Source organism: Sycon ciliatum, chromosome 7 (genome assembly GCF_964019385.1).
Source record: "Sycon ciliatum chromosome 7, ocSycCili1.1, whole genome shotgun sequence".
Lineage (NCBI taxonomy): Eukaryota > Metazoa > Porifera > Calcarea > Leucosolenida > Sycettidae > Sycon > Sycon ciliatum.
Window position 1 is genome coordinate 32,265,528 of NC_088649.1, and position 143,430 is coordinate 32,408,957.

Consider the following 143,430-nt stretch of genomic DNA (forward strand, 5'->3'; position numbering starts at 1 on the left):
AACAACCACTCCAACAACCACTCCAACAACCACTGCAACAACCACCCCAACAACCACTCCAACAACCACTCCAACAACCACTGCAACAACCACTCCAACAACCACTCCAACAACCACTCCAACAACCACTCCAACAACCACTCCAACAACCACTCCAATAACCACTCCAACAACCACTCCAACAACCACTCCAACAACCACTCCAACAACCACCCCAACAACCACTCCAACAACCACCCCATTAACCACTCCGACAACCACTCCAGCAACCACTCCAACAACCACTCCAACAACCACTCCAACAACCACTCCAACAACCACTCCAACAACCACTCCAACATTCACTGCAACAACCACTCCAACAACCACTGCAACAACCACTCCAACCACCACTCCAACAAACACTCCAACAACCACTCCAACCACCACTCCAACAACCACTCCAACAACCACTCCAACAACCACTCCAACAACCACTCCAACAACCACTCCAACAATCACTGCAGCAACCACTCCAACAACCACTCCAACAACCACTCCAGCAACCACTCCAACAACTACTCCAACAACCACTCCAGCAACCACTCCAGCAACCACTCCAACAACCACTCCAACAACAACTCCAACAACCACTCCAACAACCACTCCAACAACCACTCCAACAACCACTCCAACAACCACCCCAACAACCACTCCAACAACCACTCCAACAACCACTCCAACAACCACTCCAACAACCACCCCAACAACCACTCCAACAACCACTCCAACAACCGCTCCAACAACCTCTCCAACAACGTCTCCAACAACGTCTCCAACAACCTCTCCAACAACCTCTCCAACAACCACTCCAACAACCACTCCAACAACCACCCCAACAATCACTCCAACAACCACTCCAACAACCACTCCAACAACCACTCCAACAACCACTTCAACAACCACTGCATTCAACAGCACAACGGCAACCAGACTCAGAACTCCAGAAAACACCTCTGGCCGCCCTGCCATGCAAGTGCAAGGTCCGGCTGAATCAGATACTGGTTCAGATAATACCAAAAACATTGATGGGCACACGGATATGGTCATCGAAAGTACTACCACTCCAATAGCACCAACTGCCATGCAGGCAGAAGGTTTGACTTCTCAAAAAAGCAGCTCCGGTATTACTGGATACATCGCCCCCAACACAACCACGAAAAGAGATGGTTTGATTTCTACGAAAAGCAGCTCTGGTAATACGGGAGACTACACTACAGCGACAGCCAATAAGATGAACAATAGTGCAGACGGCGAGGTCTTTGCTCCACGCGCCTCAAATCCTGAAGATGAAAATCAAGCATGGGACGACGAGATTGCCAGCAGGAACCACTCTTATGCCGTGCACGGTTCTCTGACTCTCTCCGAATCACGCGAAGCAACTCATAGGGCAGGTGCTCAAAACAATGGAGACGGCAATGGCAATGATGGTGATGACGACGATGACAAGGGCAGTACCTTGAACCTCGCTCTTATCTTCTTGCCGCTGATCTTGGCTGGATGCATGCTCCTGGCGTTTGCGGGCTTCATGGTACGACGGAAGCGTTTGCAGAAACAGGAATCTGGTATGACGGGGTTCGAACCCATCAAGAAGACAATCCAAGAACCCTCGTGAGTTTTCTTTGGTTTGATGCATACAGATAGCGTGATCTGGATACAAATGTGTGGGGGGAAGGGGTGGGGGGAGGGGGTGGGGAGAGGGGAAGAACGAAGTCAGCTGCCTTTTGAGTAAAAGACTTGTCAGCGCCTCATAAGTTCTGCCTGGTCCCATAGCTCAGATGGTTAGAGCATTGCTCATGACAAGCAAGGTCCTGGGTTTGAGTCATGGTGGGTCTAGCTTTTATTCTCTTTTCAGGCAGTTCCCTTCCCCGGCTCATCCTTTGAATTTTGAAGTTCTCCCAATCCTATAAATTTCAGAATAGCCGTTTGTTTAAACTTCAGGATCAATATTTTTTGTTCTTTCCTTTTCTTACAAAGGTCCGGTTTTGTATTAAAGATGTAATTTGACACCACTACATTCACATAACCCTGACTACATACACAAGATAGGACTGAAAAAGAAACAACGCAGTATCTTGAACTACGCTAACTATTCCCCACAAGATGATTATCCATAGCTGACCCATATGCTTTAACTTTCACCAGCAAACAAATGGACAAATGGAGGCTGCGGTTTATTCTCCGGTGTGATTTGTACTGTATTATCATTATTATTATTATTATTATTATTATTATTGTAGAAGAGAAAAGGACATATGGATACGAGTTAAGAGTAACTCTCCATCACTGTAACATGATACTATATACAGTCAGAAAGTGCAATAACTAGGCGCAAAACTGACAGAGTACTGAGACATTCGACGTCCTGACACCTAACTTCAACACATGTCCGTAGCGCTAACCGACAGCCTTCCAACTTGGAAGGTTCAAGGTTTTGGAAAGACCAAAGAGGGGAAGGCAAGCGCAACGAAAACGAGCAAAAGCTACAGTCCCAACGGAACAAAGAATGTCGATTGTTACTGGACGATGACGAGACCAGTACGATATTTGACAAAGCGGTCTAACTACAATTCGAAGCAGCAAAGCAGCACACCACCCAACTTGGGTGGGTCATAAATATCAAAGATAAGTAAAGAAAGGGAAGCTTTGCGAAAACGAATTGTACAAGCCGAAAGCCAAACTCCTACAGTACTCCTCATGCATGACATTGTGATGGACTAGTTGACTACAAAACAAGTTGTTTCACACGACGTACGTTTCGCCGTATGGTTCGTAACGGTTCATCAGGTGTGCAATTTTTAACTCGGATGTTGAGCCATAAATAAATGTAGAAGAGAAAAGGAAAGAATTTCTTTCGATACTACAGCTGAACAAATGAACGCAGGTCATTTTGACTGTGGAGTCGGTGTGGACTGCACTACACCTGTCAAAATTTCAAGCGCTGTCAAGAATAAACACGATCTTTCACCCCAGTCATACAGACGAATCGACGATGGCATCAAGGAATCCAGAAACAAAGCAGCACCGCAAGGTCTTGATGCTGAAGGATCGCGTTCAAGCAATCGAGCAGTCACAACAAGGACAGTTGGTATGATTGATCGCATGAACAAATTCGAAGCCCAGCGCAAAACGAAACTTCCACAGAGAACGTTTGACTCCTGGCTTCAGAAGTAGCAGCTGAATTTGATGTCTGCAAAAATTAATCTTCTCTCTCTCTCTGTGTCTCTCTCCATCTCTCCGTCTTTCTCTCCAAGTGTTGTTTGACCTGAAATAAGAATGGTATTGGGCAAGTCCTGGGGAATTGTATTAGCTGCGTTTTTGACATACATGATCATATAATGGGATCCATGTATGGCCACGCAGTGTAAACCTCTAACTAAAGACCACCTGCTACTAAAGACCGCTTTTGCTGGCACCAAGGGGTGGTCGCTAGTCACAGGTTTTACTGTGTGTCCTTTTCTCTTCTACATTATTATTATTATTACTGTAAATAAACAAAATTTCGGCGCTGCAAAATTTCGGCACTTCACGATTTTTGACATTTCGGCGGCGATTTATTTTCGGCGTGGGGTAGAGGGCATAGTATAGTGCGACAGATGCTGTGAAAAATTTCATCGGCGTTTTAATTGAGGCGTTTTGGGTCGATGCCGAATATAGCCGAAAATAAATAGCTGCCGAAAATTTGTACATTTACAGTATTATGCATTTCCGCGGCAATGTCAGCCGCACAATCGCAACCCACATATTCACATATGCCGGAAATAGAATGTTCTGCCAAACACATAAATCATTATAATATCTGTTCTGTGTAATCCAGTCAAGAGGAACATACGACGCACAAAGTCCTCTCCACCCTGCACGGTCCCTTGCCAGGATCCGGAGGAGCTGCAAGTCACCAAGCGACACAAGCCTTCCATTTTCCGATTTCGCTGGGTCTTCCGACAGCTTCGTGACAATTGTGACACGTGGGCGTCCTCGCCAGGTCTTCTCATCGTGCGTGAAATACGCTGCCATTGCCAATGATGCTGGGTGTCCTCTGGTAAGTCGAGAAGGTGACCAAAGAGTTGCCATCGCAGACGCTTGAGAATGTTGGTGATTGGTTCAGCTTTGCACCTGGCGTACAAAGAGACATTCGTCATCTTCTGAGGCCAACTAATGCTAAGGAGTGATCGCAGTTGCTGACGGTGGAAGGAATCGAGACTGCTCCAAAGCCACCGTCAAGCCCCATGTTCCGCCTTTGTACGTTAGTACTGGTAAGACAAACACCTGATAGAGCCTCAGGCGCAGCTTCTCACTAATAAGCTCTCGTCGACACCACACCACAAAGAGTGACATGAAAGCTGCTGTTGCGAGCTGCTTCCTTCTGATCAAATATTGTTCATCACCCAGAAGTGACCCAAGCTTTCCTGTCTTTCTCCAGATTTCTACTAGACGATCCCTTTTACTGCGTACTGTTGTTTGCTCAGTTTTCTCTTTGTTCACTTTGAGATGCCATTCTCTGAGGACCTCAGTTATGCTCGGGCTGATACTGTCCAACCATGTCCGTGAGATGCTCAGAAAATCCGTATCATCTGCATTCTGCATAGATAACTTCCTCAGGCAAGAGTTCATCAACTGGTGGCCTGGGAGGTAACGTGGCCCTGAAGTCACATAGCGCTGATTCCAAGTAAATGACAAAAAGAACTGGAGATAGGCAGTCGCCCTGTGAGGTGCCGATCATGGTCTCAAACTCCGCGGATGACTGCTGCTTACACGTGAGCACAGATAGGCTTGTATAGGAATGTAGCACTCGGATAAGTCGGAAGTTCATCCTCCTTTACGATGCCATTGACCACCGTGACCAGCTTCTCTCTTGGTATTGTGTCGAATGAATTGCTCATATCTATTCCGTGTATCTCGATGATGGCATGGCACTTCTGGGTGATAGCGGCTAGCCAGCAATGCGTCCAGACTGCATCAGCCGTGGATTTGCCAGGACGGAAGCCACTATGGGATGCACTCAGATAGCTGTCCACTGCTGGCTGGATGCGTCGCAGTGTAAGGAGAGAAAGGGCTTTCCTGGCTGAATTCAGCAGCACAATAGGCCTAAGATTTCCAGGAGGTCCCTTCTTTCTGTTAGGCTTCGGCAGGGATATTAGCATGCCTTGTCCGAGTTCAACTGGATGATGCGTCTCAAACATGCAATTCAGGCATTGAGCCAGGGCTTGGGCCAGCGTCTCCCCTCCGTACTTCAAACATTCTGCATTAACCCCATCGGGTCCACAGGCTCTGTTGTTGTTGAGTTTCTTGATGCACGAATACATTTCATGAGCTGTAATTGGGTTTTGAAGAGGTCGGGGATCTCCGTGAAACGGGAGGACCGGTGTAGCATCAGGTCGGTTAAACTGTGTATTGAAGTGGGATCTGATGATGTCAAGGGACTCAGTAGTGTCACCTACAAGTCTACCTTTGTCATCCTCCACCACCAGCTGCTGGGCACGTTTCCTCGTCATTAGAGCAACTGTCTTGAGCATCTCTGCTCCGTCCTTCAGTTTCTCAACTTCCTCAGCCATTGGGGACAGTCTCCTTTCCGCGTCCCTTTTGCATCTCTATTTTTTTGTACTCTACCGCAGCTTATACTCCAATGTGGCTTATACTCCAGTGCAGCTTATACTCCAATGCGGCTTATACTGCAGTGTGGCTTTTACTCCAGTGTGGCTTATACTCCAGTGTGGCTGATACTCCAATGTGGCTTATACTCCAGTGTGGCTTATACTCCAGTGTGGCTTATACTCCAGTGTGGATTATACTCCAGTGTGGATTATACTCCAGTGTGGCTTATACTCCAGTGTGGATTATATTCCAGTGCGGCTTATACTCCAGTGTGGCTTATACTCCAGTGTGGCTTATACTCCAGTGTGGCTTATACTCCAGTGTGGCTGATACTCCAGTGTGGCTTATACTCCAGTGTGGCTTATACTCCAGTGTGGCTTATACTGCAGTGTGGCTTATACTCCAGTGTGGATTATACTCCAGTGTGGCTTATACTCCAGTGCGGCTTATACTCCAGTGTGGATTATACTCCAGTGTGGCTTATACTCCAGTGTGGCTTATACTCCAGTGTGGATTATATTCCAGTGTGGCTTATACTCCAGTGTGGCTTATACCCCAGTGTGGCTTATGCTCCAGTGTGGATTATATTCCAGTGCACTTTGTTATTTCTCTAACTTAGGTTTCCTATAATAGTTCAATTTTGTTTCAGTGTCCTTTAGTACAACAACGATTCCTGATCAGTGGTAAAGTAGTCATAATGATTGCTATTGTCATATATAATTATAGAAGGACCAAGGAACTACAAGTTAGACTATAATAATGTCTACTAACACCAGTTACTAAACAACCAGCTCATGCAATACCATTGCACGACACTGACCAACAGTACTGACATTCTACAACTAACTTGCTAACAGCTCCAGCACATCTTGCATGTCACAATTCCCGAAGATGCCCTCTCGGACGAAAGTTTGGAAAGCATCTGAAGCACAGGCAACTTTGTATATAACGACACTCGACGGGGAATCAGAAAAGTGTCCTTATCCGCGACATGTCCTTATACCCGAAGTCTCATTATATGTATTACAGTTAGATGGGACTTTGCTCTGGGCATGGAAATTCTGTCGTTATTCGCGAATTGTCGTTATATCCGCAATCGTTATTAGCAAAGTTGACTGTATTTGGAGAGGTTTGGAGAGGTTTATTTCATTCAAAGACTTGGTGTGGCTGTGTGCGTTTAAATTTCATTTTCATTTCTATTATTGCCAGTTTGCGGGTTGGTGAATATTTTTAAAAGTTAGCGGCACTCAATTCTTCAGACTAGGAAGATCTTTAATGTTTCAATTCCAGCTCGAGTTGCTGGGATTACAACATCTTGGGGGTACATGTGTGCTTGTGCGAGTGCAAATGTTTGGGTGTGTACATGTTGGTGGGTGTGAGTGTCTATGTGTGTTTGTTTGCGCACGCGCGCGTGTGTGTGTGTGTGTGTGTGTGTGTGTGTGTGTGTGTGTGTGTGTGTGTGTGTGTCGGTGTGTTTCTGTGTGTTTCTGTGTGTATGTCTGTGTGTGTGTGTTTGCTTGTGTATGTGGATGTATGTGTGTGACTGGGTTATTGTCTGTGTGCTTGAGGCACTTGGGTTTGTGTGAATTAGTGCTGAAACGATTACGTTTTTTCCTTAGTGGCTTATCTGATACCATAACGATCGGCTTATCGGCTAAACGATTATTATTGTAACTACAGTGAAACCTGTCAAGGCGACCACTCGGATAAGGCAACCACCTGTCCTACAAGACCACTAAAACTAGAAGGAGGGGATGCCATTTCCTGTCAAACAACCCTGGATAAGGAGACCACCTGGTAACAAAGACCAAGTTTTGAAGGTTCCTTCAGCGGTCGTCTCAGACAGGTGGTTTCACTGTACATCAGTACGTGTATATTCTGTGAATTTCAAAAAATTTACGAGTCCAACATCGCCAACGACGGAAAGCGGGCGCATGGATCCGATGATCCCGCAACAAGTCCGTCAGCTGTTCGGACTGACCAGACGAATACAGACAAGACAGCGGCAACGCACTGGTTGCAAATGTATGTAAGAAAAGACTAAGACTTAGTGCTAGTAGTCAGTTCAAAAGACGGCGACGGTGATCGCGTCGACGTTTCTCAGATCGCGCTTGTACTTTTACACGTACATCGATGTTGCAAGTGTACAATCATGTACATATTCGTGTCGTACTCGCAACACTTTCGGTGCATGAACGCTTTGTGCGACCCCCAAAAGGGGGGAAATCCCGTACCGAGTGTAAGTACCATTCTACTCGTTTAGCCGATAAAATCGAAATAACCGTTCGATCTATTTCTTATCGAGTAAGTAACGAGTAATCGATATAATCGTTTCAGCACTAGTGTGAATGTGTGTGTGTGTGCTTGTCTGTGTGTGTGTGTGTGTGTGTGTGTGTGTCCCATATGGTGCAGTGGTATGTGCAGTCGATTTCCAATCGAGAGGTTGCGGGTTCAATTCCCGACGATTATGGTCGCACACGTCTTTCTTCTCTTTCTCGGACTCTTCCTGACTTTTCTTTCATTCTCCTGGGTGGTTACCAACAGCCAGTGTATGCCGGAGTATGTGGTGTGGTGTGTGGGTAGAATAAAATAGAAAAATGAAAAATAGGGATTCACTGGCCAGAAAAAGTCACTTCAAACAGCTGTGTGGTGGATACCAGGCTAAAAATAGTGGCGGTCAATTCATCAGCCTTGCAAGCTGTTGAATGGTGTAATCCCAGCACAAGTTGCTATGTCGAACATAGCTTTTCGCTATCATCGCTTCCGCTATGGGCATGTCTGAGGTCTGAGGTGTGTGCGTGTGTGTGTGTGTGTGTGTGTGTGTGTGTGTGTGTGTGTGTGTGTAAATCCCTATTTTCCGTCCGTAATAGGGATTCACTGGCCAGAAAAAAGCCACTTGAACCAGCCGTGTGGTGTGGACCAGGCTAAAATTAGTGGCGGTCAGCCTTGCAAGCTGTTTCAATGGTGTAATCCCAGCCCAAGTTGCTATGTCTAACTGTGACATAGCTTGTTCGCTATCATTGCTTCAACAATGGACATGAATATGAGTATGAGTATGAGTGTGCGTGTGTGTGTATATGCGTGTGTGTGTGTGTTTGTGTGTTTGTGCGTTTGTGTGTTTGTGTGTGTGTGTGTGTGTATGTGTGTATGTGTATGTGTGTGTGTGTATGTGTGTGTACTAGCATTTCGTGTGTTTGTGTGGGTGTATGTGTGTGCACAGCCCAATCGATAAGCATAGCTCTCTATTGAGCCAAGAGTTGCTGCCCGGGCTAAGACCTTCCTTTGAAATGCTGAATCGATTCTTGACTACTAAGCTGTGAGGGTGCGTTCAAACAAAATTTAATGTGCTAACTCAAAACATTTCCGGGATACGAATCGTGAGATCCATATCTGTTTTGTTGTTCTTTCCGTTTCGAATTCGTTCCCTGTCACCTGCAGAAGCTGGGATTGGGTGAACAAAACAGAGCAGCCAGCACAGAACCAGGACAAGACGCAGACGAACTCCACGCATACCTTTCAGTCGGAGGCGGCACCGCCATCCGATCGGCCCAGCGTACATAAGGCACACGCGAAGGACATTGCATACATTGATGTCGGAGATTTTCCTGTCTACTTGCCGGATGACGCATCGTACATTGAGCAGGACATCGACGCACTGGCCAATGAGCTCGGCGAGCCACAGACAAAGCGAATGGCAATGTCCCCATCCACCTTTGTTGGCAGTTATAGCGTGCAGTCATTCAAGGCAGATGAAATGCAGTTTTCCAACAGGGAGGACGCACGCTCTACACCCAGCAACACTGCTGCCGGCATGCACGTCAGTCAATCACCTACTGCTGCTAACGATGCCATCCATCCCTTGCAACTCGAGCGATATGCTGCCCAGTCCGACGGACAGGAGATGCGAGTGCAGCAGGACGGGACGCCAGAGATATACACAATGGTGTCGCGCACCAATCGCACCAGCCTACACAAAGCCCAGTCCGCGCTCTTCTCCAAGGCATATCCTGCAGGGACCGCGCTCCACAGGGCTGACACTCACCTGGGTCTTGTGAGCAGGCTTGGATCGAAGGGCCTGGTCGAGTCTAATTCCAACGTCAGCATTCCCAGCTCCCACTCCACCGCACAGGACCCCTGCGCCTCTGGTCTCCAGGGTGCTGCCACCTCCACTGGCATTGCATGTGGTGACAATGTCCAAAGCGCAGCTAGCGTCAATGCATATAGCAGCACAACACTTGACCAATCCCAGGAGCTAGCTCCCGTCAGCTTACAGACCTTCACGGCGGACACTCTTTCGCACACTGGGTCCTTCTATGACGATGTCATCGCAGGGGAGGGTGCAAGGACTTGGTCCAAGAAGAAAAAGAAAGGAGGGGAGAAAGAGACAATGGCACCCAGTGACAACATTCAGCCGTCCTTTTTCGCCGAAGGTGATGGCCATGGCGCGGTCGAAGGCCAGGCAAGCATGGATATGTACAGGACAGTCACGAGAGCTGGGTGACAAGGAGTACGCGCCGCTCGCCGCCGAGCAGTCCGCTGCCAGCCGTGGCCGGAGCACGGTCACCACCTCGCACGTGGTCAGCAAGAGCCTGGCCTCGCAGATGACTGCGGTCACGGAGCTGGGAGGTAAGGAGTACGAACCCATCACGCCCTATAAGCTCGCCGCCACCACCTCGGCCAGCCGTGACAAGTCTGCTCAGCGCAGCAAGGCCACCCGACTCGAGGCCAAGAAGGGTTAAGCTGGCAAAAAACGACAACCGAAACTCTAACACGGAACGTTGACCAAACATCATACCCTGTATGGGCTATGTCGCTGAAACTCTGCTCTCCGATATTATTATTTGAACAGAACACTGGGTTTCCTGGCATGTTAAGCATGTGAAGATTTGAAAGGTGAATATTTTTCTAATGAGAACGCTAGTTTTCAAAGATAACTTGTTACTTTTGTACCTTTGGATTTTGAGTGTAATCCTTGATCAATACTAGTAGGAGGGGAAAGTTTCATCCAACCATGATAATCCTACTCTGATTCGTTTTGTTTTTGAAGATACAACACCGGTTTGTGTGTTTTGTAATTTACCAACTGATAATACCCAAGGGGTGTTGAGTGAATTCACCACCATTATTCGAAAAAAGAACACATTTCTCAAGCACATCACGGATCCATGCTTTAGATTGTCCTGGGGGGTGGGGGGGGGGGGGGTACACTGCTAGAACAAGAGCACATGGCGGTGTATTTGGTGTGGCAGAGACTCGGCTGGACTCGGTTGTTGGGGTTAACAAAGTCATAATAGACGGATGTAGAAAAGTACGAATGAACAGACATCACCACACAACATGACCACTGTAAGAGAATCTTTGTGTTCCCCTTTTACAGAATCGATATTCTGTCTGCAATCATCGGTGGAAAATGCCGAACATGCAGAAAATATAGAGAAATGAATACGCACTGAAATACGCACTGTTCGGGTTTGGATTTATGGGTCCACGAAAGGCAAAACAGGAAGTAAAGTTCAAAAAACCCACTTTTTATAGTATTGACACTATTGTGTACACCAGGTACTAGGTACAAGCTTCACCCCCCCCCCCCCCCAAAAAAAGCGGCGTGCCAAGGCTCATCGAGCACTCGGAAACTGTGATCACATGCATGAGCAAACAGATTTTAGCACTTTTTCAGCTAAAAAAGCTCAAAAAGGGCGATATTCACCAAAAAACGCAATGCGAGGGCGAAAGAAAGGGACTTTTCCAAAAAGGGCGAAAAAGGGCGAAAAAAGAGCGAGCACCTTTGGGAAAGGTCTAGCACCGACGCAATACACACAGTCAGGTAAAAGCCAATAAATTAAAGGGGAAGTATTTAAATCGAATTTTCACCAGTTGTAGTTTTTGGAGTGCTGAGTCGAATGGTCTTGGTCCGAGGAAGCTGCGACGCTCCCTTCCTACTTTTATCCCAATCGAACTCGCGCACTTCCAACGAAACTGGGTGACTGCGCCCTACTAGATGGGGATTTGTATGCAAAATGTCACTAAAAGTGCCAAGTGCCATGCATTTTGTTAGATGCAGGATTTCCTTCAGCCTTCTGAAATCCTGTATCATGTGCATTCGCGGTTGTAGGCGTTTAAATTTTAGTTTGAAATTTGCACCCTCCTGCGGAGCCCACGCTGCTTTGGCAGTGGCGGAGGCTCGCTTGCCGACGTAACCGTCAGAGACCATCATGAACAATGGACTGACTAATTATTCACTTGTCCTGTCTTTCTAAATAACATGTTATTGCACATGTTCTTGGTTTAGTTTTTGGCCTTTTTCGTGCTTTGGAGTTATTTGTTGTTGACACATATACTACATTGTAAAAAATAAAATAAATAAAACATTAAAAGTGCCATTGTAGCGTCTCTGACGTTCTCGCATCATGATATCATCATTTGTTTGCATGTACACGTCATATTTTCCTCATCATCACAAACACTGATTCACCATACTCTCGCACACATTGTAATACCTACTACACGTACTTCGCTACCATAATAATTATGTAATGTTTGGCTAGCCTAGTTCCAATACACATTACGACATCTTTTGATGAAAGGGGAAGTTAAGGCAAAAATTAAAATTTCACCAGTTGTAGTCTTCGGGGTGCTGAGTCGAATGGTCTTGGTCCGAGAAAGCTGAGACGCTTCCTTCCTACTTGAATCCCAATCGAACTCGCGCACTTCCACCGAAACTGGGTGACTGCGCCCTACTAGATGGGGATTTGTATGCAAAATGTCACTAAAAACGCCGTTTCGTTCTTATAAAAGCACGGATGACCGCGATTGGCCCATATGCTGTAGTCTTTTGGACGCTGAGTCGACTGGTTTTGGTCCGAAAAGGCTGCGATGCAGCGTTCCTCCTTTATTCCCAATCGAACATGGTTGAACAAGTGATCACGTGCTCCTGGGTGCCCAAATCACCTGGTCACCGCGCCAGCAGGCGACAACTTTCACACCAAGGTTCAACTCGAGTTCAACTCGAATGACAGGACTGCACCCAAACAAGGTCAAACAGGCTAGTAAGTTGTACCCTGCAGGCACGGTGACCAGCTGACTGGTGTACGCAGGAGCACGTGACCGCTTCTTCAACCATGTTCGATTGGGAATAAAGGAGGAACGCTGCATCGCAGCCTTTTCGGACCAAAACCAGTCGACTCAGCGTCCAAAAGACTACAACATATGGGCCAATCGCGGTCATCCGTGCTTTTATAAGAACGAAACGGCGCTTTTAGTGACCTTTTGCATACAAATCCCCATCTAGAAGGGCGCAGTCACCCAGTTTCGGTGGAAGTGTGCGATTTCGATTGGGATTCAAGTAGGAAGGGAGCGTCTCAGCTTTCTCGGACCAAGACCATTCGACTCAGCACCCCGAAGACTACAACTTCTCATCCAGTTGACTTCTTATTATGACTTTGTACGTTATAATTTTGTTGAGCTCCGGTTTTCCCCTTCAATTGGCCTCATTATGGCATTCGCTTCCATGTAATTGGGCTTGTAGCCCGTGTGTACTTGCGAATTCAAATAAAAATATACATACATACATACAACTGGTGAAATTTTAGTAAGGCAGCGGTCACACATGAAAAGCTTGCACCGCTTTTGCGCGGCGGAAAGCGGAACTACCGCAGCCGCTTTGGCGGACCACACGATGCAGCGGTCACACATACATGTAGACTACTGTGCTCCTCAACGCTCCGCTTTGGCGGAGAGAATGAAAATGCAGCACGTCCTATGAAATTTTAGATGTTCTTGTCCGAGTTGAAGCGACCTTCGCTTGTAAAAGTAGAGCTATCGTGGATCGCTGGCAGGCTGCTGAATGTCTCCTGTCAAGTACACTCGTGGATTTGGGGCACATTCACTGCGGCCCAGTACAGGTGTATTTGAATATTAGTTTAGTTTACATCAATATCAAATTCAAATAGTTTTATAGCAGGGTGTCGTTGCCTCCTCCATGATCTATCATCGACCCAGCGACTGCGTGGATGCCTGCAGTTGCAGTGAGGGTGTGGCAGAGTACTCTGCTACTCCCTGGTTGCAGTCCTAGTGTTGCATACTCTGGTGGACGTATTGCTTGGAGAGAGAAGGAGAGAGTTGGAGATCGTCCGCGATCGGGGCCAATGAGTTGGGAGACGGATTCCCTCACCAATTATCCACTCATAACGATGCAGTATTGTTTGCGAGATCTCCAGAACGTACAGTTCATTGGCAAAGAAGAACAATACGAAAACTGAATACCAAACGGCAATCAAACAACACCAGAACTCAGTGCAAAAGTAGCACACCAAACTCAAAAGCCATCACCATACAGGTTCCGCCAAAGCGGAGGCTCCGCTCGCATTTTTTTGGCGTAGCGAAATCCAAACTTTCCGCCAAAGCGTAACTTACGCCTCCGCCGTTGCCGAGGCAACGGCGGAAGCGTAAGTTACGCTTTGGCGGAACCGCCAAAAAAAGTGCATGTGTGACCGGGGCCTAAGTTCTGTTTGCATCCTAACACTTCTTCCAAACAGCACACGTCAGATATCTAACAAAACAACAAACTTCATTGCACAGTCTTCTATCACAATCTTTTTCCTATATAAACCTCCTTTCTCTTCACTTTCTTCATGACATTAATTTTAGTGTTCGCCAGTCTTGTAAAGATCTTGGAAACTAACACTCGTTGCACTGTATCTAGACTACTAAATTGGTGATCTCCGACGTGAGTAAAGTGCAATATGTCCAGCGACGATGGTTCTTCCGCTTCCGCCTCTGGAGCTTCAGCTGCCGCTAGCTCCTCCGCCCCGGCCCAAAACCAACCACTCGCCCGCAACGACCAACACGACGCACCGGACCGTCCGGTGTGTGCCATCACCTTCCGACTGCCGCAGTACTGGCCCGGCGACCCGCAACTTTGGTTTGCACAGGCAGAAGCGCATTTTGCCAACCATCGCATCACCAACCCGCGGGCCAAGTACAATGTTGTCGTGAGTTTGCTTGCTCCTGAATACGCCGCTGAGATTCGGGACTTGCTCCTAGCGCCGCCAGCCGAGGAGCCGTACCAAGTCCTGAAAGAGGCGCTCACCGCACGCACCCAAAATTCCGATCAGGCAGGGTTGCGTGAGCTACTCTCGACAGCGGACATCGGGGACAGCCGACCAAGTCGCGTCCTCCGACGCATGCAACAGCTTTTGGGCAGTAAGTCTCTAGACCCAACTATCCTGCGCGAGCTGTTTGTACAGCGTTTGCCCGTGGCGGTCCGCCTGATTCTGGCGGCAACACTTGCAAGCCTCAGCCTGGACGACCTCGCCGTGCTTGCTGACAAGGTGGTTGAAAGCACGTGCTCAACCCCGCTCACCGGTACAAGTGTTCACGCTCTGAGTGCAGCGCCTGCTCGGTCTAGTACAGCCTTTATCATGTAGATCTACAGCGTCCACAGATGCGGAACAGGCCTGCACCGCTGACAGGGCTGAGATGGCCCAGCTCCGAGCCGAACTCGTCAAGCTGACGTCCGCTGTGAATGTGATAACCCGTGACACCGGTGCCCCTTCCCCGCGTGGCCGCCAACGAGAGCGTAGTCCCGGGCCACCGTCACGTCGCCCGAGTACCTCCAGGTCTCCCGGCCGTGACGACCACGACGACCTTTGCTGGTACCACCGTGTGTTCGGCGAGAAGGCGAAGAAATGCCGAGACCCCTGCCGATTCCTGTCGGGAAACGGGAAGGCCAGCCACTAGTCGCGACCGCTAGTGTGGTTGGCCCCTCGAATACCGCTACCGGTCGCTTACTATTCGTCAAGGATCGCTCCCAGTCCGTCGAGTTCCTTGTCGACACCGGCGCCGCCGTCAGCGTTCGTCCTCCGTCATTCGTAACTCTGTCTCGTCGTGTTCATCGCAATAGTCCTCTTCTCCGTGCAGCGAATCAGAGAAGCATCGCCACGTACGGTCAGCAGCTGCTAGATTTAGACTTAGGTCTCCGACGCACTTTCAAATGGGTCTTCGTCGTTGCTGACGTCAGCTATCCGATTCTGGGTGCGGATTTCCTTGGCCATTTCCAACTCACTGTCGACCTGGCCGCCAGATGTCTCCGGGACTCCACTACTCAACTTGCCGTTGTCGGATCCGCCTCGGATGTCAGCACCTCCGCTACCAACCTGCTGGACACTGACAGCCCTAGTGAGTATTCTGCCCTGCTGAGTGAGTTCCCTGACCTTGTCCGACCGACCACTGGTGACTCGCCTGTCAAGCACAATGTGACACACCGCATAGTCACAGATGGCCCGTCCACGCTAAGCCTCGCCGTCTGGCACCCGACCGCCTTGCTGTCGCTAAGTGTGAGTTCCAACACAAGTTAGATTTAGGCATTATTCGTCCCTCCTCTAGTGCATGGTCATCCCCTCTGTTTATGCTGCCAAAGAAATCCGGTGACTGGCGACCCTGTGGTGATTACCGAGCCTTGAATGACTGCACGATCTCCGACCGCTATCCCATCCAGCATATTCAAGACTTCACGTCCCACCTGCATGACAAGATCATCTTCTCTAAGATTGACCTCGTCCGTGCATACCACCACATTCCTGTGCACCCTGACGACATCCCGAAAACTGCCATCACCACCCCCTTTGGACTGTTTGAGTTTGTCCGCATGCCCTTTGGCCTTCGCAACGCAGCCCAGACATTCCAACGCTTCATTGTCGTTCTTATAAAAGCACGGATGACCGTGATTGGCCCATATGTTGTAGTCTTTTGGACGCTGAGTCGACTGGTTTTGGTCCGAAAAGGCTGCGATGCAGCGCTCTTCCTTTATTCCCAATCGAACATGGTTGAACAAGCGGTCACGTGCTCCTGGGTGCCCAAATCACCTGGTCACCGCGCCAGCAGGCGACAACTTTCACACCAAGGCTCAACTCGAGTGACAGGACTGCACCCAAAAAAGGTCAAACAGGCTACTGTAAAAGCAGAAATTTTCGGTGGTGTTTTATTTTCGGTAATTTCGCTGCCGACAATTTTTACCGAAAATAAAACGCACCGAAAATTTCCGTACTACAGGTACTGTATATTTTAGCACTAAGGGTGCGTTTGGTTGGTACGATCTAGAACAAGATCGAACAGCTGGTGCACATGGAGTAGCCTCATGCCAACCAAACGGTACTCCAGAAACAGAGCACATTTTTGTGGAAATATGTGCCAAACGTGGTGCATTCTTCAAAATGTGTATGGGTCACCATGGTCACTGTGTACGGTACGGCGAGTCCAACCCAAAAGCGTATGCACGTGATCATTTGGGACCAAAATCGATGTTCCCGCCAAGTTTCACTGTGAAAAAGTGAAACTGCTCGGTCTGCTCCAGCCTCGAGGCCGGAGCAAGCAGAACATGTTCTGGCCGACCCAGAACAGGTGCAGTCCCAACCAAACGCGCTGTTCTGGTGAATCCTGTTCTAGTTCGTACCAACCAAACGCGCCCTAATACACTTACATGTACCTGGAAAATGGGTTTTACCGAAAATTTCCCTCCACCGACCCGCCGATTTTGGAGAATACCGAAAATATTACACCACCGAAAATTTCTGCTTTTACAGTATAAGTAAGTTGTACCCTGCAGGCACGGCACAGTGACCAGGTGACTGGTGTACGCAGGAGCGCGTGACCGCTTGTTCAACCATGTTCGATTGGGAATAAAGGAGGAACACTGCATCGTAGCCTTTTCGGACCAAAACCAGTCGACTCAGCGTCCAAAAGACTACAACATATGGGCCAATCGCGGTCATCCGTGCTTTTATAAGAACGACATGGCGCTTTTAGTGACATTTTGCATACAAATCCCCATCTAGTAGGGCGCAGTCACCCAGTTTCGGTGGAAGTGCGCGAGTTCGATTGGGAATAAAGGAGGAAGGGAGCGTCTCAGCTTCCTCGGACCAAGACCATTCGACTCAGCACCCCGAAGACTACTACTGGTGAAAATTTGATTTTAGGGTATACTTCCCCTTTAACCGAACGTTTTCGTTCCCCAACCATCATGGGTAAATACAGGGAAAAATGTCAAATACAGCAACTTATAGAGCAAAAGCATAGATTGAGAACTCACGCTATACGTGTGGAAAAAATAAAATTCAGCTGAACAAGTCAACAACAGGGTGAAGGTGAAGAAATGACTAAAACATAATGAAAACATCAATGAGAAGAAGCATTCCCGACACTTTCATGAGGATTAGCGCCAAACAACTGAAGCGGCAAAACATATTCCTTCTGAACACACAGTTCAAGGGACAACTTGCGAATATATAACGCTTCCAAAACAGACAAATGTAATACAGATCTGCCATGTAATAGTTCTTCATTGAGCGAAGGAAGAAGAGAGCGTTTATTACTCAGTCTACTGGTTATGTATATGAGAGTAGGTGTGAAACAAGGTGATAAGGTGTGAGTGGTGAAAGTAGGTGTAAAACTGTTACACCATCCCCTCCCCAACGGAAAGTTCCGGGGCTTTAACCAATTGTTAATCACGGAACCCAAGAGCATGGAATACTGTAATATCATAATGGTGTAGCAATGCAGCAGGTGGCAAGGAGCAACAGAATACCCAATTGTCAGGAACGGAAGCCTGTGTAACTAAAAAACTCAATAATGTCAGGAACAGAACGCAAATAACCACAACATGGAGGAGCTGCAGACCATGCTATCACTTGCGTAGACTAGTGAGATAGTTCCGCAGCTGGACAATGTTTTTACCTGACTCGTCAACCAAGTTACTAATGGGCTCCCATGTTGCCTCGCCAACGGTGTAACCCTTCCAATGCACCAAGTACTGGCGCTCACCCCGGTCATCTCTGTGCTTCAGGATGGCCTCCACCATATAGCGGGTGTTTCCGTCCAGATCCATAAACGGAGGGGGCACTGGCTGGCGTCTGTTGGGAATGGTGTTCTGTTCGTAGTGTCGCAGAGCAGTGACGTTGAATACAGGATGACAGCGGAAAACGGACGGCAGCTCCAATTCGTTGGCGTTCGAGCCCACCTCCTGAACGACGCGGAACGGCCCAAACCATTTTGGTTGTAGCTTCCTCGATGGCTGTTGTCGGGCCTCCGGTGATATCAGAAAGTCTCTATAGACTAGGGCCAGGTCTCCCACCTTGAGACGGCTAGGATTCCTACCCCTGTCGGCATACAGGGCCTGGCGGGCTTGAGCCGCGACAATACTATCCTGCGCTTTCTTAAGCGCATCAGATCTGGCTTGGGTCCAGTCTGGCCTAGTTCTCCGCGCTCCCGTTCCCAGAATGAGGTCTGCGGGCACCTTCGGGTTAAAACCATAATTCAAGAAAAAGGGAGAATTACCAGTGGATGCTTGCTGGGAATTGTTGATGGCATACTCACATATGGGTAATAGTGCGGCCCAATTGTCTTGCTTGTGGTTAACAAAACACCTGAGAATATCGGCAATTAATCTGTTCATTCGCTCTGTCTGTCCATCTGTTTGAGGGTGATTAGCCGTGGAAAATGACAACTTAGTACCGAGCAAACGAAACACTTCCTGGAAGAACTGGGCCGTAAATTGTGGGTCACGGTCACACACTATAGAAGAGCTAAGACCGTGAAGACGAAAAACATGCTGAATATACAAATTGGCACTGCCTTCGGCATCTATGGTTGCCGTTGTGGGTACTAGGTGAACACATTTTGTGAGTCTATCTACAAATGTGTAAATTGCATCATGACCTTCGGGTGACTTGGGTAAACCCATGATGAAGTCCATGGTAATATGGTCCCAGGGTTGCTCGGGCACAGGAAGTGGCTGGAGAAGCCCAGACCTTAATTGAGCACCCTTAGCGCGCTGACAGACATCATACGATTTAACAAATTTCTTAACATCCAACCCCATGCGCGGCCAATAGAAGTGACGAGCGAGCTGGAAATACGTTCTGTCCCTGCCGGGATGACCTGCGGCAATGCAGTCATGGTGCTCCTGCAAGAATTGTAGTCGAAGTGCGCATTTGGGAACGCATAACCTGTTACTGGGGGAAGATCGCAAGTAAAGATGATGGGCGTCACCATCCCAGAGGTATGCCTGGTGAACGTTGTCACTCGGAGAACGACGCATCTTCTGGATGATAGGCCCTAACTCTGCATCGTGTTGATATGCTTCTGCTACCGTCTTCGAGAACTGATCATCAATTGCCAGAGCAAACTCAAGAGCGTTACACTGTGCAGCAGTCAGTTTTGTTTGAACTACTGAGATCTCGCCCGGCTGAAGGTCAGGACGACGAAACAAGGCATCAGCAGCCGCATTGTCCCTTCCAGGTTTATGATGGACCGTAAAGTCGAAATCCGCCAGTAACTCTACCCAACGGGCCTCCCTTTTGGTGAGGGTAGGTTTGGTTCTCAGGTGTACAACGGCCATGTTATCCGTGAACACATCGAAATACCCAAAGAGGTACACTCGCCAACACTTCAGGGTTTGGACTAGAGCGAGGGTTTCTCTTTCTCCGGCTGTGTAGTTGCGCTCGGCGGAGGACAGTCTCCAGCTAGCATAAGCGACTGGATGCCAGAGATTTCCTGGTTCGCCTTGCTGCAGGAGCACTCCAGCAATGGCGAAATCGCTGTGATAAACGTATTGGTTTATTCTAATAAATACTTTGTAGTAGTCTCCATCGAGGAGCGAGTGGAAAAGAACAACAAAACAAAGAACAGCACAACGGAATCAGCATGCTCAATGTGTAGTCATGCGTGCATGCCAAATACCAATGCATGACGTAAGCTAACGTAAACTGCGTACAATAAGACAGATGCACGCGGGTGGTTGCATATAGGATAGCGTACATAATAATACAACACGCCCTTCCGAGATCATAATGGGTGAACAAGCCAGACTATGATCTAAACATAATAACTATGAAGATACAAAAAAAAAACATGAACAAGAGGCAAGGAAACGAGAACAGTCACAGTGTAGCACAGACTACAGAAGAAGAAAAACTAATCAAACATATGACTGTCCTTGGTGTGCAGAAATGTTCAAACGGTCAGGTTGACGGCGGTTACGGGTGCTGCGACGGGGTGCAACAACAGGCTCAGTAGGTGCGGGAACAGCAGGTTCAGACGCACTATCAGTAGAAACGCGATCAGGCAGCAATGGGACATAAGGCCGTAGGAAGCGACGATTTCGCCAAAACACACGACCACTACGTAGCTTGACGTAATAGTCTCGATGGGTACCAATGGCGACAACGATGCCTCGACCTGTCCACCGTTTGGTGCGCGGATCTTGCAGATCTACGTGCATGCCAATAGTGAGCTTAGACAACGTGCGCGGCTGAGACGAATCTGGATCCGGGACAGGTGGAGAATCAGAACTCTCTATACTGGCAGCACGCTGTTTCCACTCCGGGGCAAACGACGAGTGATGCGCCAGCACGAATGATGAGAGCGAACGACCGAATAGCAGCTGGGCAGGACTGGGTCCAGACGGATGTGGGGTATTACGCCATTCCAACAGACCACGCTGGAAGGCATCGGTGTCCAGGTCGCCATTACTAGTGGTTTTCGCAATCAGGTACTTCATGGACTTCACCGCGGACTCGGCATGGCCATTTGATTGCGGGAAGTGCGGGGTTGATGTGATGTGCTTCATCTGCCAACGGTCGCAGAACTCAGTGAAGCGTCGCGACGCATACTGGGGACCACCGTCGGTTGAGATTGCACTGGGAACGCCAACATCTGTAAACCAGCGACGAAGTTGACGAACCACGTCAGAAGATGTGGCTGTGCGGCCTATCTTTGCAACACACGGCCAACCGGTGAGTCGATCGACCAACACAAGGTATTCCCAACCTTGGCAATGGAAGAGGTCAGAGCTGACACTCTCGAACGGCATTGACGGTTGACGGTCACTCTGCAGCGGTTCTCTCGGCAAAGATGGCTGGAACTCACGACAGGGCTGACATGCACGGACAAGGCGGTCAAGCTCAGAGTTCAAACCAGGCCAGTACACTAGTTGACGCGCACGGCGCTTGGTGCGGTCAATTCCTTGGTGTGCAGCGTGTAGATCGTGCAGCACAGATGCACGTAGAGCAGCAGGTACTACGATGCGATTGCCCTTCAGTACGACAGCGGAGTCGACAGATAGGTGTTCGCGTCCATTCCAATAGGGCTGCAGATGCCGTGGAAGGTCGGAACAGGAGCGTGGGAAGCCGGTGAGTACCATCTGCAGGAGATCTTGATACTCAGAGTCCGAGGCGCACGCATCTTGGAGCTTCGCATAGCGTAATGCTGACATCGAACCAGAGTCATCAGCACGGAGGCACGCACGAATAGCAGAACCAGATGGCAGGTCGTCTTCTCCAAGCAGGTCAGATGCTTGTGGGTCGGAGACGGGTGCTCGAGACAGAGCGTCGGCGGCATAACGCAGCTTTCCTTGTCTCCAGGAAGCATGAAATTGGTACGGCCGAAGCTTCAGCAGGAGACGCTGCAAACGAGGATTCTCGACCTGATCCAGGCTATACGTGTTGAAGATCGGAATCAGGGGCTGGTGGTCTACGATGAGGTCGAATCTGCTGCCGGCAAGGTACAGGTGGCACTTGCGCACAGCCCAGACCACAGCAAGACATTCAAGCTCAATCATAGCGTAGCGGCTTTCAGTGTCGGTGATAAAGCGGCTACCACACTGGACGAGGCGCCAGCCAGACGGGTGCAGTTGGAACAGTGCATAGCCGAGACCTTTCGTGCGGGATGCATCTGTTTCCAGACGGGTTTCCAGACCAGGTTGGTAATACGCCAGAATGGGGGGTTCGACCAGAGCATTCTTCACACGGTTGAACGCATCGGTGTGTGGCGTTTCCCACTGGAAAACAGCAGACGTCTTCAGCAGACCACGAAGCGGTGTCGCCAGCTCGGCGATAGCAGGTGTAAACTCAGCAAGCTGATTTACGAGGCCCATGAACGATCGGAGGTCGGTCCGATTCGTCGGGGTGGAGAAGTCGCGGATAGCGGAGAGCTTAGCGTCATCGACAGTCCAACCGTCAGCATTCAGGATGTAGCCGCAGAACTCGATCTCGGTAGCAGCGAACACAAACTTCTTCGCGCTAAGGGTTACGCCGTGCTCGCGCGCACACAACAATACGCGCCGGATGCGTGCCACATGGTCACCAAGGTCATCATCATAGACGAGACAGTCGTCGACGACCTTTTTGAAATTGGTGATGTTGTCGAATGCCGTGCTCATACGGCGGTTATACTCGTCTCCGGCCGAGATGAGGCCCTGCGGATTGCGCAAGTACTGATACCGGCCCCATGGAGTGATAAACGTTGTCAATGGCCGCGCTGCTTCGCTGAGTGGCACTTGCCAGTAGCCATGGCGAGCATCGAGCTTCGTAAAGAAGCGACCGCTGACACTGGTGACGACATCACGAGGTGGCTGTGTCGGATGCGTGGGACGTTGGATCTGATCGTTCAGCTTCTTGAAGTCCACCGTTAGACGCTTCTCAGTGGTGCCCTTCTTGTCGACTATAACAGTAGGGTGGCACCAGTCGCGGGGTTCAGAGACAGGCTCAATGATGCCATCCTTCACCATGTTGTCAAGCTGTTCCTTAATCTGGTCCCGAAACGCATAGGGCACTGGTCTAGCATGATGAACACAGGAAGGTGTAGCGTCTGGTTCGAGCTGAATGTCCATTGACGGACCAGACATGGGCTTCAGACTGTCAGAGTCGAACACGTCAGAAAACTCCTCCAGCAGCTCAGTGCGAATCTGGTCGGCGGTGGGCTCAGGTGCTGGCTTGCGCTCAACTCGGCAAACAGAAGGCCAGTTGGGCGGCAGCAATCCGAGCGCACACAGGGATGTCCGGGAGAGCAAGGTATCCGACAGCTCGGAGTACACGTGTATGGTGGTGCGGTGAGTCTTGGAGCCTAGCCCAAGACTGGAACTGATCTGGCCAACGGATACGAGAGGCTGACCGTTCACACCGGTGACAACGTCTGGGTCCTCCGCCAGGTTTTCTGGGAATCCACCCAGAAGGTCAAGATGACGAAGACCAATGGCGTCGACATCACTGCCGGTGTCCGGTATCCAGTTAATGGCTGCACCTGTCTCCTCCGTGTTGAGCGTAGTCGTCATAGACACGGTGCCTTGTTGCCCGGATGATGCTTGCTGGAGCTTCAGCTGGCCGATCTTGGAACCACGTGGCTGCTTGGATTTCTTCGGGCACATTTTTTCAAAATGTCCAGTGGCTTTGCAGCCGTTACAAGTTTTGCCAGCAGCGGGGCAGGCAGACTTGGTATGCGTAGAGCGGCCACACTGGGGACATTTCTTGGGTGATGAATAAGCAGACTGGGGTGCTGCCTTAGAGGTGGCGTCCGGCGCCGGCTTGTCACCAAAGCGTTTCTGACGCTGGTACTGTGACCTACGGGCGGCGTTGATCGATGCTGACGGCAGAATACCATCCCCAGTTTGCTTTGCTGCCTCCTCAGCACGGCAAATCTTTGCGGCGTTAGCTAGTGTCAGGGATTGTTCGGCTAACAATTTGTGCCGAGTGTCGTCATCGTGCACACCCACAACAATCCGGTCACGGAGGATCTCCTCGTGTGCTTGCACCAGCATCTTGGGGCAACTGCTGCACATGCGGGCAGAGCATGCGGAACAGACTTGCAAGTCGGCGAAGTCGCAGGCAGCAAAGGACTCCTTTAAGCCGGTGTAAAAAGCATCAAAGGTTTCACCACGTTGCTGGCGTCGGTTATAGAAGTCTATCCGATCCAGCAACGGGTTACGTTGCCGACGGATATATTTTTTGACAGCACAGATTATGTCCGAGGCATCGGCATTAGTGGCCACGGCGATGATCCCCTCGCGCAAATAACGCTTTATGTCTTCATCTAGTGCCTGGCGTAGAGCACTCACTCGTGTGAGTCGGTCCTGAACGGACAGTTTCTGGCATCTCGCGTAATCCTCCCAAGCCTCCTCCCATGCGTTGAGGTCCGCGAGCGTGGCAGAGGAAAGCAGGATGGGCCGTTCCACCGAGATTTGTTTCGTCGTGGGCTGCGATGTGGATGTATTAGAGCTACTCAACAGGGCAGTCAGGCGTGCCTCGCAGTCCGCTGCGGCTGTCATCTGTGCCTGCATGAAGGTCAACAGAGCCTGAACATCAGGGCTGACAGGTAAGTTTGGCGTGGCTGCTGCGCCAGGGACAGCATCACTACCAGAGTCGGACATTACGGATCGAAACAAATTTACAGCACTCGCACGAGGGTCACACCACTGAAACAACGGGCCGGGATTGTCAGGTCACAACGGGTGATCTGACCGACCGCCTACAATACTACTACGACAGGTAAGAAAATAGTTCACTGCGCCATGTGATAAACGTATTGGTTTATTCTAATAAATACTTTGTAGTAGTCTCCATCGAGGAGCGAGTGGAAAAGAACAACAAAACAAAGAACAGCACAACGGAATCAGCATGCTCAATGTGTAGTCATGCGTGCATGCCAAATACCAATGCATGACGTAAGCTAACGTAAACTGCGTACAATAAGACAGATGCACGCGGGTGGTTGCATATAGGATAGCGTACATAATAATACAACAATCGCTAGCGTCGGTTTCTACTCTGAATGGCTTTTTAACATCAGCAAGTCGCAATACGGGTGCACTCAGTAAGGCCTTCCGCAGCTTCTCAATTGCAGACTGGCGTGCGCTGTTCCACTCAAAACGCGAGTGCTTCCCTGTGATTTCCTCCAAAGGTCTCGAAATCATGGAATAGTGATCAATGAACCGTCTGAAATAGTTCGCGAAACCCAAGAACTGTCTCACTTCCTTTATAGAGGACGGCGCAGGCCACTCCTTAACCGCAGCAATTTTGTTTGGGTCGGGAGAGATAGATAAACCACTCAGCTTGTGGCCTAGGAAGATGACATCCCGCAACCCAAATTCACACTTTGAGGGTTTGCAGAATAACTTGTTGGCTCTCAAGGTTTCCAAAACAGTGCTGACATGCCTCAAATGCTCGCTCCATGTTTTACTGAAGATAAGGATATCATCAAGGAATACGACCACGAAATCACGTAAATAGGGCTGCAGTATTGAATTCATCAAGGCCTGTAATGTGGCAGGCGCATTGGTTAGACCAAATCCCATTACCCGAAACTGGAAATGTCCAAAAGGGGTATTAATTGCCGTTTTGGGTACATCTTTTTCACTAATTCTGATTTGGTTGTATCCCGAACAGAGGTCTAATTTCGTGAAGTAGCGAGCCCCTTGGACGGTGTCGAACAGATCGTCAATGTTCGGAAGGCAGGCTTTGTTTTTAATAGTGATCTTGTTTAGATCCCGCCAGTCACAAACGATTCGTAATGACCCATCGGCCTTCTTAACAAAGAACACCGGGGCTCCGTACGGGGACTTACTAGGCTCGATGAATCCTTTACCCAGGAGGGCTGTCAGCTGCTTGTGTAGTTCATCCATCTCGGGCTTGGATAGTCGGTACGCTGCCTTGGATGGTGGCGTTGAGTTGTGTTCGACCTCAATCTCGTGGTCCACCGACCTTTCTGGGGGAAGCTGTGAAGGGAGGTCATCGGGGAACACGTCCGAGAATCTGTGCAGCAGCTCATCGACGTCACGCTGCTTGTCCGGAGGTACCTCCTTCCGAGGCTCATGTGACGAACTGTCGTCGGGGGAAGAAAGCCAAGCCTGGTAACCCTCTGCGCCTTGACGTAGCGCATGTCGCGCTTGTTTGCCAGAGATGAACATCAGCTCCGAGGGAACAGCAGCGTCGCCTGTGGGTTCACCCGCGATTAGGGATTCGGCACCCAGTTTGACCTCGTTGGTGCGGTAGTTGATAGCTGGGTTATTCCGGGTCAGCCAGGGTTTTCCCAGGATCACATCATATCGATCAAGGGGAAAGACCGTCAGGCGCTGGTCATCGCCATAGCCTCCTATGCCGTACGGCCAAGCGAGCGTCGGTGGTCTCTAGCGGCCGCGAACTGGTTGATCCGTCCGCCAAGGCCACCTTTAGAACCTCCTCCACGATCTTCGTTTTCATCTTTTGTTTTCTTGCGAATCGTTCCGAGATAAAATCGTGTGTTGACCCGCAGTCGATTAACATTGTCGCTCGGTGGCCGTTCACCTTTCTGTTCACAACAAGGAGATCGTGGTCCCGCGCGTGCGAATCCAGGGCAATGTTGCTGACGTAGCTCCGCACGCACTGTGGGCCTTGAGACTCCAGGGTGTCGTCGCCATCATCAGTCTCCACGTCGTCTGTCTCCAGGCAACTAAACCTGTTGGCGACTGGCACGGTGACCTTGGGCGCTCTCTCACACGCCAGTAATCGCACCCCTCTTTTTACCAGTCCTGGTGATGTCCTAGATAGGACATCACGGAACCCAGCATGCCCCAGCATGCATACTATCAAGAGTCCATAACCAAAGAGTATGCAACTGTGATTATTATGGGTGCATGCGCGGCGCGCTGCCTTCATTACGTAACTTGCCTTCATCACGCTCTGAAAGCATGCATTCAAACTCTCTATTTCTCGCACGAGCCCATCCGTTTTTGCTCGATTCGTTCCAGTACCTACACAATCTCTGAATTCTGGCGCGTGAACTCCAGTTCCGTATACGAAAGTTCATTTCAAACTAGAGGGAAAGTGCGGTGTTTGATTTTCCGCAGTGCGCGGACTGCAGCTGAATGATGTAATGAAGGCAGCGCGCCGCGCGGCTGGCCCATAGAAAAGAGATCACAGTTGCATACTCTTGGGTTATCATGGTAGTATTCAACCAGTTGCGTAGACCTACTGGACAAGTGAACTACGGTTGTGCTTTGTTTTGGGTGTTGTGAGTCACGGACTAAAACACTACAGTGGCGACGAAGATTTTGTTTTTCTAGTGTGCTCCGAGCATTACTAGTAAGTAGTATTACTATTAGCTCCGGCTATGGCGACTCATGGGTTGTTTGATGTCACTGGCGGAAACTGGTCGACGTACGAACTACGCTTGACGCAGTATTTGGCAGCCAACGGCATCGATGATAATGACCTGAAGCGAGCAACGATGCTCACGGTCATCGGAGGTCCAGCATTTGAACTGCTGCAAGATATGCTGGCCCCGAACGCCCCAACTGACAAGACGTTTGCGGAACTCTGCGCGGCTCTAAAACTAGTAAAAGGACATCTCGCACCGAAACCACTTGTCATTGGAGAACGATACCGATTCTACCAGAGGGACCAACGTCCAGGAGAATCGATCGCCGCCTACGTGGCTGAACTTCGCCGTTTGGCAAGGACCTGCGAGTTCAATGCCCATCTTGCAGAAGCTCTGCGAGATCGCTTCGTCTGCGGACTGAGGAGTGCAGGTACGCGGAGGAAACTCCTGGCCACGGACGCACTGACTTTCGACAACGCCGTCAAGGACGCGCTGGCTGATGAGCTGGCCACCAGGGACGCTCTGGAAGTCTCCGCGACGGATACGAAGAACGCTAGCGGCGGTGTCCACAAACTTCGCACCCCATCGCGAAAGCCTGTGCCTGGTGCACGATCTACGTGTTTTCGCTGTGGTGGCGTTGGACACAAGGCGCCTGACTGCCGCTACAAGGACGAAGTTTGCGATGCGTGTGGTAAGAAAGGCCACTTGCAGCGGGTTTGCCGAAGCAAGCCAGCTGAGCAGCCAGGAGCGCGACCAACTCCGCGACCCAGATCATTCAAGCGCAAAGGCTCAGCGATGACAGGTCACAACTATTTCAGTATTTGTTTGCGAGCGACGAGGACGACCAGTCCAGCATTCGCTATGTGCGTGTCTCCAAGATCCAGTCGAGCGGAAAGCCACCAGCACCACTCACGATAACCGCACAGATCGCGGGACAGGAGTTATCTATGGAAGTAGACACGGGCGCTGGTGTCTCTGTTTTACCAGCCGCAATATACGTGCACTTGTTCTCCGAACACCCACCCGCTTCGCCCGGCAAAACTGGTGCTGCAAGCCTACAACGGTGGTGAATCGCTTCGATCGCAAGGCGTGCTGCGCTTGCCTGTCACCATCAACGGTCAGCAAGCGGAGGCTGAGCTCTACGTGGTCGACTGCGAGGGCCCAGCATTGCTAGGACGCACATGGCTCCAGCAATTTCGCCTCAACTGGACAGAGTTGGCGGCTATCAGGAATGTGAAATCCTCACTCCAGGAGTTACAACGTGAGTTTGCAGCGGTATTCAATGATGAACAAGGATTGTTCAAGGAGGCGAAAGCCAAGCTCTCGCTGAAGTCTGATGCGACTCCAAAGTTTGTCAAGGCACGATCGGTGCCAATGGCGCTGAAACCCAAGGTTGAAGCAGAGATACGTCACATGGAGGCTGCTGGCATCCTCACTCCGGTGGAGTGGAGCGAATGGGCAACACCTGTGGTACCTGTTCTGAAGCCAAACGGCTAGGTCAGGCTATGTGGAGACTTCAAGGTGACGGTGAATCCCCAGCTCCACATCGACTCAACACCTGTTGCCGCTCATCGAGGAGATCTTTGCCTCACTCTCCGGCGGGCAAGAGTTTACAAAACTCGATCTGAAGGCAGCGTACACGCAGATGGAGGTGGACGATGAGTCGAAGCCTCTGCTTACGCTCAACACCCATCTGGGTCTGTTAACCGTCTCCCATAAGGGATTGCGTCTGCTCCCGCGCTATGGCAACGAGCCATTTATTCTCTGCTACGAGACCTGCCAGGTGTTAAAGGGGAAGTATACCCTAAAATCAAATTTTCGCCAGTTGTAGTCTTCGGGGTGCTGAGTCGAATGGTCTTGGTCCGAGGAAGCTGAGACGCTCCCTTCCTACTTGAATCCCAATCGAACTCGCGCACTTCCACCGAAACTGGGTGACTGCGCCCTACTAGATGGGGATTTGTATGCAAAATGTCACTAAAAGCGCCATTTCGTTCTTATAAAAGCACGGATGACCGCGATTGGCCCATATGTTGTAGTCTTTTGGACGCTGAGTCGACTGGTTTTGGTCCGAAAAGGCTGCGATGCAGCGTTCCTCCTTTATTCCCAATCGAACATGGTTGAACAAGCGGTCACGTGCTCCTGTGTACACCAGTCAGCTGGTCACCGTGCCTGCAGGGTACAACTTACTAGCCTGTTTGACCTTTTTTGGGTGCAGTCCTGTCACTCGAGTTGAACTCGAGTTGAACCTTGGTGTGAAAGTTGTCGCCTGCTGGCGCCGTGACCAGGTGATTTGGGCACCCAGGAGCACGTGACCGCTTGTTCAACCATGTTCGATTGGGAATAAAGGAGGAACGCTGCATCGCAGCCTTTTCGGACCAAAACCAGTCGACTCAGCGTCCAAAAGACTACAACATATGGGTCAATCGCGGTCATCCGTGCTTTTATAAGAACGAAATGGCGCTTTTAGTGACATTTTGCATACAAATCCCCATCTCGTGGGGCGCAGTCACCCAGTTTCGGTGGAAGTGCGCGAGTTCGATTGGGATTCAAGTAGGAAGGGAGCGTCGCAGCTTCCTCGGACCAAGACCATTCGACTCAGCACCCAGAAGACTACAACTGGTGAAAATTTGATTTTAGGGTATACTTCCCCTTTAAGTGCATGATCGATGACATCATCGTCACTGGCCGCACACCTGAGGAACACCTCAACACGCTGATGAAGGTGCTCCAACGTCTCGCTGATGCGGGCCTCAAGCTCAACCTGGCCAAATGCCACTTCTTTCAGCCGAAAGTGGAAAATTGTGGCCACGCCATCAGCGCACAGGGCCTGCACACGATGCATCAGCGCACAGGGCCTGCACACGATGCCGAGCAAGGTTGATGCAATTTGTGATGCTCCACCACTGGAGAATGTGCTGCAAGTACGCAGTTTTCTGGGGCTCATCACCTACTATCAACACTTCATTCCAAAGATGTCAACTGTGGTGTTTGTAACCACAGACATTGTGAATCACCTGAGGGCCAGACTATTGTTGGTAATGCTAGACCTTATGGAAGTGTCGAATGACCGCACTTGGCATTCATCCATTCCTGCATACTAGCTATCTCGTGTGTTTGGACTACCTCCACTAGTTATCTTCCTTTTATATTGCTCTACTCTGTAATATTCAACCAGTTGCGTACTGGACAAGTGAACTACGGTTGTGCTTTGTTTTGGGTGTTGTGAGTCACGGACTAAAACACTACAGTGGCGACGAAGATTTTGTTTTTCTAGTGTGCTCCGAGCATTACTAGTATTAGCTCCGGCTATGGCGACTCATGGACACATTGAGTTGTTTGATGTCACTGGCGGAAACTGGTCGACGGAAGAACTACGCTTGACGCAGTATTTGGCAGCCAACGGCATCGATGATAATGACCTGAAGCGAGCAACGATGCTCACGGTCATCGGAGGTCCAGCATTTGAACTGCTGCAAGATTTGCTGGCCCCGAACGCCCCAACTGACAAGACGTTTGCGGAACTCTGCGCGGCTCTAAAAAGACATCTCGCACCGAAACCACTTGTCATTGGAGAACGATACCGATTCTAACAGAGGGACCAACGTCCAGGAGAATCGATCGCCGCCTACGTGGCTGAACTTCGCCGTTTGGCAAGGACCTGCGAGTTCAATGCCCATCTTGCAGAAGCTCTGCGAGATCGCTTCGTCTGCGGACTGAGGAGTGCAGGTACGCGGAGGAAACTCCTGGCCACGGACGCACTGACTTAAAGTCTTTCGACAACGCCGTCAAGGACGCGCTGGCTGATGAGCTGGCCACCAGGGACGCTCTGGAAGTCTCCGCGACGGATACGAAGAACGCTAGCGGTGGTGTCCACAAACTTCGCACCCTATCGAGAAAGCCTGTGCCTGGTGCACGATCTACGTGTTTTCGCTGTGGTGGCGTTGGACACAAGGCGCCTGACTGCCGCTACAAGGACGAAGTTTGCAATGCGTGTGGTAAGAAAGGCCACTTGCAGCGGGTTTGCCGAAGCAAGCCAGCTGAGCAGCCAGGAGCGCGACCAACTCCGCGACCCAGATCATTCAAGCGCAAAGGCTCAGCGATGACAGGTCACAACTATTTTTGTTTGCGAGCGACGAGGACGACCAGTCCAGCATTCGCTAGGTGCGTGTCTCCAAGATCCAGTCGAGCGGAAAGCCACCAGCACCACTCACGATAACCGCACAGATCGCGGGACAGGAGTTATCTATGGAAGTAGACACGGGCGCTGGTGTCTCTGTTTTACCAGCCGCAACATACGTGCACTTGTTCTCCGAACACCCGCTTCGCCCAGCAAAACTGGTGCTGCAAGCCTACAACGGTGAATCGCTTCGATCGCGAGGCGTGCTGCGCTTGCCTGTCACCATCAACGGTCAGCAAGCGGAGGCTGAGCTGTACGTGGTCGACTGCGAGGGCCCAGCATTGCTAGGACGCACATGGCTCCAGCAATTTCGCCTCAACTGGACAGAGTTGGCGGCTAGGAATGTGAAATCCTCACTCCAGGAGTTACAACGTGAATTTGCAGCGGTATTCAATGATGAACAAGGATTGTTCAAGGGGGCGAAAGCCAAGCTCACGCTGAAGTCTGATGCGACTCCAAAGTTTGTCAAGGCACGATCGGTGCCAATGGCGCTGAAACCCAAGGTTGAAGCAGAGATACGTCGCATGGAGGCTGCTGGAATCCTCACTCCGGTGGAGTGGAGCGAATGGGCAACACCTGTGGTACCTGTTCTGAAGCCAAACGGCGAGGTCAGGCTATGTGGAGACTTCAAGGTGACGGTGAATCCCCAGCTCCACATCGACCAACACCCGTTGCCGCTCATCGAGGAGATCTTTGCCTCACTCTCCAGAGGGCAAGAGTTTACAAAACTCTCTGGAGAGTTTACAAAACTCGATCTGAAGGCAGCGTACACGCAGATGGAGGTGGACGATGAGTCGAAGCCCCTGCTTACGCTCAACACCCATCTGGGTCTGTTTCGACTCAACCGTCTCCCATACGGGATTGCGTCTGCTCCCGCGCTATGGCAACGAGCCATGGATTCTCTGCTACGAGACCTGCCAGGCGTTAAGTGCATGATCGATGACATCATCGTCACTGGCCGCACACCGGAGGAACACCTCAACACGCTGATGAAGGTGCTCCAACGTCTCGCTGATGTGGGCCTCAAGCTCAACCTGGCCAAATGCCACTTCTTTCAGCCGAAAGTGGAATATTGTGGCCACGCCATCAGCGCACAGGGCATGCACACGGTGCCGAGCAAGGTTGATGCAATTTGTGATGCTCCACCGCCGGAGAATGTGCCGCAAGTACGCAGTTTTCTGGGGCTCATCGCCTACTATCAACGCTTCATTCCGAAGATGTCAACTATCCTGAGTCCACTAACAGCGCTGCTGCAAAAAGAAGCGGCGTTCGAATGGACAGATGAGTGCCGACAAGCCTTCCAAGAGGTCAAGCAGGTGCTGTCATCCCAACAGGTGCTCACACACTATGACCCGACACTGCCCGTTCGTCTCCCAAGTGATGCGTCACCATATGGGGTTGGAGCGGTCTTGTCGCACATCCTGCCATCTGGAGAAGAGCGACCGATCGCATATGCCTCTCGAAAGCTCTCGAAAGCGGAACAGGTATACTCACAGATCGACCGTGAAGCGCTCGCAATAGTGTGGAGTGTGAAACGCTTCCACAACTACCTGTAGGGCCGGCATTTTGAGTTGCTCACGGACCACCAGCCGTTGGTATCAATCTTCCACCCGAGGAAAGGCCTGCCTGCTATGACCGTAGCTCGTCTTCAACGCTATGCGATGTTCCTGGCCGGACATGACTACACGATCATGTACCGCCAAACAGACAAGCATTGCAACGCCGACGGATTGTCACGCCTGCCGGTAGGAAATCCTCCAGTTCCAGATACGGCAGAGGAAGCGGTCAACATGTTCTACATCGACCAATGCGAACCACTCCCAGTAACGGCGGAGCAGATCAAGGAGGCAACAGCCAGCGACCCGCTATTGCGTGAGGTCCATCGCTATGTGCAACAAGGTTGGCCGAAGTCGTGCCCAAGAGCAGAGCCACAGCAGTACTTCCAGCGTCGCAACGAGCTCAGCGTTAGCAACGAGTGCTTGCTATGGGGCAATCGCGTCATCATTCCGCCGGACCACCGGAAAGCTGTCCTGACAGAGCTTCATGAAGGCCATCCAGGAATGGTACGAATGAAGGCATTGGCGAGAAGCATCCTCTGGTGGCCGGGCTTTGACGGCGACATAGCAGACGCAGTCAAAGCATGCCTCGGATGCCAAAGTGTCCAGAGCGAATCTGCTGCAGCACCAGTGCACCAATGGAGCATGCGAGACCGCGCGTGGCAGCGCGTCCACGTAGATTACCTTGGTCCATTGCGGCAAACGATGTGGCTCGTCATTGTCGATGCCTATTCAAAATGGCCCGAAGTCATTCCGATGCCTTCCACAACGTCTTTGGCTACCATCGCGAGTCTCAGGAGAGTATTCGCCAGATATGGTTGCCCAGAACTCATCGTCAGCGACAATGGATTCACAATTTGCATCTGCAGAGTTTGCCGAGTTCCTCGCCTCGAACGGCATCGCTCACAGACGCTCAGCGCCGTATCATCCAGCGACGAACGGCCAAGCTGAAAGGTTCGTCCAGACCTGTAAACGGGCAATCCAGGCAGTACCACTGTCAACGCCTGCACAGATTGCTGGACCGGTTCTTGATGAGCTACCGCCGAGGAGTCCATGCGGCTACAAACGCAACGCCTGCGAAGCTGTTCCTAGGCCGTCAGCTACGATCACGTCTGGATTTGTTGCGACCGTCAACGGCACAACAGAACGCCAAGACGCCCACCGAAGAGCCTGCTGGCAAGGCACGATCCTTCGAGGTTGGAGGCGCCGTTCTAGCACGTGATTACCGGAACGCCAACCATCCCGGATGGATCCCAGCGACCATACTCGAGAAGCTTGGGTCTCGTACGTACATGATTGTCACCAGCCAAGGCGCACAGTGGAAGCGACACCTGGATCAGCTACGTGCGGGACACCCGTCCTTCATGGTGGATGAGCCGACACAATCTGTGGCTGCAACATGTCTCCCTCCAGTGCAGCACCCGACCGCAGCAGAAGCACCCGAGCCTGAGCCGGCTGCAGTGCCACAACAGCACGAGGCTGACGCTACCAACGACACAACTGACGCCTCACCGACTCCGACTCTACGCCGATCGCTGCGGACACGCAAGCAAGTGTCTCGTTTGGGCCTGTAGAAAGTAGAAACAGTCCCGGTCATGTTGATCATGTCAGAACTACACATCACTGTATGCTCATGTTTCTATGTCTCAATCTTCTTCTTGACGTTTACGATCTTTACTCTAGTCCCAGAAGTATGTTCCATTTTAGAAGGGAGGACTGTGGTGTTTGTAACCACAGACATTGTGAATCACCTGAGGGCCAGACTATTGTTGGTAATGCTAGACCTTATGGAAGTGTCGAATGACCGCACTTGGCATTCATCCATTCGTGCATGCTAGCTATCTCGTGTGTTTGGACTACCTCCACTAGTTATCTTCCTTTTATATTGCTCTACTCTGTAATATTCAACCAGTTGCGTACTGGACAAGTGAACTACGGTTGTGCTTTGTTTTGGGTGTTGTGAGTCACGGACTAAAACACTACATCAACTATCCTGAGTCCACTAACAGCCCTGCTGCAAAAAGGAGCGGCGTTCGAATGGACAGATGAGTGCCGACCAGCCTTCCAAGAGGTCAAGCAGGTGCTGTCATCCCAACAGGTGCTCACACACTATGACCCGACACTGCCCGTTCGTCTCGTAAGTGATGCGTCACCATATGGGGTTGGAGCGGTCTTGTCGCACATCCTGCCACCTGGAGAAGAGCGACCGATCGCATATGCCTCTCGAAAGCTCTCGAATGCGGAACAGGCATACTCGCAGATCGACCGTGAAGCGCTCGCAATCGTGTGGAGTGTGAAACGCTTCCACAACTACCTGTACGGCCGGCATTTTGAGCTGCTCACGGACCACCAGCCGTTGGTATCAATCTTCCACCCGAGGAAAGGCCTGCCTGCTATGACCGTAGCACGTCTTCAACGCGATGCGATGTTCCTGGCCGGACATGACTACACGATCATGTACCGCCAAACAGACAAGCATTGCAACGCCGACGGATTGTCACGCCTGCCGGTAGGAAATCCTCCAGTTCCAGATACGGCAGAGGAAGCGGTCAACATGTTCTACATGGACCAATGCGAACAGCGGAGCAGATCAAGGAGGCAACAGCCAGCGACCCGCTATTGCGTGAGGTCCATCGCTATGTGCAACAAGGTTGGCCGAAGTCGTGCCCAAGAGCAGAGCTACAGCAGAACTTCCAACGCCGCAACGAGCTCAGCGTTAGCAGCGAGTGCTTGCTATGGGGCAATCGCGTCATCATTCCGCCGGACCCCCGGAAAGCTGTCCTGACAGAGCTTCATGAAGGCCATCCAGGAATGGTACGAATGAAGGCATTGGCGAGAAGCATCCTCTGGTGGCCGGGCTTTGACGGCGACATAGCAGACGCAGTCAAAGCATGCCTCGGATGCCAAAGTGTCCAGAGCGAACCTGCTGCAGCACCAGTGCACCGATGGAGCATGCCAGACCGCGCGTGGCAGCGCGTCCACGTAGATTACCTTGGTCCATTGCGGCAAACGATGTGGCTCGTCATTGTCGATGCCCATTCAAAATGGCCCGAAGTCATTCCGATGCCTTCCATAACGTCTTTGGCTACCATCGCGAGTCTCAGGACAGTATTCGCCAGATATGGTTGCCCAGACCTCATCGTCAGCGACAATGGTCCACAATTTGCATCTGCAGAGTTTGCCGAGTTCCTCGCCTCGAACGGTATCGCTCACAGACGCTCAGCGCCGTATCATCCAGCGACGAACGGCCAAGCTGAAAGGTTCGTCCAGACCTTTAAACGGGCAATCCAGGCAGTACCACAGTCAACACCTGCACAGATTGCTGCTGACCGGTTCTTGATGAGCTACCGCCGAGGAGTCCATCCGGCTACAAACACAACGCCTGCGAAGCTGTTCCTAGGCCGTCAGCTACGATCACGTCTGGATTTGTTGCGACCGTCAACGGCACAACAGAATGCCAAGACGCCCACCGGAGAGCCTCCTGGCAAGGCACGATCCTTCGAGGTTGGAGGCGCCGTTCTAGCACGTGATTACCGGAACGCCAACCATCCCGGATGGATCCCAGCGACCATACTCGAGAAGCTTGGGTCTCGTACGTACATGATTGTCACCAGCCAAGGCGCACAGTGGAAGCGACACCTGGATCAGCTACGTGCGGGACACCCGTCCTTCATGGTGGATGAGCCGACACAATCTGTGGCTGCACCATGTCTCCCTCCAGTGCAGCACCCGACCGCAGCAGAAGCACCCGAGCCTGAGCCGGCTGCAGTGCTACAACAGCACGAGGCTGACGCTACCAACGACACAACTGACGCCTCACCGACTCCGACTCTACGCCGATCGCTGCGGACACGCAAGCAAGTGTCTCGCTTGGGCCTGTAGAAAGTAGAAACAACCCCGGTCATGTTGATCATATCGGAACTACACATCCATGTATGTATGTACCATTTTAGAAGGGAGGACTGTGGTGTTTGTAACCACAGACATTGTGAATCACCTGAGGGCCAGACTATTGTTGGTAATGCTAGACCTTATGGAAGTGTCGAATGACCGCACTTGGCATTCATCCATTCCTGCATACTAGCTATCTCGTGTGTTTGGACTACCTCCATTATCTTCCTTTTATATTGCTCTACTCTGTAATATTCAACCAGTTGCGTACTGGACAAGTGAACTACGGTTGTGCTTTGTTTTGGGTGTTGTGAGTCACGGACTAAAACACTACAATTATACTCACACCAGCACATCATATGCACATCGTCCAAATCTGGCGTTTTCTCCAAGTACTTATTTAAAAGGGGCGCTCCGGGAATTTTTTCGGTGGTGCGTTCTCTTCATGGGGGCCTTATATGGCCCCCAAGGAATGGGGAATCGCGGAAACTAGACCCAAAAAGTCGATATGATTATGAAGCACTTGGCCCTCCGGCTAGCTCCCTGGCTTCATATATCAACTTTTTGGGTCTAGTTTTCGCGATTCCCCATTCCTTGGGCCCATATATATATATATATATATATATATATTTTTTTTTTTACTGAATTCCACAGTACCATCAGATGCTGCACAGCGGGGCGATGGCATATTGGATGGAAGTGGGGGCGGGGCAAAAGTAACTCCTCCGACCAAAGGTCTCGGAATCATCGTTACCCCTGTGCGCCGATACATAGGAGAAAAGAAACATGGTCATCCAAGAGGGAAGCACCGGCTGTGCAAACGATAATGGGGAGAATTTGGGATTGAGATAGGACAAAACAATAGTAAAAGCAGTGCACCGTAGGAAGATGGAGTGAACTGATAATCGGATTTTAAGGCTGAGCGAAGGGGATCAAAGAGGGGTAGAAGGGAGCTGGAGTGCGGTCAGAATAATTAGGCTGGTGTGTTGGCAGAGATCATAGCCTGTCTGTGGCCCACTCCCACTTGCTGTGCCGCAAGTGGTCGTTGACGTTTTTCTTGAACGTGTGCATACCTCTGCGAGAAGGGGGAGACTGCAGAAGGGTAGGTGGGAGCTGATTCCACGTTGCGATGAGGGAGTGGGGAAATGAGCGGAGCGTGTTGTTTTGTGACTGAGGAGGAAGAATACTGGTGAGTTGTGATGGATGATGTGTTGCAGATCTGGTTGTCTCACGAGTAGACATGCGGCATTGCGGTGCGGCTGCTGATGGTGGCAGAATGGCTTTCACCATTTCCGGACCCTCCACAAAGTGCAGCTTGTACAGAAAGCAGAGCCCTGCTACGGTACGGCGAATGTCGAGGCTCGGGAGGTATGATCCATCTCCAATTATGTGCAGGGCACGGCGCTGGATGGCAGTGAGGCGGGCCAAGGTGGTGGGGGCTGCGCTCATCCACACCAGCATGCCATACTCTAACACAGGGCGGACAAAGCCACGGTACACGATTGCCCGGTGCTTTGGGTCTAGCACAGCATATAAGGCCCCCATGAAGAGAACACACCACCGAAAAAATTCCCGGAGTGCCCCTTTAAGTTCGCATGCAACACATATATACACGCCTGCCCGTCGTACTATGATGTGCGTAGCAATTCCTTATTGTTATGACCGCTAGTGCCCTCATAAGGACTTAGGTGGTACTCTTAGGACTCGGTACCCTACACCAATTGATTGCACAAAAGGGTTCGAGGCCATCAGTGATCGTGTCAGGATATGTGCTGCTTTGCTCATTGCTTCTACCAAGCCGGGCAATTTCATACTGAGACTTGTTGAAGACGAAGCTTGTTACACTTTTGTGTGTATCGTGAAGACCAGACCCTACTTGTTGAATTATACCTTGAAGATCCTTTTGAACTAATCTTTTGAGCTCGTTGTTGGAGCCGGGCAGAATAAGCACCATCGCAATCTGACTGTTATCGTTCTGGTCCTGGATATTTGTCTAAAAACTGACGAAATCAACGCGTTGACTTTGCTTTTGAAATCGATCCGTCTGCCTAGGCCAGTGCTTGGTGGGAACTTCTGCTGCGACCGCATGCGACATGGCTCAGGTAAATGTTGACTTGTACTTTCCTTTGGACCAGATAGCGCGGTTTGTTTGTTAGGAAGCGTGTTTTATTGACTGCATAATTTTTTTAATGATGATGCAGAGAAAGAAAAGCACTCAAGCATTGCACCCGGGAGGCAAAAATGAACTCAATCCCTAGAATAGGCTCAATGAGGTCGTGCGTAGCAGTGTATTTGTTGCTTTGACTTGGAGTGAAACAATTGGCATAGTAAATGGTGAATTTGAACTCAGATGGTTGTATCAGGGCCGTAGCAGGCGGTCCGGCAGGTCCGGTAGCTGCCGGACCATTGTTCGGCCAAAAAAAAAAAAAAAAAAAAAAAAAAAAGCAAAAAAAAAGCAGGAGCTCACACATGTAAGCAGCTCAGGATGTCCACCCATGATGTGTGCAATAAGTAGAGCCGTAGTGAGGTATATAAGTAGAGGTAGTACATGGTGATAGCAAGAGGATATACTTTGAACTCTACAGTAAGATCGGGCGCCGAAGAACACCTCGCCGAAGAACACCCAGGCTGGAAAACCGGCAAAATTTAAGAACAGTCCAGGCTAGAATTATCAGATTTAAGAACACTTTTAAAATTGTATACATTGTACATGTATGGGAGGTGAGTACATGTCATGTACACGTGTAAACAGTAACTGCTACATGTACAGTCATTCCTATTTACGACACCCACTAGTTTAGAAGTACTACATTGCACTACATGTACATGTACATGTACATGACAAACGTCATGACGTCACTCAACTCGCCGCGCGCGCGTGGGAATAAGAACGGTCTGGCTAGAATCTAAAATTTAAGAACTTTCCTAGGCTGCGCTCGAGCCCCTGCGTTCTTCGGCGCCCGATCTTACTGTAGTAGTACATATCATGTACATGTTGTTGCAAATACCATGTACATAGATCCATGTGGGTGTTGTCCTGTACTTTATGACCTCCTACCATTCCTCCATTGCAATGTCCTTTCTCCTCCTCCAAGGGACCAAAGGTCCATTTTTGGTTCTTTTATCACATGCGTTTAGATACTGTTGCTATGCCTTCATAGGCTTCAACAAGTTCTGTTTGGACGGACACAACATGCTGATGCCCTTTTTCCTCACTCATGCAGAACATCCTTCTTCCTTTTCTCGCCCTATGTCACTCTGCATGGTCACGATTACATGCATGTACATGCACGTACAATCATGTACATTTTGTACCTGTACATGTACCGGCATATGTCACGGTAGGACTATTAGGAGTGTGGGCTCGGGGGGGGGGGGGGGGGGGGGGCATCGAGTTCGGATCTTGCCGGACCAACCAAAATGGGGCTGCTAAGGGCCTGTTGTTGATGGTTGTTGTCGGTTGTTGTTGATGGTTGATGGTCAGTTGTGGTCTCACTCGCTGAATGTGCAGTATGACCTGGTTGCTTTGGTGGACCTTTAGTTATAACTCATTATGATGTAATTTTTATGGCCCTTCACTACAATGGAGAACTGCTCCATGAAAAGGAACCTGGTGCGAACGTACACACAACGTGAAGAAGAAAAAAAGGGTGACATGAAGAGACACGGGCAAGAGACGATAGTGCGGAGATATTGTTGTTACTTTATTTTACTTCACCAGAATTACAGGCAGTAGAATGCCTTCTCACTAGACCAGGTCTAGTTCTCACACATGATGATAACGAGAGAGCTTGGAAGCTCAGGGCCCTACGCTATGCTTTCTTGCCTTGATGACCTAGACAAAAAAAAGCATAGGGATGTTTTTTTCAGGCATAACCTGGGATTCGAACCCGCACTATCGCCCTGCAAGCATCCCCTGATACACTTCGCATACATACTAATTCTTCCAAGTTGCTTCACGTTATGATCTTGCATTTCAAAGCCCTATTTGAATATTGTGGCCAGCCGTCTTTGATGGTGCGGTACGGTACGGGACAGGTACGGGCGAGGGTAATACGACACCGTCTACCGCCTTGATAACCTTTTTGTATGTATTTATATCATTATCTCATGGCACATCATGATGACGGCCAGTAAAAACTGAGACAAGGGTGAAAGCCAACCACAGCAGTAAAACAGATAAAAGAATACAAATAAAAGGCAAAGAAGGCAAAGGAGGAGACAAACCAGCAGGATATACATGAAACCTATAATTGAGCTAGGCAAAAAAAAAGCATGAGGATGTTATAAATTTATCAATTCTCCTATTTTTTTTTAAGGCATCACCTGGGATTCGAACCCGCACTATCGCCCTACATGCATTCCCCGATACACTTCGCATTCATACTCATTCTTCCAAGTTGCTTCACGTTAAGATCTTGCATTTGAAAGCCCTATTTGAATGTTGTGGCCAGCTGTTTGTGGCCAGCTGTCTTTGATGGTACGGTACGGGACAGATACGGGATATCGCCAGGCGTGACACAAACAAACACCAAATTAAAGCTGTGTGGACCCTGGCTAGCGCCAGACGTTACTTCAGTAACGTCTGGCGCTAGCCAGGGTCCACACAGCTTTAATTTGGTATTTGTGTGTTTGTTTGTGTGTTTGTGTCACGCCTGGCGCTATCCTGTATCTGTCCCGTACCGTACCGTACCATCAAACACAGCTGGCCACATACAGCTGGCCGCAATATTCAAATAGGGCTTTCAAACGCAAGATCATAACGTGAAGCAACTTGGAAGAATGAGTATGAATGCGAAGTGTATGGGGGAATGCATGTAGGGCGATAGTGCGGGTTCGAATCCCAGGTTATGCCTTAAAAAAAATAGGAGAATTGAAAAATTTATAACATCCTTATGCTTTTTTTGCCTAGGTCATCAAGGCGATAGACGGTGTCGTATTATCCTCGACCGTACCTGTCCCGTACCGTACCATCAAAGACGGCTGGCCACAATGCATATTCAAATAGGGCTTTCAAATGCAAGATCATAACGTGAAGCAACTTGGAAGAATTAGTATGTATGCGAAGTGTATCGGGGGATGCATGCAGGGCGATAGTGCGGGTTCGAATTCCAGGTTATGTCTTAAAAAAAGGAGAAATTTATAAGAATTTATAACATCTCTATGCTTTTTTTGTCTAGGTCATCAAGGCAAAAAAGCATAGCGTAGGGCCCTGAGCTTCCAAGCTCTCTCGTTATGTTGGCTATGTTTCCGTATCCAGCTATATGTACATGTATGTACTGATATTGCGCGCCGTTCCCAACTGTGTGCCACTGCATTACCGAGGAGAGTTCAATACTTGGCCATTGACAGTCTTTCAGAACTAGAACTAATATGGAAAGTTCAAACGTAGCAACCTTGTAGTCTGCAGTGTGGATCGTCTACCTGCATAATGATAGTACAGTGTTATGGGTTGGTTTTCGTCAGGGAGTCGTAAAATAAAAAATAAAATAAAAGGTATTTTACGACTCCCTGGTTTTCGTGTTTGATCATCGCCATACATGCAATCGTGAAATAGGGAATAAGCTTGCATTGATGCTGTAACATACCTTTTTTGTTATTTCGACCATGATTAGGAATTTAGATGCACCTCACACACACACACACGCACACACACACGCACGCACGCACACACACACACACACACACACACACACACACACACACACACACACACACACACACACATCGGGGGAAGATCATGTTGGGTGAGTCACTGTCGAAAGGAGGCTAGAGTCGATGGTCCTGTCGCACAGTCACGATTCTCTATAGTACATCTTTGATAGATCTCACGCACGAACGAAAAATCGTCCATAAAACATATTTATGGCGTCTTGGTCTTGGTATGGGTGTACTTCAGTGTGTATCTGGCCTTTCATGAAACATTAATTTTGTCCTTTTTGGGAAGGTTTTCTCTAGTGAAGTGTACCAATCGCACGAGAGTAGGAGGAGTATGGAGATCCCAAAACAAGTTTGAACTCTTGATTCATGTAGTATACCCAAGTGCAGGGATGTAATGCGCCAGTTGGTGCTCATATGGAATGCTTCACAATCTCTCTGATGGCTCTTCGACGGAGCCCATTTGTATGTGGACTCTTTTCCCTGTTCCTTATTTGGAATTGATGGTGTTATGCATTAAACTCGGATGGAGAGGCAGGGATTAGTGTTATGCCAAGTAAAGGACCAAGGAACTACAAATCACGCTATAATGTCCTCTAACACCACCAGTTACTTGACAATCAGCTCATGCGATAACATTGCGCGACACTGGACGATGATGTGACGTTCTAATGCTGCCAATCAGCTCTACTAGAGCACGCCTTGGATGAGCACGCCAGCAGCCGTCTTCCAAGTTGGAAGTCTGAGTTGGAAGGTTCTAAGTTTTAGTCGAAACATAGGAGGGGAAGGTGCACGCAACCAGGACAAGCACAAGCTGAAATAGTCCTGATGATTGCTTTTCAGCATGAAACTCTGAGTTGAAATATACATTATTTTGTTTGGTATTTTGTTCGGCCTCATTTCCTCTGTGCTGCGCCACTGAGATCACAAAGGACGAAACAGTTCTGCCTGCAGATTGAGTATTTTGTTTGATTTGTAGTCAAGCTCTGTATGTCGGAAATTGAGCACTATGACGTCAATGTTGTTCTATGCATGTAGGCTTGTATGTGTGTATGTATATGCGCATGTATGTGTGTGTGTGTGTGTGTGTGTGTGTGTGTGTGTGTGTATGTGCGTCGGTGTGTGTGTGTGTGTCTGTCTGTGTGTGTATGTCTGTCTGTGTGCGTCGGTGTGCGTGTGTGAATGTTTGTGACTATGTATTCCAATGGAAATGCCTTTCCCTGCATGTCCGCATTAGATGACACAAAGCACAATGCAGCTAGTGTTGTTAGTGATAGCGCTGGCAACTCATGTTTCCATGACGAGCGGAAACACAAATGAAGGTGAGTGCTCAATCTTCAACTGTTAACTTAACACCGTAGAGAAAATAATTATGCAGTTAGACCATTTTCCAGATATGTCAGAAATTCAGGAGGTGCACAGTTTCGGGACTGTTCAATTCCTTCACAGAGTTAGAACAAGTCGTATGCGTTGACGATGTTGTTTAGAACGACAAAATGTCTTGAAAAATAATATTATAACAAAATCTATCTACATGTATGTGAATCATGTTGGCCACTCTTGCTCTATAAATCAATAATTATAAAGGATCATCTCCATGTGAAGTTCATCCGCAGTCCGTAGAGGGCTCAATTTGCCGAAAGCAAAGAGCGGAATACACAGACAGACGGACGAGCAGTTCTTTATTCGTAACTCTGAGTTTCACGGACTGACTCGATCATCAGACGTAAAATTGCTACTGACCTTGTTGTCCATTGTCTCCTGTTCTTCAGGATGTGGTGACGCAGTAACATTTGAGGAGGGCTTTGGGGGCTATAAAAACGCCTCAGACACACCCAACTATTGGGAACGTACAGAATCCTATATGGGAAGGCAAGGTAAATTCTTCTAGCGTTACTTCTGTCGTCATAATTGCTGCTGCTACTTTGCACAGTACAACCTGGTGTAAGGCCGTTATCACACTGCGTTTGTTTGAGTCGCGTTTGCGTCTGCGTTTGCGTTTGAGATTGGAAAACGCAAGACGTGATATCATACTATACTTGTGATTTTCAGCGTTTGCGTCAAAATCTGTGCGCGCGGGAAAATACAAAAATGTGGGGAATCGATCTTGAGGTGGCCGTGGATGTTGAATTTATTTTCCTGAGATCGAGAAGTGTTCTGTTTCTGCTCCTATGTCCTTTGTCAGTGGCGCTGGGGGAATGGGAGTCGATGGGAAGACTGCAGCCGTTGCGTTGCCTGTGTTGGGGTGGCAGTTCCGTTGTTGAGGCACATCGTCCAGCTAGGCTAGCCGTCGCCAACTAGTCAGCACAACCTCAGCCACGAGCTCGCATCAGCTCCATGCCTCGCGAATCCAAAATCAATCAGTACATGTAGTAGAAGTACCCTCGCCGGCCTCAGCAACTAGATGGAAATGAAGATTTGAAAAGCACACTTGAGAATCACTTGAAAACACTCAAAAACAATGCAGGAAGTGCTGCGATAAAGAAAGTCCGATCTGCGTTTACGCGATTCGGTTTTGACCACCCCCTCCCCCCCCCCCCTGGTTTGCGTCTGCGTCTGCGGCTGTGCGTCTGGAAACCTTGGCGCTCGCGATAACGTCACGTGATGGCATTTACTAGGCGACCGTCAAAAACCGAAGAAAACGCAGACGCAAACGCGACTTTTGAACGCAGTGTGATAAGGGCCTAAGCGACCTCTGTGTTTAGCGACCAAGTGCTCTTTGAAGGACCGTTTTTCAATGCACCGACAGTACTACACAGACATTCTGGGACCTGGTTCTAAAAGACCACCTGGCTTTAACAGCCGCTTTTGCTTGCACCGTGGGGTGGTCGCTTACACTAGGTTTTACTGGACATTCTCTGGCTCAGTAGTGATAGTTGTAATGTTTTGGTGGGATGTCCACAATCCCATGGTTTGCAGACGAAGCCGTCTAGAAATATTTTTCATTTGAATTAATTCAAATTCGCAGATAAATACATCTAGAATAATAGAAACTCATGAATAGCATAGGTTGCATGCTTTCAACCACAAGATGAGAATCAGCTCGTGATCAAGGACATCAATCGAGTGTCGGTGTTTGCAAGGCGAACAGTACAATCCTGTACTGTAAATATACAAATTTTCGGCAGCTATTTAATTTCGGCTGTATTCGGCACCGACCCTAAACGCCTAAATTAAAACGCCGATGAAAATTTTCACAGCATCTGTCGCACTATACCATGCTCTCTACCCCACGCCGAAAATAAATCGCCGCCGAAATGTCAAAAATCGTGAAGTGCCGAAATTTTGTATATTTACAGTATGAGCATGGTAACTCAGGACGGCATGTAGTCGTGACAAAACCTGCTATGTCAAAGCTTGGAGCTAGGTCAAAAAGGAGTTCGTCACAAGATGCCTTTAACAAAGGTGTAACTTCCATTGGGCGACTCCCTTTTGTCTCCGAACTCAAATCCGAACATTTTGCAGACTTTCTGCATTTTCTACAAATTTTCCGCCTGTTATAATTAATTTCATAATTCAGCCTCCGTGGGCCACAATCCTTTTCGGCCACATTACATTTCATCCACTATAGCCCTCCTGCTTGCACTGTCATACTGCAGCATATAAATTCAACATTTCAGCTGCCGAGGGTCCGAGGGTCACGCCGAAAAGAGACGAATATTCAAAAGATGCGCCGAAAGTTTGTTGCTTTGGAGTATCCGCTTCCGTTGTCATGATGTTCTGTCATGATTTCCTGAGGTATTCCATTTGTGCATGTTTACAGGGTACTCCCTGACTACGGAGTTTCAGTCCACTGCTGATCGGTATGCCATACTGGAATCACGTGGTATCAAACCAAAAGAGAACGTGTCCTGCAATCTGCAGTTCTGGTATTACGCAGGCCTTTCCGTCGACCTTCGAGTGGTGGCTTCACCAGTCAGGAACCTTACAGCGTTTCCCCAGACCATCTTGAATCAGACTCGCGTGGTGGAGAGTGGGTGGGTGAAGATGACTACCAGGTTCATCACCCTAAGTCGGCGACACAGAGTAAGTATTCTAGGATACTGAGCCAGTAATAAATGTTTAAAAAAAGAGAGAAGAAAACACACGAGAACGAGTTATGCGGCAACTATCGCACTTTCTGACCATTTATCATCTTCTTACAGTCGTGGATAGTTGCCGCGTAACTCGTTCCCGCGTGTTTTCTTCTCTTTTTTTTTACAGTCAGTATTTGGTCTCTGTTGTTCTGCCTTGTGTCAGTATTAGGCATTTCCCAAATCGGCCGGCCGAAAAATTCGCCGAAAACTGTGGTTTTGAAGAAATCACCGATCTTTTGGCTGAATACTAGTATGCATTTTTCGCACTGAATTTGCCGAAAATCGATGTGTTTTGTGCCTCAGCACTACGGTATGCAAATACAATCCCTGTAACCATTATGCTGCAAAAGGTGACTGTGACTTAAGGCATTAACGAAATCGGTCAGCAGGAAAAGATGACGAAGTCAATGGCTGTGAAGAAATAGCCGATAATTGCGCCGAATTTGCAAATTTTCCACTGAATTCGCCGAAAATCGATGTTTTAGTGCCTCTAAAGCGTGGAGCAGGTGATTAATGTTGTTCCTGTCACATTTCGAGTTGTTCTTTGTGTAAAAATATAAAATAAAATAACTACAACAACAGCAGCAGCAGCATAGCAACAGCATAGCAACAGCATAGCAACAGCATAGCAACAGCATAGCAACAGCATAGCAACAGCATAGCAACAGCATCGCAAAACACAACAAAACAGAGCAACATACAGCAACATAAAGGTGAAGAGGTTGCGAGATAAGATATCTTACCATAATCACAATTGGGTTATGGTGAATGTTCACAATCCTGTTTGTAAATTTTTGTGCAGGTTTCTTTCACGTTTTCAGACCCTTTTTCGTTTTCCACAACACGCTCGGCCGTCGACGACATCCAAATGTGCTGTACACGTACGTATCATTATTACAATGTGTCTCCTTTCCATGTTCTTCTTCTTGGACAGTGAGTACTTCAAACATTATGAAGGGTGAAGGCATGCAGGACAACGCACAATAGTAAAGGCGGCAAAATGTTGCCGTAAAAAACAATTGACCTGTTTTAGCCGCAAGGTTCAAGTCTCGTCTTCAAAATCAAATTTCAACCAGTTCCGTGCTTCAATTGAGCATGGAATGGGATTTTACGATTATAATAGTTCACAACGGTATGAAATTATAATATGGACCACAGCTGCAGAATTGCCTTCTAGTAAAGCCTTGTGAAACTGGACGTAGTGCATGACTTCAATGCACTTTATCCGCCTTCGGCAGTTCAGTTGAATATGTTGCGCAGTGAATGGCCCAGTACACGAACAATCCGTCTTGTGTACGGGCTTTCACCTTGACAACCCAACCACCCACTTTTCACCCAGCTTGACGTTTGAACCATTCTCACGAGATTCATGCTCAAGTCTTATCACTTTCTGCCCAGTTCGAATTCTAAAGCCATTATCTTGATGTAGAACGTGAGCAGTTACACAGAAGAATCTGTTTCTACCCGCGGTATTAGTTTGAAGTCTTTCATGTGCTATTTACTTATCATCTTCTTCCCATAACGTCTCCGATACTTGTGCAATAATCAGATCTCAAAGCACGCAGTTCACATGCACTATTATACACACAAGTGACAAGAAGTGAGATCATTATGGAAAGAGATTTGTGGACTGCGTTTTGTTGTTTAAATCACTGATCTTAACCATAGATAATAGAAACACCCCCTGATGTCCGCTCGTTTTATTGCATCCTTTCCTATATTCTATGCAGCATTTTGCCTTCTGCCAGTGATACGCAATGGAGTTGCTCAAGGCCTGCCGTCACCCTTCAGCGGCAGGTTCAGTGAATATAAAATCTCGTGCAATCATGGATACGTTTTGACAAACGATACCTATGACCGCATATGCAGAGACCCTTCCGGGTTTACAGCGCCGCCGACTTGCGAAGGTTTGTTGCTTTGTATGTGTGTGGGGGGGGGGGGGGGAAAGACCGTATCAATGTATGTTGGTGCATGGCTGTTGCATCCCTTTAGTCTGTAAAATACCGTCTTTGTTTAATACTCTATCTGTATATTTCGTCTTTGGTTTCATTCCAAGGAGCTGCATTCACTTGCGCCCACTGCTTTTCTTTATGTCATTCTCTGCAGTATTTTGCCGTCTACCAGTGATAAGCAATGGAGTTGCACAGGGCTTGTCGTCAGCTTTCAACGGAAGTTTCAGTGAATATAACATCACCTGTGACCAGGGATACGTTCTGACAAACAACACCTATGACCGCTTCTGCAGAGACCCTTCCGGGTTCACAGCGCCGCCGACTTGCGAAGGTTTGTTGCTTTGTGTATGTGTGGGAAAGACCGTATCAGAGTCGATGGCTTTGTTAGTGCATAGCTTTTTCATCCTGGGATACTGAAACTACCATAGGTTCCTGCGTTTCAGAACACTCTACTCATGCCGTCGTTTACGCAGATGTGATTATCATCAGCTACATTTATGATGGCTCTTCCACGCACTTCTTCAAGCAAGCAACAGTTTGGGGAGCATACATGATGCAGACATCACCGGTCAACCGTCTTTAATTTTTCATCATTCTGCGAGAGCCAAGCGTTGGCTGGGCGAAGAAATCACTGCCTGTTCACTTACTTGGTCCGCGTCAGCGATATTGTCGCTTATCTTTCGACAATTTGAACTTAGACTTTGGACATGAACGCGTGCACTTGAAGTGATAAAACTTGGTACGATGGACGGTAAGGTATAGAATGACAACTAGCTGCGAGGAATTTATTGTCCAAGGAAGGATTCCTACTTTTTTCGGTCCTCCTCGTCACTGCTCTCAGCGCTGGCGACAAATATTTTTGCTCGGGATCGACTCTCTTGCTTTTGCAAGCTCATCTCTCTTCCTCTCCGCTGCCTGGCTATTTTCTAAAGAGAAGTCGATCGTGACGGTCGCCTTCTCTACAGGACTTCGCGTGGGCAGCACGACACCCTGTGTGGTTCAAATCAGACGCCGTTCTTTGCAAGATTTTATTTTGAACGACGACGACGCGTACAGTACGAGTCGTACTTGCAAATCTCCACAACGCGCTGGATACTCCGAGCGTTGAGCTGGAGGTAAGGGAGCTGCGATCCCAGCTTGATGAGCGATCCCTGAGGTGAGCGATCTCGGCCGTTCAGCAAAATGGAGCTGATTCCGAGTAGCCGATTACTTTCTTGTGGCTTGCGCTGCTCTTGCCTGCACAGCGTAACAAGATAATCTATTTTGATGCGGCGCTGTATCAATCAGAATCACCCACCTGTCGCTCTCGAAATCCACTCGAACTCTAGCTAGACCTTTCAGGTACTAGCAAACTAACTTGCCAACCAAAATTGGGATGAAATGGGCTGCCAAGTAAGCATTGGCGACATATAAACAAAGCTCAAAGATAAGCGACAATATCGCTGACGCGGACCAAGTATTAGTATTATTATTATTATTTTTTTTTTTTTTGTATATCTAGAGTGCGGATGCAAGTTTTTGCGCTCCGCGGTCGAGTTTGTTTCACCGGTGTAGCTGCCTTCGGCAGGACCGCACCTACACTGATTTGTTCTAGTGTTGATGTATGACTCAATAATATGGCGACTAACGAAGATATGGACTTAGCTCTGCTGACATACGAGGAGCTGCTCACAGTTGCCCGAGCTACAGGACTGGCCAACCCGGAGACAATGGGCCGACAAGACTTGGTTGTTGCCCTTCGCAAGGAAGGACTAGGAATACGGAAGTCACCAGACCAAATGGTAAGCGACCTGCTCTCCACTTTTCAGCTCCTTAACGAGACTATAAAAGGCATGGCTTCAGAAATAGAATGTCTTCGAACGAGCAAGACAGACGCCATTGTCTCCTTGCAAGTAGAAGTTGCTCAACTGAAGGGAGTAGTAGAGAGAATGCAGTCCACAAATCCCGTACCCGTAGCGTCCCCAGCTTGCACTGACCAAGAGAAATTGTACAGTAGCACTGCAAGGAAAGCTGCCTCACCAACAGGCACACACACCAGCATGGACGGTAGTACACGTACTACTACAAGAAGTAGTACCCCAACGGCCAGACCTGACCTGCCCGCCAAACCTCAAACGCAAGATACAAGCACAAGCGACAATGGGTGGCAAAACCCACACCGCCGCCGCCCTGCACAAGCCGACACCAACATTACCGGTAGTCCACTGAAACGCACTATCACAAGCCAGTTCACAAAAGAGCCAGCCCGTACCAAACGCACTGACCTTCAGGGCGTGGAGCGGGTGAAGCGCACGGCTTTCTACCTTGGCAATGTAGACCTTGGATGCGATGCTGCCTCAATTGAACTGTGGTGTAAAAAGAAAGATATCGAAGTTTTTCACTGCTCAATCTCAGAATCACGGTACTTTGGTACAGCTTATGCCCACCTGGTTGTGGGAGAGAACTGTGTAGACAAGATCCAAGGGCCTGGTTTCTGGCCTGACAAAATTAGTATCCGGAAATGGAGGTTCCACACTGATCAGGCTGAATCTGAACAATGAGTAAACCAACACCTCAACTTGACCCTAACGCAACACCCTTCTATCCTTCAACGCCCCTAGCCTCCTTTGCCGTAGCCTGTATCAATGCACGTTCCCTTAGAAACAAATCTGCTGAGCTATCCGACTTTCTCACGACCAGCTGTCCCCTTGTTGTTTGCATAACTGAAACCTGGCTGTGTCCACAAATTTCCCTCTCCTTCCCAGGCTATGAATGTTTTCGAAGGGATCGACCCACCTCCGAGAATAAAATTAACACCAACGACTTCCTGGCCTATGGCGGTGTTGCTATCTTAGTAAAATCAAGTGCATTTGGTCCTATTACCCACCGTACAGACCTACATCTTCCGCAATTCGAAGCTACCTGGGTAGAGATATCGCCATCCACTGGAACCTCTGCTTGCCCCTCGCGCCAGCAGCCCATCCAAATTGCGGCTGTCTACCGCCCACCGTCCACCGACCCGTCGGTGATAGATAACTTTTACGCCTCGTTTCAAAGCTGCTTGACTAAAATACGGACCCCTGGCTCGCCAGTCCTCATCATGGGAGATTTCAATGCTAAATGTTCCACCTGGTATGGAACAACAACAGACACTGCAGGCCACCACCTTTCATGTCTTCTTGACATGTTTGCCTTGCAGCAACACGTCACATTCTCGACCCACCGCTCCCACAAAGGCAATGAGGCTGCTCTGGACCTGATGATCACTGACACTGCAGCCAGCATCTGCGATCCGCGTCCCTCAGCCCCTCTCGGTCAGTCGGACCACTCAATTGTTCTCGGCCGTTTGTGCATCCCGACATGTACCGCATCACCACCTGCACCCAACACTACACTGCCCTCCCATTCCTTCCAGATACCTGACTTCAGTCAGTTTGACATCTCCTCCATTCTTCCCACTCACCTAGTTGCTCTAAATGAATCCATTGCTAATTTGAACTGGCATGCTGCTCTCCAGTTGAAGCTTGGAGATCCAAACCGTACTGCTCCAGCATTTTATGACATCCTTCATGGTCTATGCTCCGCTTTCCTACCCACCCGGTCACGCTCTTCAGCCCCTAGACGACGTACACCAAGTCCCCCGTGGCTGACACGTGCTGTTAAAGCTCAGCTGAAGAGGAAGCGAGACTCGTACAGCTTGTATCGCAAGTATCCTACCCCTAGCAATCACGAGCATTACAAGTGCGAACGTAACAGAGCACGAATCCTATCTAGAGAGGCTCACCGCCAGTATGTGTCCTCCATTAGCACTAACCCCTCATCCATTATTGCATCCACCCCTAGTTTGTTCAAGTTTGTTAAGCAGCTTCGTTCGCCGACCCCTGTTGGAAACCCTATCATCACTGAACTCCATGAAAATAACACAGTACACAACGACCCTACCCAGATTGCCAATGCTCTGAATCGCCAATTCATCAGCTTTGGAACACCGGATGATCCTGCATGGTCTCTCCCTGGTATTCCACACCACGGGCTCCCAGCACTACCCTCTTTTAGCACTACTCCCACCGCCATTGCCCAACACATCCGTCGCCTAAAGCCCAAGAAGGCGGCAGGTGCAGATGGCATATCCCATGAACTGCTAAAAGCCCTGTCTCCTAGTATAGCTATCCCTCTCAGCCTAGTTTTCAACCAGTCCTTCGCCACCGGAATCTTCCCTGATGTCTGGAAGGCAGCTGTGGTTGTGCCTATTTACAAGAATAAAGGCAGTAAACTGTCTGCATCCAATTACCGGCCGATTTCACTCCTTTCCACCATTTCAAAGCTCTGTGAACGTGTGGCATTTGGCCACTTATACCAACATGTGAACCCGGTCCTTGACCCGTCACAGTCTGGATTTCGGCGAGGCGATTCGACCGCCTGGCAGTTGCTGAGGCTTGTGCAGAAGCTATATGAATGCAAGGATCAGAAGCAATTTAGCCTCCTATGTTTTTTCGACCTCAGCAAAGCATTTGACACTGTCTGGACAAGGGGTCTCCTCCATAAGTTAGCAGCGTTTGGCGTAGCCGGGACGTGTCTGCAGTGGCTCACCAGCTATCTCACTGAACGTCGACAGAGTGTCCGAATTGGACATGCCCTGTCCGCCCCTCTAACAGTCCACTCTGGAGTGCCCCAGGGCTCTATCTTGGGGCCTCTATTGTTCATCGTATACGTTAGTGATTTGGCAGGTTTGGATCATACCTCACTCTACGCGGACGATACAGCGCTCCATATAACCGAGCCAGGCTTATTGCAAGCCTGCGACTCGCTACAGTATCACATTAATCAAGTTGTGCGCTGGATGTCGAAGTGGAAACTCCGCCCCAATGTGTCGAAAACGGCAATCCTTTGTATCCCCCCACGACCCTCCAGTGACCTCACCCTCCTTACGACTCGGCTTTTTACTTTCCCTGATGATCCCATTGCTATCAACATTGTTAAAAATCACAAACACCTTGGTATATTTCTTGATGAACACTTGTCCTGGGATTCGCACGTAACCTATATTGAAAAGCGAGTTTGCTCCGCGATAGGCTGCATTTCTCCTCACATCTCCCATCTACACCATGGTTGTCGAATACAAATTTATCACTCTTATGTTCTTCCTTTGTTTGATTACTGCTCTCTCGTTTGGTCCTCCGGTCTATCCTCCGCTCTTATGCATCGGTTAGAAGTCACCCACCGTAAATTACTTCGATTAATATTTCGCATGCCCCCTCTGACCTCCTCTCAGACGCTATACATTTTGGCTTCCTCTTCCCCTCTCTCAGAACGCTTTCCCCACTCGGCATGCAAATTCATTCACCGTATTAAGCTTCAACTTGCTCCTCCTCATGCACTTGCGTATTTAAGCTGGTTCAATAATAGCTCGCGTACTAGATGTTCTCTCCATTTCCCACTTGCCAGGTCATCGATCCTTTTAAAATCCCCTCTGTTCAAGTCCTATTCTCATTGGTCTCGGCTTCCGCAGGAGGTAAAGTCTCGTGATACCTTCGCTGCATTTTGTTCCATTCTGCCCGCGCCTAAGTTGAATTGAATTGAATTCGTTGTTTTCCATTGCTAGCCTAATCTTCATACTGCTCTCTCCAGGTTCCTATAGTACTCCTTTTGTTTTGTTTTGTTTTCTCTTTTTCTTCTCCTTCTTTTTCTCAGTTGTCCCCACCATGGTTGGTTAAAATCGCCCGCATCACATGCTTATTGGCACTATGTCATCGTGATTGTGAAATAATAATAACAATAATAATTATCCTGTTCACTTTGTGAAGTAAAATAATGAGTACCAAACCAGACACAGTATCATACTGCAAAGGCAGAAGAGAATAGCTAGATCGTTTTGGTAATATTCAGTGTCATGCACCTGACTCCAACAGTTGGGGAAGGAAGGATTATGAGCGTGTTGGTGCACGATTTTTCACCGTTTGAGCCGCTAGAACGTCCATCAGCCACATGAAGATGTGTGTATTCTTGAGTTATGTTAAACCACAATTATGGCAACATGTAGGTGAAGTCACTTGCCATGCCTATCTGTGGAATCATTATCTGTCATGTGTGGAGTCATTATCTGTCATGTGTGTGTCATTATTATACTAGTACCGTAATGAAGTTGGTTGCTCCAACGAGGAGCACACGCTTCTTGCCGAACTTGACACTTGACTGACTCACGACTGCCATCCGGAGCACACCAGGAGCACGTCGCACCTTCCGCTCGGCAAACCTGAAAGAAAGCACCACTCCCTCGTAATGTCGCGTATAAAAGCCGTTCTTATAAAATATTCCTTCAGAAGCCGATGTGAATGCAAGGCTTCTATTCAAATCATGTAGTTGCCCTTGGCAACTCCGAACGCGGCAGTGAAAGCAACTTTACGTAATGCGAAACCTCTCTATTATGCCGACCATGTTGGTTACACGGCCCAAATGTCATGATTACTTTCTATAACATTTACTTCAAAAACTTAGAAGTTGCGACGTCGGCGGTAATAGTCATGAAGTTGATTGTTCCAACTAGGTTTGCCGAGTGTTTGCCGAGTGGAAGGTGCGACGTGCTCCTCGTGTGCTCCGGATGGCAGTCGTGAGTCAGTCAAGTGTCAAGTTCGGCAAGAAGCGTGTGTTCCTAGTTGGAACAACCAACTTCCTTTACTTCACAGTCATGATAAGAGACAAACAAAATAATGCTGTGAGCCGGCGCTAAGACACCGCTGTGAAGAGGCGAACAGACATCAGCTCGCCGAACCTACGATCAATAGCTCTGTTGTGCGTGTTTGTTTCCTGCTGATGGCATACAAGTGCAGTACTCAAGAAGCACAAAACTGGCTCTGGTGCAACAGTAGGCGCGGCATGGGTCATTGTGTCCCAACGGAGACGGGAAAAGCACTGGAAGAAGGGTGACAACACGAACTGTGTACATGTAACTGTTATGCGTGCGTGCTGGAATAATTCTATATTTTGTTTGCTATGAAGTTTCAACTGGGTGTTCAGTTGGTACGAAAGTGCTTACGCACGCCACTCGGTCTTCTCTTCTTTTCTACAGCCTTTTGCCCTTTGCCCGCTATACACAATGGACAACCGCGGGGCTTAGGCTCCTCCCACAGAGAAATTCATATCGTATCCTCTGCAGGACACGTATACAAGTACAAATATAAGCAATACGTCGTACTGTGCAATCATGGATACGCGGTCTTTAACAAGGACTATAATCGCACCTGCCAACATCCGTCAGGGTTTACAGCGCCTCCCAGCTGTACAGGTTTGTTTCTTGTGACTTGTTGACAAAATACTGTACCAGAGGGGAGGGGAGGGGAGGGGAAGAGTTTAACAGTTCTCTCAAGGATTGCCGTAGCTTGGCTATGTGCATGAAACGCAGCGTTACATCGGAGATCTATCCGCGTGTCACTGCTCTAGTCGTACCTTTGTGGCATTTCTCCAACCTTGTGATGTTGAGCACTCTAGGCAATCTGGGAACTCTCGCTGCTGATAGTATCAGACTGTGACAGTGAGAATAATATTCTTGTTGTAATGGTGAAGTATGAGCTGCCAAAGTAAGTGGCATGGAAATCCTAGTTCCAGGGCTTACTATCTAGTGCTACAGTCTTTGCAGAGCAGGGATGATTATTTATCCTGCATCGCATCGCAGTTTGCGATGCAAAATCGATCTACTGCTACTCAAAAGTCACCATGACTCGCAGAAAACTGCGATACATACAGACTGTCCATGCCTAGCCTGCGCTTAGTGTCAAGTAGCATGCATACAGTGCAGTGTATGTGGTGCAGGCACTCAATCTGCGTGCACATGCATGATTCAGTCGGTTTTTTTGCAAATGGGCCTTCAGGCATCACTCTCAAGAAGGACAATGTGGTAAACACCCAACCTTCAAAGAAAAATGCTAATCAAAATCAAAGAGTGCTACAGAATTGTGATTTTGTATAGCAGAAACTGCTATACAAAAATATGACAGTAAATTCATCCCTGCAGAGAATCGTATCATACTTCCCCTCCTCAATGAAATATTTTCCCGGTCCAGGAGAGGTCTAGATTCGTGCACCCGATCTGGATTTTAATTTTTTTTCCCACTACTTCATACATACTTTACTCTGAATTACAGATGGAGCGGACTCGCTCCCTTCTATTTACACTGCAACGTTCGAACACATTTTCGTAGTTAAAACAACGTTTCGGCATATAGCCCTCATCAGGTTTGCAATGATGTGCACTCTACAAAGGAGCAGCAAATATACTGTGCTGTGCTGTGTTTGCGCCAAATGTGTCAGCTACAAAGGTAGCGAAAGGGATTGGTGATATATTAATATCCAGATACGATATATTCACAGTAGTGCCCAGCCAGCATTAGACTGGGACCCGGTTTTGTACCGTCCACGGGCAAGTTAACCAGTCGTGAGAAATCAGAAGTGGTCACCTCCGTAGAACGGATGGCCTACACTTTGAGATGGCAGCAGGCGCGGCCTCAGGGTGTGGACCAGCCAGAGGACGACCACGATACCGGTACCGAGTGTGATCGCAGGCTGTGGAAGCTAAAGAAGCATGGCTTCAAGCAACCGCCCAGAATGAGCCAGGATGGGGAAAGAAAGATGGCCAACTTCAAGGACGAAGTTTTGGCAGCATATGGCAAACAAAGACCTCCCAAGCATAATATGACGCAAGAGGAACGCGACGGACTGAGAGAACTTCGTCATGACCCCAGTGTAGTGATAAAGCAATCGGACAAGAGCAAGAAGCTAGTAGCTATGAAACAGGAACTCTACCTGGAGAAGGCAGAGGCACTTCTGTCTGACAGCACTATGTACAGAAAAGTGGATCTAACTATCACTGCGTATGAGAAAGAGGTTAAATCCATACTGGAAGAGCAATGCACGAATATGGGTCCTGATCTTCTGACTGCAATACTCCCTCATGACACACGATTCCCGGAACTATACGGTCTTCCAAAGGACCACAAGCAAAATTTGCCCCTCCGACCTGTTGTCTCTGCTTGTGACAGTCCAGTCACAGGAATTTCGGTGGTTCTCGAACGCATATTGCATCAACTGCTGGCATTTGTCCCATCGCACCTCATCAACACCAAAGACGCGCTAGACAATATCCGCACCACATACCCTGGCCTTAAAGCACCTGCTGGAACGATTCTGGCTACGATGGATGTGGTGGGTTTGTATCCCAGCATACCGATCGAAGAGGGCGTGAATGCCGTTAGTGACGTGCTAGAGCAACACTATAACAGAGTTGATATGCTCGGGCTGAGCGTGACCCAAGTCAGGACACTACTGAAGTTTGTTCTGAGTCATAACTACTTCAGATTTGGCAGACAGATCTACCACCAGCTAGATGGGGTTGCTATGGGGAACAACCTGGCACCTCCATTTGCCATCCTGTTTATGCACACCATTGAGACACGACTTCTTCAGGACTCACCCTTCCAACCTATTCTGTTCAGACGATACATCGACGATATCATCATCCTATGGACACATGGTAGGCAGCGCCTTCTGGAGCTCATAGAAAGATTCAACGCCAGCCACGAACGTATCAAATTCACGCATGAATTAAGTTGTGACAGTGGCTGCATAGACTACATGGACGTAACGATCGCGGTTGGGCAAACCGGAGAGCTGTCATTCAAATTGTTCCAGAAGGCATGCAGTAGTGGCCTACTGGTGGATTATTCATCGGCGGTTCCTCACCACATCAAGTTAGCCGTCGCTCAATCTCAATTCCTAAGGGCACAGCGACTATCGTCTAACCCCATGATGCAAGCCGAGAGCGAACAAAAAATACACAAACAACTGCGCATAAATAACTACCCAGACAGTATCATATCGGAAGCAAGGGAAGCTGCCAGGAAACCTCGGCGTAGACGACGCGGTAATCCCCGCTCTGCCTTCCTTAAACTACCGTTCAAGTCCGATGAAGTACACCACCATGTGAACAAAGCAATACGGAAATACAAGTTGCCGGTACGTGTCGTATACGAGCACTCGGGCAGCCTCAGGCGTCAACTGTGCCGTTCGGCGCTGTTACCACCCAAGTGCGTAAACGAGCCCAACATTACTGAAAAAAGACGAAGAGGACGTCCACTAGGGCCTTGCATTACCTGTCAGTCTGGAGGCGAACGAGTATGTATGACAAAGAATGTAGTCTACGAATTGCAATGCAAATGGTGCCGGGAAACGTATGTAGGGGAGACGGAACGCTCCTTGGAAACAAGTATTCGGGAGCACAATGGCGAGGCACGCCGTCGCACTCTCAATAAGCCATGGGGTGACCACGTGAGCGACAAACATTCTGGCGAGAGTATAGCTGCTGCGGATAGTGTGTTCTCGGCTGTGTCAGTCCTGGCAAGGGCAGGCGACAGAGCAAGCAGAAAACTGCGAGAAGCTGTTGAAATCCGCAACTTGCGGCCGCAAGTAAACACTAATGCTGGCTGGGCACTACTGTGAATATATCGTATCTGGATATTAATATATCACCAATCCCTTTCGCCACCTTTGTAGCTGACACATTTGGTGCAAACACAGCACAGCACAGTATATTTGCTGCTCCTTTGTAGAGTGCACATCATTGCAAACCTGATGAGGGCTATAATATTATGCCGAAACGTTGTTTTAACTACGAAAATGTGTTCTAACGTTGCAGTGTAAATAGAAGGGAGCGAGTCCGCTCCATCTGTAATTCTGTATGAAACTGCAGGAGGCCTCACCGCTTCTAATACTTTACTCTGTTGTGTTTTTGCTTTGCAACGCACAGCTATCACTTGTAAAGATCCTGCCACACCCCGAAATGGCAGTAAGAACATCCAGGGCCTCAGCTACAACAGCCATGTCAACTTCACCTGCGATGAGGGTTTCAATCTTATCGGCTCGCCAAAAGCTACGTGTACCGGCCAGGATAAGTGGTCGTCTGCTGCTCCAACATGCGCACGTAAGCTTCAAATGCATCATTAATTAATTCAGTCATTCAGCTCTCTTTCTATTTGGAAGAGATTATAAAATTACTAATAGCGAAATTCTCGCTAATGTGCAATGGACTCCCCAAATGCTCATAGATTGAGGTACAGATCTGTGTCATTTAGGGGTTTGGAAAGAAAGCTTTTTGGTTCTATGATGCAATGGTGAAGTTAATTTTAAATTCCTGATCAAACACAAGGGCATGTCTCCATTGACCTTCAGGGATATTACCCGTACAGTCGCGCTCGGTGAAATCCCACCCAAAGTGCAAAGCTGGCGCCCTGGACCAGTTTTGCTTCCGTCATTGCATCTGTACCTGTGTGCATTCGTGCCGCATCCGGGGCGTCAAGGACTTAGCAGGTACAGTCAAATCTCTTTAGGACGAACATCAAGGGACCGACGGGATTTGTTCGCAATAACGGGAGCTCTTCTTATCCATACCTTATACAGGTCGTCCCTCGTTAATACATAATCTCTGGGACTTGACAAATGTTATGTATTAACGGGGTTTATGTACTAAACGAAAGTGTACATAACTTGCTTGTATACCAGAATTTTTCACTTTTTTCAACTTTTCTGAGTGTTTCCTGCTGCCATGACTAGGGAGCGAGATATTCTTGATTCCCTCGATATAACATAAAAATTATGTTATAACGGTCACAGTCAGCGAAGATTCTACATGATACATTACATGCCCAGCCGCGCCTGTACAGTCACTCGAAAAAAAACAGAGCTTTGTCGGTTTGTGATGTGCGCTCTGATTTCTGAGCTGATTGTGTCCACAAGTAGAAACTAGAACACGACGTGCCTCCACTGGAAGGCCAAAAGACCAACAAATTATGTACTATTGAGGTAGGTGACATGCGGGTACGGAGAAATGTTATGTACTAACGGGGTTTATGTACTAACGAATTATGTACTAACCGACAAAATTTGTATGGAAGTGACCACGTTTCGTCCTGGACTTGAGATTTCTTATGTACTAACGGGGTTTATGTACTAACCGGACTCGTATTAACGGGGGACGACCTGTACCTAGTGGATACACAGTGATTTATCCAATAGAGTTATGAATACTAGTTTGTCTTACCGGTAAGCAAAAGTTTGTTTTATGAGTGTTCTTTTTAACGAGGTTTTGCTGTACATGTAACGTTAGTTGAGGCCGCCACATATGCACTCTGCATCGCATTTCACTGAGCACACCTGTATATTGGTGCAAGGTTATAAGCACACATCCGTTGCATGTTGGTGGTGCTGTCACCTTGAATGTTCGTCTCCTATTGTGTTTCAGCACAATCATGTCGTGCCCCTAATGCACCAGCGCGCGGCTCCTTCAGGAATTCAGAGCAGTTAGAACGGTACGCAGGTCAACTCTACCAGTACACGGATGTGGTTACCTGGGCATGCTCAGATGGTTCACTGCTCCATGGATCAAATACATCCCAATGTCTGGCTAACGGAACATGGAGTACTTACCCACCAATCTGTAAAGGTAAGGGGGCGTTCGTTTTTGATCTACAGGTTTGGGTTGAAGCTTCTTCTTTCCGTAGAAGTGTTCGTTTTTGATCTACAGGTTTGGGTTGAAGCTTCTTCTTTCCGTAGAAGTGTTCGTTTTTGATCTACAGGTTTGGGTTGAAGCTTCTTCTTTCCGTAGAAGTGTTCGTTTTTGATCTACAGGTTTGGGTTGAAGCTTCTTCTTTCCGTAGAAGTGTTCGTTTTTGATCTACAGGTTTGGGTTGATCTACAGGTTTGGGTTGAAGCTTCTTCTTTCCGTAGAAGTGTTCGTTTTTTCTATTCAAACGGCTAGATTCTACTTTCCTCTACCGGTTCTACCAGGAAAAAGTTGGTAGAAGCCGGTAGAAGTTACTTCGAAGTAGTAGAGGTACGGGATTTCCAGCAAGATCAAGGAGTTGTGCACAACTCCATACAGGAGAGAAACATTTCACTTGCATGTCGTGAAAACTACTAAATCCGGTAGAACAGCGTTCGTGCACTTACCTCTACTGTCTACCTCTATCAGTAGAGTTACTCTACTCTACTCTACTCTACCAGGTATAGCTAAAACGAACGCAGCCTAAGTGACCAACAGTCCTTATCAAACCACAAGCTCAGCTGTATTCCCCATCCGAGGCACAGCTCAATAGCACCTACACGCCCTTTGTAGTCCCCCATGTGCTCTTGATGTTGTTGTTGTTTTTTTGAATTTTGTTGTTGTCGTTGTTGTTGTTGTCGTTGTTGTTGTTGTGGTTGTTGTTGTTGTTGTTGTTTCAAATCTTTATTCTCACGATAGCCAGTGGCCAATAAGACATAATAGTGTAAGAAAGGAGAAAGAGTGAGGAAAAATTGGGTGGGCAGGGCCTAGGAGTTAATGACTACTTAAGTGTACGGGCAGGGGTGGTCGCCACACGAGCATACAGAGTTGCGTACTTAAGTGTACGGGCAGGGGTGGTCGCTACACGAGCATACAGAGTTGTGCAACAGCAGGGATATCTCGGATTTGAAGGGAGTACGAGAAGGGATTTCGCGAAGCTTGTTGGGCAGGCAATTAAAGTAATGAAGGGCCTTCCTTGTACAGGGGAGAATGGAGACAGCGGTCAGTGCCAAGTACGAGAGCGACGTAAATTATACGAAGGTTGCACGTTGCTAGCAGTATGCAGCGAGAGAGTATATGTGGTGGGGCATAATTGTGGCGCAGAGAATGCGCGAAGAGTATATGTTTAACTTTAAAGCGTGTGTTGTTGTTGTGGTTGTTGTTGTTGTTGTTGTTGTTGTTGTTGTTGTTGTTGTGGTTGTTGTTGTTGTTGTTGTTTTTGTTGTTGTTCTCTTCCATTCTATGTAGGCATGTGCACATTCATAAAAAATAAAAAAGTAGATATTTCCTTGATAAGAACATGATCGATTCTACGAATGCTGATTACGATGATTGTGCTGTGGTAATGCTATGGTGTTCATGTCGAGGATTTGTTCCTGTAAATGGCCGATGCCGTGATAGAGGAATTCAGGGCAGCTAAATGAGTTCACAGATAGAAATCTTCATAAGTTGGCGACTCTAACAAGCATTTCAATGCCATGTGTAAGCTACCACTGAGTAGGAGTGAGGCTCATCAAAGTCGATGGGTGTTCATTAGTTATCCGATAGGTGTTGTTTGAGGATGTATGAGATGATATTTACATCCCCTGGGTACTTATTACTCTCAAAGTCATATTTGTGTCGTCTTTTTTTATCTATCACTGAATTGAGCTGAGGTTCCCCGAAGGCCATGGGTGATGCTTATGTTAGTTTGGCGGATGCCCAAGATGTAAGTTACCTGCACTTCGTATTGGTGTTCCCCTCTGCAGAAACTAGCTTTGGTGTTGGCGTAGAGTGTGGCGGGTTTGAACTACACTTGCGACGGTTTCCTGCCACCTTTGGAGATGCGAACAAGGACTGCAGGCTGGGTGGCCTGAAGCTGATACGATTTACACAACACGAGCAACTGACCAATAGCACGTGTTACAAGGTAAAAATAAATAATTTATTCCCGTAGCTATGCAGAAGACGTTACTTCAGTAACGTCTGGCGCTAGCCAGGGTTCACACAGCTTTAATTTGGTGTTTGTGTATTTGTGTCATGCCTGGCGCTATCCCGTATCTGTCCCGTACCGTACCGTACCATCAAACACAGCTGGCCTGCACATACAGCTGGCCGCAATCTTCAAATAGGGCTTTCAAACGCAAGATCATAACGTGAAGCAACTTGGAAGAATGAGTATGGATGCGAAGTGTATGGGAGAATGCATGTGTGGCGATAGCGTGGGTTCGAATCCCAGGTAATGCCTGAAAAAAATAGGAGAATTGAAAAATTTATAACATCCCTTTTCTTTTTTAGCAGTCATCAAGGCGGTAGACGGTGTCGTATTACCCTCGTCCGTACCTGTCCCGTACATGTCCCGTACCTGTCCCGTACCGTACCGTACATTCAAAGACGGCTGGCCACAATGCATATTCAAATAGGGCTTTCAAATACAAGATCATAACGTGAAGCAACTTGGAAGAATTAGTATGTATGCGAAGTGTATCGGGGGATGCATGCAGGGCGATAGTGCGGGTTCGAATCCCAGGTTATGTCTAAAAACAAAAAGTAAAAACTTATAAGAATTTATAACATCCCTACGCTTTTTTTTTGTCTAGGTCATCAAGGCAAAAAAGCATAGCGTAGGGCCCTGAGCTTCAAAGCTCCCTCGTTATTTGGAATCCCGATTATGAAAAACACCCCAGATTCGATAAAACGCGAACAGAACTACTCCAACAAAACAAGACGTGTTTACACTGAAAACTCCATTAATATTATTAATGGAGTTTTCAGTGTGAACACGTCTTGTTTTGTTCGAGTAGTTCGGTTCGCGTTTTATCGAGTCTGGGGCATTTTTCATGATCAAGATTCGAAATTTGGTGTTGAGATAATTATCATGCCCTTGTAGTAACTAGCCCCTCTGACTCTTAAGCCAAAATCGTTCGCAAGTTCTAATTTAATTAAAATTCATGTTTCTCCCTTTGTCAAGTGCTGCGAAGAACCCTTTTCTCATGGGCTGCACCGAATATTCTCTTTGATGAATAGCACACTCCGAAACCTCGCGGGCTCGCTTGTTCACATGGATATTCCAACATTCCATATTTGCATGATGGGCTGGTGTGGCCACTCGGCAGATCCTCGCCTGGAACTAAAAAATAATACCCTGCTTTTTCTGAATCTGCTCTCCTTCTTCATCCCACCCAGAAAGTAACAAGAACCGTATTGGATGAAGGATCGGGTGTGATGTGGATCAAGTACCGAGATCACCGGAAGGAGGCCAGAATGAACCTGGCAACTGAGCGTATTGAATACAATTCACCTGGAACTGGCACCATGGCTAGCTATATATGTATTTTCTGTAAGGAACCGAGCACAAATCCCTGACAGTGGGATCATTCTTATACGTGTAGACCTTTTTTGGAGTTTCACGTTATTGAATAAAGCCAACAGCATGCGTTAGGTTTCGTCTCTGCTTTCTACACTTCTATGCAATGAATCTGATTTCAAGCCCTGGCACCGAAGCCCAAAGCAAGCAGCTCTTTGTGCACATCGATTGGAACTAGTTCATTGACGAACAGGCCGAAAGTTGCTGCCTACCATCGTACTGTCAAGCACATCACGTGTCCTTCTTCAACTAGAGAGATTTCACGTTATCTTATAATTATGTGGCTAAATTTAGTCTTACATGCCTGCTAGGAATGTGACGCATCGATGCAGGGATAGATTAGGATGGGCGCTAGCCTGTTTTCCCTGCCAAGTGCATCAGCACTGTTGAACAAGTTTGTCAAAATACTCAAGTGCATTCTAATATTGTGAATTCACCACGTCCAATTCATGTCCTGAAGTTTCCCTCTATGTGCTTGCTGAAGTGTTTTTACATAACTTCCTTTGTGTTGCAGACATTCTTGTGTAATCGTATGGCTTGATTACTTTAATTCTTCTTTGTCCTGTGTGCACTTCGCAGTTCTTAGGAAGGCACAAACACAAACAGAGTCAACTACGACACCGACTTCGAGTGAGTATCCAATTAGCTCTCTAACTCTTTTGTTTTTGATTAAAAAAGTGCTACATTAATAAATGGGGGAGAAACCACAACAAAAGAACACAGTGGACAGCAAACGGTTTGTAGGTACTATAGTATAGAAGCTGTGCAGGTGAAGTGAAGTGTGCTCCCCTGATCAATGGTATCGGGATCAAGGCGCTCATCACCGACCATGGGGAGAGAATAGAAATTTAGTGCTAGAGAAGGTAAACGTGTGAGAGAGAAGTACAGGGAGAGAACGCTAGAGATTTTAAGGGAGAGACAGAGACAGAGAGAGACAGACAGGGAGACAGACAGACACAGATAGAGAGTGAGAAAGAGAGAGACAGACAGACCGAGACACACAGACACACAGACAGCGACAGAGACAGGGGAACAGAGGAACAGAGAGAAGGAGAGTGGAATGGAGAGAGAGTGAGAGAGAAAAGAGAGAGAGAGAGAAAGACTGTGTGGTGTCTCTCGGTAAAACTTTTATGACACATGAATGAATCTGTCACTGTATACCTGTTGTTAAACTTTCTTGTGCTCCTTTATTGCATAATTAACTCCTATATTTTTCCTTTGTGCAAACCGCAGTTCCTGGGATGACAAGAGCAGAAAACAATAGGACTTCAAGTAGGTAGTCCTTGCACTATCAGAAATTCTTTAGTCGCGCAAGGTGGAGGTCCAAAGAGGGAAAGGATTTCCCTTCTTTGGATGGATCTTTACAAACCCGAGCCTTCTAAGTTAGAAGGTTGTTGGTTTGTGGCTTGTGGCTTGTAGATGTGTCGGTGCCAAGTGTCAGGCCGTTGAATGTCTCAGTACTCCTTGTCAGTGGTGTGCCATGTTGTCAAACTAGCTGACTGTATAGGATCTGGTTACACACGGAAAGTTGGGTGTGGTCCTCGAAAGAGTGCTCAATGCACCGGGGTGCAGAGCTTCGTACAAAAAAGAATAGAATGGGATACGGAGCTTGGGTTGGCTGTGACTCAGAGTTTCACGCCTGTGGCGATCATCAGACAGCAATGATTACAAAAACCCAATGAATGTTCTTGATACAGTGGACCTGGTTACATTGGTGCATAGTACTTCGTAGTCACAGTAACTAGGTATATCTGTTAGTCGTAACTCGCAAGAATGTTGTCCTTCCTTTTATCCAAGTCTTTGTTCTATCTGCACTTCCGTGCTACTGGCGAAAATGCACTGGTACTGGTAGCATAATGATAAACTGCTGTAAACGACTGATTTTGGAGACAAACAATTTTCGAGGTGATCCAGCAAGGTGTAATGATTATTTTTATTTTGAGAGTCCGAAGTTGGTTGTTTCAACGAGTCTAAGTTCGTATGAGAGTCCGTTTCTGTTTTGCCCTGTTTTTTTTTGGCCATCCGGGAAATGTTTTTGAACAATTCAAATGACGCATGCAGCAAAAATACCCATACTTTGAGTGTTTGATTTGAGGTACCCTGCAGTGCAGATGGCTGCAATGGAGTCTGCAAGTTTTTAGAATAGTCCGTGAGCATGAGGTGTAATGCCTGTGTGCACTGTGTAGATTCAGGCAGGACAGGAACAGACACATCTGCGTCAAAGGCGGGGCTCATGTTGACTTCAAGTAAGCGCTAATTCCCTACCTTCTCCATCCACCGTCATACGTTGGCCTTTAATGGGTTAAGAGTACCGTGTGAATGGCCCCCGAATCATCCTGTATCAAGTACCTGTAGCACCATCGTGAATACACAAGCTGCTTGTGCAATACGATTATACCTTAAACTTAACCTTAAACAGGCAGGCATAGTGGGATGGTCTAAGACCATGATTGAGAAACAGATGGCACCAGGTTCGAGTCCTGATTAGAAGCTGGAGGATTTTTCGCAGCCATGCTGCTGGAACACGAGGGAAGCATGGATGCAGCGAATGGGATTTTCGGTCTTTGACCACTTCGTGGTGGGTCTGACCAACTCACCTCCCACCGCTTTAGGAGCTGCGCCTTGATCCTTGAGTGTGGTGCTGTTCCTGAGGATGTGGAAAGCTCCGACTCCAGCCGGGTCTCAAAAGAACTGTTAATTTTCTTATTCCTTTACCCTATTCGCCAGGAACTGGTAATGGAGTGCATGTTTTGCAGTAACACTGGAAGGCAAATTACGAGCCCCCATGGCCTCTGTCCTATGGATTTCCCAGTTATTGTTGACATATCCACTCCCCCCGTGCGCCTCTTCACCTACTAGTTTCCAGTGAATGGCGTTCCTACTTTAACACACACATCATTGCCGTAAAGTATATTCTCTTATTTTGATACTCTGGCGTTTAGCCAATACACGTACTACAATTCAAAAGGAAAGGGACGTACGGATACAAGTTAAGAGTCACTGTCCGCCTTTGGAGATGTATTGGAGCTAGGTGTCAGGTCGTCGAGTGGCTCAGTACTCTGTCAGTTTGTGCCTATTTGTTGCACTTTCTGACTGTATCTAGTGCCTAGTCACAGTGGCGGACAGTTACTATTAACTTGTATCGATATGTTCCTTTCCTTTTTACTATAATCTCCTCTACATGATGATAAGGCATGGAAGTATACTAGTGAAACTTTCAAAATGTTCAGGAGCCTGAAATGTATCCTACTTCTAAGTACTGTAAATAATTATACAAAATTTCGGCGCTGCAAAATTTCGGCACCTCACGGATTTTGACTTTTCGGCGGCGATTTATTCTCGGCGTGGGGTAGAGGGCATGGCATAGTGCGACAGATGCTGTGAAAATTTTTATCGGCGTTTTAATTTAGGCATTTTGGGTCGGTGCCAAATATAGCCGAAATTAAATAGCTGCCGAAAATTTGTATATTTACAGTGTAATGATTTTGTCCTCTGTTCCTAGAATGGACTCGGATGGAGAGCCAAGGATAAATTTATAAAAAAGAGAAAGGACCAAGGAACTACAAGTTAGGCTATAATGTCCACTACTGGACTACCAGTTACTAAACAATCAGCTCATGCGATAACATTGCCTGACGACACTGTCCTCTGTTTCTCTTTGTCATATCCTCACCTCGACCAGACAAGACCCCAGTCAAGAAATCCAATTCTACAACTCTAATAGCAGGAGGCGTAGGCGGTGCTGCCGTCATCCTCATCGTTTGCGTGGCAGTATTTGTGAGCCGCAACAAATCGGAAAAGTTGCCACCATACGTTCCTACATCTGCCGCTGGTAAGGCACTGACCTAGCTTTCGGCATGAATATATTCACTGGTTTGAGGGAAAGATACAAACGGCAAATTTCTGAAGAAAAAATTGATTGTCACCACCAGGATTCGAACCAGGGACATTATGAATGTATCTGTTGGCTTCTATCACTTCCTTTCTCACTTTCTTCCTCTCCATCTTTTATCGATCTGCATAAAATTATAATAATATTATGTACTATAGCTATCACTTGAAAATACCGCCATTCCGGCAACAGGCTCTCAGCTGCACCAAATAGATAAATAAATAACTTTGCCAATATTTTGCCCATTGCAAGGTGGAGGTCCAAAGAGAGAAAGCGTGATGTAAGTGGTGGACATCACGCAACTGCACACGGTAAATAAAAGGGGGTTTGTCAACTGACAACCGCTCTATTTAGTTGCTATTCACTCTTGTCGCTACTCTCTGCAAGGAATTCGAGAAGCGGGTCGGTTGTGCTGATCCAGTGTCCGGACGGTGGAGTATCAACACTGCTGATTCTGCTGCTTGGACTGTAGATTCTGGTAAACAGTTGTACTCGGTAGAGTTCTCATCATTACGAAGTAATTCGAATAGAGCTATCTTACACACGACACCGAGCACCACGCATCATCTGTTGCAACTACAGTCAAACCTCTTTAGGACGAACATCAAGGGACCGATGATATTTGTTCGCAATAACGGGAGTTCTTCTTATCCATGTGTTTTGCCCAGTGAATACACCGGGTTTTATCCAATACAGTTACGAATACTAGTTCTTCTTAGGCAAACATTTGTCTTATCAGTGTTCTTCCTAACGAGGTTGCATTGTAATAGTTTCATGCCCATAGGCTATCACCATGGTTACTGTAGTTCTCTGATGACCTATGCCTATCAGTATGCGCATGAAACTATTAGTTGCAACAGATGATGCGTGATGCTCTGTGTCGTGTGTAAGCAGTTGTACATGCAATATTGTTCATTGCTATCATTCAATTACTGTCTCCACGTCGCTTACATGTACATGTGCGTGTTTTACCTAATCTTTGACCCGATTTATCGTCTCTCTGCTCATCCTGTACAGGTAATGATGATAAGTTCTCTTCTTGGATGTCGAAACTAAGAGACCCGAAGGCATCTAGCACTGCTACTGATAGCAATGCACAAGATGAAAAGAAGACGCGACCTGCCAATGTCTACACCGAAGTGCCGGAGATCGGCGGCAGCTCGCCCCTTGAGGGACCTGCCCTGATCAGCACCTTCTTCGAAAACGAGCAAGAATTCAACGCGGCGCTGGAATGCAGTGGTGGTGCGAAAGGACACGACGAGATCGGGCGCCACGCCTCTGCTAGCACCATCCATTCCATGACATCTGTCAGCGAGGAGCTGTATGACGACGTGCAAGGATTAGACGGGGATCGCCAGCAGAGCGGATGGCAAGGCCTAAGCCCTGGCAATGATAAGAACGCGCGGAAGAAAAACTCCGCCTCGCAGCATGCCTCTGATGATGACGGACATTATGACACGTACGATACAGCTACCTAGTACGTATAGTGCGAGTAGAAGGTGAAGGCCAATGACACGCAGACTGCTGTTCACTCGGACTTGCCCGCACCCTGCATTAAAATAATGATAGGTGTCTCCATGCTTTCTTTTTTAAAAGGAAGCAAATTGTTTTTTATTTTCGTGAGTCGAATATTTTGCCCAATTGTTTATAACATTGGCAATCATTGCACCATCTGCGCCGCTGTGGAATGTGCAACTAGTTTTAGGGCTGACAGTATCCTTCTTATCGTTGCAAAACGTTTGATCGCCCTATCATGTTGCTGCTTCAACACACTTCACGGTTCTTTTCACGCTTGGTCGTCTTTCTTGTTTTTATTTTTCCTCGCTTCATAATAATAATTAATTATTGCTCTCCTTCTTTTACGATCCGTCCATTTGTGTATTTGCGTGTGTCTGTCTGTCTGCCCCTCTCTCTCTCTCTCTCTCTCTCTCTCTCTCTCTCTCTCTCTCTCTCTCTCTCTCTCTCTCTCTCTCTCTCTCTCTCTCTCTGCCTCAGGCACAGAGCGGACACATGTCGTATTTTGTTGACTTCAGATGTCAGAACGTTCAAACCCTATACAGTGCACTCAAGAGTCCATAATCTGGGTGATTATGGACTCCTGAGTGCAGGTACATGTATTACTGGGTGTAGAAATTTGTAATCAATATTCATTTTCTGCCTGCAAATGGGTTGGTTGGTGGGCGGGGTCTGAGAAACACTAAACATTTCTTCAGTGATGGAGAGTTACTCTCAACTCGTATCTATATTTCATTTTCATTTTTTTATTTTTACATCGATAACCCCGAATAACCCCCCCAGAGTTTTAAAACATGAAAATTAATGTTCTGTTTGTGACATATTCCTTATTTACAGTACCGATCTTTATACTGTGAGTCGACAAATTTTCGGCGCATTTAAATTTCGGCCTCCCAGGGCTAAACCCATTTCGGCCGCATCAAATTTTCGGCCTGTACTCGTACTGCTGCCGCATGTATGCTACACTGTCACACTGAACCCTGCAAAACAAAGTTTCGGCTGCAACACATTTTCGGCCAAACATAACCAGGCTGAGAATAGCTGAAAATAAATATGCGGGGAATATTTGCTGACTTACAGTAGCAGATCCAGCGAGACTGGCCATCAACTGGAGCCATTTTTGTGGAACACACAGTATGTGCAATGCGAACAGCAGAAGAGAGAGAGAGAGAGAGAGAGAGAGAGAGAGAGAGAGAGAGAGAGAGAGAGAGAGAGAGAGAGAGAGAGAGAGAGAGAGAGAGAGAGAGAGAGAGACAGACAGAGAAATACAGACAGAGAGGGAGAGAGAGAGAGAGAGAGAGAGAGAGAGAGAGAGAGAAAGAGAGAGAGAGAGAGAGAGAGAGAGAGAGAGAGAAAGATAGAGAGAGAGAGAAAGAGAGAGAGACACAGAGACACAGAGAAAGAGAACAAGCAAAGGGCATTTGCATGCACGCCGACTGTCTGTGCATGCGGAGTTGTACAGGCAGGTGAGATTGTAAACGTCTGATAAACAATTGAAATAGACCGTCTGAGAGCGAGTCGTAAATACTGACTACTGGCAGGGAATATTGAATCCTGTAAAAATTGCGAGCAGGCACGCCACACAGCGGCAGCACACGAACACTAGATTGTGCGGCTTTAACTTGGGTAGCTTTCGGTCGGGGATAGACACCTTCGACGACTACAGCCTAAGAGTTGATGCAGCTTTTCACGAGTTGGTTGGAACAACGAAGTAGCTGGACGAACCTTTTTTTTCTTTCGAAATACTTGTACGTGAGCGGCGGGGCAGCGGTGTGGTTCATACAGCTTGGCTGGAGCCGGCGCGCACACTACACCGACTCACAGCGCGCCGTCTCTCGAGGAGCTTCGCCACTGCCGTGGTAACCGTAACCACGGCAACAGGGCACCCACAGGACGTAGACGCGGCACGCTTGTGTAGTCCTGCTGGTGGGCAAGCGTGGCCGAGACTGCGTAACACAGCAGGCTGGAGCCGTGCGGCCCAGAGTACGATGCATATAGGAGAGCACGTCTGAATGGGCAGTTGCATGTCCTCCACACCACCCAGGGTACAATGCACATAGGAGAGAGCATGTCCGAAAGGGCGGTTGCACGTCCTTTACATAGCCCAGAGTACAATGCACATAGAATAGCATGTCTGAATGGGCAGTTGCATGTCCTCTACATCGCCCAGAGTACAAAGTACATAGGAGAGAGCATGTTTGAATGGGCGGTTGCACGTCCTCCACACCGCCCGCTCCCAGCTTCCTCAGACTGACAAGGTGAGGTACGGTCGTACACGGGGGGTACAAATAATACGAGATCTCTTCAGGCAAAAAGGGAGAATTCGTGCCAGCCCGAAGAACACTAACTATCTTTTCTCTTTCCCTTTACTGGTGATGGTTGATTGATTTGTGTAAAACTCAGCACTCTTCACACAATGGTCTAGACCAGGAGAAGATCCTGTGAGCCACCGACACCCATTGGAACAGCATAGCTACCGGCTTTGAATCGGCGGCGGGGATGCTTCGAATCGGCGGCGGGGATGCTTCGAATTGGCGGCGGGGATGCTTCTAATTGGCAGCGGGGATGTTGGCAAGACCCACAATAGCTCTGGGCTGCCAGCTCAAACACAATCTTGAGATGAAGCCTGGACGTCTAGAATGCAGTGCAAGGCTACATGCATGACCACGGTTGAAGCGACTCGGTGTTATTCTGGACGAATTCAGCGGGCACAAGGCGTAACGTAACCGGTACGCCCGGCAATCGACACGGAACGGTCACCGGGAAAAGAAACCGGAGAAGATGCCGTCGGAGGGCGTGGAGGCAGCCGTGAGCTCCTGCGTAAGTCGGCGATTCTCCAGTGTCAGGTCGGCTCTGCAGTTGGCAAAACAGCGACAAGCAGTAGAAGGATAACAACAGTGGGAATTGGCTATGCTGGCAGGCGTGTAGGCCACATGGGGGGGGGGGGGGGGGGGGGGGGCACATGCACCCCCCCCCCCCCCTAAAGAGTGCGGCCTAGGTTCATGATGGGAAAATAATAGGGGTGAAACAATTATACCGAATACTCGAGTACTCGCTCGGTTTTTTCAAAAATAATCGTACTCGGAATAAATCAGAGTACTCGTTCATACATGGTACATGCATTTACCACAGAAATCTGCAGTTTCAGAGCAGCCGTCGGCAGATATTGATGTGCAGACTGTGTGGTGAACATCTGTTTATGAGTAGAGAGAGCCCAAATGACCCACCAACCAATAGGTCCAATATACCCGAGAATAATGACTGCTACTCGGTTCAATCAGGGTTGTATCATGTGATTTTAAGGCCCTTGGTGTGCAATTTTTAGGAGATGAAGAATACTCGAATACTCGAATATTCGATCGGAGAAAATCAGAGTACTCGAACTCGGGATATCAATGCCAACTTTCACCCCTAGAAAATAATGACCATGAATGACATGTGTCAGCCAGCCACCCTACATACACATGTAAACATATGCAGCCGTGCACACCACTAAAGGGGGACCAGCTACAATGAGACCTGGGTTTGCACAGCCCAAGTAAAAAATAGAAATACAATAGAAAAATACAAATACTTACACTTGCTCATGCAACTCCAGTATGATGGCCTCGAGTTGGTCTAGCTCTTTGTGCCCCTGTTCCTGAACTGCGGAAATGCGATGCAACAGCGCCTCCTTCTCATGCGCTGCCTCCGACAGCTGCCTCGCACGTTGCTTCACCAGCTCTTCGCAATAATTCTGCAAAAAGGCAAGTGGCACACACACACACACGCACGCACGCACACATGCATGTACACACGCACACACGCACAAACATTTTCAGAACGGGTGCATCGTTTGGATTCTGCACAAACCTAACTCTAACAATTTAGTTGCTTATGCTCAACAAGAAGAGAGAGGTTGGCAAAAATATCCATGCTTTCAAGTTTCCAGTTCAGGCTTTGGTCCGGCTGCAAATCACCGGCATGCGACTTACTCTCTGTTCTCTCTCACGACTGACGTGATGTTGCAGCCGGATGAAGTCGGCCATGCCAACGTGGTCTGTCCCGGTGGTAGACTCCCCTGCACTCGCAATGTTCAGACCGGAGCTTGACGACACTGGATGCGAGCCACTGCGCTTCGTTGAATCCGCCGCCGCTTGGTCTGCATGTCGACTTGCTGCGCCTTCGTCGGCGCTAAGTGAACTTGCGGCAGTCGTGCTGCCCACACTGGCATTTGGCGTGGTGACTGTGGGCTGGCCATCCACCTGCTCTTCTCCTAGAGGTGAAGAGAGAGAGAGAGAGAGAGAGAGAGAGAGAGAGAGAGAGAGAGCGAGAGAGAGAGAGAGCGAGAAAAGAAGTTTCAAAAGGTTTCCCGGTTCACGGAGGTTCACCATTTGGGAGGTCCGGAAAAAGAAGGGTTCTACTTGACGATGATGACATTCAAACATACCTTATGATGTCACTAAAACATAATACTGTACCATGATGTCATTCAAACATACACCATGATGCCATTCAAACACCACCACGATGGCATTCAAACATACACCACGATGCCATTCAAACACAGGGGCGTGCTTGGCGAGGGGCACAGGGGGCAAGTGCACCCCCCAAAATATTTCGACCAGGGCTTTGAAAAGTCACCAATGTATTGCGGAAAGCCCGACCTCGCGGGAGCACATCCTGCACCTGTGTCTTGTGCATTGTACTAGTAAGTTGTAGTGTAGCAGGGGCCTGGTGCGCGGCCTACATGCAGCCAGGCAGTCCCGTACGTACAGCCTGTCAAGTGTCATACCAGATTGCACGACATCGCGAAAGGATGCGACCACAGTGGCACACAAACGTCAGCGCTTGAAAGGAAAGAGAACGGAAGGGAAGGCACAGTGCCGTCGACGGATTGGTTTTTAAACATTTGTAAAGTTTTCATCCTTTATTTTGAAAAAATTGATAATGCTGTACTGTGTTCATTCTTGATGACATACAATCTTTGTAACAGTAATAATGACGTCACATGTGCAAATATATGATGTTGTCACCGGTACAACCTTTTGAAAATTGTTGTTGTCTGGAAGTGGTGCACCCCCCTGGAAGGGGAGCCGAGCACGCCCCTGAAACACCACCACGATGCCATTCAAACACCACCATGATGTCATTCAAACATACACCACAATGCCATTCAAACACACATGTACACCATGATGCCCATTCAAACATGTACAATGATGTCATTCATACACACGCCATGATGTCATTCGCACATACCGTACTCGCGCGATTAGAGCCCTCTCTTGAATAGTGCCCTATCTCGAATAGTGCCCTAGTCTCCAAGAGCAAGTGAAAAATAAAGCCCTCTCTTGAATAGTGCCCCCCCCCCCCCCCCCCCCCCCCCCGGTCTTGTAACCAAGCCCATGTGCAAGTTTGGTGTTCTTTTGCTAATGTTCTTGGCCATTGCTTTGCACTGGTGTTTTCAGGAACAAAATCGCAGGTCTTGTTCCCGTTTCTGTGGAGTCGTGAGCGTTTACAGCACACTTTAGGCTCTGTTTTTCTTTGTTTTATGCTGGATGACGCAAATGTACCAGCAATGAAAAATAGTGCCCTCTCTTGAATACTGCCCCATCTGTGATGGACATTGAAAAAATAGTGCCCCAGGGGCACTAATCGCGCGAGTACGGTACACCATGATGTCATTCAAGCATACATGTACACCATGATTGCCATTCAAACATGTACAACAATGTCATTCACACATGCACCATGATGTCATTCATACATGTACACCATGTTGTCATTCACACATACACCATGATATCATTCACACATGCACCATGATGTCATTCACACATACACCATGATGCCATTCACACATACACCATGATGTCATTCACACATACACCATGATGTCATTCACACATACACCATGATGTCATTCACACATACACCATGATGCTATGCGCATATCCGCTGTAGACATACATGTATAGTGAGTGGCGACCAGTGTGCAGTGTACACATAGCAAAAGACCATACATGTACCTGCGGAGAGTCCGGGGTTCAAGCTGGCTGTCTCCGCCGTTGTCTGGGCTGCCGTGGATTCACCTTCGGTCATAGATGTGGCACGCGGAGAGCTGCTAAACACAGCATCTGGGTTCGGCAGTGTCTCGTCCGGCCTATCAGCGCACGCTGATGCAGAGGACACCGTCGAGGTGCCTTTCGACATTGCAGCCACCACCACGGAGTTGGCGAGGGCAGACTGCGAGTCGCGCGGAACGTTCGGCAGCGAGTCGGCCTCGAGCGCATCCCACCACTCTCCCTCGTCTGCCAGATTACCAATAGCACTGCAAAGAGAGAACACAATACGCGCCGTCTGTCCACTGTGTGAGCATACCTTATCTATATAGATACTGAGCACCGTTTGAGCACCGTTTGAGCACCGTTTGAGCACCACTCCCACCACTCGCCCTCATCAGCCAGATTACCAATAGAGCTCTCGCCAAAGATAACATCTACGCATGCACATCTTATAGCCATGTTATTTTCCCTTGACAAGCGCCCTGAGGCCCACGGCCACGCCAATTTTTTCCGGAGAGGTTCTTCCTTTCCCCCAGTACCATGGTTTCCATAGCAACGTTCCCGCAACCATGGTTTTACCTGTGTGTGTGTGTGTGTGTGAATCCTGTAGTAGGCCAGGGCAAGACCAACTCGTTGGCCACCCACGGCTATAATGATTTTCCAACAGCTTGAGACCCACTCACTCACCTCGCTCTGAACTGAATGAAATAGGAGTAGTCGACAACAGAATGGACGCTCACATCCAGGTCAACGTTGTCCTTTAGACATAGACTGCGCGATTGAGAGAGAAAGAGAAAGAGAGAGAGAAAGAGAGAGAGAAGAGAGAGAGAGAGAGAGAGAGAGAGAGAGAGAGAGAGAGAGAGAGAGAGAGAGAGAGAGAGAGAGAGAGATTACGGGCGGTCATGCAGAAGAAAAAAACAGAGACACCGAAATGAGCCCACCAAAAAACCTGAAAATGTACAGCCAGCACAACAATCATTGAAAAGTCTGACAGGTCTCTTTATCGACATGGATGGACAACCTTTTTTTCTAGTAACAATGCAGTGCGCACTGCATTTCACGCTGCTCTCACTCAATCTTCATAATATTACGTAATACGCCAGCTAGTTCTCTGTTCTTCTTGTGTTCTGAAGAGTATTATCGATCCGAAGCATTACAATACGTTGAGCAGACTATAAAGATTTCTTTTGAAGATGAGAAGATTTCATGAGAGCAGTGTGAATTACAGCGTTACTTATGGTTGTGTTTGTCCATCAACTCCATTGGTACTGAAACTACAGGAAGCGTCCAACCAAATTCAAGATCTTAGCTGCATTTGGAAATACATCCCCGCGCTTACACGACGGCCAACTGCCAATCGAACATCAGTACGTACTGAATGGCATCCATGAATTCATGATGTGCAACACTGTTCTCAAGCATTGCATTACTCACCAGAAATCTACACTGTCCAGCGCTTGGAGAAAGCCGAATATCAGATGTCCGTCCTCACGACGCAGCAGTGCCGACGTAGAGTAGCAGGAACTGAGAAACAGAAAAAATGAAATAAAATAAAAGAGTAGATTGCACCGCGTTTTCGGTTATCCAGCTTCCTCGTGTGTCCAGCTATGTTCATGCTACGGTGTCATCCTCCTTGGCTGTGCGTCCGGTACGGGGCCGGGTACGTGCATCCCCAGCTCTCCGTTCTTGGTTCTATAGGGTTGGATTCTTCAATGGAGTTTTCGAGAACATGTTTGTAATACATGCACAGTCTTGGAAATAGATCCATGCCTCCAATGCTTGTTTCTGATGTAAGCGTGGGTTTGCGAGGGAACCGGTGAAACAAAGGGGATCCGGTTAGGACAGGTATACTATATTTACACTGGTGAGTTGCTAACCTGATAAGTTGTGTACTGTTGAGCATCTGTAGATAGTGTGTCGCAAAGGACTTCTGAACAAGGCAGGTACGCAACCAGGCGCGACACTGCAGGAAAACGACACACAGGTAGCGCAGGCAAGACGCGATGGGAAATAGACACGTGTGCGCACAAGCACACACATACACACACACACACACCAGGGCCGGCGCCACTGGTACGGCCGGTACGGCCATGGCCGTACCAAAAAAAAAAAAAAAAAAAAAAAAACTTCCCAAAAAGTCGGTCCACATGGAACGTCCAAAACCGGGGAGAAAAAGTTTCGATGTATGATTTTGTACCAGGGAGTCGCCCAGAGTGCAGGATTCGCCATCTAAATTCCAAATTTTTATGGGGGAGGACCCCCCCCCCCCCTTAAAGATGGCCCTTCGGCCGCACCACTCCGCGGAAGCTGCCTCCGGCCCTGCACACAAACAGCAAAGGCACTACCCGCATCCGCATAATATTGAGATACATAAGGCATGGCTCACTTTTCCCAAGTCAGTGTGTACATCGCTCATATTCTCCACAGTCTCAACCGGTTCAGTGGCCGGCAAAGCTGCCTTCAGCACCGGCCACAGTTCGGGACAAGGCTCCTCCGCAGACAGGATACTGCCAGACTCCTGACCTGTACATAGGATGAAGAAACGAGAACATACACCCATACACAAGCACACACACACACACACACACACACACGCAACAGTTCGGTGCTGATTAATTTCAACAGAGAAAACAATTCACTGCTTGTGTGAGACTGAGTCAGACTGAGTCTTCCGCATCTGTAGGAATGCCATCACCCTCGAAGACCAAGGCACATATGAAGCTCATAAAGTAGTGGAAGGTGAGGACATCAAAACCCACAACCAAAGTAGTCAACTACTGCAAATCCCATTTGGTGCAACCATTTTCCCCGAACAGAGAAAGAGTGAAGAAAACAGGTTCTGTGCTTTTCATACCAAAATCAAGATTCACTTGTGTTCGCCTACCCGTACTTGCAATGCTGAATTCTAAAAGGATTATCCGCCGGACAAATATTTGCGTACGGGTTTGTCCTCCGCTTTTCCATCCCTCTCTCACTTCCTTGCTCGTTCGCTCACTAACACACTTACTAGCAGACTTGTTCGCTCACTCACTGACTAACTAGGTAGCACACTCGCTCACTCGCTAGTTAGCACACTCGCTCACTCACTGACGCATGCACATGCATGGCCGGAAGCGGCTCGCGAGTCTCACCGTGAAATCCGTGAAAGAGAATGCGCTCCGCCACGGCTATGAACTGGGCCAGCTCCACGCTATCGTCATCGACTACAGCAAAGCACACGCGATCCACCAAGGCCTTTACGGCAACCCTACATCGAACATAACGTATAACAGGTGAAGTCAATTTCGTAATGGTGCACTTGTTTTAATAGGGGCCATCCGTAAATACCGATATTTATTTAGAAACGAAAACTAGTCGTTTCTCTTCAACCCCCCTCCCTGAGAAACGAACAAATACAAACGGTACATATAATCAATATTTTTTCTTTTTTTCTGGACGTGCCCACACATACATGTACAACCTGTGCGTCGATATTTTTCGAGAAACGAACAGGCGCTCAACCCCCTCCCTAGGCCCTCCTAAACGACTAGTTTTCGTTTCTAAATAAATATGGATATTTTTAAGGCGATATTGGTTCATTTCTCCCGGGACCCCTCCCCACCCTCCCTCAAAACGAACATACACACGTTTATACAGAGGGGAAGGTGAGCGCAACCAAGACAAGCACGAGCTGAAAGTCTCAGCTGTGAAGGACGTTGGCGTTCTTTTACTGAGGCGTTCGGTTTTGCATGATTCTTGTTCGCATAGCTTCCCCCTTTATTGATCTTCGCATTTTTGGTGCTGCTCAAAGCAATCTGATCGGGTGAGTCAAGTTCTCGCCCTGCACCAGTGAACAACATCCCAGGTGTACCGGTATACGCTTTGTAAGCTGTCACCTTGCTAGGCCGGCATGCATCCTGCAGTCCGTCATGTCTCAGGACAGCTGGTGGTCACGTGTTCTCTGTACGGCACACTGACCAGCCAAAGACGTGCAGACTGTGCGACTCACCAGACCACCTCGCTACTCGCTGCCCAAAGCGTACAGTACGGGACAACGAAAAATCGTCACCAAATTTTAATGAGCAAGCATGTGTACAACAGCCGCCTGTACGCTCGTATTCCGATGCCATAAACGGCTCCCAAGCTCCCCCACAAAGCGAACGCGAGGTGGAGAACCACGGCAACAAAGACCGACCAGCCATAGCAGCAGAAGTAACTGTCCAAACATCAGCAGTGGACACACGGGCGGGGGCACCAGCAGATGGAGCGGTGATCGAGCCCTATCCTGGTGTGTCGGAAGTGTTCATGGAGGTACCTGCACCCAGTGCTACACCCACAGCTCCCCGACACCCACCAGGCCGTGGAAAGAGCCACAGCCACGCAGTCCTTATTTCGCAGCCACATTTGCACGCATTTCTCTGCCACCAAAAGAGCCACAGCCTCGCAGTCCGTATTTCGCAGCCACATTTGCACTCACTTCTCTTACACTAAACACAATAGCACTACACATTGACATGCCTCTGTTCACCTTTCGAAATTTCCTTGAGCTCCGTACTTATTTTTTTCTTATTTGTGTTTCTATCATCGTTCCATTGCTTGACATTGTTTAATAAAGTAATCCAATGTCACTTCAGCCCGTCCTCCGGATTGCAATTATTACAATTTGCGCTTCTGTTTTTGTATTTTTGTATCTCAAGGAATAACCAGACTCTATGTAATATAGAGTACAGGACCATTCTAGAACATTCAGCATAGATATTGTGTATTTTTTTACTATGCTGTTCATTAGCCATCCACTCTTTGCCATCTCCAACCTACAGTCTCCCATTATAATGGAACTCCCTTCAATCAGGGAAATCCTCAAATAAGATAATAATAAAAGTCTAATAAGCAACAAAGCATTTTTTTACACCAGCTCAAAGCATGAAAGTTTAACAGTTACGACGTGTCAATGAGCTCGACACACTGAGCCAGAGGGTCGTGTTCAGCTCCTCTCCCTCGTCACTTCGCCTCCCCAACCCGAGCCCGGCTACTCAATCCCATGATGGGTCACGCAACCAATGTGCACTGCAGTATTGATGGCAGCTGTATGTGCTTGCACAGAGAACGTCCTCCGTTCTTTTTAGTCGCGGTCTCCTGGGGTTGGACATTATCTATGCACAAACCTGGAATTGAACCGGCAACCTCATGCTCGGAAGGCCTACGTTGTTCTAGACATGTCACCAACTACACACATGTAGGGTAACCAAAACGCGCTGTTCTGGTGAATCCTGTTCTACAGTCCATTTCAAAACTATAGACGCGTAGGGTTTTTGAAATATTTCAAACTTGGCTGGAGCTTTTTGAGAATAGTTTTCGGAATATTGCTCAGGTCCGCTCCACAATTACTCTCATATAGTTTCTAAACGATTGGATAATAGACGCCCAATTTGGAAAAAATTATGCACAAAGTGATCACAGATTTTATGTGGTATAGATGCTGGCATAACGGTTTTTGCCTAGGTACATGTCTATAGTTTTGAAATGGACTGTAGGTTGTACCAACCGAACGCACCGCTAGTTCAACCTACAGTCCATTTCAAAACTATAGACATGTACCTAGGCAAAAACCGTTATGCCAGCATCTATACCACATAAAATCTGTGATCACTTTGTGCATAAATTTTTCCAAATTGGGCGTCTGTTATCCAATTCTTTAGAAACTATATGAGAGTAATTGTGGAGCGATCCTGAGCAATATTCCGAAAACTATTCTCAAAAAGTTCCAGCCAAATTTGAAATATTTCAAAAACCCTACGAGGTGAATAGCAATTTCTGGAAATGAAAATAAAATAGAGGCCCACTGGCTGTGTGTTTTACATTTTTCATATCTTTTTGTATCTATTGTATGGCCTAATCCTTCATCTTTCCAAATATATGACAATTGCTCATGCTGTGATCCCAGAGACTTTATCGCAGGATGTTTTCGATAGGCCAATTTTTTGGCCTAAATTTCAGTGTATGGAATTCTGGACATGAAAGTAAAATAGCGTCAATAAGCATCCTATACTGCACCATTTTGGTTATTTTTTCTATTGGTGGACTGCAGTTGGCCTCTTCACACTTCCAGCCAACAGGTCCAAGACTATACAGCGTCTGAAGTGGAGTGCACATGGGGAAGCCAACGATTCGTCCATTACTTCTTATTTTACTCAAAATTCAAAATTCTCATGCGACATAGTACCACAAAACTCGTTGAAATGCCTCCCAAGAAAAGGCTATCAACAAGGCACCGACACGAGGAGAAACTACAACAGACCAGCTGTCAACTACAACAAGAAAAAAACTTCATCAACCTGACTGACTTGACTCTACACGCGACGAAAAATTATTTTACTCGAAATGTCCAGAAATGTACAATGTCCAGAAATAGCAATTCACCTCGTACGCGTCTATAGTTTTGAAATGCTCTGTACAGATGCAGGGTCGAGATGCGCGCCATCTCGGGTCCTACAGTCCATTCATGAAAAGATGATATCCTAGCTTTCGGCGGTTGTGCGGTTCAAACCCCTGTTGAAGTACCTTTTGTGGACCCTTTTTCAAGTTTCAAAACTCGCGGCACTGCACCGGGTACGATAAAAACACGAAAAATCACCAAATACGGGAGCTCGCCAAAAGCCAGCGCTCATCTTGTTCTGAATGGACTGTAAGGACAATGGTCTCGTGTGTTCGCCCTGTGGTTCAAGCATGCTTGTGAACTGAACTGAAAGCTTACGGAGCGGTGGCTGGGCTATTAGGTACAACGGCATGATCCATGCCTCTGTCATCAATACACTGATGGCACAGTAGAATGCCGCTTATCCGAAATGCCTGTTTCCACTGAAGTCAAGGGACAGAGATGAATTTTCACTGATTTCTCCACCCAATAGCACCATTCATTGAACATGATATGATGCACAGGATGTCTAGCAACAGGTTGGCGTCAAATGGTGTCCCCAGGATGTCATTTTGAGGAGCAGGAGTGTCTCTGATTCCGGTGGCACTGCCGAAGAGGATGAGAAATGATCAAAATACAGTGAAACCTGTCTAAGACGACCACCGCTCAAGGGACGTTCAAAGTGTGGTCTCTGTAACCAGGTGGTCTCCTTATCCAGGGTTATTTGACTGGACATAGCATGCCTTGGTCCTGGCTGCAGTGGTCTTCTGGGACAGGTGGTCGCCTTATCCGAGTGGTCGCCTTGACAGGTTTTACTGTGTGAGGGAATATGCATGGTTTAGATGGATGTGTGCCCGCTCCCTTAGCCGAACATACTTCTCATCCGAACACCCTGGAGACTGCCCCCGCGTCCCCGAGGGGTGCGGATAATCGGCACTCTACTGTGCTCAGCCTGATAGAGTGGTATAGTACTGGCTACGGGGCGGTCCGTGACGTAAGAAAAACATGATGCAATTATGTGCTGTGATCCTGCGTTTATGAGGCAAAGAAATGCGTTTACATTGAAATGTATGTCAAATTTAATTGACCTCTTGATATCAGGAAATTTGGAGCACAAATCAAATAATTGAAAGAACTGTCTCACGTACCGACACGCCTGGAGAAGATTCTGCCGTTCCACGTGCAAACAATGCCAATGCTTTCTGCACACCCTCTGTTCGTATGTCAGCGCCATCCCGTCGGCAGATGTCGACGGTAGAAGAGGCACACTAGCGTCAACGACCTCCGGCGATTTCCAGGAGTGCGCGGGAGCCTCGGACGAGCTAGAACCTACTGAAGCAGGGATGCTGATCGTGTTGGGCCGCTGGCCATGGGCTAGAGAGGAAGACCACACGGCCATGATTACAACTTCTGGTTATCTTTCAAACAACTATCAACTACTAACTTGAGACTTTCAACGCGACACTGTAGCAACTTCTCTTTGCACTTGTTCGGATGTCACGACTTTCTCTGTCTCCTTCGATTCGAAACTTCTACGTTTCAGCTGTTTTCAAACAACATAGCGCGAAGCCGGGAAGGCCGCAAGTTTTACCAAGAGTACATGTTTTCATGTACTCTTGGTTTTACGCTGCACTTGTGATGTTGTTATGGAGATTGTTGGGAGGGAGAAGTATCCAGGCGCTAATTTTGAAAAAGTTTCGAAGATCACTCGATCTGGCCGTGATCAGCTGCCTCGACTTGGACTTGGAGCTGGGCCTTCACTTCAGTAAATCAGTGAGTTTGTTGTTTGTTGTGAGGGGCAGTGAATGCTGTCTTACTTCGAAGTGAAAACTCTCTCGACTCTGTACATCAGGTACATTGCACTTGAACTTGAAAATATTTCACACCCTGTCCGATCTTGTCGCGCTGTCGGTGAAGTATTTTTTGCTCGCGGAGGACAGAAGGAAACGCAAACGAGTACAGTACAATTAGTCATGTACATTGATTCACCCAGATAGAATTTATTTTGATCTCTTCGGAACTCTCGAGGCAGAATGCCGGAGGAATCCGTGTCGGCCATTGTGCGTCTGCGACCGAAAGTGTCTTCGTCTCCGACGCTGGACATACGCTGCGAGCCACAGGCAATCACGATTGCTCGGGCAGGATGCACGGAACAACGTTCGTACAGGTATGGCTGGGAGGCTGTGTGACTTAGCTTGTGTTTCTAGTAAAAGCAGGGCCGGAGGAAGGAGTTTGTGAGTGGTCCGGCCAACTGTTGAGGGGGAGGGGGTGCGGGGGACCTCCCCCGGGAGAAATATTTAAAATTTACGTGAAATAGAGCGATTTTGGGCATCTTTTAAGGCTCCAGAAAATGCAGAAAATTATGGTAAAAGAACACAAACACAACTTTTTTTATCCATATCATTAAAGCCATACAGTGCCGGTCACGGAGTCCTGAGCTACTTAGAAGCACATCACACGTCGGCAGTACAGTCGAGTCATGTACCTCTGGATTTTTTACACCGGTTTTGCACGAATCACATGGACCATCCAGCTGGGAAAGTGGTCCGGCCATGGCCGGACCAGCCTGACCGGTTCCGCCGGCCCTGAAAAGGCTTGGTTCTCTGCCATTGTATGTAGATCTACATGCCCGCCCTTGCACGAATGATCATGACTGCACTGTACAGCCGTGCCCAGTTTTGTTGTGGGTGTTTGCTGCTGCACTCCATGACCCTGAGCAGCACAGAGTACTGTATGAGTCCATGGCCTGGGGTGATGCACGTCGTTCGTGAACTGAGTTCATGCTGGAATGTCGGGCTGTTGTGAGGAGCAATATACTCTAGTTTGGGTTGTACCTAAAAGCAAAATGATCATGATCACATTACAATTTGCAGACAAGGCACGGGGAAACACCTAAAAGTGTTGCGTTGCAATTATTATAAGAAAGAGAAAGAGGTCCGCTTGGAATTCGTCGTAACTTTTTAAAAGTCGTTACCCGCAGTTTGCCAAAGGTTTCTGGGAGGCGTTACACTGCACATCACTAGGTCTGTGAAGTTCAGTAAGTAAATGTTGCTTCTCCTCCCATGATGTCATCATTTCTATCTCATGATGTCATCGTTTGTGTTGTTGCCATCCATAGCTTCACTGCGGTGTACAACGAGGGCACGGACCACGAGTCGCTGTACAGCGAGCAACTGTCTCGTCTGGTAACGCACCCGCTGTGCGGGGTCAACGCCACCGTCTTTGCATACGGACACACGGGTGCCGGAAAGACACACACGATGCTCGGAACGGACGCAGACCAGGGCATGATACCGCGCAGCGTTCGCGCTCTCCTCAACATGGCCGCGTATCACAGTGGGCAGGGAGAACGCGTGCAGGTCGTCATGTCGTATCTCGAAGTGTACAACGAGAAGATCTTCGACCTGCTGGTGCCGCGAACGGCGAAGCCCAACGACCTGCCCATTCGTCAGGACCGGCAGTACAACATCTCCGTGGCGGGTCTGACTGAGGCAAGTTTGTTTGTTTGTTTGTTTGTTTGTTTGTTTTTTTATTTTTAAATGGATACAAGAAAAACAGTGGGGCGCAAGTTGTGAGTGAGAGTCCACCAACTAAACCAGATTTTGAACAGTTTGACGTGCACAGGATACAGGGTTCTTTCAACATAGTATTTTCCTTGGCTGACCTTTCGAGTTTTTGTTTTTACTTCACCAGATTCACAGCGGCATTTCTGTCTTTCCGTCTAACTATACGGCTAGACTCTCGATAAAAGATGAAGTCACACGCATGTGTCCAACAATGTGCATGTATCCAGCGCATATCGTATGTTCTGGACTTAGGGCCGACCTTTTATTACTGCCTATGTGTCTGAAAGAAGTGCCACATCATTTCGGGGCTTCTCCCTGGATTTTTTCGATAATGTTATGGGAAACAGTAGAACAAACATTAGTTTCTCAATCTGTGTGTATGTGAGTGGACACAGGTACCGCTAACTTCTTACGAAGCATTCCAGGCTGCATTCGGGCCTGCAAGTGAGAAGAGGTGGGTTTTTCGTTATGTTCTGTTGCTCCACTTGTGTGTATGTGTGTGCGCGCATGCGTGCATCTCTCTCTCTCTCTCTCTCTCTCTCTCTCTCTCTCTCTCCCACTTTCGCACTTTCTCAAGCTCTCACACACAACCACTCTCTCGCTCACACACACACACACACACACACACACACTATCTCTCTCTCTCTCTCTCTCTCTCTCTCTCTCTCTCTCTCTCTCTCTCTCTCTCTCTCTCTCTCTCTCTCTCTCTCTCTCTCTCTCTCTCTCTCTCTCCCGAAACACACACACACACTCTTGTAAGTCTTTTCCTTCTGCTACTTCTTTCAAGCTTTGTGTGTATGCTTTACCAGGGCTTCACAAGCATATTATATTGCATCTATTTATTTGCTTTCTCTCCTGTATTCAGGACCACAGCGTCGACCAAGCTGAACAGTGAATCCAGTCGTAGTCATGCCATACTGCTGCTCAAGGTAGGACTGGACATACACGTTTGCAGAAGAACACACATTCTCCCTTTTGCGTACTGTACAGGGGAAACCTGTCCACGCCGACCGCGCGAGGGACCTTCCAAATGTGGTCGCCGTGTTCAGCTGGTCACCTTATCCGGGGTCATTTGACTGGAAATAACATCCCCTGGTCCGACAGTCGGCGCCGAAAAATCCGGCCAATGCTGTGCCATGCTAACTGTGCCGTACATGGACTGCATGCAATGACCACATGCAATGACTATGCCCTGCGCTGCATACATGTACACTCACTGGGCTGTTACAGTAAATGCATGCTGCATGCTACTGCAGATCTACCATGCCACTGAAGAATCGTATGTATTGATCCATAATCATCTTCTTTGCTCAACGTGGATGTTGGACTGATGTCTGTGTGTCGGTATTGCAGGTGAAACGTCAGCAAGGAGATCGTCAGCTGACCGGAAAGCTGCATCTGATCGACTTGGCCGGCTCTGAGAATGCCAAGCGTGCCGGCAACGTTGGAGACAGGTACGTGTGAGCATGTGTGTGTGTGCGTGTGTGTGTGTGTATGTGTGTGTGTGTGTGTGTGTGTTTGCATGTGTGTGTGTGTGGGGGTACACTTATGTCTGATTGTGTTGGGTCTGTTGCCAACGGGCTCGGCTGCTTGAAGGTGTAATGTTGTACCTGCCACCTTTGTTGGTTCCAGGGTTCATACACATACCTGTTAATCATGCACTGCTTCTGGCTAGATTAACTCTTGTGTATTAGTAATCAATGGTGCTAGTGAAGCTTATCAGATCCACTCTGATTTAGCCACCCACACTAGTAGCAAGTATTACCTTCACTGGGGGCAGGGGTAACTGCAGTTGGATCCCAGGACAGATACTCTGATGCCGTCAATCCTTTTTCTGCACCTTGTCCTCACCCACTTACTGAGGTATGGTGAGCCCATAAGTGGGATCATTTTCAAGTCCACCCAGAGTTTTGGGGATTTCAGAGGGTGTCGGCCGTTGGGCGGTTCAATAGCCAATTGAGTCATCTTTCCAAGACTCCTTTTGAGTCTCTCTCGCCTCTCCAGGGAGACCCACGTGACCAGTTTTGGCAGTGAGCAACAAGTACAAGTTGTGTGCATGCGTGTGTGTGTGTGTACGTGAGTACGTGTGTGTGTGGTGGTGGTGGGGGTATGCTTGGGTGAGTGCAGGCCAGTTTGGGAGGGGGATGCATGGATGAGCCTGGGTGTGCATGGATGGGGGAGTGCCGGATGTATTGGGGGGGGGGAGGGATTTATTTGGAATGCGTGTAGCACTGTCGTGGACATGGAAATCCGGCCGCACGTGTAGCGGCCCCAGAGCGCTGGCCATGCAGCCGTGGATAAGCAGTACACGCATCCATGTGCTGCTGGTCGCCTTGGATCAACATGATTGTGCACTGCATGCAGCATTCTGTACGCGCTGAGGGCGCCGGACCCGGTCAATCGACTGGATTTCCATGTCCGCGACAGTATGTTGGGCCCTTTCTGAATTGTATCTCAGTGTCTGTCATTAGTGCCTCCTTATCGTGGTGCTTACTACCTGCTCTGTCTCTGCTCTGTCTTTCTACTGACGCATAGGCTGAAGGAAAGTGGTGCCATCAACACGTCCTTGTTTGCTCTCAGCCAAGTTGTCAATGCATTGACGTCAAGCAAGGTGTGTGTGTGTCTTTGCGTGCGCGCGCGCGCGTGTGTGTGTGTGGGGGGGGGGGGGTGTATGTGTGTGCGGCTCAAAGGAAGGCTTTTGTTGCTCGGCTTGTCATCATACTTGGCCATGACATGCTTATGTATGTATTTCTGTTGTGGTATTCTTCTCGCTCTGTTTGTGTACTGTCTGACTTCTATTGGGCAAGCATTGTGCTGTTTGAGGATGATAGTTTATGATCCGGTTGCATTCTATTGATCTGTTCCTAACAACTGTGTGTGTGTGTGTGTGTGTGTGTGTTCATGATCCGGTTGCATTCTATTGATCTGTTACTAACAACTCTGTGTGTGTGTGTGTGTGTGTGTGTGTTCATGATCTGGTTGTGTTCTATTGACCGGCTACAGGGTAACCTGCACATACCGTATCGAGACAGCAAGCTCACACGTTTGCTGCAGGTAACACAGATGTGTTCTAGTGAGGCTGTGCGAGTCAGTTTTCTTCACTTCACCATGATCCAATGCCATCCGGCTAACTGGGATGAAGATCCTAATTGTATCGGCTAGAGAATCATGTGACTCAATGCCGAGTGCTCTTGTGAATTTGACTGCGTGTTGCCATTGCCAACTGGTCTCGTCACTGCCTTGCGTGTGTCATATCCTTGCATGGTACGTCTCATCCCCGTGTGTTGTGCACATCTAGGACTCTCTGGGAGGCAGTGCCAAGTCTCTAGTCATTGCCAACATTGCACCGGAGGAGTCTCATCTCGTCGACACGGTCAGCACTCTGCAGTTTGCCACCAAGTCCATGCAGATCATTAACAAACCGGTGTCCAACGAGAAGCAGGTACGTCAAGCCGAGCAAGTACTCCCTTTTTTCCATTAATATAAAGTCGCACCTTTTCACACAAAAATTCAAGGGCACAAAAGGGGGGGGGGGGGGGGGTGCGACTTACAATCGAGCATGACTTACCACTGAAGTGAATATTTATATCAAAAGTTCAAAGCATTATGGCTCCAACCTGAAAATGGGTGTGCGACTTATTATCAAGTGCGACTTATAGTCGGGAAAATTTCAATGACCGCACAAAAGCTGACACTCATCATCCCGTACCTAACATTGTCTTTACTGTTTGTAGGTTTGAGAATACGCAGGGGATTCCGGGTGTTCACTTGCAAGACATCAACTATTTCCCCCTCTGCATGTCTGTCTGTCGTTCTGTTTGTCCACGTGTCACGCGTCTACCCAGGTCGGTGGAGGGGCTGCGTCCGCACCCGGCACCCAGGCTAATGCAGGTCCCACCGTGGCGCCTAAACTGGATGTGTTGCCAAGGTAACCCCTATGCTATTAGCCGCAACCAAGAGTACATGGGGGGGGCTTTTCTACTAAGGGTGTCTGTCACGGCGGAATTCCGTGATTGCATCATACTTGGTGCAGATCTGAGGCGGGAAGTGGCGCAGTGTGTACAACTGAGCGGCAGTTGTGCAGAAAGAGACCTGCTTGAATCCCGCCTGTATGCACTACATCACTAAAATGATGTAATCACGGAAATCCACCGTGACAGCAACCCATCGAAGCTGCACACTCTAGTTTTCATGTACTCTTGCCGCAACACAATACAAAGACCAGCACTGGCTTTCAATCCATATAAGCATAGATGATGACCTCCTTCTGAGCCTCTATGACCTCATTCTGAACCTCCGTGACCTCATTCTGAGCCTCTGACCTCATTCGGAACATTCCCGTAGCACCCATAGTGGGGCTTGCTTCTAAGTTCTAGTAGCCTGTAGGAAGAACAGCTGCAAGTTTGTAAAATCCTTGCATTTCTGTTCCTCCACAGGAAGAACTTTGTTGCTTTGGAATTGATTTTTCTTTTTTTCTTTTGGTCGGGGCGTCGTCAACTCTGTGCGTGTGTGTGCATGTGTGTGTGCGTGTGTGTGCGTGTGTGTGTGCGTGTGTGTGTGCGTGTGTGTGTGTGTGTGTGTCGGTGTGTGTGTGCACATGCGCTGGTGTATTTTTCGCACGCAGCCCGTTTGTGCGGCACACCAAGGCATTGTTAAGTGACGAGGTGCGCAGTATGAACAGCTTGCTGCGGGAGGAAGTGATGCGTGACCAGAAGGAAATGCAGAACGTCATCAACCGCCTCACGGAGACCGTAAGGAGTAGTGGCGTCGCGTACAGCTTGTACTCTATGCCGATGTGTTGTCCTTGACACCGGGATCTAGGCCCGTTGTGTGTGTGTGTATGTGCATGTGTGTGTGTGCATGTGTGTGTGCGTGGATGTGTGTGTGTGTGTGTGTGTGTGTGTGGATGTGTGTATGTGTGCACGCGCGCACGCGCGTGTGTGTGTAAGTTGGGGAAATGCCTCTTGCAACTTTTGAGACCTGGAACCAACGTACCTGCCTCACCCGGGAACAGGTTTGCCCGGGTAAGATTTCGCTTGTTTCATGTACAATTGACATTGCTGTTCATTCTGCTTGGCTAGACTTATACATTTACTTGCGTCTGCTTCTTAGACCGAGAGATTTCTAGCACTCATTTAGCGATGTCTCGTCTTGTTTGTTTGTGTCACTATTGCGTACAGGTAGCGTATCTAGCTTCCCAGCAAGGCCCCACTGGTCAGCCTGTGAATCCCAGCAGCAGTGTAGCTCAACAGATTGCCGACAGTGTTGCAGTGGCTGCTGCTGCCTCCTCCTCCTCCTCCTCCTCCTCGGCCAACGCCCCCGCCGTCACCGCCTCGTCATCATCAGTTCAGCTTCAGCAGCGTCGAGCGCTTCACTCGCCGTGTGCTGCACCGTCCGACCTCGCGCCTAGCTCTGCTGCCACGACCGTCGATGATTTTGACGGAGACTTCGCCAGCAAGGGTGATGGTTTCGACGACGATTTCGTGTCGTCGGGACAACAGCAGCAGCAGCCGTCCACGTCTCTTGATGTGCCCGTCTCGGTTGGACACACGTTTGTTGTAGATCGACACCGCTCAGCCGTAAGTGTGCACCGCTGCTAATGCTTCACTGTATGTTCCTTTGCGGCAGGGAAAGTTAGGGTTCACAGATTGGCATGCTAGCGTCGCCAGGTACATCATGCACGTGACAGGCGCGTGCATATACTGTCCCACACAATCCGTCAGTGCTCAAATCGCATTTTCCCATCAATATCACTCACTTTCAACTCTACGGGATTCATTACGGTTGGCTCAAACTGCCTGAATTTTTGAATCCACACGCACGAAAGACGTTCCAAGACTTCCACCGTTCGTATTTTTTCAAACGAGTTCCGGGTTTTCCAGTAACTTTGGCCAAAGTTCGGCTAAAAAAACAGGGGGAGCCGTTGCGTTTCCGTAAAATACTGAACGGTAGAAGGATAGCCAAGGTCGAGAGCAAAACAACAAGCCATTATTTGTCAAAATCGAACAAGAAACGGCTCAGCGCATCTATTTTCCGTGCACGCGCGCGCGTACTTTGGCCGACAAGGTGTGGAGAATTTCTGAAGAAGAAGAATAACAAGAGCAGCAGCGCTCGGAACAGCCGTGCTGGATACTTCCAATCCCGACGATGGAGCGTGTTGGCTGTCGTGAGCTGCTGAAACGACCATGACATTTCTTTTTCTTTGTATACCCTACATATCTTGACGTGCCCTAGCTCAGTTTCGGCCTCTTTACAGGAAGAATATTTTCAGCGGCCAAACAGCAAGAAGAGCAACAGATCGAGATTTGCAGGGCAAACAAAGGATGCGTGCAGCTACATCTAGTCAGGTTCGATGCAGCTGCGCTTTGCCAGAACCTCAGCAGATAAGAAAAGACGACAGCGTGTCTCAGATGGAACTGGATCTTTCGCCAAGACCGCCACCGCCGCCATCATCAAGTCCAGGTCAGTCAGAAAAATGCAAAGCCCGAGTGAAGTGAAGCCACTGAAGCCAAGGAAAATTTCAAAAAGTGCGCTCTCCGGCTAGACTTCGAGTCGATATTTTTTTACTTCGATAGGCGCTGTCGCGGCCTGTAGCGCGCGTCCATAATCCAAAATGGAGGCGCACGTGACGGGTGCTTTTAGTGGCAAGCCGTGAACCCTAAAAGTAGAGTGCTTTCCGCATAGGACTTTGTCGGTGGAAACTGACTAGTTGGACACTCTGTGTGTGTGTGTGTGTGTGTGTGTGTGTGTGTGTGTGTGTGTGTGTGTGCGTGCGTGTGTGTGTGTGTGTCTGTGTGCGTGTATGTGTGTGTGTGTGTAGCGCATGGGACAACACTGTGTCAAAAGCCGAGTGGCCTCGCGTCACCAGGCTGTGTGTATCTGTGGATATAAGCAAAGAACATGTCATGTCTTGAAAGAGCAGTCGTACCGAGAGTAGTAGGGTTTGCATCTCCAGTCAGACCTCACCTAACAGGTCATCTCTCTATGGTTCCCTTGCCAACTGGGGAATAATTGGTCAGCATAGATATTATCATCGTCCTGGAGTACAGCTTTTTTTAACGGTTTCCCGCCTATCCGGATGTTTTTCGTATTGTAGAATGCACAGATGTGTAATGTACGGTAATTGTATAATTTAGTTTTCTGCACTGGACCTCTTGTCTCCTTTTTGAGTTTCGGCTACAGTCAGACCTCGCTAGCAAGGGGAAGTTAAGGCAAAAATTAAAATTTCACCAGTTGTAGTCTTCGGGGTGCTGAGTCGAATGGTATTGGTCCGAGAAAGCTGAGACGCTCCCTTCCTACTTGAATCCCAATCGAACTCGCGCACTTCCACCGAAACTGGGTGACTGCGCCCTACTAGATGGGGATTTGTATGCAAAATGTCATTAAAAGCGCCATTTCGTTCTTCTAAAAGCACGGATGACCGCGATTGGCCCATATGTTGTAGTCTTTTGGACGCTGAGTCGACTGGTTTTGGTCCGAAAAGGCTGCGATGCAGCGTTCCTCCTTTATTTCCAATCGAACATAGTTGAACAAGCGGTCGCGTGCTCCTGCGTACACCAGTCACCTGGTCACCGTGCCTGCAGGGTACAACTTACTAGCCTGTTTGACCTTTTTTGGGTGCAGTCCTGTCACTCGAGTTGAACCTTGGTGTGAAAGTTGTCGCCTGCTGGCGTGGTGACCAGGTGATTTGGGCACCCAGGAGCACGTGACCGCTTGTTCAACCATGTTCGATTGGGAATAAAGGAGGAACGCTGCATTGCAGCCTTTTCGGACCAAAACCAGTCGACTCAGCGTCCAAAAGACTACAGCATATGGGCCAATCGCGGTCATCCGTGCTTTTAGAAGAACGAAATGGCGCTTTTAGTGACATTTTGCATACAAATCCCCATCTAGTAGGGCGCAGTCACCCAGTTTCGGTGGAAGTGCGCGAGTTCGATTGGGATTCAAGTAGGAAGGGAGCGTCTCAGCTTTCTCGGACCAAGACCATTCGACTCAGCACCCCGAAGACTAAAACTGGTGAAATTTTGATTTTTGCCTTAACTTCCCCTTTAACAAAAATAATCCGGATAGGCGAGGGAACCGGATAACCGAACGCACATACTGTATGTATGCACTAGATATGCTGTAAATCGGTAACCAACGAGTTTCTTTCGGATGGCGAGGGATCCGGATAAAAGAGGGCCGGATAAGCGAGGTCTGACTGTACAATCGTATTGATTTGCTTCTCCCTGTCTCGTCTTGCTCAGAACTCTGTACCGTTCTCTCAACTCGTCGAGCCTTCAGCAATGGCCGCCTCACCTCTCTTGCCAGTGGTATGCCAGCGCCGACGCTACCGGCAATCGTGTGCCAACACCACCAGCGCTCTCTCCACCGCCTGCTCCAGCCGCTCCGACAAACCACCAGCCATGCCGTCGCTGGAGCAGGCGCGTGTGGGAACTGGTTTCCGTGACTATGACGACGACGATTTTGAAAGCGAGCCGCCAGCGAGGCATCCGCGTGCTGCTGTTGCCCCCGGTAACCCCCGCCGCACTGCTGCGCCGTCGGCGTCTGTCCAGCCGTCCGCTCGTAGTGGCAAGGTGTCTGCGCGGGCCCGGTCGAACGTGAACAGACGAGACACGGTTAACTCCCGTCGACGCGGCCCACCAACCACAACCGTAGCAACAGTAACTAACGATGTTGCCAGTGCATCTGGCCATCCGAGAATCAAAGAACCATCTGACGCCGTTGCTGCATCCCGACCGAAGGACCTCCAAGCAGTGGTTTCAAATAGTTCAACTGCGAGTCATGTAACGGCCGCCAAGCAACGCCCTGCACTGTCGGCAGCTCATGCCACTCGCAGGTCTCCTCGATCGCCAACGCTGCATCCGCGACCAGCCCTGCCCAGCCATGCCGTGGACCTGACCAGGGAGGATGTACCAAAGGCAACATGCGAGCGCAGTCACGGCCGAGTGCAAGCCACAGCGGCAGTGGTGACGGCAGAGGCAGCGCAAGAGCAAGCGGCACGACGCCAACCCACTACCGCTGGCAGCCACTGCAACCGTGCTGGCGATCGTGCAGACGTCTCTCGGAGCACTGCTGCCATCTCCGCTGCTGTAACTATCAAGAACACGGATGGAAGCTGTGCAGAGCGTTCAATGATTAGCAGCACAGCAACGAAATCTGCACAAGTGTCGCCGCCGGAGAGAGACTCCTCTGATAAAGAAAATCTGCTCGAGGAAAAGGAAAAGAAGGCCATCGGCAAGCGCCGTAGATCGGTAGTATCACGGCACAACGCCAAGCGACGATCAGTCGGTGGGGAGAGACTGAGGGAAGCGCGTTTGCAAGCGACTGAAGCCAGCACCGAGGTTCCGCTAGCTCTCCCAACCCTGCCGCCTCCCGGCCCGTCGGAGCAACAGGACGACGAGGAGGTAGTGCAGCCAAGACGGCGCAGAAACAAGCGTAAGTCCGCCGGACCCCCGGTTGATGCCTTGGTGTGGGAGAACGACTTGGCGGATGTCAGTACCTCCATGTCAGTGACCTCTCAGTCTGCAATGACCGAACCTGACATGTCGCTAACTGAGGAAGCTGCACCTCCGCAACGGTGAGTGCAGAGTCGTGTCTGTGCATGTGTGTGTGTGTGTATGTGTTTGTCTGTCTGCCTGCGTGTGTGTGTGCATGTGAGTGCAGAGTCGTGTATGTGTATGTGCCTGTGTGTCTGTCTGCCTGCCTGTCTGTCTGTCTGTTTGCCTGTGCTTGTACGGGGACGGAGAGGGAGAGCTTGCCTATACCGGTGTCCTGCCTTTGTGGATACGATATCGGGTGGTGCATCTCTGCTCCAGAGCACCTCGGTCGACTTTCACTTCGGGTGCGGGTGTGTATTGGCGTTCTGTGTGTGTACATGTGTCTGTGTTTGTCAGTGAGATCATTTGCAAGTCCACCCAGAGTTTGGGGATTTCAGGGAGTATCGGCCTTTGGGCGGTTCGATAGCCAATAAGCCCATTGCGCATTGGCAAATATGGAAGGTATGAGTAATGCATGCGAGTACACTGGGATCAGGAATGCACTGTTCAACACCCCAGATGACCCTGCCCAGGTGGCTGTGTGGGGTATTGATGGTACAAATTACGTCATTACGCAATGGGCTTATTGAGACATCTTCATGATCTTTTCAAGATTCCTTCTGTGTCTCTCTCCCCTCTTCTGGAAAGACTCGCGTGACCAGTCATGGCAGTGAGCAAGTACAATAGCAAGTGTGTGTTTCTGTGTCTATGTACGTGTGTGTATGATATTTGATTGCAGCAAGAAGAAGAAGCGTCTCATCTCGCGCAAGGCTATGTCTCAGAATGTCGTTGATCAGTCGCCATCGGCCTCGTCCGGTTTACAGGCCTCCGCTCCGAACATGGCCCGGTCCATTCTCGGCGATAGCAACGTGCTGAACTCAGCCATGTCAATACCCTACCCCGGCGACTCCCAGAGCAAGGGGTTCTCTTGCGTCGTGCCACAGAACAGTGCAACAACTTCCGCTTCGCTCCCCGTGTCGACCTCCGGCAACGATGGTGCAGGTTCATCGCACTCGTTCTGCTCCTCCGTGACGCTCGCCCCTCGCAGGCCGCTCTCGGCCAGTGTAACACCGGTGGCGAAGGTCTCGCCCATGCCGATTTCCGACACTCCCGAGCTGTTTGACTCCAGTCCAGCGTGCGCAAGCAGTGGCTCCTTATCCGACATGATATCACCTTCTGAGGACACTATGCCAGCGGCCGATCACAAGCCATTCTCCGGTGAGTCCACGGAGGTGGTGTTTTGCTGCTGTGTCGTCTCAGTTGTGTGGAAGTTTTGATTCGTCACGTCCGTCCTTGGCAGGCACGGGCATGCACATACGGGCACATGCACACAGACACAAACACACACACACACACACACACACACACACACACACATACACACACACACACAAACACACACACACACACACACACGCACACATGTTCTCTCAAACGACAATCGCCAGGCAGCATTGTGCGTTTAAACCTGCGCGGAGAGACTGCCTACTTGTACAATAGTCATGTATTTATAGAGACCGGTGGTGTGACTTGTCTTGTGTCATTCATCTCTCTGCATACTCTTCCATGTTCCTGCCATACAGATACAGGTAAGAACACATCCGTCAAAGCCACTGCAGCAGCATCATCATCATCGTCATGGTCACCTGAAGAGGACGAGGCGTTCCGAGAAGCGCAGGCCCTCTACCCGACCGGACAGCGTTTTGTCTCCGTTACCACTGACGATGGCCAGACAAAGAAAGTTGGTGAGTGCACAATGATACAGTGGTGGTGGTCCCTTCATAATCCGCACCATTTGTGCTACGGAAATTCGGCAGGATCGGGGAGGGTTCTGGATTAGAAAATCTGATTTATTGCTGCAATGTGCATGAAAAGGACATTTTGGTAACTGAAAATTATGCTGGTTTATGAAGTGCTGGCTAAACTTATTGTTGCCATGGTGATATTCACGCTGTGTTTTTACCATGGTTGTCACTATGAGATTAGTGACATCTTTACCAAGGTTGGATTATATTTTTTGACGATTTTTATGATGCAACGGTCTGATTTGGCTAGCGTTGCCTTGTTTTATTCTGATTGTGTCTGTGCTGGCGCGCATAATTGTGCTCTTGTGTCCGTACGTCATGCTGTACAACGCTGCATTGTTGATCTCAGGCCGCAACATTCTCATCTCGGCCTACATCGCGAAGAAGACGGGAAAGGAGCGTACCGCCGCTCAGGTAGGTTGAATCAGGGGCGTGTGAGCAACTTGAACCCACCTCAAAAAGCGCTTCAAGACCATCCCATTGGTATAGACATATACTGTCCAGTAGCGCCAGAGCGCCTCACCATCTTGTCCTTTCGTGATCGTATTGTGCGTATTGTGGAGGTGGCCTCCTGTCTCTAGGTCATACGACACGAACCTGGTACGCATAATTATTATTACACGGCATGCAGTCAATCCGTACTCCATTTACCTTCAAGCGCTCGCGAGCTCCGTGCAAAAACCTGCCAAGTGTGACCTTAGTATCCTATTACTAAGGCTCTCACACCGTACAAACTTTGTTTGCACTCTGCCATACGATTTTCCTTTTCCTGGCTGTAACATCAAGGTGGGGCGCTCTCGCGAGACGGGCGCTCTCGCGAGACGGGGCGCTCTCGCGGTACTTTACGGTACTTCAGAAGTACAGCGAACAGTCAACCTTACCAATAACTACCCTTGGTTGCGCATGAGGAAATTGTCGTTTTTCGCGAGTTGTTGAAAGTATGCACTCAAGTGGTCGCTTGGTCTGAAGATTTGGTCGTTCGTCATTCACGAGTTGTTAATTACACGTGGTTGTTGTTCATCAGGGTGGCTCTACTTGCTTGTAGTTACCCCGACGTAGAGACTATGGCATCGCTTTTCAAGCATGAGGAAGATGATCAGATGCGGGTAACGAAAGCATGACCGCTTGAAAAAGTCTACTACCTTTACAATTTTTTTTTACATGCAAGCTTGAGAGTAACTAGAGCACTGCTGAGAGTGGGAGCACAACTCTTCCACCCGGGCATTGCCAGCTTCTTTGTGATCTGGCGGTGTCAAACCCTCTTTTATGATTTTTATTATTCTTCACAGCACTGGACTCGGCTGGAGAGCCAAGGATAAATTTATAGTGTTAGTGGACATTATAGCGTAACTTGTAGTTCCTTGGTCCTTTTTCTTTTCTATAAATTCCCAACACTGCTTCTTATTGCGTGCATGTGTGTCTGTGTGTCTGTGTCCAGGTTGGGAGACGATGCCGTGCCATTGCTCAACGGAAGGAGAAGGACAACGGAGTGAGTATAATGTTGGAGTTGCCGGTGCTAAGCAGTTTGGTGGTAAAATTACACACAGGGTTCAGTGCAAACGATCAGTCTGTCTCCACTCAGAGTTTCATGCTGCTATGCCGCCATCACAAGACTGTACACAAGAGTAAACACTGGATCATATCCTGTGGATTTTGTAGAGAAAAAAAACAAACAAACAAAAAACAAAGAAAGTAATACAGTACAGACAGGAACATTCCGTCGGTCAATAATTTCGTCCAACTCCAAAGAAAGGGAGTTCGTCCGGCTGTAAATTTCGTCCATGGATCATTATCATAGGAGTGTATTGAAAAGCTGGACAAATCGACATTAGTCCGGCATTTAATTTAGTCCAAAAGCTCCGTGGACGAAAAAGACGAAATTAAATTCCAGACTAACATTTCTGCTTATACAGTTCAGTAAAACATGTAATTTTCGGTGTAACTTTAATTTCGGTGATTTCAGTAGAGAAACCAGGCACCTAAATTTAACCCTTTACCTTCTGTGTGTACATGAATCGACCGAATTTGGTCGATGGACATGCATGCACTAAAACATTCGTAACTCGATCAATTCCTGACGGAATCTCAAAAACTAAGTATGTATGAAGAAGCCGAAGAGCCCAGCTTTTCATTGCAACAATCGGCGAAGAGCTGCGATGTCGCATTCCAAAGATATCGCACTCGACATTTCAGCCACGGCAAAAGTCAATTTTTTTCTGTGTGACTGGCCTTGAGCTGGGGATTTTCCCTCTCCTGATATGCTGAGTCACCTGCGCATGCTTTGAGCGCGTGGGCAGCATAAAAAGAAACTCAGGCAAACAAATTTTGAAATGCTTACGATGAAGGAGTGAGAAATGGCTGACGAGGAGAGAATTTTCTCGGATATCCAGCGATGGGGAGTGTTTGAAGCACCCTGGCGTTGGATATGTGATCTCAGTAGTGTCCAGTTTGAGCTCATTGTACGCAGCTCGTGGAGAGCTTTCCAGAATGCCCACGATTGTGAAAATGGGTTGATTAGAACCAAAGATATTCTCAGAATGAGGTGAGAAATATCGCATTTGGAAATGCCTGGGAATTATGGTCAGAAGGTAAAGGGTTAAATTACACCTGAAAGGCACTAGAGTATGCACTGTATGTGAAAGGAACACTGGTCACCTAATTCTACATTACACCTGAAACCTGGCAGGTCTCTGGCATCGAAATTTAATTCACCTAAAATGACATGTTTTACAGCACCTTGGTGGGGAAGTACTGTCGTGGACATGGAAGTCCGGTCGAATCACGCGGGACCGGCACCCTCAGTGCGTACAGAACATTGCATGCAGTGTACGTGTTCATCCGATGCGTGCTCACAGCTGCATGGCCAGCGCCGTGGGACCGCTTGACCTCCGACCGGATTGCCATGTCCACGACAGTAAAACCTAATATGGAGTAGAGAACTGTCAGGGGTCGAAGAAAGTACAGGCTAGACGTTCGGCAAGTACAGTATACGGCATATGAACCCTGCTGTTGTATACCGTATTATCTCTAATATAAGCACGGTCCTTTATTTTTTCAATGTACCTCCGCCCCGTGCTATTATTGGAGACGTTCCTTTATTGGAGACTGTTCCATTATTATTTCAATCTCATTTCAGAGGCATGTTGCCATGCCAAATTCATGTCAGACACACACATTTCAGGGGTTTTTTCGCCGGTACAGATAATGAATTTACACAGTGTGCTTATAATGGAGACTGAGCACTTTATTTTTTGAATGCCGCCCCAAGGTGTTCTATTATTGGAGACGTGCTATTATTGGAGACTGTGCTTATATTAGAGATAACACGGTACGTGGTGACTCCACTGTACATGAGTCCACTGCACATAGGTGAAACTGGAAAATTTGAAACGAGCAAGTACTCGTTTCGCAAAATACTCGAAGTGTCCTATGCACAGTGTATTGTATGCATGTACATCAAGCATTTCTGTTACTCTGACTGGTACTGATGGTCCATGCAAGCACGAAATTATTGCTTGTCCCTACTTACCAGCAAAAGACAGTAGTTCAGACTATGTCCTGCACTAGGCTGCATGCAAGACTACATGTGCAGTGGGTGTACTACGTTGGGTGGTGCGAGAGTGTGTGCAGTGCATTGGTTTATGTTGTCAGTAAAATACTCGTACTCGCTCGAATACTTACTTGTTTTTTCAAAGAGTACTCGAGTCCCCGATTTTGGCACTCGTTTCACCCCTAGTTCCTGTACATAGAAATAAGAACAGTCTAGGCTATGAGTTTGACCCCCAGTACGCCTGCACCCGACAGACTAGTGCTGTGTTCTATTTCTAAGTTACAGTTAAACCTGTGACTAACGACCACCCCTTGGGGCCAGAGAAAGCGGTCTTTAGTGACAGGTGGTCCTTAGTTAGAGGTTTGTACCGCACAACCATATATGAGTGTGAGACGGTCCGTGCCCAGCGATCTTTAGTACCAGGCTGGTCGCCAGTCACGATGGTCTCTAGTTACAGGTTTTACTGTAGTACCAGGCTGGTCGCTAGTCACGGTGGTCTTTAGTTACAAGTTTTACTCTAGTTGATCTAATTTGGTAGGGACGGAGCTGTTGTTGCGCGTATTCTTCATAGTGAACGCAGTACTGACACGATACTAGTTTCTCGGCCATGTTTTGGATCTGGCTTGTTTTGCCATCTAGAAATTGTCAATGTGGTTGCTGATGTCGTTCATGGTGTGTGTCCACTCTTCCAGGATACTCCACAAACTCGCGCGGAACTCAAGGCAAGAATCAAGTTCCTGGAGAAGGTCAGTCCTGCCCTGAGGATTCTAAACCCCATTGAACCGTTTACAAAGAGGCGTTTCGGAGAAAGGAGTTTTAACAATGTGATAAATCGAACAATTGCCTGATGCCGACATACTCCCTTGTTACCATGGTAGTCACCATTCGATGTAGGTCCACTGATGACCATCGAAAGAAAAAAACATCGATTAATCTTTTTTTTATACATTTTTCATTTCATGATTGTAGCATAGTGTTATATCGGCATCAATTGTTCTATTTATCGCATTGAAGCAATTTACCCTGTAGTTCTATGTAATCGGGGCATGCAAACGTCACATCAGGTTCACCACATGCTTGTCCAGGACCTCTCTCTCCCCCTCCCTCTCCCTCTCTCGATTTTTGGGGGGAGGGGATGGCTGAATGCCTGACTGATTGCTGCATTGGTGTTGTTCTTTGCTTACCTGTGCGTTTGCCTGTGCAGATAGCAAAAGAGGCAGAGCTGGTCTTCCAATCGCGTGTCAAGGAGCTTGTTCAGGTTAGTACGACTTGACTTGTTAAGGCCACACCAAGTTTTTTCATTGTTTCTCGTCACCGCGCGCGTACCTTTCTTGAGGATTGGACCAAAAAAAAAAATCTCGCGTCCCGGTAAACACGCATAAAAAGGCGTTGTAAAAGTACGCGCGGCGTCAAATCTGGAGTGCAGTGCTAGTGCACGAACCGACCGGACGGCGTCCACCGAGGATCAAGCCCGTCTGGATGTGGCGGCGAGTGGCGTGTGGGGAGGACGGTTTGAACGCGTTTATCTTGATGTACGGGTGTTTAACCCTTTCGCTCCTTCAAACCGTTCCTCTTCTCTCGCTGCCAGAGCCATGAGCGAGAGAAGCGTCGCAGGTATGGTCAGAGGGTGCAAGAAGTTGAGCGAGCCTCCTTCGTACCTGTCGTATTCTCAGCCACAGGTGGAGCCGGTCGAGCTGCTTCCGCTCTTCTCAAGCGAATTGCTGCTCTGTCTGCTGAGAAATACGGAGAGCCATACGCAATGGTGATGGCGTTGCTGCGTTGTCGTCTTGGTTTTGGTCTCCTGCGTGCCAGTGTTGCCTGCCTTCGTGGTGCCCGGCGGATGCGCCGCGTCAATGATCAGTCTGCTGTCCTCGCAAACGCGGAGGCTGCATTGATTTAACTTTCTTTGCAACTCCTGCAGTCTAGGTACTGAGTATCATTGTTATCTTGTGTGTGTGTGTGTATGTGTGTATGCGTGAGTCAACAGCGTTGATAAAGTTATTGTGTTTACCCCTCTTGTTTTCTCATCATTGTGTTGATTGTGTTCACATGGCAAGTGCACGAACCGAAGGACGACTTTTGCACCGTGTATGTACGCATACCGGTAGTTCAAGTACCACACCACCACACGACCTGGTCGTCTTCTTTGCTACACACAGTTCCGGTACAAGTCAAGACAGTGCATGACAGTGCACCGTTTTGGACTGACAGTGTTCCGGGCATCGGTAAACTTGCGGCATTGCGGACTACAAGCACTGTGAAGTTGCCGTGATTCCTTGAGTTCTTTATCAGTTCATCTCGTCGTGGGCGACGATGGCATCTGAAATAGTCAGCTTCGCTGTGACTGTGGATAGCAGAGAGATACTTTCTTGGAACGCTCAACTTGTTGACGAAGGCTTGTCCTTCTCTCAAATTTTTGAAAAGCTGTTGTCTGCCGATAGTGGTGTTGTATTCAATCGACCCTTACCTGATCCGTCCGTATTCTCATCCTTGACCGTGACTGTTCAAAAGGAACCTGCCCGCAGCTCTGCAGTCGACTTGTCATGTCATGCCATGCCTTATCCCATAAGGTTTCTGTTTTAAATTTTAGCACAAGCGCGCACTTGGCTGTTCTTTTATGTACCCCTTGTATAATAACTTTGGTTTGCTTTCTTTCCTATTTAAATAACATGCAACACTGGACTTCCTCACCAGAGGCCGGTGCAGGAGCCTGGTTTTCTGGCTGTATGTTGCAATTGACTGTCACGCGTGGTGTATAGTCTGATTTTAGGTCATAAATTGGGCCTTTGTAGTGTAAATAGCAGTTTTTGTTTTTCAAACCCTATTTTGTTTTTTTTCCGCCCGCCCGCGTTCCTTTTGAGATTTTCAGGTGACGAGAAACAATGAAATAACTTGGTGTGGCCTAACTTTGTGAAAACCCCTCCACACACACACACATGGGTGCACGCTGCTTTTAACCAGTCGGTGACAATGGCGCTTCTCGCAGAGCTTAGCCCTCTGGAAGCTTAGCCCTCTGGACTGATTCCAGAACACCACATGAAGGGTTCTGTTTGCAGCATTGACCCAATACGATTCCTGTAGTCATCTCTAACTCTGGCTGTATATCCTGTGTGATTGTGGACGGGTGTCTCTCTCTATCTCTCTATCTCTATCTATCTATCTCTCTCCCTCTCTCTCTCCCTCTCTCTCTCCCTCTCTCTCTCCCTCTCTCGCAAGTGCTCGCGTACTTGTGTTCATTCTCATGCCTGTGCCTGTTTGCCAGCGTAATCCATGTCATGCGATGTGCTACTCTGCCGTCGTCTCGGCGCTGGGCAGCCGGAAAGTGCAGACGGTTGCACACTCTCTTGATGGGGCTATGTACGCTCACTGTCTGCATGCAATACCTGGCTGTGTCGATCTCTTGTGCTGTTATTCAGCTGCTCAAATGTGTCACTGTCGTGTTGTGTGTGTTTGTCTGTTCCTGTGTGGCATGCTGCAGGAATACTCTGTGGCTTTAGGCAACCCAGGTACAGCATTGCCAACTGCTTGACGTATGAGGCGTACCCTGCTTCCTTGGGTTTCTCCTGCAAGTCAGTGACTGTTGCTGCCGCCGGCTTGATGCTTAAAAAGTGTTCGTGAATGCCTCCACTTTGAAGTGGTGCTAATGGCTCTCTCTCTATCTATCTATCTGTCTCTCTCTCTCTCTCTCTCTCTCTCTCTCTCTCTCTCTCTCTCTCTCTCTCTCTCTCTGCTCTCTGCTCTCTGCTCTCTGCTCTATCTCTCGCTCTTCTCTCTCTTCTCTCTCTTCTCTCTATCTATCTAACTCTCTCTCTCTCGGTCTCTCTCTCTCTCTCTCTCTCTCTCTCTCTCGCCCGCTTGCTAGGATACAATGGACTTTTGTCTTGTCTTGTACACAAACGCTAACCACCTGTGTGTTGTTATAATGTACATTCGGAGATAGGTATCAATAGCAGCCACACCAGCGATTTGCTTGTTGGCTTTTTTAAAGCTTCAAATGTTAGGATTTTTATTCTTGCTACATTGTCTCTGTTTTCTTCTCTCTCACCGGTATGATGTCGGGTATGGTGTTGCCGATGTGTATCTACCAGCTCTTTGCCTTCGAGATGATGCTGTTGTATTGGTGCAGGTTATGGGAATTCACGTTAACTAGTTATAACCTGCGCGGGGTGTGCTGCGCTGCGCCATTGAATCGCCACTCTGCCGTTTGTTTGCTGGCGTGCTAACTAACTTGTTGTTTTTTCATTTCGTTTCAAATTTAACACCGCTAACGTAGACGTTTTGGCTGTCCGAACTCTGTAACTTTGTTAGTCTGATGTTTGTATGTTGTGCTGACTTTTGTCACTGTAGAAGGTGTGCAGGATCATTGGTATCAGTATCAGTTGCTACTTTTTTGTATCGATATCGTGACTCTGGTGTTAATCACAGTGTTATGATGCGTATTGATGGATTTCCATTCCATCGTTGAAATCATAAAAATGACGTCAATTTGAAATTCTGGTGGGACAGCACCCATGGTGGAGTTGCGCCATCTTCAGGGGTTATGTGCTCGTTGTACATGTACTCGGCGCAATCCACACACAGCGCAGGTCTTGGTCTACCGCATTGCCCCAGTGCACGCATGCTTTGTTTTGCTCTGCAGAGCTTGGAGTAGGGGCCAGTCCGATAGAGGGCATCTGCAGAGCTTGGAGTAGGGGGCATCTGCAGAGCTTGGAGTATGGGCCAGTCCGATAGGGGGCATCTGCAGAGCTTGGAGTAGGGGCCAGTCCGATAGGGGGCATCTGCAGAGCTTGGAGTAAGGGCCAGTCCGATAGGGGGCATCTGCAGAGCTTGGAGTAAGGGCCAGTCCGATAGGGGGCATCTGCAGAGCTTGGAGTAAGGGCCAGTCCGATAGGGGGCATCTGCAGAGCTTGGAGTAAGGGCCAGTCCGATAGGGGGCATCTGCAGAGCTTGGAGTAAGGGCCAGTCCGATAGGGGGCATCTGCAGAGCTTGGAGTAGGGGCCAGTCCGATAGGGGGCATCTGCAGAGCTTGGAGTAAGGGCCAGTCCGATAGGGGGCATCTGCAGAGCTTGGAGTAAGGGCCAGTCCGATAGGGGGCATCTGCAGAGCTTGGAGTAAGGGCCAGTCCGATAGGGGGCATCTGCAGAGCTTGGAGTAAGGGCCAGTCCGATAGGGGGCATCTGCAGAGCTTGGAGTAAGGGCCAGTCCGATAGGGGGCATCTGCAGAGCTTGGAGTAAGGGCCAGTCCGATAGGGGGCATCTGCAGAGCTTGGAGTAAGGGCCAGTCCGATAGGGGGCATCTGCAGAGCTTGGAGTAAGGGCCAGTCCGATAGGGGGCATCTGCAGAGCTTGGAGTAAGGGCCAGTCCGATAGGGGGCATCTGCAGAGCTTGGAGTAAGGGCCAGTCCGATAGGGGGCATCTGCAGAGCTTGGAGTAAGGGCCAGTCCGATAGGGGGCATCTGCAGAGCTTGGAGTAAGGGCCAGTCCGATAGGGGGCATCTGCAGAGCTTGGAGTAAGGGCCAGTCCGATAGGGGGCATCTGCAGAGCTTGGAGTAGGGGCCAGTCCGATAGGGGGCATCTGCAGAGCTTGGAGTAAGGGCCAGTCCGATAGGGGGCATCTGCAGAGCTTGGAGTAAGGGCCAGTCCGATAGGGGGCATCTGCAGAGCTTGGAGTAAGGGCCAGTCCGATAGGGGGCATCTGCAGAGCTTGGAGTAAGGGCCAGTCCGATAGGGGGCATCTGCAGAGCTTGGAGTAAGGGCCAGTCCGATAGGGGGCATCTGCAGAGCTTGGAGTAAGGGCCAGTCCGATAGGGGGCATCTGCAGAGCTTGGAGTAAGGGCCAGTCCGATAGGGGGCATCTGCAGAGCTTGGAGTAAGGGCCAGTTCGATAGGGGGCATCTGCAGAGCTTGGAGTAAGGGCCAGTCCGATAGGGGGCATCTGCAGAGCTTGGAGTAAGGGCCAGTCCGATAGGGGGCATCTGCAGAGCTTGGAGTAAGGGCCAGTCCGATAGGGGGCATCTGCAGAGCTTGGAGTAAGGGCCAGTCCGATAGGGGGCATCTGCAGAGCTTGGAGTAAGGGCCAGTCCGATAGGGGGCATCTGCAGAGCTTGGAGTAAGGGCCAGTCCGATAGGGGGCATCTGCAGAGCTTGGAGTAAGGGCCAGTCCGATAGGGGGCATCTGCAGAGCTTGGAGTAGGGGCCAGTCCGATAGGGGGCATCTGCAGAGCTTGGAGTAAGGGCCAGTCCGATAGGGGGCATCTGCAGAGCTTGGAGTAAGGGCCAGTCCGATAGGGGGCATCTGCAGAGCTTGGAGTAAGGGCCAGTCCGATAGGGGGCATCTGCAGAGCTTGGAGTAAGGGCCAGTCCGATAGGGGGCATCTGCAGAGCTTGGAGTAAGGGCCAGTCCGATAGGGGGCATCTGCAGAGCTTGGAGTAGGGGCCAGTCCGATAGGGGGCATCTGCAGAGCTTGGAGTAAGGGCCAGTCCGATAGGGGGCATCTGCAGAGCTTGGAGTAAGGGCCAGTCCGATAGGGGGCATCTGCAGAGCTTGGAGTAAGGGCCAGTCCGATAGGGGGCATCTGCAGAGCTTGGAGTAAGGGCCAGTCCGATAGGGGGCATCTGCAGAGCTTGGAGTAAGGGCCAGTCCGATAGGGGGCATCTGCAGAGCTTGGAGTAAGGGCCAGTCCGATAGGGGGCATCTGCAGAGCTTGGAGTAAGGGCCAGTCCGATAGGGGGCATCTGCAGAGCTTGGAGTAAGGGCCAGTCCGATAGGGGGCATCTGCAGAGCTTGGAGTAGGGGCCAGTCCGATAGGGGGCATCTGCAGAGCTTGGAGTAAGGGCCAGTCCGATAGGGGGCATCTGCAGAGCTTGGAGTAAGGGCCAGTCCGATAGGGGGCATCTGCAGAGCTTGGAGTAAGGGCCAGTCCGATAGGGGGCATCTGCAGAGCTTGGAGTAAGGGCCAGTCCGATAGGGGGCATCTGCAGAGCTTGGAGTAAGGGCCAGTCCGATAGGGGGCATCTGCAGAGCTTGGAGTAAGGGCCAGTCCGATAGGGGGCATCTGCAGAGCTTGGAGTAAGGGCCAGTCCGATAGGGGGCATCTGCAGAGCTTGGAGTAAGGGCCAGTCCGATAGGGGGCATCTGCAGAGCTTGGAGTAAGGGCCAGTCCGATAGGGGGCATCTGCAGAGCTTGGAGTAAGGGCCAGTCCGATAGGGGGCATCTGCAGAGCTTGGAGTAAGGGCCAGTCCGATAGGGGGCATCTGCAGAGCTTGGAGTAAGGGCCAGTCCGATAGGGGGCATCTGCAGAGCTTGGAGTAAGGGCCAGTCCGATAGGGGGCATCTGCAGAGCTTGGAGTTAGGCCGCGGTCACACCGAGCTCGATTCAGCCGTTCAGCCGAAACAAGCGCTTGTTTACGTCACTATTACCATGGAAATGGCTGAAAAATGTCCTACAAGCGACTTTCAGCCGTGGCTGACTCTCAGCCGTTTTTTTCCGGCTTGTTTCAGCCACAGCTTGTACAAGCGGCTGAAAGCCGAAATTCAAAAAATAATTTGAGTGCGCTTGGAGCTCCGGAGCACACCATGTAGCTAGTTGACATGATGAACTGATATATTGATGTTCTTTCTTGTGTCCGTGGAGCCGTGCTATCCCTGTGCCTTTGGTTTTGACCGTGAGTCTGTCTACCCCAACTACACTGTATTCAGTTTGATTTGGATTTTGTCCAACGACCATGGATTTCTGCCGCTGTGCCTCTAGACTGCTGCGTAGATTGTTGGAGCTGTGGTTTGAGGCCAAGACAAGGCACGACCGAATTCATGAAGAAAGCCGGGTACGAAGAAGAGAGTGGTTTGCAACTGAGTTCAATCACGGCAACCGGCGGGGCAGAAAGCTCGACATCAGGAAACACCACCCGAACCATCGCGTCCATGCACACCGAACAAATAAAAAGAGCACGACTTCGCAATTCAGAATCCGGGCTTCCTTCGCTTCTTCATCAAAACTGAACACTAGAACAGTACAGTTTTAGATCGCGAACGTTCTGCTCTCCAGTTTCTTGCAAACATTGGTGTGTTTCGAGATATTCAAAATTTGGCGGGTAAGAAAAACAAGCCATTCCAGCTTTGCACTCAAGGTCTGGTGTGACCGTGTCACAGGGATCACGCAAGCCAGCTGAGCGCCAGCGATAACAAGCCCAAAGTGGCTTGTTTCGGTGTGACCGGGGCCTAAGGGCCAGTCCGATAGGGGGCATCTGCAGAGCTTGGAGTAAGGGCCAGTCCGATAGGGGGCATCTGCAGAGCTTGGAGTAAGGGCCAGTCCGATAGGGGGCATCTGCAGAGCTTGGAGTAGGGGCCAGTCCGATAGGGGGCATCTGCAGAGCTTGGAGTAGGGGCCAGTCCGATAGGGGGCATCTGCAGAGCTTGGAGTAGGGGCCAGTCCGATAGGGGGCATCTGCAGAGCTTGGAGTATGGGCCAGTCCGATAGGGGGCATCTGCAGAGCTTGGAGTAGGGGCCAGTCCGATAGGGGGCATCTGCAGAGCTTGGAGTATGGGCCAGTCCGATAGGGGGCATCTGCAGAGCTTGGAGTAGGGGCCAGTCCGATAGGGGGCATCTGCAGAGCTTGGAGTAAGGGCCAGTCCGATAGGGGGCATCTGCAGAGCTTGGAGTAGGGGCCAGTCCGATAGGGGGCATCTGCAGAGCTTGGAGTAGGGGCCAGTCCGATAGGGGGCATCTGCAGAGCTTGGAGTAGGGGCCAGTCCGATAGGGGGCATCTGCAGAGCTTAGAGTAAGGGCCAGTCCGATAGGGGGCATCTGCAGAGCTTAGAGTAAGGGCCAGTCAGATGGGGGGGCATCTGCAGAGCTTAGAGTAAGGGCCAGCCTGATAGAGGGCATCTGCTGCCACTATTCCGGGTAAAGTTAGCATGATGGCCTCCTTACGGTACTGCAGCACCTTTTCGGATGCAAGACCACATCGGAAAACACACGAATGTTGTACCATGCATCTTGAAGGCTCAGTTCCCAGCCCGCTTTCCCCTTAGACCCAGTATTCAGATTCAGATTGCTGGCGTCGGTCACGAGGCATCACAAAGGAAGTATTTTTTTATTTTTTTATTAGTTGTCGGCTGAGAAAATAAATTGGCATGGCATGCCTGGCGCTATCCCGTACCGTACCATCAAAGACAGCTTTCAAATAGGACTCAAATGCAAGATCATAACGTGAAGCAATTATTTGGAAGAATGTGTATGTATTTAGAAAAAGAAACCTGTCAGCTTTTCTATTATTGTGTTTGCGAAGTGTATCGGGGGAATGCATGCAGGGCGATAGTGCGGGTTCGAATGAATCGAATCCCAGGTTAACCGGTTACGTCTTGAAAAAAAAGGAGAAATGAAAATTTTATAACATCCCTATGCTTTTTTGCCTAGGTCATCAAGGTGGTAGACGGTGTCGTATTACCCTCGAATGCAAAGAGAAAGTTTATTTCTTTCGCTCGGGGCCCTACGCTATGCTTTTTAGACCTAGCTCATCGTGCATGTCACTATGGGACAAGTACAGTCAACCGCAGTATCTTTGTTTCTGTGGCACATGCAATATTAAACTAACTTTTCTGTTGAATTGTTTGCAGGCAACCTGCCTACACTCAAGAGAGCACTGCATTTCACACAAATCCATTGGTATCGTTACGATACCAATGGATTTGTGTGAAATGCAGTGCTCTCTTGAGTGTAGGCAGGTTGCCTGCAAACAATTCAAGTATAATGAAGCTGCGTGAAGCGTCCTTCAAAATTTTGTAACTTTTCTGTACTTCTAAAAAATTAATATTAAATTGAACGCACAAACGAATGATATGAATGCAGGGAGAGCAAAGCTGATACAGTCAGACCTCGCTTATCCGGTCCTCGTTTATCCGGATCCCTCGCCATCCGGATGAAAATCGTTGGTTACCGATTTTAATACAGCATATGCCATGTACACATACAGAATGTGTGTTCAGTTATCCGGTTCCCTCGCCTATCCGGATATTTTTTTCTGGAAAACGGATGTGTGCGGTTATGCGAGGTCTGACAGTACCACCGTTACGTATACGTACTACTGTCATGTACACCGCTGCCATGACAACTACATTGCTGCTACATGTACAAACACTGACACTATACATTATCCATATAAAAACCGCTCTGTGAGCGGTTCTGAAAAACCTTTACTGGTACTGCCCCGTCGTAAAAGTAAGAAATTAGAACTGGCCCATTGTCCCCCCAAATGCGAACTGATCCACCTAAATCGCGAATGACGGGACCCGAACGCACCAGTAGCACGAGGTCGGGAGGGCACAGGACAGCAATTATCATAGGGTAACACCACCTACCGCTAGTACAGTACATGGCCTATAGTCCGGACCAACGTCCCCATCTGCATTCACAGGTAGGAACATCGTGCTACTGGTGCGTTCGGGTCCCGTCATTCGCGATTTAGGTGGATCAGTTCGCATTTGGGGGGACAATGGGCCAGTTCTAATTTCTTACTTTTACGACGGGGCAGTACCAGTAAAGGTTTTTCAGAACCGCTCACAGAGCGGTTTTTATTATGGATAATTTCAGTTCTTTTTCCGTTCCCTCCCCACCCCAACCCCGAAGGTAAACATGATGACCACGCGCGCGATGTACTGTATGTAGCCAAGAGATTGCAATTACACACTGATACATACCAGCCCTCCCCGCCTCGCTACCCCGCACACAGATACACAAACATGCGTATGCACACGGCACACACACGTGGCCACGCACATGCACACGACACAAACAGGAAACTAAGTTCTTCATATATAATGCCATGCAAAGCAGTGGCCACCGTACTTGAGGAAGTCAGTTGTGAAACAAAAATAATGCAACTACAGCGTGTAGACAAGCTGATGGCCAAAGCACAACATAGCAAACATGACATTTGCCCAAGGATTGCAGTTTGCAGACCACGCCATGGAAGCAGCGAATACAGAATGTAATATCATAAAAATTGACAAGCAAGGAAGTGGCCATCATACACCAGAAACTTGCAGAAAGTCACACATCCAACAGATAGAGAAGTGAACAGCAATCTGATACAGCCCACACAGGACAAAGCCGACCTGATACTCGTCCCAGGATCGCAAGTGGCAAATCCTTTTCAATGTATATCATGCAGGTTTAAGGTTAGACACATGGACAACATCTGACGGTGTCGCCAGCATACAATGTCATCACATGTTTACCCCACAAGTTACACACATGTACAGTAGAAGCACAATGAAAGCAATGGAAAAGTACGATGTGGTTGCTGAAGCATCTTCACACTTCAAATTCAGACTTCAATGTGGTCGTCACGGGATGATATACCTGCAAGATACAAGTGATGAAGAAAGAAAGCAGAAGGTCATGAGGTAGGCTATGAGTAGCCCTTTCCCAAAGATGCCATCGTTTTTCGCAACTTATGCTTTTCGCAACCGTGCCAAAACAAGTGCTAGTTGCTGAAATCGCATCCATATTTTCAGAAAAAGCTCAAAAGTTGCCAATATCGCAACTCAAAATTGGAGAGTTCTTGTGCAAAACCTACAAAACAGGGAGCAGAAATAGCAGAAATGCAGCGATGCTGCGACAGCAAACTCGTACACCCCTTCCTGCTGTGAACCACCACTTTACACATTGCCAGTAGCCTGTTGCATGTATCCTACATGTACATCATTACAGTGCACGGAAAAGGGAATCCACATAATTATCATAACTGCCGTTGATCTACTGTTTCTCAGAAATGAGCCTGAAGGCAGGCGATAAATGAGCGAGCACGAGTATGTATTTGTCCAACAATGCAACATGTAGTCGGTGACTTGACCTTTTGACCCCATGCCATGGGCCAATTGCGCCAAGGTTGCGGAGAAGTTGCGAAATAGTTTCGGAAAATGAAGAAAGTTGCGATTTCTTCCTAAACAACGAAAAGTTCCGAAAAAAGTGGCCAGCATCTTTGGGAAAGGGTTAGCAATGAGACACCACAAACGGGTCACCTACATGTATGTTCAGGGCTAGTGCACTCACACGCAGAATTGTCATAATCGAGCATTTCCCAAACTGAGAAGTGCAATGAAATCCACTTGCATGCACAGGAGCAATTTTGCAATATTATTATGATGCGCAATTCGACACGATCTGCGATGCTGCGTGCGATGTGCCCTGCTGTCATGATGGTGACAGTCACCGCGGTATGTTTTTGTCAACGTCGCCCATGCACTCTTCTGTCAAGTCCAAAGTGCTCACATACTTGGCAACGTCTTTGCAGTGATGAACTTTTATCCTAGTTATGTCACGGGTAACTTTAACGAAGTACCCACAGGCCGTGTCGATCCGCACATCGTCCACTCTCTCATATACTTGGCCTGCTTTGTCTGTGTATCCATTTCATGTGCGATCCACAAAATCGACTAGACAGTGGATGCAATACGCTCTCTATCTGAAGACGTTCTTCTGGCGACATCTCGCCATGTACTTGGCCTGCTTTGTCTGTGTATCCATTTTCATGTGCGATCAACAAAATCTCAATGCACTACAGACTAGACAGTGGGTGCAATACGCTCTCTATCTGAAGACGTGAACCATTAATTTTTTTGGAAAAGTTATACGTACACCTGAAACGTAATGAAGTACAGGAATAGAGAGAGTGACTACAATACGCTCTCGACCTGATAATTATAGTGATAACGTGTTAGAAGGTAACAGGTCTACAGTCCCACCGTACCCTTCCGACACGACTGTAGACCATTACATTTTTTGGACCTGATAACGTGAGTACAAGACACTCTCCACCTGATAACGTGTTAGTAGAAGGTAACTGGCAACATATCAATGGGTTGCCTTACCGTGGTCTAGAGGAGACGTCTTCGCAGCAATATTTTCCCTCCTGCGCATTCAGTCGCCGACGCGACAGCGTTTACTGGGCCGTTCCAGTTGAGGAAGACATTCGATTCATCGGGCCAATTCAGCAACAGGGCTGTGGACACACAGGGGGCAGAGGAGAGACATTGTTAGTGGACAAGAAATATGCAGTGGCAAGTGGCGAGTTCCCCATGGATGTCAAGTTGTCATGCACAATTCAGCTATTACTTACGGTTCAGCTAGTCCTGCCATTGCTCGCTCGTCCTGGTTCCTCCTCGTTCGTCTTCCTGCACGTCTGCACTTCTCCTTCCCCACCGTTGGCTTTGCGGTACGGGGGTGCCGGAACGAATTCCCACCATGTATCCATGTACATGAAGTCCCACCATGTCTCCATGTACATGTCCACGGCCACGTCAGCAGTTTGTATAGTACCGGAAGGAGTTCCCACGATGTCTCCAAAGGCCTAGAGCGGACGTCTTTGCAGCAATTCTTTTCGCCCTACGCATTCAGTCCGCCGACGATGTCTCCAAAGGCCTAGAGGGGTCTTTGCAGCAATTCTTTTCACCCTGCACATTCACTCCGCCGACACGACAGCGTTTACGGGGCCGTTCCAGGTGCAAAAGGTCCACGTCAGCAGTTCTCAACTATTTCGCGTACGGGATAGTCGCCGCGACAGCGTTTAAGGGGTCGTTCCAGGTGCAAAAGGCATCCATCAATGGCACTTTGCAGTACGGGGTACGGAAAGGGGCCTCCTCGTTCGACTTCGTCAACTTCTGCAGTTCTCCTTCCCGTCAGGGGTACCGAAAGGGGCCTCCTCGCAGTTGTCCTTGCCGTCAGGTCCACGTCATGCAGTTCTCAACTATTTCACGTACGGGATAGTCGTCTTTGTCGTACGCGACATCGGCGTTTACCGAGTGTCATTGGCACAAAGCAGACCGTTGACGGGGTCACGTGTCAAAAAAGTATCAACAACGTGTCGACTACGTGTCGACCACGTGTATAGCGGTACACTCAGCGGTTCACTAATTCTCGTGCCATTCTCGTGTCACAAAACTGGAACATCGAGTACCAGTATGGAAAGGCTTCAGACAGGAAGCCTTTCCAATAATTATGTACTAGCATGCAGCACTGCTGGCTGTGCTGCTACGGTACAAATAACTTTGCTACAAGAACTGTTTTTAGATTGACAGCATGAAACAAGGTGGAGGACACTGTGTTCAGCTGACGTGCTGAGAGAGGGACGCCATGGGCAGAAGTTGGAGGAAAAGAAGATTTAAGAAAAGCAATTCAGAAGTAGCCACATGACTTTCAGGACGACATCCAGGAGCGATCAAAGAATACACGACTGACGTAAGGAGAAGTCTTAAACTCCCCTAGCATAATGAGGGTCAGAACCGGGTTCAATACCCATAAATAATTATGGTTCAAATGGTCCTAATGGACCGGGGCTCTGCCAACCGTGGATGTTGTTGTTGATTATTTTATATTATTTTTACTTTGCAAGGCCAAACGGGCAATGGTGCCCAATTCTATAGAAGCAAATTTCAAAGGGGAGAGAGCTACGGGGGGGGGGGGGGGGAGAGAGAGAGAGAGAGAGAGAGAGAGAGAGAGAGAGAGAGAGAGAGAGAGAGAGAGAGAGAGAGAGAGAGCAGTGAGGTTAGGGGCTTCGGAGGGCGGTGAGCGCATCAACGTGTGGTTGGGGGTAGCAGCGAAGAACAAATTGCTATGTAATTTAGTCTGATAAGCGATTTTGCAGCGTCAACAGAGCAATTTTGCAGTGTCAACAGAGCGATTTTGAAGCGTCAACAGAGGGAATACAAAGAGTTCATAGGTGCACAAGCACGCAGAGAAGAGTAAACGACGTGGTGTGTGGACGGGAAAAGTCAGACAGAGCATTCATTGCAAGGTGTAGGGGATGGAGGCAAGCTTAATTGCTGGGCAGCCTTGATCTCCCTTACACTCCTTGGGAGAGCGTTCCAGGCCAAGGCTGCCTGAAAGGCCAGGCGAGATCTGCCGGCTTCTGACTGTGCCGAGGGGATAGTGAGGCCCCTGGAAACCTGGTGCCGGGTGGTGCTACCAGCTGATGGTGAAAATAGGTCCTGGAGGATACTGCTGGCTTTCCCATTGACACAGCGCCACACCAGGAAGAGCCGCTTCTGGGCGTAGCACTCGCGAACTCTGTATAGGGGCATCCGTTCGAGCAGAGGCTGGGCAGAGGTGTGAGGCGGCAAACCGTATACCGCTCTCGCCGCTCGGTTCTGCAGGACCTGAAGGCGATCAAGCTGCGAAACCTTGAGGGAGGAAGAGAAGGCGTTGGACCCGTATAGAAGGACAGGCATGATGACTGACCTCACATACTGGATGCGACTACTGAGGCTCAGACATCTGCGGGACCGCCACAGTGCTCCAATCTTCTGCACAACTTTCTTCGCCATCGCGTCAACATGGGGGTCCCACTTCACAGCGGCATCAAGGGTCACGCCGAGGTACCTTGCTGTTGGGCTCAGGGGAAGCTCTGTCTGGTTGCAGCGGACAGCGACATGCTGACCCGCATTGCGTTGTGGTACAATTGACAGGACCTGGCTCTTCTTGTCATTTGGAAGCAAATGTCGATGCTTGAGCCAGTCAGCGAAGTTGGTGACGGCCCCTGATAGGCAGGCTGATGTGGCTAGCACTGATTTCCTGTGGCAGTGCACGGCAATGTCATCGGCAAATTGCAGAGATGGAGCAGGATGGGCTATGGCAGGGACATCACGGGTGTACATGCTAAACAGGATCGGTCCTAGGACCGAGCCCTGAGGTACACCAGATGAGCACTTAGCAGCAACACTGTAGGTGTGGCCAATGCGCACTTGCTGGGTTCGATCGCTTAAGTTAAAGTAGCTGCAGAACAAACCTCCCCACCACACCTGCAACAACCACATCTTGCACCACAACGTCAACACCAACCATACACCCTTCGACAGACAAGGACCTACTCCATCGGACACGCACACACAAACAGGCACCAAGATTCCCCCATCAACAGTGCCCTCACCCTCTACAACTCACTCCCTATTGACATCACAACCCAACCTCGTAGAAATTCTTTCCGAAACAATGCGTCCAGTCTTCTTTTGAGCAGTACCTGTTCCTGCTCCGCACATCCCCCTGGTTTCTGATATCTCGAACGTGTACTTAACTATCTCGATCACCCCTGCTAACGTTATTGCCCCCGCTTGTTTTTCATGATCCATTGCTTCTTGCCTCCCCGGTTAATTTCCATCTAGCTGTTTCTGGCTAGTACCAGTTCTATCGCACTTATCAATCATCCTCGTCACGCCATCGTGGAATAAAAGAATAAGAAGAAGAAGAGGAACCAGCGAAGCTAGCGAAGGGAGGCATTGTCCAGACCGAGATCGAATAGGTCCCGGACCAGTTGGCTGTGACTGACCTTGTCCGTGAAAGGCTTTTGACATGTCGATTAGGCAGACGCCTGTGGTCAACTTGTCGTCCCGGGCAAGATGGCATCTGTTGCTTGTAGTAAGGTCACTGTTTCCGAACACAGTGTCCTCCACCTTGTTTCATGCCGTCAATCTACAAGTAACAATATGTGTGAACTATAACAAGGTTTATCTAATACTAGTTTTGAACTAGTTTTGGGTTATAATTATAATACTAACTGTTTATACATGAATTACGTGTGTAAGGTGTAGTCTGAGTTTGAGTTGGTTGTCTCATGTCTGCTAGCAGGGAGTCGTAAAATATTAACGACTCCCTGTCTCCTAGTCTGTCCTGACAGGTACATTCTTATAATCTGCTGGTCTGTCTTGACAGGTTCATTCTGACAATGACAAGAGAGATGCCCTGGATGATTGTGACGCCAGAGGGTGTCGGAGGCATCAGTTCAAAACACGAAATGCCGTGACTACAGTACACAGTGCTGTAGAGTGCTGTAGTATAGAACAGCACAGTTACAGTAGCAAGGGAAAAAGAAACTGCTCTCACACACTCATACAGTAGACGCTATAGTAGTACAGTAGTAACTGCTTCTGTCACCAGTGTCTGTACAGTGAAGTGTATGTATGAATGACTCGTGCAGCTACATGCACAGCCTCAGCCACAGGTACAAGAGAAAATCTCTACAAACTAACTAATCACACAGTGTGGCTACAGCTACCTGTAGCTGATCTCTCTAATTTTCTCTACTGGTAACTGTTGCCTGTTCTAGTGTAGCTAGGCTACTGCTTTTCCTACTGCGGATCTGCAGCATGCCATGGGGGCCCTAACAAGCTCACTTCCTGCTGTAGTGAAGAAATACCGTGACCGTCTGTGTGCTGCTTACAGCAATGTGCAGTTCTGCATTGAGGAAACCGATGAAGAGAAGGAACGAATCTTGCAAATGGACGAGCTTTATGCTGACCTCCATGTGGTGTCCAAGCAGAAGTTAAATACCAGGATGCGTGAAGCAGAAAAACTGGGCACAACTGCGGGCAATGAGCAACTGGCTCATTCATTTGCGTCTGAAGCTAGAAAGCTGCGCAAGATGAAACTTGCTGAAATCCTCACTGTCAAGAAAGCCATGCGACAACGCATGAGTGGAAAGACCTTCCGTGCCATTGCCCTCTCATCGGCTGGAGCAGGCAAAACCATGCTCTTCACCAAGAAGGGTCCGTATGAATGGGCAAGAGGGCAGATTTGGCCAAACATTGCTGTCCTGCGTGCACTGGAGCTGCGCTTGGCAGAAGTGCGCAATATCACAAGCATCGCTGAGCTGCTGGATTTGCAGAATTACGGCATCACACTACCAGGTGAGCAGGCCGAAGTCATTGATTTTGTTTGCAATCATCCCGAATCTGTCTGTATTATTCTCGACGGATTGGATGAGATCAAGCTCGCCGACTGCAGCAAGTTCATGAACGACGTCATCTGTGGCAAGGAATTGCCAGGAATCAACCTGATCATCACGTCACGCCATTCAGCAGAAGCAATGAAGCTGACACAAAGCCGCGAGATAGTCTTCCATCGTCGTCTGGAACTGCTGGGTTTTGAGAAGCAGGGTTTGGAGCACTACATTCGCAATATCCTGTCTCCAGACGATGCAGCTAAGTTGCTAGCAGAGCTTCGCAGCAACCCACAGCTAGCCACAATGATGCGCACACCGTTTTTCGCCCAAGCAACCTGCAGCCTCTACCGGCACAACCATCGCCTGCCAAACACACCGTCGGCAATCTTCAACTCGCTGATCCTTCATATTCTGGGCCAGCAGAAATCAAAGCCAGGGCATGATGGTGAGCACTACACCGATTGGGATGATGTTCCCGACGACGTCCAGGAAAATCTACACGATCTCTCCCGGTTCACTTTCAACATGCTCATCCGACGGAAAGTCGTCTTCACCGATGCCGACTTCAAAATGTTTTCACTGTCATCGGCAGCTCGCACACTCGGCATGCTCATCGCCTGCGACACGGCATCACCACAGTCCAGGGCTCAGTGGCGTTTCAGCCACCTGGCACTTCAGGAAGCTCTAGCAGCTCGCTACATCGCTAGCCGCTCTCCCAGTGCAGCTGACGTCACCTGGCTTGTGCAGCGACTTGGAGCATTCACAGGCAGCCTCAATATGTTTTGGCGCTTACTGGCCACTGAGCTGGATAGTGACTCGGTCAATGTGTTGATCGAAGCCATTCTCAATGCGCAGTCCACATCGTCTACTCAGCCAAAGGATACCGACCAGCATTCCACAGGAGCAGAGGGGCACAGCATCACGTGTTTTCTCTTCACAACACACGACCACGTCATGAAATGGGCAGACCACGTGTCCTCCTTTATCTCGCTGGACGAAGCAGAGCACCTTGCAGAAGAATTGCTGGGTGACAGGATCGACCTGGCAATGTCTGCTCCTGAAGTGGTCCGCCTCGAAATTGACCCAGCCATCACCAAAATCACCTGCAAGGATTTCGTTCGTTCATTGCTACCCATATGGACGGATCGCGTCCCCAGTGCCAGTACACAGAAGCTGCACGATTGCATGGCCCACCAGGCGCAAGGATCGACCATTCGATGTTTCACCGCCACTCCCACGTCTAGGCTACCTCCAGTTCCTCCATCCGACGAACCAGCCCAGCCATCCGCGACTCTGGAGAACGTCAGCACCGCCGTAGAACGAAGGCAACGAGTTCTCTACGCCTGTCGGGTCTTTGCGGAGCACGCCAACGCCAAGCAAAGCAGCATTGAATACATCGACAGCATGCAGGCTATCTTCACGGAGTACGGAGCAGATTTCGACGGCGTTCCTCTCACACCGTCGGATTGTCAGGCCATCAACACCGTCATCCGTCACCACCACCAGTTCATCACCGGCATCAGCCTGCAGAACTGTGGTATAGGTGATACTGGTTATGCATGCATGGCTGATGGCATGGCTCTACTACGCAATCTTACGTTCATCAACCTGCGACTGAACAACCTCACAGATCGTCACACAGCCCATATCGCAGCATGTCTCGAATCCAACACGTCAACCCTGGAGGACATCTACACAACCGAGAATCTCTTCAGCAGCAATGCTATGGCCACCATCCACAGCAATACACACCGCTGTACGCGACTGCTGGGAGTGGAATTTGGAGGTCGAGAGTGCGCCAATCCAGCAGCCAACCTTGACGTCATCACTAGAATCTGCAGCAGCTGCCCAGATCTCAAGTCCGTCGGTCTCAGTGACTACGTACTGGATATGGAAGGTCTAACACAGCTAGCACCATTGTTAGGAGCACTGAGGCTGAGAGAGCTGTGGCTGGTTAAGGTTGGGATGAAGCAGAACTACGCACTGATCGTCCGTCGAATCATTCAACAGCAGCACGAGAGTTTGGAGTGGTTCTCACTCAGTTGCAATGAGCTAACGGGAGATTTCCTGGAAACCGTTCGTGGTGAGATTAGTCAGTGCCAACAACTGAAGGGCCTGTACCTGGACGACGACTGCCTCTCGTCAGGAGCTCTGCCAGTGGTTGCGTCCCTGCTGCCAAGTCTGCCCAAGCTCTCCTTGCTCCGAATGGCGAGGAATGATTTCCGAGACGCTGACGACGAAGTAAAGCTGTTTGCCGCCGCTGCTGAGAGCTGCTCGTCTCTGAAGGAGCTGAGGATGCCTGAACCAGCTCTAGTGTCTCCACGGCTGCGTGAGGCTTTAAGTGCCATGGCCGGAGATGATCTGAATGTTCAGTATTCGGGGGGTCGCTGGTACGACGAAGTGGAAAATGATGAAGAAGAAGACGGGTAGGATACAAAGGAGATAGTGAGGGTGAGGAATGAGGAGGTGAGGGAATTAACACAGACGGATTTGTGTCCTGTTGAAGAAAGCTCCGTGTTGGTCTATCGTTTCCTCCTGGCATACAGTCCGTCTGTGTATGCTCTTAAGGTGTGTGTGCATGCACCGTAGAGCTTCTACGTGTACATGCGTGTCTGAGTATACACTTAAGCGTGTATTTGTGTGTGTGTGTGTGTGTGTGTGTGTGTGTGTGTGTGTGTGTGTGTGTGCATGTGTGTGTGTGCATGTGTGTGTGTGTGTGTGGACGTTTGTGTTTCTGCTGGACATTCCTTCTTTCTTGTTCAGTCAGTTCGAGTACTCACTGTGTTGACCTTTGACCTATAGGCTTTGGACCCTGCAATTGGATATTTTCGTTTCGTAAATTTTCGATCATTGTGGCCTGTTCCTGAGAGATTTGATAATCTTATGAACTTTAGTGTCCCACATCATTGTCCCACTGGCGGTCTGTGAAAGGCATATCTTATGTGAGGCATACCGCACTCTGTAGTGCTGTACCCATTTGAATCTGTCATACTTCTGCAACACCACACGATTTGCCATCTCATTGTGCTTCCTCTGTATCACACCTGCTTGTTTTCTATTTTCAATTCTATGCTGTCCCTCCAGGAAATCGCGATTCCACGGATGCAACAAAATCCGCGATTTCCCGCGTTTCTTGTGGTTTTCTGCACTATATCTCACTTTTTATGCACTTTTCACGCAGTGCTTTCCATGATCCTGTAGGTTATTTGTATAGTACGACTCGGACTACTCCCGAGTAGATATACGATGCAACAAATTTCGTGATTTGGCCCAAATCCGCAATTTTCTGTAAATAATTCCGCGAATTCCTGGCAAGTTCTGCATCATTCCGCACTTTTCGTCCCATTTTTTGTTGTTTTCTCCCGCAATTTCTTGCGCAAGTTTTCGAGAGTTTTTTCCGCACATTCCCGCGGGGACAGTCTATGTAATTTGTTGCATTTGAATAATCCGGGGGCCTACATTTGATGCTTGTTCCTGCCGCTGAACCCGAGAAATGCCAGCGCAGGTATAACATTCTTGGAACTTCCTTTGAGTTTAGGTCGGTCTGGCGGAAGTCATGTTCGGCAGGCGTAGTGTCGCCGCCGAAAGCATTTCTTTTGGTTTTGAAGAAAATTCTGGGCAGCAGTTTGGGGATGAATGCGAGGAGAGTGACTGGATCATTGTGGGCGAGGAATTAGAAGTGACCGACCACAGAGACACATATTTATATGCTCCAGATGAAGATGAGTGAATACTAATTGCCCCGACTTTTTCAATGAGTCTGGTACAAGATCCGACTCGAGGGAGCAAGCGGATAACGGTGTTGATAAAGCTATGGAGCCATTCCCAAAAAGAACATCAACCTCCAAAACTCGGGCAGGACTTCCTTCATGAAACTGTGTTCTCTGGCAAAGTTGGTAAACAGTGGAAAATGTGTTGCACCAAGCAAGCCCGGACAAACGTACCCGTGCTACCCGCGAGGACCTTGGGTAGTCGGGTACAGAATAGTAGCCGAAAACCCGAAGTCGCAGATGACATCATGCACAGTGCACGTGTGCAAATTCATGTAATACTCCGCATGTCTACGCAGTGTGTAAGGGAAGGGGTGCATTGTGGTTTTGCCATGGAAACATTACCCGCGATCGGGTACCCGTGCTACCCGTGGAAAACTACCCGAACCCGATACCCGAAGAAAATGCTACCCGACTCAGCACTACTTCTTACGGCACTGCAGTACTTTTTCCAGATACAAGACTACATCGGAAAACACACGAATGTTGTACCATGCATGTTGAAGGCTCAGTTCCCAGCCCGCTTTCCCCTTAGACCCAGTATTCGGATTCAAATTGCTAGCATCGGTCACGTGGCATAGCGCATCACAAGGGAAGTTGTCGGCTGAGAAAATAAATTAATCATTACGAGTAGCGTTACTGATGAAAAGCAGTCATATTCTCGGCTGGGAAATCAGGGCAGCAGGGAGGGGATATCATGTGGTTATTGGTAGATGAGAAATCTTCAATACATCTCGGAAGCACGGGCGCCATTGCTCGCTAGGTTCAAAAATCCAAAATCTCTCGTCAACAAAATAATAGTTATAACTCAACAATGGTCAAATGGCTGCAACAATGAAGTTGTTCAGGTAATTGCGGTTGGGAATATTGATAATTATGCCTGCACGCATGCTTATCCACATTATCTTCATCAATAGTTCCTCAAGAAGACTAGCCACCGAAGGATACGGTTTTTACGAATCGCTTCAACATCGCTCTAAGATAGAAAAAAAGTTAAATCTTCCATAATCACACAGCATGCTTTATGTTAGCAGGTAAATGGTGGGAACAAGGAGAGGGGGGGGGGGGGGGGCAGACCAGGCAGGGGAAGCAGTAAGCTGTGACTTGTCGTTGGCTGAGGATATAACACACCTTGCTCTGCTTATAATACTTATAATTATTGTTGTTCCTGCACTATGAGACGTGGTATTGCTTGCAAGATGCACTGCATCACTGGCCAATCGTGCATCATCTCTCCGACATCGTGACAGCTTTCAAGTTGCATTACATCACAAGTCAGGTGTATGATGTCACTGGCTGCAACCATGACATCATAGCCACGATATCATACTTTGCTGGTCTAGTTGCATTGTAGTTGCAGTGCAGTGTATCCGGCCTTCAGGCAGGATTCCTTGGCCAGGAGCTGATTCCGGTTACGGAACACGCCATACTCTGGCCGATTGGTAGCGTGTCCCTCGACGCGCAGCACCACGCCCTTGCCATACTGAGGCTGCCGCTGCTGCTGCTGCTGATCGTCCTGGCGACCGCCGTCGTCACGGTAGTGGAACTCATCGTCGCGGAGAGTCGGCTGTATACCGGGCCCGTCCAGCTGGCAGGACACGTCGCGACCGCTCTGCACCGTCGGCGGCCGTTCCACCTGCATGAGCACGCGCACCTCGCGCAGCGGCTGGTTCCACGTGGGGCACGCCACCTCGATGCAGGAGCGGCCGAGCTGGCGCAGCTCCGAACTGGCCTCCACCGTCTTCTCGCGCCACCCGTACAAACTGTATTCGGGAATGCTGGGACGGGCGTCTTGCTGCTGGCGTCGTCTGCTGCTGCTTGACTTGGATAACACCTTGCCCAGGCTGACAGCGCGCAGGAGATACGAGGTGAGCACGGACTGGGACGTGGACAGCTTGACGGCCATGAAGCAGTGGTCTGACGAGTGACGGTAGTGGAAGGAGTTGTTGTGCGCGATGCCCTCCCAGGCGTCAAACTGATCGAGCGTCGGCGACAGAGTTCGCGCTCCCTGGTCCATCACAAAGCTGACCTGGGGAGCTCGGCCGTCGCACATTTCCGACATGTGCTGGTAGCGCGAGGCGCTGGCGAGGAACTCCAGTTGTTCGGCGTGTAGGCATGCCGAGGAGGCACCCAGTGATGATGACTCGGCAGGGGACGTCGATGATGCATTGCCGGCGGTGTCGCAGGCGTACGCACGCTGTTGCTGTACGTTACCGTCGACGTCGCTTACATGGTGAACGCTCAGCGTGGCGTCGGCATGGCACTGCACGGGAACGCACGCGATGCCCCACGCGTCCGTCACGGCCTGCGTGCGCGACTTCCAGAGTCCGGCCGACGAAGCGGTAACAGTGGCGCCCGGAAGCGGCACTGGAGTCCCGCTCGCCGACTGTCGAACGTGAACCTTGAGAAAGCATCGCTCGGCCGAGTAACCGATGGCGTAGATCCCGTCCTCCACCGGCACACTGGCCGTTGCTATGACAGCGCCGGAGCCCGAGTCAGACTTTGAAAGCGTTGCCAGGCGACCGGGCCTGGTCCACTGTCCCGTCTGCCCAACTGACCACAGCTGGACATCACCGGCAGTGAGATCATGTGACGCCAATGTGGTGATATTGCTGGTCCATCTCAGATAGCGCACATCAAGTCCGGAGTACTGAGAGAGGTTGCCCACCCGGATCGCAAGGCTGACGAAGGGCTGTGCAAACGTTAGAGTTCCGTCGTCGGCCAGAAACGTGAAGGAGCCGGATGCTTGCTCGGGATCTTGGTCGGAAAAGTCCGTTACAGAGTAGGTGATATTTGCTTTCGGTCCGCTTGGTGCCAGGACTATGGTTGAGATGGCTGTAAGGCGGTCAGACTGGGTGCCGGAGGACGAAGATGATGACGATGGCGACACACTAACATCCACACCGTTGGTATCGTTAAGCCGCACGAACGTGGGCAGGTCGAGCTGATGAAAGACGGCCTTGCCAGCGTGGACAGGCAAGGCAATGGAGTAAGGCGGACGCGTGGCCGTGTCCAGGTGGAAGGCTACAGTGTCAGAATCCTCCTCGCTCAGGTCGATGCGGAACTGGGAGTGATGGACGGACATGCGTCGCTTCTTGACGCCGACGGTGAAGCGAAGTCCCGCCTGACGACCGCTGCCGATGACGCCGTTTACGAAGGTCTTGTGACGATAGCAGGTGGCGCAGCGGCATGCGTCTACCACGGGGATGCGCATCTGCATTGGCTGTCGTGCTGCCCCTGTCATGCAGATCAGTGTACGGTAGCTGACCAGAGACGGCGTACAGCAGCCACCGCCCGAGTACGCACAGTGATCCGGTGTCGTGCTGGCCCCGTCGCGCTCATACCGATAGTCCGACGCGCAGCGCTTCAACGAGCACTGTCCCACGTTGATGGTCACCTGACGATTGCTGGCGGACGTCAGCAGGTCCAACTGCTGGTCGCCAAACTGAAAGGCGGCGTCGTCGCTGCCCTCTTCGCCGTCCTCCGACAGGAGTCGGCAGCCCGTCGGCAAGGCGATCTTGCGGTCCAATGGCCAGCCGCCGCATCGGTCCGGCGTCGTGCGATTGGATCGCGCATGTGAGCGCCAGTAGTCGAACTCCTCTCGCGTGCCGTGAACTGAAACAAGCGAAACACAGACAAAATAAAGCAAGGAGCAAGAGCACATGGCCACTCAAATCCTCTGTCAAATTCTATCTACTGCACGCGTGTATGCACAGGTCCGGTGGAACCCGCCTGATTGATCTGGCCATGGCCAGGGGCGTCAGAACCGGTGGCAGGTCCGGCCAAAGCCGCACCAAAAAAAATAGCTACTTCTACCACTATTACTACCCATAATTTCATCTTGTGACTTTTGAAGCAATGAAATATGGGCTTTTTGGGCCTAATTGGCAATTTCCCTAATTTTTTCTCTAGGGAGGACCCCACACCCCACCCACTCCCGCGGCCGCACCGATGAGGAATGCCTTCCGATGCCCCTGATGGCCGGACCAACATGTGTTTACTGCTGAGGGGGTCATGTCTACTAGTATATACCCTCCATATCATACACAAACTGTATGACAGGCTAGGGTATGGCGGGACCAATCAAACCCTGCTCTCTGCCCATCCTGCTGCAAGCTGTCTTAGGCACTTCGTGGGGAAATAGTGAGGTCACACGACTGATCTCTGGCCTTTCTCCACAAGCCCATTGTGCAATGACGTAATTATTTGTACCATGAATACCTCACACAGCCACCTGGGCATGGCCGTCTGGGGTGTTGAACAGTGCATTGCTGGTCCCAGTGTACTCACATGCATTACTCATACCTTCCATATCTGGCAATGCACAAAGGGCTTATTGAAGGGTACATGATTCTGACTCGTGAACATTTCAAAGTTACAGGCAGTGCCAAATCCCGGACTACCGGATAAGGGAGATATGAGTGCAGAACCATGATGGGGTATAGTTCTGTTGGGCGGCGGAGAACAGACAGGCTAGGATTTCACCAAGCATCGCATAGCGATGTATACAAGGTGACTCCACTGTGCCGCAGAGACTGCTGTTCATGAAGATAAGAATGGTCCAGGCTACAAGACCCCCAGTCCTGCAGCACTCTGCAGGACTGTAGTTGGAGAAGATAGTTGCTCTCTGATCACGTGTGACGTCATCACCATCATGTGATTCGTCTTTCAATCCTCCGCCATGTCCTATGGCAAATGTTTTGTTCGCCCGTCAAAGAGGCTTTTCTGTACACAGCTAAAAAAAGTAGGAGGAGATAGCGAGTAATGGGTATATCTGCTTACCGTTCTGTACTCGAGACACTGCCTTGCTTTCAACAGTCTTGTCGTCGGACAGCTTAGCCAAACAGTAGTAGTAAGTGACTTGGAACGGTATAATCTGGTGAGGGAACGAGAGTGGAACATACAACGAGCGTGATGTCTCGCCAAGCAGCTGAATGCGCACTCGACTGCTGGCACCTTCCTCATTGCGATACCTGCGTGGGCATAACAAGAACGGCAGCGAAAGAGTGCATGTGAGAGAGTGTGTGAGGATGTGTGTGTGTGTGTGGGGGGGGGGGTGCGTGCATGCGTGTGTGTGTGTGTGTGTGTGTGACAGAGAGAGAGAGAGAGAGAGAGAGAGAGAGAGAGAGAGAGAGAGAGAGAGAGGGGGGGGGGTGGAGGTAGGGAGGTTGGGAGAGAGAGAGAGAGAGATACAGACAACACGTGCATGCCTCTCACCATTCGTAGCTGACTGCATTGGGCGAGGCTCTACAGCAAAGCTGCACAGGACTCAGCACTGTCATTGGCTGGACGGGTGCCATGGTGATACGAGGCCGTTCAGGGCAATTGAGCGTGTCGCACTTCCACTGTCCTTTCCCCTGGCACTCGCTAAGCATACACGGGAATGAACAAACACACAAAAACACCAAGCATGCCAATAAGCTCATTGTGCATTGCCAAATATGGATTTATGAGTAGTGCCTGTGGGTATGCTGGGATCCGGAATGTACTGTTCCACACCCCACCCAGACGACGACCATACCCAGGTGGCTGGGTGGGGGCGTTTATGGTGCAAATCGTCATTGCCTTGTACCATGTGCTCTTCTCGGGGATCAGACAGGCAAAGACGCTAACCCACGGTCATGCTCACTGGACACATGTCCAAACTCCCTGGCTATCGAAGCCAGTTCCAATCACGGACCACGACCGGCCACTCTTGGAAGTCGTTGCTGACACCAGATTTACCTTCACGCGTGAAGTATTGCCGAGGCATTGAAATCAGCATTTGAATTTTCATTTATGTACACAGAAGGTGGTTAAAAAGTGAGCAGTTCAGTTGCACACAACTCACCAGTTTCGGCAATCCAGAGAAACACTCTCGCCACGGTGATACGTGCTGTCACCATGGCGACACGGACAGTCGATGGTTGGTATGCACTGGCCCTGGTGGAAGCTCTCGTCATATTCACACTCACAGTTCTCGCCATCCGAACAACTGCAGTGAAAACACATGCATAGTGCACAAACATGTCAAATACCCTAGTGTATTGTGGCTCTTATATTAAAGCCTGTCTCATATAGAAGCCTGTTTTGAATTGCAGCCTGATTTTCAAGATACACTGTCGGCACACAAGCCTGGTTTTAGTGTTGACACACTTGGAAATACCTGTCTTGTACCGAAGCCTGTCTCATATAGAAGCCCGCAAAATTTCCTCCAAAAGTCTTATAAGCTGCGGCTTTTATACACGACTTTACGGTACACGTCCACATCGGAAGAAGGCATGGAGGCAAGCAAAGCTGCAATCGTTACTGCATTGTGTGTACAACGGGTTATCTGAGTGAGACATTATTTTGGTTTCCTGAAAGATACACCGTAGATGGCTTATCAAGGTGATGGTGAATGTAAGGAAATGCCTGATGAACGAGGGACACACGCGAACACACGGCATACTTACATGGCACGCTGCCTATCGCAGGTGTAAGTCTGTGAGCAGCAGGTGGGAACGCACTGGCTGACGTTGGCGTGGCTGAAACGATTAGAACACGACTGTGTAGCTGTTCAAACAAACACAACACAGCACAGATACAAACTATTCTTACTTAATCAACCCATGCTTCACTTCGAAGTCCTCTTGCATATCAACTAGTACCCGGGTTGCAACGAAGCACACTTTATAACCGTGCTGTTCAAATGTTTGGCGCAGGCCATCTGCAGAAAGGTCTCCACACACAAAAACACGTCCATCCACACAGACAGATCCAATGCATCTCGCAAGAACGGTTTCACACGAGATGCATATTCAACATGCTATAGAACAAAAATCTCGAAAAGTCTCTTACTACGACTATCGAAAAGTCACTACGACCACTTCATGAATATAGACAGACTGGATAACAGCCAACCACACAGGGGCCTGGCTCGCACATCTGTGGTATAGTGACTACTGTAGAACAGGTAATTTTAGCGACGTAAAAACCCCAGCGAATTTAGCGATCGACTCATTTTCGCTAAAGTTTCAAGTCGCTAATCCGTTGAGACATTAGTAGTGCACTGGTGATCCGTGAGTAAAATCGCTGCAAATCGCTAAAATAAAACGTCTCTAACCGGTTGACAATGGGAAAACGCTAAAATTAATAGTCGCTAAAATTACCTGTTCTACAGTATGTTCCAGACTGTACATCTGTGATGTGCAGTGGCTACGTACCAGACTGTACATCTGTGATGTGCAGTGACTATGTACCAGACTGTACATCTGTGATGTGGTGACTATGTACCAGACTGTACATCTGTGATGTGGTGACTATGTGAAATTAAATTCCAGACGAATATTTCTGCTTATACAGTATGTACCAGACTGTACATCTGTGATGTGGTGACCATGTATCAGACTGTACATCTGTGATGTGGTGACCATGTATCAGACTGTACATCTGTGGTGTGGTGACCATGTACCAGACTGTACATCTGTGGTGTGGTGACCATGTATCAGACTGTACATCTGTGGTGTGGTGAATATGTAGTACCACTGGCAATGTCATAGCTGCCATTTTCCCCATTTTGACTGCGTACTATTTATGACGGCCATTTGCTGGTGTGGTGACTGTACTACGCTGACTGTACACGAGCTACGCGCCTGCTCACATGCTAAATGGTACAGTACAAATACACATCCACTAGGGACCAGCGGATTCTGCTCGAAAAGGTGGCAGATTCTGCTCGAAAAGCAGTGAAATTGGAAGAACCATACACCCTCTTATGGCGGGCAATTCCTCGAATTCTGCTTCATTTCTTTATCCACATACCAAACATGCATGAACCTTACCAGAAAAATACCGAATTCTGCCAATTTTTCTGCCGGCAGAATCCGCCGGACCCTAACATCCACACATGGATTCCACTTACTGCAGTAGACGGGTGACTTGCCATGCTTCTCGCACTCACTGGCGGCCCGGCGCAGTGCCTTGCACTCGCACCACGCTCGCGAGCGACTCTCGTCCTCCAGGCACAGGCAGGCCTCCTTCAGACACATGGCCATCAGGCCCTTGAAGCTGGCCAGGGTGTCGTTGCACACGGCAAACGGGCCTGTCATCTCGCCACTCTCCGAGATGGAGGCGCACATGGCGCGCGCGTCCGCCATACGACTGGCGTTGTAGCCGCACGCGTCGCTGAACAGCTCACTGCGGCACTGGTCGCGCTCACGATACGCCCTCACGAACTGGTCGGTACGCAGACGACGCTGACTCCATGGCTGCGGGTGCGTGTCATCGTAGAAACGCTCGTTCCAGCTGCCGCACAGGCCGCAGGTCTGATTGAAGAACTCCGGTCCCACTTCGATGTCCACGTTCTGCAGGTACATATTGTAGATGACCTCCACGAAATGATCTGTGTGTGCATAGCCAGTGATGTTCACTGCACCTACTTCATCCATGGATAGCGTCAGTCGGCCGTGGTGTATCGGGACGTTGGGCTCGAACGTCGAAAGTAACGTCAGCACCGAGCTGTTGCCGAACTGCGCCGTCTCGTTCTTGCTGACCGTGATTGTGTCCCCGGTGGAGAGAATCACCTTGATGCCGACCGTGTGGTCGTAGGACAGCTTCTCCTCTGTCGCGCCGCCCGTGTACTGTACGATGGTGTACAGCGGTACGTGCCCCGGCACGTTTGAACAGTGCTGCGACAGCGTGTAGGCACACTTGCTCTGGAACGTGTACTCGAAGCCGTCGAACGAGCGATACCACAGGGAGCCGAGTGTGTTGCAGTTCCCTGCGCACGACACGATGTAGACATACGGATAGAGAGATGAATGGACAGACAGACAGGCAGGCAGATGGACAAACATACAGATGGACAGACAGACAGACAGACAAAGGAAGAGACAGACGGAGAGACAGATTGAGAGACAGATGGACAGGCATACAGAGGAACAGACAGATGAACAGACAGACGGACAGACCAACAGATGGACAGACATATGTATAAACAGACATACAACAGGAGGTATGTCATGGATTTTCTAGCGACTTGGATCCGACGGAGGGGATTGCAGATGAGTTTAACAAGACGATAGGGTTTGACTAGTTTTCCGGAGTCAGGCTCAAAGTGAAATATAACCGAACGATCAACGAACCAACACGATACACACTCCCTTTAAGAGTGCTTAAACCTCTTTATTGCCATTAGCACAGTAGAGTTAGTAGTGGTAGATTTTTCCTCATGACCAGACGAGACCACACGATACTTGTAGACACCAGCACGAACACTTCACCAGCAACACTCCACGACACACAGTACAGAGTTAGTTGGTCTTACCCCAGCAACACTCCACGACACACAGTACAGAGTTAGTGGGTCTTACCCCAGCAACACTCCACGACACACAGTACAGAGCTAGTTGGTCTTACCCCAGCAGGCTCGGTCACATGACTCCGTGTCCGTGTTGCTTCCGGGACAGTAGGTGCTGTCTGGCTCCGTCATGTTGCACGTGCGACGGCGTAACCTCACACCCGGTCCGCACGAGGTGCTGCATTCCGACCAGGTCGACCAATCGTTCCAGCGATCTGCGTACAGTAAAACAAAAACACACAAACAAACAAACAAACAAACAGGTCTCTGCTTGGATGACGGCAACACCATAGCTCAGTGGTTAGAGCATCGCTGGCTACAAGCGAGGGCCCCTGGTTCGAGTCCTGGTGGTGACAGTCAACTTTTTCTCCGGACTTTCCCCGTTTTCATCTTTCCCTCAGACAAATGACGTCCTGCCTCATTAGTAAACATTAACCCTTTGGGCCTCCCCTGAAATGACCACAACACGAAAATCCCTGCATGCGGATTGATTTTTTCTGTACACATTGTTCGATTTCAGTCCACCATACCATTGATTCTACTTGACCAATTTTGACAATCTTGGGCTCCTTGGAAAGCTCTCGGAGTGAGGATTATGTCTGGCCCAAAATTGTTGAGGAAATCCGTAGTTGTTAACCACTGTACACCAGGAATACCTCACACCGTTTATCAAGATGGATTCTATTTTATGGACTGCAAACAGCCAACTGGCTTTAAAAAAAAGGAGCAGTGACTATGTACCCAGCACCAATCAGCATAATTATCTATAGTTCCATTATGCCACATTTCTGCACTCCATTAACTCGGTGAGATACTAACTGGTTTGAGGGAAAGAGACAAACGGGAAAAGTCTGAAGAAAAAAATGACTGTCACCACCAGGACTCGAACCAGGGACCCTCGCTTGTAGCCAGCGATGCTCTAACCATTGAGCTATGGTGTAGTCGTCATCCCAGAAGAGACCTTTCAACATTTTCTTCAGACTTCGTAACTCACACTTCCTGTGAATCCACACAGGCGGGTGGGACGCAGCCCTCACTGTACCCACACACATGAGATACTATGAGATACCTTCTTCATTAGTACAGTTACTTTAACACTCAGCTAGATGTTGATACCTCTTTATCCAATCTCCTTATCTGTATAATCTTCTGTTCTCATTAGTCACAGCAAGAGTACATAACCAAGAGTGCGCAACTCCTATCTTGAGCTGCGGTGGGTTCACCCACGGCAAAATATTTTTATCGTGTCATTCTTTGGCAGAAGTATGATGAAGTGGGTATGCTTCCCCGCGCTTGTTTTGTAGATACGGTGAGAGTTCGTCAGGTTCAAGACACATCGATCTATCGTCCGTTGTTCTGCTTCGACTACCGTAGCTGTGATGTACACATTCGTTGTACTTTGATCTCTGGCTACACATGATGGCATCAGGGAGCCAAACAGCCGCCAAAGACTGCTGTCATATTAAAACAAATTCTGCCGTGGGCTGGGGGATCGTCGAGTTGCACACTCTTGGTTATGTACTCTTGGTCACAGCCTACATGCCATCGTGAGAATAAAATATTTCAAATAATCCCGCGCTAGAATCCTCTGTACTAACCATCGACTATAAGCTGTGCACGGACCACCTCAGAGAGAACACCGCTGGTGATATGACAGCTGTAGTTACCCTGATCCTCTACACGTAGCTTGTGGAAGAGCAAGCGGTTGGTACAGGTGCGGTGCAGCTGAACTCGGACTCCATCCGGTACGTACTGCAGAATAGAGAGCACATCAAGCAATCAGATAAGTACTCTTTGAGTATGAAAGTTATTACATTTCTACTTCACTCATTCCTAGCGTTGTTATGCAATATAGGATAAAACATCAACAACACGACATTACTCCGATGGGTTCTCACCCGGGCGCCGTTCTTGAACCAAACCACCGTCGGTATGGGGTTGCCTGAAGCGCGGCATTCCAGCACCGCAGCCTCGCCGATCTCACGTCGTACGTCAGCCATGAGCCGCACTTCGAGGGGAGCATTCTCGCCTGAAGCCACAGGTAGATAAATACAAAGAAGATAGAACACAGCAACATGCTCAGTAGTTGCAAATACCACGAGACAATGGCAATTCTAAAGAATAGTCAAATTATCGCCTTAAAACCAGTGAAACATTTCCAATAATCATTAAACCATAACCTCCGGAAATTTTCAAATCATCACCGTAACCAGCGAAAAATTACAAATTATCACCGTAACAAGCGAAAAATTTGAAACTTTCACCATAACCAGCCAAAATATTGTTTCGCTGCTGGGAACAGTGGGTCTTAGACAGAAGTCTGTCACTATGTGTTGAGACATCAGATTGTTCATAGTTACCAATCCACCTGTGCAAACAGTCAAGTACTCACTGGATTTAGGTTTGACGTAGAAGCCGTCGCTGCGAGCGTATCTGATCTGTGGTATCTGGCAGTCGTAACGTGATCTGTACTCTCGCGTCAATGCTGGTATGGTTAGGTAGAGACCATCAGAGCGTTGTGACAGGGTGTGCTGACCACCGCTTGTCTAGAACATGGACCATACATACACATGTGTACACACATGCGTGCACACACACACACACACACACACACACACACACACACACACACACACACACACACACACACACATGCACACATGCACACACACACACACACACACACACACACACACACATGCATATGCACACACATGCATACACACACACACACACACACACGCACACACAATGTTACCAACATCCCAGCACAAGCTATTCCCCCTCCCCTCCCCTCCCCTCCCCTCACATACATGTACACACACACACACACACATACACACATACACACGCGCACACATACACACACGCACACACGTGTGCCCCCCCCCCCCCCCATACACACACACACAATACACACTTGAAAATTAATAATATTCACCAAAATGCCTCATTCTTAGCATTCTTTTATTCGCTTCCATGTAATTGGGCATACCGTACTTACTCGATTAGAAGCCGGGGGCTACTATTTTTTCAATACCAATTTTGAGGAGGCTTCTATTCAAGAGGGGCTTGCATTCGAGAGGGGCGTTTATTGTTTCATTCCATACTGGTATTCCAATCGAATCTCTAAAACGTTCATATTCACAGCAACTCGGCCCCGAGTTAGTTTGCACACACTACATCGACCAGGACTTGTACCAATAGGAACATGCACGAGATGTTCTTTGCAGACTTGACCTTCATCCAACATGGCACTACCTGGTCACCCCATGCTTTGCGAATAGTAGTCCGGGCTTCTATTCGAGAGGGGCTTGTATTTTTTCAAACAGTCCTTGTAGGGGGGCTATTATTCGAGAGGGGCTTTTATTCGAGAGGGGCTTCTAATCAAGTGAGTACGGTATTGCCTGTTTGAGAATTCAAAATAAACAAAAAACAACAACAACAACAACAACAACAACAGCACAATACAATTTCAACCACTTCCAATCTACAGTTGCGCTCGGTGAAATCCGACCCACTGTTTTACACTCGGCACCCTCAACTTGCACGGCTCTTGGTGCCCTCGAATTGATACGAATGCGGCTGGACGTACACCGGTGGAAATACAGTGATGTAATGGGAACTGGTTCAGGGCACGCCCGTGTTACACTGTAGGCCGGATATCACCGGGCGCAGCCGCACACGTTCCATAGAGTAACACCCGGTTTATGAGCGACCCTACGCCCACGGTGCAAGCAAAAGCGGTCGTTAAAGCCAGGTGGTCTTTAAAACCAGGTCCCACAAGGTCTGTGTAGAACTGTCCTTGCATGGCAAAAATGGTCGTTAAGAGCAGGTGGTCGTTAAGAGCAGGTGGTCGCTAAAAGCAGAGGTCTCTTACACCCGGGTTTTACTTATCTTGTAAGTTAGAAAGCATGAGACATTACTCACCCACTTCCTCCAGCCCAGTCTTGGACGTGGAAACCCAGACACTAGTCTGCAGACCAGTTCCACGCACAGTTCCCCGTACGGGAGGTAGATCTCACGACGCCGACCTCTGCTCTTCTGCACCAAATCGCCATGGACACGATATCCTTGCCTGGCTGTACAAATTCCGAGGTACACACCGACACAAGTTTTAAAGTGTGAAGGGCATACAAAATTTCAAATGTATATCCACACCCTGAGCAAATGAAATTAGTATGTATGTGTGTGTGTGTGTGTGTGTGTGTGTGTGTGTATGTGTGTGTGTGTGTGTGCGTGTGCGTGTGTGTGTGCGTGTGTGTGTGCGTGTATGCATATGTGTGTGTGTATGCATGCATGTGTGCGCGCGTGTGTGTGTGTGTGTGTGCACGTTTAAGTTCTGGATATGTATCTGCTACATGGTGTGTTTGCATCAGCAAAACTAAAACTTAATTGCAAGATCTGGCAATTTAAAATTTCAACATGTGTTCCACAACTCTTATCAATATCATTCTGGGCCACCAAGTCAATGCAGTGAGGTTTGATCTGCTCACCTCGACATACGATCTTGCTCCCACGTTGGCATTGGCTGCAGGACACACACACACACACACACACACACACACACACACACACACACACACACACACACACACACACACACACACACACGCACACACACCTCAGACCTCAGACACGCCCATCGCGGAAGCGATGACAGCGAACAGCTATGTTAGACATAGCAACTTGTGCTGGGATTTCACCATTCAACAGCTTGCAAGGCTGATGAATTGACCGCCACTATTTTTAGCCTGCTATCCACCACACAGCTGTTTGAAGTGATATTTTCTGGCCAGTTAATCCCTATTTTCCATTTTCCATTTTTTTGCCCCCCCCCCCCCCCCCCCCCACACACACATTATGACAGTACAGTGTACAGTGCACAGCATGGCATCAAAGAGCACCTGGCACACAAAGCAGTGACAAGCTTGGCTTGGACCGTTACGGCGTGACATATTCGGTAGCCACCTGCAACGTTGCAGAAGCTTCTCTGAATGATCTGGTAGTCACTACGTACAATCATAGAACAGTCAGACCTCGCTTAACCGCACACATCCGTTTTTCACAACAATATCCGGACAGGCGAGGGAACCGGATAGTCCAACACACATACTGTATGTATGCATGAAATATTCTGTAAATCGGTAACCAACGGTTTTCTTCCGGATGGCGATGGATCCGGGTAAAAGAGGACCGGATAAGCGACGTCTGACTGTAATAAGAAACACTAACACTAACATTACATAGCTTGTATAGAAGCATCCAGTCGAGATTCATACATCTGTCTACCAGGTCTGGTCCCCGGTCTTTGTTATGTTATGACATAATGTTATGACGTAATGTCATACAACTTGTTATGCTATGACGTAATGTCATACGACGTTAGCTCTACTGTGTATGCACGCATGCATTTCTTGGAGTCTTCTCTGTCGTTTACAGATTGAATCTTCTCAGTTTTTCCACTTGGTGTATTCTAACTAATAAACTACGTGTCTCTCACCAAGATGAGAGCGGATGTTAGGACAACCTGAGACCAGATTTTGTTCACACGTCCACTTTTTGCACTGAGTTGTCCGACCCCCAGTTGATGCCGGTACAGTGCTACCCAAGTCAACGTGTGGTGCATCATGGTGTACACATGTAGGACTTCAGACATGTGTCGTTTGTCATTCATGCTTGTATACTTAAAGGGCATGGAAATACCGTGATGGCATGCATGTACGTTGTACTGGTGCTTTGTAACAAATATCCCCCCCCCCCAGTTGCCACAGCAGGAGGTGATGGCTTGCCTATGATTGTTACGGCGTGGCTGATTATTACAGTGTGGTTGTTTGTGACGGGGTGGTGGCATGGCTGCTTACCATCCTCGTGTTCTGCTGACCAAGTAGGCCTGCTGGTGCTCCAGTATGACGCGTCCACTGGTCAGGTTCATGCACGGGCACTCAGCTGGCTGGATGCAGCGTCCCTTGTACAGAACATGACGGGCGTTCAAGCAGCGACAGCCCAGCTCACAAGGTGCACGTTCACGTTGCTGCTGCTCTCCAACGATGCCGCTGGCTTGTCGCAGATGGTCGAGACACGTGCGCTGCTGGCTGCAGTGGTCGGCAGCTTGGTCCTGGCCACATTGCAAACCTGAAAGAGAGAGAGAGAGAAAGAGAGCGAGAGAGAGAGAGAGAGAGAGAGAGAGAGAGAGAGAGATTTAACAAGACGGGCAGAGAGATTAGCAGCCCTGGCGGATAGGTGGAGCACACAACACGAGGAAGACTCGACCGCCATGAGTGATACTGATATATTAAAACCTCGACGATTGTCTTCTTCAGGAAGATAATGAGAGATAAACAGACTGAGACATACAAGCAGACAGGCAGACAGACAAATTAATTAACTAGCCCCTGCCAAGCACTGCCTAGGCACCATGTGCAAACTGGTGATGGTGCTGGGGGAAAGCTAGAACTTTGCAGCTTAGAGAGCGTTAAAACCATTTCATGACGTGTGTTATTACCAGCATATCTCTACTAAACAAACGTCCAAAAGTAACTGGCTACCATACAAGATGAATTGAAAACTAAAAAATCATGTGAGCATGCATATGATTTGATATGAATAGATGTTTGGTGAGAGGAAAGCAAAGGAACACAAGCCAGTGGAAATGTTGACGACGGCTTTCATACCATGACTGTTCCCAGCTCTTACTTACAGTCTTGGATTGCGGATAGGTTAACTTGATGTCCGGCGCTAAGGCATTCCTTCGTGTAACCGCTCATTGCCTTGCACACCTCAGACTCTGGCTGATGCTGGTAATCCAGGGTGTTGAAGCCATCGTAGAACGCCTTGCACGCCCCCACGGCACACTGACGCTGAACAACGGCCGCGGCGATGGCGGTGGCTTCCGCGTCCATACACGTCGGCGATATGGCACGCAGTCGCTCGCCGCAGAACTCGTTCTCTCGCAACGAGGCGTTTCCGGCCTGTAGCACGTCGGCGGTGCACGCAGGGTAGCACACCAGAGGGGTGGGCTGCTCAGGGAATCCCCAGCCGCACAGGCCACACTTGTTGGTCGCCATGGCGAGAACGGAGTCAGGCGGTATGGCGCGCTGTCTCGTCAGCTTCACGATCAGCGTGCTCGGGAACGTGATGCGTATGTTGATGTTCAGCTGCACTAGGTTGATGCGGATCGTCTTCTTGTTCAGCACGATGGTGCCGTAGTCGAGCGGCAGAAGGATCGGCGCCTTGCGACCCTCACCTCGCTGGTGACGGATGCGAACCAAAGTGTTGTCTTGACCTAAAGGCACAGAAAACAATATTGACACATGCTCACATCACTGGTACTCTTGCCGAGAACATTGTTCAAGAAAATGCTATACCAATTTTCGTCTGATGATCGATTTAGTTCGTGAAACTCAGAGCTACGAAACCGCAACTGCTCGTTCTTCTGTCTGTGTATTCCGCTCTTTGCCTTCGGCAAATTAAGCCCTCTACGGACGGTGGATGAACAACCGCCACATGGTATACTGCAATTTCACAAATTTTCAGTGTGCTTTTATTTTCGGTACTTTCGGTGCATCTGTTTCATACTTAAAATTCCAATAAACCGAACAAACACTAACACGCACAATCGAATAGGAAACTGCTTCTCTGTAGCTAAAATTTCTGTTCACCTAACCTGGATTTTGCACTCATACCGAAAAGTTTGATCAACGAAAATTTGGAAATTTCGAAATTTTCAAATCTACTATAGTGTGTGACCAGCTATGTGTCCGAAGCGCTTCTTACCCAAGAAGACTTTGAAATTGAGCAACACAGGCGCTGCCTGACAATGTCCACGCTAAGGAGTGCATGCTATGTCATGTGAGCCCTACTGTATGCGAATGACATCATCACACAGGTTATCCACGGAGCGACACACCAGTGTTGGAGCTGTTAGTCCATACATGATGTAATGGAATAATATTGGCTTCCCAATGAGCGAAAAAACGTCAACAATTGACAAACCAGTGCTCGTGATGTCACTTCATACAAAACATCTCGAAACATGTTGTTATGGAATGACATCATCACATTGGCTTGTGCTATATGGGAAACCATTGCTAGTGATGTCAGTCCATACAGAACCTATCCCCTGATGACATCATCGCATTTTGAGACATACCGGGCAGTGAGATGATGGTGACATTGTTGGGCTCATTTTTCAGCTGAACCAGAATGATGCCGCCTGGTGGGTACAAGTGTAAGTTGATCTGAGATCAAATAATGACAAACGTATGAGCGTACAAACACACGCATGCACACACACACACACACACACACACACACACACACACACACACACACACACACACACACACACAGAGGAATCCGAAGGCATTTACACGTGTACCCACACAATTAACATGCAGCAGCCGCATAGACATTGTGTATGCAGTGAAACAGGCAGTCACTGCACTGGATGAGAAAACGGGAGTTGTTTGATGGCCAGGAGAAGATCACTCGTACCCTAAAACTGTACAAGCTTATACAAGCACAGTGCTACTCAATGAAATACGATCGAGTGAGTCAAGTTTGTATCCTGGACCAGTGAACATCCCAGTATTCGCAGGTCTAGGACTCCACAGCGCTCGGTGTGGAGTTTCATACTAAGTGACCTTTATCTTTCAGCGACCGTAAGAACAAGGAGGTGTCACCGAACAAGAGCCACTCTCCTCACCTGCTTGAAGCAGGCATGTGCTTTCCTATTGTGGCACGGCACCATGTCGCCGAACAGTTGGTACTGTGGACTGGCCTGGCTCCGGCAGTCCCCGGCCAACAGGTGAATGCAGGTGCGTGGCATGGCGAACGTACTGCCGCTGTATGTCGTCAGCATGCTGGAGCTGGAATCCAGGCGACAATCGGCTGATGATCGACGCTGCTGGCTGGACGAGCCTGCATGCGTGCACAATACAGCACAGTCAAAGACGTTTTTTAAATATTTTTTTACTATTATTCACAAACCCAACTCGTAAAATAAATAATTATGGGGACAAAAACAAACCGCTACTGAGTGAATCAGTGTGTTTAAAGTGCGGCTTATACTATGGAGGAGAGGGTATCAAGACCATGCAAAAGATGAAGGGTGGCAGGAGAAACATGCCGACATGTATCGTGGCGGTGGTGCTGAGTGTTTAGAATAGCATGAATTGCTTACCCATTGAATTTGCATTCCGACGTGCGCCACGCTGCATCGACGTCTGGATATTCGTGACCATGTTGCTGCTGTCGTCCTCGCCAAAGGCGTTCTCGCGACGTGTCGGCGCTGGCTGCTGATCCACCTCCTGCGTTCCATCAAGGGCTACTGTTTCTCTGCTCTTGCTACTGCTAGGTACAGGTCGATCCTCCCGGGTCACAGGTCGATCTTCCCGAGGCGCGGCTCGATCCTCCTGGGGTGCGGGGCGATCCTCCCGGGGCGCGGGTCGAATCTCTCGGGGCACGGTTTTGTTCTCTAGGGACGGCGCCGGCAGACTTGGACTGCTGGGGGCAAGCGAGCGACGGCACAGCTCGTCTGCTGTGATGTTCGACCGGTACACCAGCGCCCCGGTCGAGCTGGGCAGGATCGGGATAATGACCTCGTTCGGGCGGTCCGGAGATGGGCAGCAGTCACGGCTTCTCCTCAATCCGCTCTGCAGTGAATGGGTGAAATATACACAAACAGAGATCGAATGCAACGCTCTGCTCCGGATCAACGCCCCATGTACTTTAAAGGTAATCATGTAGAGAGTGATCTCATATCAGTTTTGTCATGTGACTACCAAAATTAGTGGAGAAAGTGATCATGTCATGCAATCAGTGGAACCAAAATGGCCGCCGACATCATGTGACCCATAGATGCAGGAGTTGAGTGGAGTTGTAACCAACATGGCTGCCCTGTACGGTCATGTGATAGATGTTAGACCAATCTATAGTGCATAGGCTACACGAGTGTTGCACAGACGTATACAGGGCGTGCAACTGAAGCATTTCACATCATGGATGGAATACTAAATACAACACTATTATAGGGGAACAGAAAGAGGTGCGAAAAACACTGTAGTGCTTCTCACAGCCTTGCTCATTTTAGTGCTATTCTAGTTGCTTTGCTCTCCATTTCGTTTTCGCACCCCTTTCTATATTTCACATCACTTTGACAAAGTGCAAGCTGGTGTGTGATGGATGTGTAGCCGATCCATTGGCAAGGTGAGCAGCCGATCCACCTCTTGTCACTTACCAGATCTCCCCGTACACACAGCACAGGCATTACACTATCGTCCGATGTGCTACGTCTTCTTCTGCGTCCTGTGGCAGAACAGACACATAGGGGACACAGAGCCCATTGCGCATTGCTAAATATACTGCATGAACAATGCATGTGAGTATGCTGGGATTAGCAATGCACTGTTCAACACCCCACCCACACGACCATGCCCAGGTGGCTGTGTGGGGATGTTTATTGTACAAATTACGTGATTGCGGAATTGTCTCATAGAATGATGGTGCTACATGCATTACAGATATGGCAGGCGCTCTCCGGAAGTGACAGAGGTTCTCTGGAAATGGCAGGGGTTCTCTGGAAATGGCAGGGTTCTCTGGAAATGGCAGGGGCTCTCTGGAAATGGCAGGGTTTTCTGGACATGGCAGGGCCTCTCTGGAAATGGCAGGGTTTTTCTGGAAATGGCAGGGGCTCTCCGGAAATGGCAGGGGCTCTCTGGGAATAGAACTGCTTGGAGAGAGGACTCACTGTGGCAGAAGTGATGGCAGGATCGGTGCTGGACATTACTGCCCGGACAAAGTGTGGAGGTGGCGACCTGGGCAATTGTGCCTTGGGACAAACTGCACACACGTGTGCGTTGTCGCCGACCAAAGCCGCACCTGCTACTGCACTCGCTCCACAGCGACCACGCATCCCAGGCATCTGGAAGCAGGCAAAGGAGGAAGACAATGGCCGTAGTATGGCCCGCTATCGGTCAGTGAATAGATCTACTGTTGCAATGAACTTGCCCCGGTGAGTCTACTTACTTTTAGCCATGTGTTTAAACTATACGGGAGATGCAGCAATATATGACAAGAGACATCTGGAAGGAGGTGAAGGAGCAAGACAATGGCTGTAGTATGGCCCATTGATATTGAACTGTTTCGCTGGACTGCACATGATGATCTTATATGCGGAAAGCTATGTGCCCAAAGTAGCATGCATTGAACCGGGTGCCCGTTTTTTAAACGTAAAATGATTTTTATGGGGTTGGATGTGATCGATGGGGTGAGACCCTATGATTGTACCCCTTTGGGAGGGGGGGGGGCAGGGCCATGCACCTACCACAGTGCGGGCTCAATGCATGCTACCGACCACTGAACAGCCTCCATAGCATGGCTTACCAGTAACGGTGAGAGTGGCGTTGACCTGCTTGCTGCGCAGCTTGTTTTCAACCAGGCATGCGTATACGCCGGCGTCGCTGGAACGAAGTGACGTGAACTGCAGTCGGTTCTCACACTGCTGGTGCACAGACACTCTCTCGCCGTCAAGTGAGTACAGCTGAATGTACGGACACACACACA

General features: G+C 49.0%; 7 protein-coding genes across 10 annotated transcripts in view; 5 read left to right on the forward strand and 2 right to left on the reverse strand.

The window, feature by feature from the left end:
- The first annotated feature begins 928 nt into the window (after positions 1-928).
- LOC135820670 (uncharacterized) lies at positions 929-10,723 on the forward strand. Its single transcript, XM_065333685.1, has 2 exons — positions 929-1,650; positions 9,070-10,723. Exons 1-2 carry the CDS (start codon positions 1,010-1,012, stop codon positions 10,130-10,132), a joined length of 1,704 nt encoding a protein of 567 aa, XP_065189757.1. The 5' UTR covers positions 929-1,009; the 3' UTR covers positions 10,133-10,723.
- Positions 10,724-35,835: 25,112 nt separating this feature from the next.
- On the forward strand, positions 35,836-37,146 carry LOC135821850 (uncharacterized protein K02A2.6-like). Its single transcript, XM_065334847.1, has one exon. It carries the CDS (start codon positions 35,836-35,838, stop codon positions 37,144-37,146), a length of 1,311 nt encoding a protein of 436 aa, XP_065190919.1.
- Positions 37,147-38,973: 1,827 nt separating this feature from the next.
- LOC135821340 (uncharacterized) lies at positions 38,974-70,876 on the forward strand. Its single transcript, XM_065334403.1, has 15 exons — positions 38,974-39,257; positions 44,051-44,135; positions 44,586-44,690; positions 46,577-46,839; positions 47,692-47,770; positions 48,620-48,796; positions 48,996-49,172; positions 55,887-56,102; positions 59,616-59,789; positions 61,107-61,307; positions 63,155-63,315; positions 64,572-64,725; positions 65,332-65,382; positions 68,435-68,584; positions 69,662-70,876. Exons 1-15 carry the CDS (start codon positions 39,249-39,251, stop codon positions 70,120-70,122), a joined length of 2,463 nt encoding a protein of 820 aa, XP_065190475.1. The 5' UTR covers positions 38,974-39,248; the 3' UTR covers positions 70,123-70,876.
- A 769-nt stretch (positions 70,877-71,645) lies between these two features.
- Positions 71,646-84,104, reverse strand: LOC135821341 (uncharacterized). Its single transcript, XM_065334405.1, has 10 exons — positions 83,749-84,104; positions 79,338-79,453; positions 78,593-78,729; positions 78,084-78,169; positions 77,641-77,730; positions 76,894-76,977; positions 76,171-76,472; positions 74,134-74,414; positions 73,738-73,895; positions 71,646-73,012 (listed from the first exon to the last, which is right to left on the reverse strand). The coding sequence occupies exons 1-10, from the start codon at positions 83,997-83,999 to the stop codon at positions 72,916-72,918; spliced, it is 1,602 nt and encodes a 533-aa protein (XP_065190477.1). The 5' UTR covers positions 84,000-84,104; the 3' UTR covers positions 71,646-72,915.
- A 256-nt stretch (positions 84,105-84,360) lies between these two features.
- On the forward strand, positions 84,361-105,552 carry LOC135821342 (serine-rich adhesin for platelets-like). The gene is made up of 19 exons (XM_065334406.1): positions 84,361-84,767; positions 85,719-86,091; positions 86,562-86,620; positions 87,032-87,095; positions 87,520-87,620; positions 88,702-88,777; positions 89,170-89,220; positions 89,465-89,608; positions 90,012-90,094; positions 90,791-90,917; positions 91,347-91,745; positions 94,413-95,746; positions 96,445-96,923; positions 97,289-97,450; positions 97,860-97,924; positions 98,949-98,999; positions 101,753-101,806; positions 102,265-102,318; positions 104,539-105,552. Exons 1-19 carry the CDS (start codon positions 84,634-84,636, stop codon positions 104,587-104,589), a joined length of 3,861 nt encoding a protein of 1,286 aa, XP_065190478.1. The 5' UTR covers positions 84,361-84,633; the 3' UTR covers positions 104,590-105,552.
- A 12,623-nt stretch (positions 105,553-118,175) lies between these two features.
- On the forward strand, positions 118,176-122,487 carry LOC135821343 (uncharacterized). Its single transcript, XM_065334407.1, has 2 exons — positions 118,176-121,242; positions 121,861-122,487. The coding sequence occupies exon 1, from the start codon at positions 118,207-118,209 to the stop codon at positions 121,204-121,206; it is 3,000 nt and encodes a 999-aa protein (XP_065190479.1). The 5' UTR covers positions 118,176-118,206; the 3' UTR covers positions 121,207-121,242; positions 121,861-122,487.
- A 614-nt stretch (positions 122,488-123,101) lies between these two features.
- LOC135821344 (uncharacterized) overlaps positions 123,102-143,430 on the reverse strand; it is a 44,500-nt gene continuing 24,171 nt past the window's right edge. For 3 of the 4 annotated variants that reach the window (XM_065334408.1, XM_065334409.1, XM_065334410.1), the window contains 20 exons: positions 143,251-143,407; positions 142,616-142,789; positions 142,106-142,173; positions 141,050-141,521; positions 140,573-140,787; positions 140,018-140,105; positions 138,566-139,150; positions 137,730-138,000; positions 136,362-136,396; positions 135,796-135,947; positions 134,258-134,411; positions 133,764-133,894; positions 133,464-133,617; positions 131,925-132,080; positions 130,429-131,286; positions 128,981-129,080; positions 128,377-128,520; positions 127,764-127,913; positions 127,329-127,519; positions 123,102-126,161 (listed from right to left, as the gene is read on the reverse strand). In XM_065334408.1, coding sequence (XP_065190480.1) covers positions 123,886-126,161; positions 127,329-127,519; positions 127,764-127,913; positions 128,377-128,520; positions 128,981-129,080; positions 130,429-131,286; positions 131,925-132,080; positions 133,464-133,617; positions 133,764-133,894; positions 134,258-134,411; positions 135,796-135,947; positions 136,362-136,396; positions 137,730-138,000; positions 138,566-139,150; positions 140,018-140,105; positions 140,573-140,787; positions 141,050-141,521; positions 142,106-142,173; positions 142,616-142,789; positions 143,251-143,407 — 6,531 coding nt within the window. In that variant the 3' untranslated portion in view covers positions 123,102-123,885. The remainder of the gene's footprint in view (positions 126,162-127,328; positions 127,520-127,763; positions 127,914-128,376; positions 128,521-128,980; positions 129,081-130,428; positions 131,287-131,924; positions 132,081-133,463; positions 133,618-133,763; positions 133,895-134,257; positions 134,412-135,795; positions 135,948-136,361; positions 136,397-137,729; positions 138,001-138,565; positions 139,151-140,017; positions 140,106-140,572; positions 140,788-141,049; positions 141,522-142,105; positions 142,174-142,615; positions 142,790-143,250; positions 143,408-143,430) is intronic. The other variant, XM_065334411.1, reaches the window with a different exon arrangement.

Coding starts and splice junctions, on each gene's coding strand:
- LOC135820670 (XM_065333685.1), top strand. CDS start 1,010: ATGCAAGTGCAAGGTCCGGCTGAATCAGATACTGGTTCAGATAATACC. Junction 1,651..9,069: donor AAGACAATCCAAGAACCCTC/GTGAGTTTTCTT, acceptor TGTCACCTGCAG/AAGCTGGGATTGGGTGAACA.
- LOC135821850 (XM_065334847.1), top strand. CDS start 35,836: ATGCGAACAGCGGAGCAGATCAAGGAGGCAACAGCCAGCGACCCGCTA.
- LOC135821340 (XM_065334403.1), top strand. Junction 49,173..55,886: donor AGCGCCGCCGACTTGCGAAG/GTTTGTTGCTTT, acceptor TCTTTTCTACAG/CCTTTTGCCCTTTGCCCGCT. Junction 59,790..61,106: donor TGCTGCTCCAACATGCGCAC/GTAAGCTTCAAA, acceptor ATTGTGTTTCAG/CACAATCATGTCGTGCCCCT.
- LOC135821341 (XM_065334405.1), bottom strand. CDS start 83,999: ATGGCCGTGTGGTCTTCCTCTCTAGCCCATGGCCAGCGGCCCAACACG. Junction 77,731..78,083: donor AACAGTACACAACTTATCAG/GTTAGCAACTCA, acceptor TCTGTTTCTCAG/TTCCTGCTACTCTACGTCGG. Junction 73,896..74,133: donor GTCGTGAGAGAGAACAGAGA/GTAAGTCGCATG, acceptor GCCTTTTTGCAG/AATTATTGCGAAGAGCTGGT.
- LOC135821342 (XM_065334406.1), top strand. CDS start 84,634: ATGCCGGAGGAATCCGTGTCGGCCATTGTGCGTCTGCGACCGAAAGTG. Junction 96,924..97,288: donor CGATCACAAGCCATTCTCCG/GTGAGTCCACGG, acceptor CCTGCCATACAG/ATACAGGTAAGAACACATCC. Junction 97,925..98,948: donor AGGAGCGTACCGCCGCTCAG/GTAGGTTGAATC, acceptor GTCTGTGTCCAG/GTTGGGAGACGATGCCGTGC.
- LOC135821343 (XM_065334407.1), top strand. CDS start 118,207: ATGGGGGCCCTAACAAGCTCACTTCCTGCTGTAGTGAAGAAATACCGT.